This window comes from Ylistrum balloti, unplaced genomic scaffold (genome assembly GCF_031769215.1).
Source record: "Ylistrum balloti isolate Yb309-2 unplaced genomic scaffold, AGI_CSIRO_Ybal_v1 Utg369642, whole genome shotgun sequence".
NCBI classification, from domain to species: Eukaryota; Metazoa; Mollusca; class Bivalvia; order Pectinida; family Pectinidae; genus Ylistrum; species Ylistrum balloti.
Window position 1 is genome coordinate 354,800 of NW_026781902.1, and position 144,179 is coordinate 498,978.

Here is a 144,179-nt window from a genome sequence, read left to right on the forward strand (position 1 = left end):
GAGCGCGTGTTTGTCACTGATACCGGTTTGTGTTATGATAACGTGTTTGTCATTAATGTCGGTTTTAATTTGATATCAGTTTTCATATCTTGTTTGTTTTTATACACAGTCTATATTGGTATCGTCCTGTTTTGATACGGTGACCGTTTTATATGTGGAATATTTTAATATCATTTTTTGTGATATTGCTATCTATTTATACGGAATCCATTTGTTTACAGCCTTTGATATGTTTTTAACTGGCGCTATTTTGATTTTTAACTTTGATGAGGAGTCAATTTTTTTTACACATGAAACTTAATCTAATTTGACAGCGTAAAAATTTGATTCAATGACGAAACCACCCACCTTCCTCCTCTAACAGTATTTCACATGGTGTGACCACCAACCTCGCACCGCCTTATTTACAACAAGATCATCGATTTCTAAGTGTATTTCTGTATTATTGTTATAAAATATTTATAACATTTTACAGGTTTTTAGTGTGTGTTTGGATAGAAGAATTATTTAAGTGGTCGAAACAGACAGACAGGATGTAAACTATTCTGTTAGGCCGTCTAGTCGGCGTCCTACCGTCGTTTATTTGCACATTTCAATAAGAAAAACGACGCGATTGTTGCTATTTCTAAGAGATTTCTATATAAGATCAAGCTATTGTGTAGGATATGACTGCAGTCTGTGCCACGCTGCCTTATTAACTTTGTTATTGTGAACGAAACATTTAACCGTTCTTTACAACTCTTATCTCATCTGATTGCAGTTGTCACAAATAAACCCACTAACAAGTCTCTCTTGTTCAACCTCAACCTATAGAAATATCAAAATCACTTCATCATGTAACCAAAAATCTTGTCATCGAATACAGCTGAAATGTGTTGTGAAAGATCCCAGAAGATAGCTATCAATGTTTTAACTCCATAAAGTCTGAACACATTGTCCCAATAGGAGAACTTCGAAAAGGTTAATACTCCTGTTGATTAGAGTACGTAACAGTTTATGGGTGTGTGCTGACTTAATTTTATACATTAATGACTAGGGCAAATGATGAATAGAAATCATAAAGCACCTTCCGGTGTAAATTTTGAAAACATACAAAAGAGTTACAAAAGACATAAACTGCACCAGGTGATGCTTTCATAAATAGTTCCTAAAAATCTTATACGCCAACGTGTTAATCATAAATAAATATATCAAATACTATAAATTGATATCCATTGTATTCACCCAAATCAAATGAAATATTTGTCTCGTTGATATTTGCAAGAAAACTGATGAGTTAGTATAATTTATCTATATGATATCTTAACAGTATATTTTACAATTGTCAAGTATTCGATGACTCGTCATTGATGCTAGAGGCCAATGGTGTTCAAAGCTAGGTCACTGATAAAACACAAAAAAAAAATCATTTTTAATTGAGATGGGTAGCTGTAACAACCACATCAATGGATGATGCAGAACATCAAGTAATTCTTTACATTTTTATTTGTGGCGCTATTCACAGGATTCAAGATTAGAAGAATTTTTTAAAGTTGAAATTTATAGTTACTCCCATAAACCACAATACTTTAATAGCATACTAGATGTGATCAACCTTAACTTAACACAACTTACGTCATATTTTCAATCGTCCAGTCAATGATAAGTTCAAGAGGCAATACTGGATGCAAATTCGAAACTACAATTGTCTATGAACGTACTGGTAGAAATATGACGATACGTTTAGATAAATATCGTATGGGTTAGGTTTTGATTAAAGCTGGTTAGACGGTTAGCTTTAATCTGAATGTTAACTGGATAGACTCTAGATAGTTATAAACCTGAAGGAGCGATAAAACATATAGCTGTAAAAGTACATTTAATTAGCATAACACATACCTTGATAATGCATATTTCGTTCCATCGAGCAACCCTTTGCCTGGAAATATAGTGAAAAACAGTGATAAAAAATTAATTGAAATTTAAACCCATAAACTTGCTAATGACATTTTTGTTAAGGCCTTCAGTTTCATTATGAATCAGAATCTATAAAGCCGTATTTAATACACAAAAGTGCTTGGTTATCTTTACAATACAATACAGCTATGACATTTCCTAAAGTGATCTATATCAACCGAGATATACTTTAAACAATGGAGATGACATAGGATTTTTTTCTTTATTTTTCTCTTTTCCTTTTTAAAAATTGGTTTTGATTGTATTGAGCAGTCGATAATTAAAAATAATATTTCAGGTCTGTAATTGCACAGACAAAAGAGACACATTTCTTTCGCAAAGTAAAACATTCGCCAATCGTTTAAAGTGGTTATATACGAAAATCAAGTGATTTCCAGTGAATAAACAACAAAAACATACTACATATTTTCCCGAGAAACTTCAGCTTGACTGAATAAGTAATTTCACTTCCATGCCATAGAAAAAACAGCTAGAAAACACCAATTAGAATCTCAGGAGATAAAAATTAGTCGGTTTACTTTGTTACAGATGAATATTTTAAAGTGGTTGGCTGTATCGAGGACAGCATGAACTGAACAACATGAGGAGAATGAAAAATGATAAGAAAAGGTGAGCCTATTAAGCTTCATTAATAAGAAAAGTCTTGTGGGTCTAGATCAAATTACAGTGAAGGTAATGCCATGATCTCTCGATTTGCTGAAACTAGTTTAACTGCTTTGTCCTCAGTGCTGTACAATGGTCATGAACAGTATAATACAAATGACAAATTGTTGAATATCGAATCATCAGCGGCATTCTGAATTATGTATATTGGTGATGGAAGGAGTGAGGCAAGTATCAAAAAATGGATCCTACATTACATAACATGTGGTTATCTAGTCATATACCATTGATCAGTAATGATGGCCAAAGTTATCCTTAACCCCTTGCTAAACCAACAGAACATTCTATTGTGATTAATATCTGAATCCTATCAGTACCAGCCAAGATTTCATATGCACTCGTCGTATAACTACAACTGATTCATTTTCGCGAATAAAACATTAGCTTTCCATCCAAAAATAACTTTTGTGTTGTTTGGACTCGAATTAAAAGTTAAACTGCCCTTTAGAATGTGACTGCCATTGTTATCTTGGGATGCCAATGAGTCTATATTGCAAGCATAAGTTGATCTATACTCCCATGTAGGCATGTGTAGTACTCTCAGTGTGTATAGTTATGAATTTTTATTTTGATATTTAAACAAATAAAATAGATAAAAACATTAAAGAACAGGAGAGTATTTGTCAATATATTGATAAAGCATTATCACTCAATGGATACCTAACAGGCTGAAGGGAGGTAATAACTTCCAGTATATATTCTAATAAAAAGTAGATATCACATCAATATAAGATGTTGTTATGGTATTGGAGTAGACAACAATTGTCTAAAATCCATCATTACATTAGTTTCAGATACAGCTTGTCCACCTTTGTAATTATGTTTTACTCAGTAAACATTTCCCACCTTTTCAAGCCTTTATTTTTTGTAACATTCCGTTTCACAAAAGCATTTCTGTTCATCTGACCTCTGTTGGTTTGGGTGCACAACTTCAGAACGTTGATGATTAGAATGTTGATTAAAATTATCAATATAGAATCACATTTATCTCCGTTTTACGGGTCATTGCTTCATTCTATTGAGTTTTGTTCTCATTTCACAATACCTGCTTAAGTTATTTATTGAATTCTCCTAACTTTTAACACATTACAATCTAACGTTGTGAGGGTAATAATCAATAATTTGAATTTATGGTAATTAAATGTGGTTATTCTCATACTTTGACCACCTATATTATTTCTCTCCCAAGAAAAAAATAAAGAAGTGGTTTGAAATCTTTCCATATTTACAAAACTTTCTAAAATCCCTTCATATCTGACAAATTAACGTGGTAATATTTATGAAAACGTTTGAATGAACACGGTACAGTTCAGGAAGTAAGCTCTATTAGATTACCTCATGAACGAAAAAAATGAAAACAAAGGTAAAACCACAGGATGTAATTATCTATCTGGAAGATTAAACTGGGAAAATACATCGATCGGTTGTTTACTTAGTCGTTCTCGGTGTAGACTGTACCCAGTGACATAGATGTCATCAGTCAGAAAGGTAAGCCAACAAAACGTCGCCAGTGAGTGCATTACTGTATTACACCTTTCAAGTAATTAATGCGTGAAAAGATTATATGAATGCTCTTAGTGTAATTTGTCTAGTATTGACTGAAGGAACATGCTGGTATATATATACCAATAAATGCGATAACATATCGGACAAAGTATCATTTTTTTCAGTTATAAGGACAAAGAGATGACGTTTTTAATGTAAATTCTCGCGTGAATAGTTTTACAGCTATCAAGAGATTCTGCCGCGTTTACACTGTTCCTTTGATGACTACTTAAGACTAATTAACAAACAAAATCCTTCTTGATGTAATTTTTGTTCATTATCTATATTAAAGACACATTATAGTACAAACTGTATATGTTGTACTTGATTTCGGGTTATTTCCCTTTGGTATAAACAGAACATATTCCACAGCTTACCAATGTAGAAATTTAATTGCATATCGCTATCAGTGACATCAAAGCATGTAAGGGTGATTTGGTCCAATGGCTCACAAGGATGCTTTTATCTTAACTTTTTACTTGCTATTTTTAGCCGAATCGCTAAAAGTAATATTGCTTCTTCTTGATTTATCCCTGTGTAAATGATATTTTGGTTCGATCGCTTTAAGCAGTATCGCCTTTTCTCGTTTTATCCTACCCGTGTGCAGGATAATTTGTTTCAATCGCTTTAAGTAGTCTCATCTTTTCTCGTTTTATCCTTCCCGTGTACATATTTTGGCTCAATTGCTTTGAAGCTATCTTGCCATTTTTGGATTATGCTACCTGTGTAGCTAGAATGCCAAGTTTTTGTATCTTTTTAACATGTTATTTAGATGCTAAGAGTTAAGATACCTCATTAGAAGCAGCTTGCAACAGTATCGATTGTTGTAAATATTTATACATTTTCGATATCTAGCACCAAAAGCATTAGGTATTTTTCTGTTCATAATAATGTACTCAATAGTTTCAAAAGGTGACCAATCACCTCAGAATTTCGTCATGGAATCATTTAACGGGTTTACTGTATGCTGGTAAAACGAAACCTATTACTGAATATCGATTTGTCCGGTTGTTTCGTTATTTTTAACTTTTTCCTCCTTCAGGAATATGATATTACTAACGTCGATGAAGCAGAAGACGTTTACATTTCCGAACATTTTCTTACCGTTAGGTGTTTTCTACAATGTTCAATAGGTATCACTAAAGTACAGATGTATACATTATCTTGGTTAAATGCCCAAGTGTCTCTGGTTGACTTTAGGCAAGATGTTGCAAAATAATAATAGTAATAAAAAAAACAGGAAAACATGATGATGACGTTGACGTTTAAGGAATTGTCAGATGCCCTTGGTTGGTTTCGAGATTCGAGATGAATGAGGAATCGGCCTTGAGTTTTGTAATTAAACTGATGTCTAGAACTATTTGTCATTATAGGCCGTAATGTGTATATAGCCCACGTGATTCTAGCATCCACTAAACTCGTCAACTATGACATATTTATCCTACCTATCATTGGAGGCGCTGATAACTGAGGACACTGTTTCCTCCTCTGTGATACTCCACCGACTGCTATAACGAGATAGTATTCGTTCCTGCCATACGTTATCAGAGGAGTGTTGGGTTGAAAGACTTGTAGTCAAATTATTACATCCGATAGATCAGAATAACAAGTAACGTCGTCCTACCAAGTTCAGACCTGCCATGTGAGTAGGAGACCTGAAGTCCTTCGGGAGGGTCATGTGCAGACGTTGATCGTCAGCAGGTTCACCTGTGATCTCGTTCTATTCATGGAGGTGAATAATAGCCGTAAAACCGTTTTCCTCAGTCTAGAAAATTCTTTGAAGCTATGGAGTGGGTTTTATATATTGGAAGAAGTTTATGTAAACTGTTTTTTATTTTCTGATATTTATCCTTTCCTGATTTGGAGATTTGTGTAAAACATTCATTCAATATGTATATGTTGGGTTAATCATTATGTTTGGTGTATCTCTCTTTTATATGAAATTTCTCTACACTATTATATACTAGAATGTATTTGAACGGGAGATAAATTGCACTGGATTAAAGCAATGTTCATACTTTATATAAATGAATGTGAAACGTTGAGGACATTTCATTTGTATTGTTTTATGCCTACATTTTCACTGCTTTGTAAATAAAAAGGTAAAAAACCAAACACACAAATTGTACGATTAGACGAGAAGTAAGTAGGTAACAGCTGGGCCCAGACAAGTTATGCAGGTTTTGCATCTACAAGAAACAATCGACTTACAAAATTTATATTAGTTCTAATGGATCTTCGGTTAACTGGCATAGTCGGCCGGAAGTTGTCTCGGAAGAAAGCCATCGGATTTTCAGGACCACTCTGACGCAGCTTCCGGAAAGCGTCAATCTGAAATTAATCAAATAACAGTAAATGTAGAAAACTACGCCAATATCCCGAACCCAAATATGGCACTGAACAGTGTATCGGGTGTTTTGTTATATGAAATAGAATTTTTTACGGTAACGGAGATATTGAAATGTTAATATATTTTAAAACCTGCAATGGTTTGAGAGCGTTCTAATATGTGCATTATATTTGAACGTAACAGCTCAATTCGATTCAAACTGTACATAAAAGTTAATTTATGTATGCAAATATAAATGGTTTCAGCGTTGATCGTCTATGATTAACAGCAAGGGAGGCTACTTGGTATGTTCAAGCTGAAGACGATAATTTCCTTGCAGGCTGTCGTTCGTAGCTGAGCACTACGCATGCGTGAATTTTCTGTTTTTTCGTTTGTCGCCACCACCACATGGGTCAGAGCTGAATTCGCAACCGCAACCCATCCAATCCTCCTCAATTTTGGAAATATCGATATCAATGAATCTACTTGGATGGGGCGTAATTTGATCCCCACCTTTTTAGTCCTCAGTATATTGTTAAGATATCTTTGATTGGATAGCAGTATGTACAGTTGATGACTATACAACTAATTGACAGAAAATTGTAAGCTTAATGGTTTCTGTCGTCATTTCTTAATCTAATAAATGCCACATTTCAGTTTTAATCAGAGTTTTTGTCTGTGTTTGAGTTTATGTATCCAGTCTACAAACAGAGCATATCTTTTATTCGTTGTAACTCTAAATGCTATTAAGTGAATATCCATGTTTGGTTAGGAAACTGGCAATAACAAAACAGGACACATATCTATACCTTGTTAAACATGTACAGTCAGCAAACTGTCCTTGTGAAACGATGATGAAATCTCAAACTTTTCGAAATATCAATCATAGAAATGTACATCCTATTCCATTATTACAGATTGTGTCAAAATAGATATAAGATAGCTTATCTCTGACCAGAAAAGTATTTGACATAGATGGCTAATATCCAATACACGCGTCTCATTATCCATAAGAGATATGTTCTGTACTGATGCTGTACAGGCAGAAAAGTGTAGGATATTTATCTTCCCTGTCTGTAACACAAATCCGCAAGGAGTCGCAGGGAGCAAATTGATCAATTTCCCAACATAATTTGATAGATCTGACATTTCTGTCGTTAGAAATTGAATCTATCATAATGTCATAAGATCAACGCTTTCACAGAACACTGCTTCTATAGAGATAACATTAGACGAACTCTGAATACTCCTTACATAGAATAGTCTCTCCGGAATTTATTATGATTACAATTCCGATCTTTATTCGTGTAATATGAAACAGTTCATCTTTCAGATGTAATCTACCGAACAACACTCGGCCGAAAACATTTCCTTTTTACCATTGAAAAACATAATCTGCAATATAATCTACGTGTTGTAATATTGAGTTTATTACTTCGTTAAATATAGCGACATATTGCCTGTCATTATAAAGCGATGTTTTACCTGTCATTATAAAGCGATGTTTTACCTGTTGTTATAAAGCAATGTTTTACCTATTGTTATAAAGCAATGTTTTACCTGTCATTATAAAGCAATGTGTTACCTGTCATTATAAAGCGATGTTTTACCTGTCATTATAAATCAATGTTTTACCTGTCATTATAAAGCGATGTTTTACCTGTCATTATAAATCAATGTTTTACCTGTCATTATAAAGCGATGTTTTAACTAATATTATGTAGCAATGTTTTACCTGTTGTTATTAAGATATGTCTTGCCTCTTGTTGTAAGCGATGTTTTACCTGTTATTTAGTAGTGAGACTTTACCTGATATCATGTAGCGATGTTTCACCTCTTGTTATTAAGCGATGTCTTGCCTGTTGTTATCTTATTAGGAACCTGTAGCCAAATATTCAATATGTAATTTTGATTTAGACCTTTACTCCATTTACCACAACTGCGGATTCCGACTAAGTGATTAGGAGCACAGACCTGTTTTTGTTGACAATCACAATTTTACTAATGATGACTAATGATTCCTTATATCACAGTAGTAGTGATCGTTTAAGATTAATCACATTGATAATTTAATTTTTACCTGTTGTGATCCTGCGTATATTGGTTTGTTCATGATCATCCACGTAACTGTTTCGTGACATCCAGGATGTGTGATGGAGCCATCGTAGGTGACGTAATGAAGACTTCTTGGTATCAACTTTTGTATATACAAATGTTTTAAAGGTGTTGACGTCCCTGAAATGGAAATTGTAAATATAACCTCTATAGACAACAGGTTACTTTTCCGTTGATGTCTGCATGCTATATTATTTTTGAAACATTCGTTAAATACTTTACTCTTCTTACACAATACCTAATTACTGATAAGTAAACTTTCATTGAATGTTGGTTGGCGGTAAACGTCTTTTAGCAATACTTTTGACTTTAGCATGTTGAGATTTAAGTAATTATGTACAAAGGTAAACATTTTTTTATAATGTTAATACAGCTGAACATCATAATAAGGAATATGCAAATGTTGGTAGACACTGATGTTTTAAAGAATATATTTGTTATAAAATTATCGTTTGGTCACGCATGATACATATACTCAATCTCTAATGTGTTAAGGTTATTTCACATTGCTTACATATTGACATGTATTACATCAAAGACATTTCACTCTGTTCTATACAATAAATAAATAGGATTATACCTGGATTTCCACTTCTGATTATGAAAGAACCGAAGAATATTTGCTCAGTAACAAGGAAACAATTGTAAATTTTGTTATTGCATACAAAATAAATTTAACTAGACTTCACAACGTAGCTGCCACCATGAAGTTTTGTACTTACATCGAAACAGTGGGAAATTAAGCTCGTGTCATCGGTTTCAAAATTAAGGTCCTTATCACTGAGTTCTTGTGGGACAGTTGCATGATGCAGTTCAATTCATCATTAAGCTATATTGCATTTGATTCTTAATTTGTACTCAAAGATGCTATTCACTCGGGTGAGCTTTACAAAATGTATATGATTTGTTGTTATACTGATAACAGGTTAATTGTAAACCTGACTACACGGCAGAAATTTAGTTATGTCAGATTACATCAATCTCCCGCCAATATTCGGATCTGATATCAGTGTCAGAACTCATTTAGATGAGTTGATAAACCTGTACCACATCGTTAACCGAAAACTAATGAAGAACATGAGCTTTACAGGAGTTGTAATCACAGAACAATCGCCTATCTCGCACACAAAATAAAAATGACAATAAATACATAAATAAATTAATAAAATAAATACCAATTTGTCAGCGTAGCGATAATGCAAACAAACATGTCATTAAGTTATGGCAAAATATGAACAAATGGAAGATTTACACTGAAACTCCTGAAAAGTACATGGAGAATAAGGCCAGGTGTTCCGGAAGAGAGGCGGAATCTTCTGCCTCATCGACGACACCCTCCATGTAAACCTTGGTCAGTCGAAGGAAGCAATGTCACAATCTCAACTGAGAACAAGGTATACAACAAAGCAACCAAAAGGCAAATTTACGAGCATCAAACACGCCAAGCCTTATATCGCAAAAATAAAGACAATATTTTTCAATGAGATCACTATAACTTTCATATTTTGAAATCCTGTGTAACGAGTTCGTTCCTTAGTTGACGATTTCTTGAAAATCGTATTAATTGAACCAGGCAATGATTATCGAATAATCAGCGATATGTAAACACCAAAAGTGGGGGAAGAAGGGTTGTTGATATCGGGAAATGAAAAAATTAAAATCACAATGATTACCATACAGTTTAGTGGAAAGCTGTCCACATTGCTTTCGTTGTAGTAAAGATTGAAATAAGTGGCTGATGTAATAAAAGTCTGTGGTATCTTTCTGGTTGGTATATTCGATGCACGTGGTCAATAAATTTCTGATAATTTAAAGACAAGGCGTCAATAATATATCTGAAAGGTGAAATTAAACGACTATCCAAAGTCTTTGTGACCTGTCTTAATAATCTTTTCGACAAAGTAAGTCTCGTAGGGAAAAAGATCAACCAGCTGAGGGTCACAACTAGTTCTCATATGCATGCCAATAGCCTGGTAGAAGATCTTACCACCAGAATTGACGAGGATGTTGTCAACCAGAAACCTCGTATATGTCTTCTTTGATTTTGACTTTTTTGCGAGAAATACGCTTCGATATAGCTATATTAGGAGAACGGAGGCGTTCTTTCAGTTTAGTATGTGGTATGATGGTATACAGAGTTGATAAATCAAACGTTCCTAGAAAAGAACTGTTTTAGAAAGAGGGTGTAGACGATTGGGCAAAAGTTCTTTTGAGGGGTTTCAAAATGCTAAAAATTCCATTCCTTGAGGAAGCTACATCACAAAATGATTGTGACTCAAATTTGATAATGCTAAGAATGGTGGTTAGCAGTTCTAACAAAATTTTGTTGAACAGTCAGACGGATTTATACGGATCTTGTGAAGTTTAGGAATCAAATATTATCATTTTTTCAAATACAGATGTACGAACATATCTGCAGAAAGACGTTGATCTGAAAATATTTCACCGTCAGGTCTTGTGACGTTTGCCTACAGATTAATGATCGTGTCCTAACACCAAAGGTGATGAAGTTGTAGAGTATAAAAGACAAATGAGCAGCTTCCTGTTTATAAGTGATTGCCGCGACAAAGGAAATTAGATTCTGTGAATATTGTAGATGGTCATTAGCAAGTATTGTCAACACTGACATCTTTTTGTGTGTTTATTGTGCGATGTTTAGTTGTTAACGTTTTGGTGTTTAGTTCTAGATAACATGGTTTTATGAGCGTTTCTGTGGTGTAAAGCTTGAAGTAAGCGCCAATTATGTTTTAAACTGTTAGTGCCGTCTCCGTTTCTCTGGGTAATATAACATTGCAAACTTTATATTTTCAAACATTAAAGCAGAGATGCATCTGTTAAACAGTTTTAATTACTTAACACTGTTAACGTAATTTCGATTTTGATAAAATCTAGTTTAGCCACCAGTCGCCTCATAGATGCAAACTTCAGGTTAGTATCATCCCTGATGAGTCCTAGAAGGACAAAACAATTGTATGATGCAGTTAAACTAATTATTTGGCACCACTGTATCTAATTCTTAATAAGTATAGACAGGTTCTCTTCACATATCTGTATTTTGTACAATCTTACAAGGGAGACAACCGTGATATAGTTACTGAAAGGAATGATGCATAAACCCTTAAAACGATTTGGGGTTAATTAGGCAATAACGTATCTTATTATGGTTTAAAAATGGTATGTTAATCTATTGTTTATCTAATAATTCGTCTGTTACCTTGTGCATTCGCCCATGAAATATTTATTGCATGTGTCATTAGTGCAATACATTGTATCCTGGATCGCTTTCCACTGGTTGTGCGGGTAAGATATTTATTGATCTTTTATTAATATATATATATATAAATACGCAGCAAAATAACTGCCATCGTTTCAATTATTTTCCACATTTTTATTTAGATTCTGTCAAAATTTACCTTTTTATGTGATAAAATGTATCTTGTATTTGATGTCATTAGTGTAAAACTGCATGAATGAAAACTCTTCTTGAATAGGTATATGGAACATAAATCTTGGGAGGCTGAGTCAATACCAGGACATATATTCGACAAGTGCCTTTAGAACAGTTATACATACACCCTACGCTTGTGCTTGTTGTCTAAATTATTTTTTCCTTTTTCACTGTATTTCGTTATTTGTCAAGGTTACAAAAACACGAGCTTTAACGAGAGAAATGTCATAATACAACAACCTTGAGTTTGTATGTCATGGTTCTCCCACAATAAATGAAGCTGTTCCGATGATACATTGATATGTTCTATACATGTTCCAATGTGCTTTTAATTACATTAGTTGGGGCGCAATATGATCTGTTGGGAAATGTCGCTAATTACCGATCAAGCTGACATTTCAGAAATACGTGGAAACATTGTAATTCATTACAAATCATAACAAGAAATAAACGGATTTAAAAAAAAAAAAACTTCAAAGCATGATATTAATACAAAAACATATAGCAATCAAATTTGTTCGTGGACTACCTATTGTGCGTTTTAATATCCGCTTTTGCTTGAAGCGCCATTTCGATCAAAGTTCAATTCTCAAACAATAAAATGACCGGAGAGTCATATACCTCTTGTGGAATTATAACAAAGACAATAACGACATGTCAACATGGCAGTGGAATGACACAATGTGTATTGTGGTAGAAACATACTTAACATAATGATCAAAAGAAACACAAGTAAGTGTTTGGGGTTTTAATGACTTACCTTTAAAACGAACGTCTTCTATATTTTCAATTATTTTTTCTAATTCTTGATGACTTAAATTTCCCTTTGTCTGTAAATATAAACGAAAGATTCCTTAAAATTTCTTAGGAATATATAGAGATGTAGTAGCAAATACTGTTTATGATATTGGCTGTAGACTAGAACAGTTGAAAACATATCTGGGGTTTCCTCCAATTTCCCTCCTCAAACAAAATTACAATTCACAAAATTAAGAACAACATTTATGTTCTTGGCAGGTATCGGAGAATACAGGTGGTCATTTATGAATTTTAAGGATCATGCAAAACATTGTGGCCTTTAAAACTTAAACAATTAAGATAATAAAATTTAGGTTAACAATTTGAGTTTTATACACGTATGTAGGTCACTTACAATGACCCATCAATTTTTCCAGCCTTATTAACAAATATGCAGTGCTACCGGATGACAAAGGTGAACAAAAATTTCAGTTTTCTCTTGATACTTCTTTCCGCATCAACACATTCGAAATCAGACTTATACTGTAAGTGGTTGAATAGGTTTTATCTTATTTTCCAAAATTTGTACAAATATACATTCTACATATACATTTTAAATATCAGAATGAGATAGTGGTGTCGTAACAGTCACCACTAATCGAAAGACGTCATAAAAACATAACAACTTTCAAGGCTAGCTTTATCCGATGTTGACGTTATCATAGGCTTGAACAATGGAGGACGGGCTTATGCATACAGCCAAAAACAAATAAAATAACAACATGTCAACATAATTAATTACAATTGAAACTAGGGCCAAATAAGAGCAAAAGAAAGATTCACACGAGAAAAAGTACAAGGAGAATAAGACCAAATGTTCTGGAAGAGTAAACGTCTTCTGTTCCAACGGAGATGAACACAGCAAATGAACAACGGAACCAACAGTATCTAAACGAGCAGCAAATCTGTCCATATCGCTTAAGGATACAAACTATTTCATAATAACATCATTTTGCCGAGCGTAAAAATTATTTGTCTACTCGAAACCTTATATTGTAAATAAGTTTCCGACATCTTTCACGAAAGTCGCGATACCGACAGCAAACCAAAGTAACCAAATGTTGGCGTCCTTGTTGTTCTTCAGACGTGGTATCATACAAAATCCAAGGAAAAACAATTTGTCCAGAATCTACTGTCAACTCAATACTGCAATACATTTGTCAAAGTTAAAATGCAGTACGAGGCTTTCAGCAGAACAAATTGACAGTATTTAAAACACTGCCAGATGAGGTCTTGTCGCGAGCAGTGTACCGCGCAATGAAACTATCAGCCTTTTTGTATGACAAATTAAAGTTTAATTTGAAAGGACATGCTATTGAATGCTGTTTTATGCCCATTTGTCAAAATTACCTATGAAAAAGGCGAGTTCGAAGCGATGCAACCTTCATATCATTCTGTTTAGTGTGATTATATGACGGACTCGCTACCTATCTGAATGTTTATTTCATGGTCAAGCATGTGGAACTGTAGCTGGTTTTACCATGATTATGTTTGTTACATTCTCCGTAGCACATTACATAAAGACAATGTGTTATCATAGTCAACGCATTATCTGCACACTGTCTGTATACGCTATTTTATCCTACATTAAGTTTTCTAAAGTGTTGGGTGATTTTTGTCGATGATGCAAATCGAGATACAACTGCTCATTGAAACTGTTGTTTGTCTCTCCTCTATCGATATATAAGAAGATCAATTTATCTCACCTGTACAAATACAGCAATGGCGGCTATACCACGTGGCGACACCACGGCTTGTGAAAAATTGTGATATAAATCTGTGTTATAGGCAAGAAACTGTATCTGTAAACAAGGTAAACAAAATGTAATTGTTAGCTTACATTATTCATATGTATAATATCCATTGATTTACATAATCACAAAAGTAATGCTTTATTATGGTAGCTAGTGTATCATTGATTTCTGACGTATCAAAAACATGGGAACAACGCTGTTGGTATGTGTCAGCAGCAGGGAGTTGAATGTTATCAGAAATTTAGAACAATCTGACGTTAATTAAAGCCTTAGTAACTCAAAGTGAGTCCTAGTTGTTTTCGAGTTATTTCCTTGAAGTACCTCGGCTGCAAATGTTTTCCCGTCAATGGTGTGTTCTGATCCCCTGGAGTCGTCCCTGCCAAAGTGTACCCGGATCTGATGAAGTCGGTAAGTATAGGACAGCGGACCGATAGAGAATAGGATTTCATCGCCATGACTCGAATTCACGTACAGAACCAACGCGTTACCTAGGTTGTTCATTGTCGACGAGACCTGTTGATTACGAACCGAATAAATGTTTAGAAATCCAAACAGCAAACCGTAACATGTAAATGCGAAAGTGTAAATTCATAAGTACATGTATGGAAATAAGATAACATTTCAACAGAATCAACACGCAAGTGTAAATATGGATAGAACACATTTCAATCACATCTGCGCTTAAAGATGAACCCTGGAGTCAAATAATTTTAACTGGTTAAGCACATATCAGCACTCATCGAATCTAAGGTCTATCAGAATATTTCAGCATAGGAAAAGCATCACTGAACTTGGTGGAATCAAAGCGACAATAATATTTAAGTCAGACGATATGACAACAATCGTGTGGGAGCAAACATAAAGTACAAGGGATTTACAAGCCGTTCCTAACGAAAAAAGAGACAACAGTACGACAATTAAAATGTTAAACTACTTTCATTTCCTTGGTCAATAGTCTAATTTCTAAATACAATGAAAACACGATATATTGAATGAAGCAAAGATTAGTTCATGGAACTGCATTTGTTTTCATCCTTGCTCGTCAATGCTGTTGAACACATTATTTATATTCACTAGGGGAATTTGAGTTGTGTTATCATCTTTTAGCGGGCATTTTTGATCTCGATACCGAAATAAACAAATATATCGCTGTAGGGACATCTTGCGTGTTTTTAAAATTCGCCTTCAATGTACTTCAACTTCGAATTTTTAATATTTTTACCAGAATGCGTAATGCTTTGATAAAAAAAGTTTCAGGCAAAATTTGCTTTCAGTTAAACAAATAATAAGGAACAGTATATAATGTTTTTCTCTTTGCCAGAGATTGTTTTGTCTGCTTACTATTTCACAGTTTCTCAACAGACTTTCTTCCTTCAAACCATTTAAATGCTCAGAAATTTCCCCCGGGAACCACATATATACTTAAGAAAGATACATATACATTTAAAAGCCAGACCTGTTACCTATGTAAGGAATTTTGCATTGCTGACCTTTTAATTACGTAGCATGGGGATTTGTCATACTTATCACTGTACTACAGTACTAAGCCATGGATTTTGTCGTGCAAGTCACCTAACTACAGTACTTTTCCATGGCAGTTGTTCTGCTAATCGTTCAACTACAGTGCTAAACTAGGGATTTTGATATGCTAGTCACGGAACTAGAGTCCTTTTCCATAGAATTTGTTCTGCTTATCTGTAAACTGCATCGTTTAGTCAGAGAGTTTTGTTTATCATTAAACTACAGCACCTATATTGGGATTTTGTTCTGATAATCATTTAACTACAGTACGTAAAGAGAGATCTCGTCCTATTCATCATTAACCTAGCCAGCGATTTTGACCTGCAAACAACTTTACTACTTTGCTAGGGATTTTGTCCTCCTGTCTTTTTCACAATTCTCTTTGACTTGTGATCGAAGGTCACATACCGACCTCCCTATTTTTATTCTCAGAGTTATGATACTTGATTCATAGTGAATAGAATCGACAAAACCCTAGTAATTCAGAGGTATTTATTAAGTCTTTTGGTTTGATATAATTAACTATAGCAATTGCATTTACTCTTGAATACTAACCTTGTTGCCCGATATCTGAATATGTTTTAGTCCAGGGTCAAACAATAGGTCTTCTGGAACTATGTTGACAGGAGACTGATTCTTGCCTCTATGACAGATGCCCCATTCTAATTTGTTCATGGTTCCCCAGAAACCAGGTCCTAGAAAGAAAAATAAAACGAGTAAAGCATTATGCACAGAAATTTGATGGAAAGCTTTACTGAGGCAATGCTTCAAGTTTAAGTGAAAAAGCACATTAACAGGCGGGCTTTTTGTCGAAATGTTTCATTTGGGACCACCCTCAGTAATGGCCCTGAGTTGGCATATCAATGCTGTTACGTTATCTGTAGAAGCAAGGCCCTGAATCAGCACATTAAACCACATTCTGTTATCTACAAGGGGGGAGGGGGGGGGGTGGGTTATTGTGCTGGCAAAGCATTATATCATAATAGATTCCTAAAGTAGATTATAAGTAACGAATAAAAGTGCACACATGGGTAGGATGTGTTAACATACAGTACAGCTGATAGTCAGCTATGTATGCATACTGACACACATTGAGGTGTTAACACTACATAATGACAGTCAGTTATATATCATAACAATAAATATCAGCAAAAGCGAGAACAACAGTTTCCGAGATAACGAACCGTTAATTACAAATGATTTTACTAAGATAAGGACGGTTTCGTCGATATAATTTGAAACAATTACCAGTTAATGATTAATCAGAAGTTCTCATGTGTCACACTCCCAGTTAAATTCATTCTCCATTAGTTGCTTTATCGATCAAGTGGAGGAGCCGAGTGTAAAGATACATTGGTTCCCTATCAATAAACCTAACAAACAGACTGTATGTTTGAAGTGAATAATCCCCATCTCTTCGTTTTGATGTTAAAACCACACAACATTTGTTAAGATCGCTTACAAAATGTCACCTTTGTTTCCGTGTTGTTTAAATTACTAGTTTATGTATTCAACAGCGTATGTAGTAATGAACAGCATTTAGTTATAACGTTTGTTTTCAAGAACTTGTGAAATAAACTATATTAAAGATTAACTATAAGTTACAGTACAAAGATAAATCTAAAATCATGTTATTTGTGGGAGTATGTAGTAGTTTGTACACCTGATGGATTAAAATATCATAACTAATCATGTAGGTGTTGGTAATTTCAATATAAACGTAGGTGTTAAGAACATAGAACAGAAACACTCACAATCGAACGAATATATTTAGTGAAATCAATAGGAAGGCAGGCAACTGGCATGATTTGTACCCAAGCAGGAAGGGACAATTTACTTGGAAAGTGCAAACGCAATATACAAGTAAAATAACTTGTATATTGTTTTGTTTTTGATGTTTTATACACAATAAGTTAATTATGAATTAACGTTTGGAAATAATTAAGAAAGACAGAAAACTCGTTATCAAAATTCAATCGATAAAGCGAGGTCAAAAGGCACAAAAGAAAAAATCAAATAGGTACTATTTAACACGCATCAGGATATTTAGACCAGGAGTGCGTAAGGATAAGCGCAGTTAGCTTTATTGACGACAGCCGCCATTTAAATATTTGCTAATCTAACCAGTAATATTAATGTCAACATCACTTAACATGTAATACCAACCGATATACATTTCATATGTTTATGTATCAAATCAAAGGTTTTGATTTGCCTTGTAATAACCGTCTTGATCACTGAGTAACAGTTCATTTTCTTTAAACAAAGCCACATAACACACTGCGGAAATAGTAATAATAGTGTGGGAGCATTAGAGTTCACATTGCCATTAGGGAATGTTTAAAACGAACAGCGGTCGAAGCATTCAGCAGATCAGCTTACGTACAGTGGAGGTGGAGGAAACTAATTACGTTATTAAAGACGTAATGTAATGAAACATCTTGCCATATATGGTATAAAGTTGTTAGCTGTTTTACCCAATAGTGTAATTGTCCATTTATTACACGACGGATGTAATTGTGATAGTCAAAACGTCTTAGAACTGTACTCTTTGTTGTAAACTAAATTAATCTTGATAGATATACCACAGCATCTATAATACATCGTTCCCTGTGTATGGTTTGTTGGTAGTTTTAGTGGCTGTAGGAATGCCTTGTACATGTACTTCACTATAAAGCGTCATTGTCAAAGTTTTATAGGAACTGTCTCAGTATAGTGTCAAATCAGTGAAACGCCAGGTCAGCATAGAGTGAAATGTCACACGCAACAACACGACAGTCATCAGACAATTGATAAGATAAAAACACTATTTTAAACATTGTTCATTCTCTTTCTCAGGATATCTGCAAATCCTTTGAGAATGATTTTAGGAGAAGCTAATTGCCCATGCAGATGTGCATAACCTTTCAAAAGAATTTTATGAGAAACACATTTCCAGAATGGCAGTGTGGACGCAAAAGTAAAGGAAATCAGCTGTAGTTGACAACATACGTACATACATAGCTAAATAAAGCTTCGTTGTCGTTCTATGGAAAAATAACAAAGCCGACATGTAATTATAATTAATGTGTTTTTGTTGGAAGCGTTATTTAGAGGCGAACAGAATTGTTCTGGGTTGTATTACATCACCAGTATTAGTGTTATAGGCGATTGTTTCATCTGAAAGGTACACAATAGGTTTAATATCTTGGAATGTAGTCGTGTCTTTATGGCTAAATCTTTTGATGACCTTCACGACAGTCAGAATAAGTTCAAACCTCATTACATTTCTTAGTTTTCCCAAACACTTAAGTAAAATAGAATTGGTCAACCCGGCCAGGTAGATATAGTATAATGTATTCAATGATAGGACAGATAATCATAAATCGGTTCATGTCAATTCAGCAAGACAACACTAACCCGCAAGGAACACCATCACTCCAAGACAAAATCAAGGCCAGAAGATGATGATAAAGCATGTGTTAGAGCGATATAATACAATATTACACTAGCGTTAATTTTATATAACCTAATACACGGATAGAATCATTATTCGTTTATCATAAACTAACTAACCTCATGGGATCGAAGAGTATTTCAGAAAATCAAATTATCCTCGCTGTTCCTCATTACCGTGTTAGATTGGACTGATTACAGCAATAACTCCTTCGATGATGCAGATTCAGATACGTTTCACAACTGTCTGCATGAAGTGAAATATCTGTAGTTATTTCAAAGTATGTAGTGGAAAATCTGTATCATTAGATGCATGATTAATTACTGTCCCATTGCATCATTATAGTTATATCGATAATGACAAGATATCAACTTCTCGTGGTTTAAAATCAAATTTAACGGCTATCGATGCCTGTCAAATTTCATCATCTGTGAGGTTCAGACAACAGTTTATAAATTTATAGATATATAATTGTATTGATACCTTATCCCTCAATTGTGATTCTAATAGTTTTAATAACTTTTATCGTAATGTTGTTACAAGTAATTCTTATTTTGGCAGTAACCTGTGGTCTTGTACTTTATCAATGGTCTCCATGTGAAAATCTTTCGTTTGCTAAAAAGGCTTACGTTTCATCGATTTTTGGTTTAAAGTTCTATTGACTTGACATAATTTTCTTTATTGCTTTACAGCTAAGATATTTGTATATGTCAATTTGATACAATTTAAGTCGTTACCCTTCATTGCAGCAACAATACAAAATATCTTCTATCCTCCTCAGTAATACCATCCTATTTCGTTTATGCATAACCTGCATGATAAAGCATGAAGATGAAAGTTCTAGGATTTCAGTCATTTTACAAAGAAAAGCTTTCATTTAGTGCACTATGTTTCATTGAGAGTTTTTATCACCAGCAGCTACAAATAAAGAAAAGAATTAGCTGGGAACAGTTTGCACAAAATTCCGATGTAATTGAAATCAAAAGACAACATGGATGTGATTCCAGGCCTAACTGTGCCAGATGGAATAAGAAAAGCTGAAAAAGACAGGATATAAAATTAAAATTTAAAGATATTTTCTAAAATCCCGATATGTATATTGAATTGAATCGTACTTTGTACTTGACATTCCGTGCTCCGTGATTGGACTGTTGAAAAGCAATTCCAATCAGATTTCCTTCAGCTTATAGTAGGGTTTTTTCCGTACCAATAGCAAATAAAATGTTCCTTTATTAATTGATGACAGTAACGGCTGCTGGAGAAAATGAAACTGTCTTATCTTTGTTAAACTATGTATCTCTCTGCACGCATCAATCTCGTTAAATAACACGAAATACATCAGAACATATTGACTTGATATCAAAAGTAGCTTTCTTCATTCTGGAATGTAATCCAGTAATGGAAATTCCCTTTGTCGTATCGTTCTAACAAGTACAATTTTCAATCGTATGAATGCATTTCATGAATAGAAATAGCATCCGAGAGTGCAGTCCTAATTGACTTGAGTAAGACAGTGATTTATGTAAATTTGTTTCTTTGCTTCTATACACATTTAATCATTATTGCATTTCAGAAATAAAATTAACTATTCAATTTACATTCATACAGAAAATGACAAAAATGTTCAATTACAATATTTGAACTGGTATTAATTGCTGTAGTAATTAACATATTAATTGACAAATTAAAGGGTTTTATTTGAATTTGATTATCCTATCCTAGAACAGTAGGTCTTGTTGATGTGTTCTCTGAATGTGTTACATTGTTTGTGCCATATAAAAGCGGTTCTCGACAGTCTATCGTTATCTCCATGCTAAAGCATCCTTTGTGTTTAACTCTGATTTATTTGTGAGAAGTGTGAGAAAACGAAATTAGATTCTGTTAAGAATGCTTATTACTCGTGGATAGATGCCATTTAAAGCATGCCTTTCTCCTTTCATGTATACAAAGTACTAAGACTTTACCATGAACAGACAGATATCTAAATATGAAAACATTTGGAAAAACAAAACGGTTCTGCGGACATTTCTTAATTATGTATGTTCCTTATTAAAATTCATTTCATGTGATTTACGTTCTACAGATTTTTCATATGTCTTATTAATCACGCAAATTATCAAAGGGTATTCAAAATGTAAATGTGAGAGAGAAATATTTCAGTCTGTATAGAGCAAAATAAGAACCAAGTGCTCTAGATTACATCGACAACGTTTTTCGACATTAATTTATCCCGCTATCAAACCCAATGTTCACTTCAATCTTATAAAACCTTCTAATTATTACAGCATCTCAGTTGTACAATCTTCTTTATATTAACAAACGTCTTCATCACAAACATTTATTTACACAATTAGCAAATCAATGTGTATTTATAATCTTTAACTGATTCTCAACACGAATTCTGGAATCGACTAGCGACACAAGTTATCAGAGCAGTTATTAGCAACGACTATCTAGTCTGATTGTGTCTTTCTGAAGACAAAGCTTACTTGATCTAGAGTCGCTTGGTGATATTGTAGTTACAAAATCAGGATTTGAAGATAACGAAGTGTGGAAATGTGTATGGATTGTTTTTAAGCCCACTGATATAAAAGTAAATAAAATACCCGAGCCTGCATTATTTAAGCGTGAACAAACATATGGACCTAAGAAAAGCAATTATGCATTTATTGCAAATAACTCTATTAAGATAACGTGTACAGATAATTTCTTCAGAAACTGCAATGTAAGAGACTAGGCCGTGTTTGTTTATAAACATTGAGACAAATATATGGAAGTTACACTGCGTACATAATGATTTCAGACATCCTAGCAGTTATTCAATACAGACAATTCAGTTTTGCTAATTGGTGCGGACAATTGCAATGTTACTGGAGTGAAATGATGCATGAAATGAACATCCGCGAAAACTCGTGTGTAAAACATCACTGACAAGTCAAGAAGGACGAAACAGCTGTATGATGCTGCTAATTCATTACCTAGCTCTACTCTTTATAATTCTACTAACTGGATTGAAAAGTGTTCATTTGTGTGTCGTTAGTAAAATCTTAAACAAACAAACATATATTGCGTAAAACTCTATGTAACTGACTGTTGCAGGCAACTCTTTTTATCTGTTTATTATGAAAATCTAATGTTAGATAAAAGGACTAACAAATATATGAAACTAAGCAGTGTGGACATTCGTACGTTCCTAAGAGAGAAAAATATGTTCATGCTGTAACTAACTTGCGCAAACAATGTGACAGTAGTAGATTATCACTTAACTGATCTAGAGTCAGCTGGTGACAATGGATGACCATCATCCATGTATAATCTGGGAGTGTTTTTTATGTTGACCATGTCATTACGAGTCTGTCCAGCACGTGCTTATCTGCTGATAACTCCCCCTACAATGCCTTAATTCATATAACTACTCGTGTGGATGTGCATTGATTGATTGATATTGATTTAGGTGAGACATAAATAAAGTAATTAATCTCATCTGTCATTAGGGGGTTATACAGGTCAGGGGAAACACAATGTTATTGTTATAGTCCAACAGTAACACAGACTTTACAGATAAGGTGACATCATTAGGGAGTTATTCAGGTCAGGGGAAACACAATGTTACTGTTATGGTCCAACAGTAACTCAGACTTAACGTATAAGGTGACATTATTAGGGAGTTATACAGGTCCGGAGAAACACAATGTTACTGTTATGGTCCAACAGTAACACAGACTTAACAGATAAGGTGACATCATTAGGGAGTTATACAGGTCAGGGGAAACACAATGTTACTGTTATAGTCCAACAGTAACACAGACTTAACAGATAAGGTAACATCATTAGGGGGTTATACAGGTCAGGGGAAACACAATGTTACTGTTATAGTCCAACAGTAACTCAGACTGAACAGATAAGGTGATATCATTAGGGAGTTATACAGGTCAGGGGAAACACAATGCTATTGTTATAGTCCAACAGTAACTCAGACTTAACAGATAAGGTGACATCATTAGGGGGTTATACAGGTCAGGGGAAACACAATGTTACTGTTATAGTCCAACAGTAACACAGACTTAACAGATAAGGTGACATCATTAGGGAGTTATACAGGTCCGGGGAAACACAATGTTACTGTTATAGTCCAACAGTAACACAGACTTAACAGATAAGGTGACATCAGTTATACAGGTCAGGGGAAACACAATGTTACTGTTATAGTCCAACAGTAACTCAGACTGAACAGAGAAGGTGACATCATCAGGGAGTTATACAGGTCAGGGGAAACACAATGTTACTGTTATGGTCCAACAGTAACACAGACTTAACAGATAAGGTGGCATCATTAGGGAGTTATACAGGTCAGGGGAAACACAATGTTACTGTTATAGTCCAACAGCATGAACAGATAAGGTGGGGGTTATACAGGTCAGGGGAAACACAATGTTACTGTTATAGTCCAACAGTAACACAGACTTAAAAGATAAGGTGACATTATTAGGGAGTTATACAGGTCAAGGGAAACACAATGTTACTGTTATAGTCTAATAGTAACACAGCCTTAACAGATAGGATGACACCATAATGATGACCTCCCAGAATGTCCGTCTGTGTAAGCATGTCGATCAACGATTTGACTTCCACTGCAGTAGTCAAACCAACAAAAGTATGTTTACTAATTATTTCACTCCTATATGACATTGCTGTTACAATGAATATTTTTTATCCTTGATCTGGGGATTGAAAGCACTTAAGTGAATAATCCAGTATATCTATTAAGTAACAACTTACTATTCTCTTTAATAAAAATAGTACTGGCGATATTGCAGGTGTTATTGTCTGGAGACAGATACCTTCAGAACGTTTTGCAGCCATAGAGGAGACAGTGCGAGACTGAAACAGCCACTGTGTAACCGTATAACAGTGGTGATGTTGAGATGTGTGGACCAAGGACAAGTTTTGTCAGACTTTATTTGAAAGGGCAAATTTCATCCACAACGTTACCTACTGTTTTGTTCTTCTAAAAAGATTCTGGGCCAGAGAAATGTTGTTTCCATAACTACGTACTGTATGTTTAGATATCTGTAAACAAAACCCTAACATTTCTGTTGTTACAGGAACAAAATCATCAGTAAAGTTTATTTATTGTCTTTTATTACGCAATTTGCAACTAAAAACAGCTTTTTTTCTCTATTAAACATTTAAATTGAAAATGTGGTTTCTTAGTGTGGTCCAAGTCTCTACCAATCCTACTGTGAAATCCTTCAATCTGTTCATTAAGACACCGCTAATCCAGTTGTCACATCATCTCGACTGTTCGTTTAGTGCTTGTTCGTCTGTCTTACTTCCTTGATCCTGACAGAACTCATCCAACTCTTTAATCTTGTAACCCAATGACAGCATCTAAATGTGCCCTAAACTTAACATAAGTTCACTGTTGACAATGTGAAGTATACCTTACATGCCTACGATTTGGTAAGAGTGGAATGGTGTAATATCGAGGATCATGGGAAATTCCGATCATATACCGGTGTCCATGAAGTGATACTGCCCACATACTCTTTATAGTAAATACCAGTGGGACAGAGGGGTGGGTTTTTAACATCATTCAAGATGTTAAGATAACTTTCATCGACAGAATCTGTCTTCATTACATATACGATAGGGTAGGGTTGTGATGGGAGTTAGGCCGTCATAGCGATACATGATGACAGCGACTGACATTACATAACTGATATAATAGTAGCATGGTAGAAAAAATACAGGTCTTTGTTCGGAAGGTTGTACGAAAGACACAAGAGTGAATCAAACTTTGACACGAAGGCAGTTTATGAAATAAACTGTTCCGTCTGTGGGTAATTGGATTTTGTTTCAAGACTTTAGCAATGTTAGTGTTTCACACGGTGCTATTACCGGCTTTATTGTTTCTGTACGGAATATGAAGTACCATGAACTTTAATCATAATCTGGTTGATGTAGGTGACGATACGTTTTTCTAATATCCATTTCCGTGAAAGGTTATCATCAACCTCTCTCTAGTGGACATGTAATTACAAAAGCGTTTATGTGCCCAGCCGAGGATTCCCGAGAATTAATGGAAACACTGAAATATCACCAGGCCAAAAAGTACTGACTTAATTGAGCAATCAATGTAAACTTATGACACAACTAATTATAGAACAATGTTTGACACTGTACTTTGTACAAAATCACTCATAGTCTGAGAAAGGATAACAGGCTACAGAGAGAATTAAGTACACTTTTTTTTTACCTTTTATGGTTGAATGACGTCCCTTTCATAACTCCAAATAAGCTATTTTAAGCGGACTGTTCAATAAAGATATTTCTATATATAGTTAAAATAAAATATCCTAAACTAATGAAGGATAAATGTTTAAAGTGCACGAAATAGCATTCCGGACGTTTAGCTTGTGGAATATGATATAAAGAACCTCCTACTTACTATGTAAGGTACGGTTTATCAGGGGGTTGGGGGTTGGGTTAGGGGTAGAGGGAGGGATTGGAGGAGCGGTGTTATACATAATATCTGGTTAGGATTAGTTGGGGTGAGAAGTTGAGACGATGTGTATTAGATATGGACATTATTAGATACACTTTGTAAGTACAGTTTATTTACGTCATGATCAGATACTACGGTTTGTTTGGTGTATAGGTGTATATACATAGTAAGGTACGGTTTGATTGGAGAATATTCAGATACATATGTAGGTAAGGGTATTGTAAGATACGTTTTCGATCATTTGGAGTGTAATAAGATAGGGCACGGTTTGTTTGGAGCATATTTAGATAGGGCACGGTGTGTTTGGAGCATAATTAGATAGGGCAGGTGTGTTTGGAGCATAATTAGATAGGGCACGGTGTGTTTGGAGCATGATTAGATAGGGCAGGTGTGTTTGGTGCATACTTAGATAGGGCACGGTTTGTTTGGAGCATAATTAGATAGTGCACGGTGTGTTTGGAGCATTCTTAGATAGGGCACGGTTTGTTTGGAGCATACTAAGATAGGGCACGGTTTGTTTGGGACATTCTTAGATAGGGAACGACATAATTGGGGCATGATTAGATAAGGCAGTGTTTGTTTGGGGCATACTTAGATATGGCACGGTTTGTTTGGGGCATACTTAGATAGGGCAGTGTTTGTTTGGGGCATACTTATATAGGGCACAGTTTGTTTGGGACGTACTTATATAGGGCACTGTTTGTTTTGGGACATACTTAGATATGGTCCGGTTTGTTTGGGCATACTTATATAGGGCACGGTTTGTTTGGGACGTACTTAGATATGGCCCGGTTTGTTTGGGACATACTTATATAGGGCACGGTTTGTTTGGGACGTACTTAGATATGGCCCGGTTTGTTTGGGACATACTTATATAGGGCACTGTTTGTTTTGGGACATACTTATATAGGGCACTGTTTGTTTGGGACGTACTTAGATATGGCCCGGTTTGTTTTGGGCACACTTAGATATGGCCCGGTTTGTTTGGGACATACTTAGATAAGGATCTGTTTGTTTTAGGCATGTTCAGACAGGGTTAGTTTTGGTGTGATTATATGCAGTTCGATTCGGTTAATTTATATAAAAAAAAAATGATAATTATAGTAGCTTTTAATCTAACCTTTGGATAATATAGTCATCACTAAGCTTCGACTGGCAAAACCAACACAACTGATAGTATAAAGACAGGCACGAAACTTTAATTTCTAGTCTCAAAGATCAATAACATAAATAGCATCACGCGATGAACTTCTATATCTTCAAATAAAACGCATTTTATTCCTACGGCACATGTACTGCTTCTAAATTGATCGTCGCAGCTTCATGTAAATGATATAAGTGACGTTGATTAGGCTGTTATAACAGAAGATCTTTTACCTAAATGACAGGTACAGATGACAAGTGTTCGTCTTTAACGAGGTACGGTCCTAAAAGAACGATGGCAGCAAACCTATTTACTCAAAATGAATGATACAATGTTCTGACAATATTGACAGTGATTTGGGAATGCATTTAAATAAATCAAATTACCCAGAGATCAAAGTGATAGTGAGTTTGTCACGTTGATACAGAGGCCGTCGACTTCAAGTGAACACCTTTTTCCATTAACGGTAATGTGTACTTTTCTAAAGAAGACACCAGACAATAAACCATTTATTTCTTATCTAATGACTTCTTAACATCTTACGAACCAACTGATATCGTCTTAACATGATCCCTTAATTTAATTTTCTCGTTCCTTCCTGGTTCTCTACGAATAGAGCTTGGGGTACTCTCCATCATATCACTGGGGATCTATATACATGTGTAGTTAAGCTCCTATTATGTCTGTGGCATGTATTTTACCTTTTGGTGTGCTGCACATCCTTAAGCAGTACACACATAGGAAACAGTACTTATAACGATACACATTGCAAAAATAATAGAAATATCAGGGATTGATATTATTTCTTTGAAATACTTCTGACGTTTACTGGAAATCTTCCTAGATGTCTTTTCTTAAATTACAAGAAATGGCATTTTTGTCAGATACAATAAACAGAAACGATACACAATCCAGTTTCTTGTCATTGCTTTTTTAGTTTCCAGCAAAATTTTGCCTTAAATTACAATAACAACTACAGTTTTACCGAAGCGTCAACACACAATGACAAAATATATCACGGTGTCAACACACAAGAACAAATTATATCACAGTGTCAACAAACAAGAACAAAATATATCACAGTGTCAACACACAAGTACAAAATATATCACAGTGTCAACAAACAAGAACAAAATATATCACAGTGTCAACACACAAGTACAAAATATATCACAGTGTCAACACACAAGGACAAAATATATCAGAGCGTCAACAATCAAGGACAAAATATATCACCGTATCAACACACAAGAACAAAATATATCACGGTGTCAACACACAAGAACAAAATATATCACAGTGTCAACACACAAGGACAAAATATATCACGGTGTCAACACACAAGAACAAAATATATCACGGTGTCAACACACAAGGACAAAATATATCACGGTGTCAACACACAAGGACAAAATATATCAGAGCGTCAACAATCAAGGACAAAATATATCACAGTATCAACACACAAGAACAAAATATATCACGGTGTCAACACACACAGACAAAATATATCACAGCCTCAACACACAAGAACAAAATATATCTCAGCGTCAGCACACACAGACAAAACATATCACAGTGTCAACAAACAAGGACAAAATATATCACAGCGTCAACACACAAGGACCCAATGTACTACAACGTCAACACACAAGAACAAAATATATCACAGCGTCAACACGCAAGGACAAAATATATCACAGTGTCAACAAACAAGGACAAAATATATCACAGCGTCAACACACAAGGACTCAATGTACTACAACGTCAACACACAAGTACAAAATATATCACAGTGTCAACACACAAGGACAAAATATATCACAGCGTCAACACACAAGGACAAAATATATCACAGTGGAAAATATATACCACAGCTATTTTCTCTTCTTATTCTATTTAAAAATTTGAAATGTATTATTCAGTGAAAAGTATAAATCCTTAACTTAGAAACGCTCCTCGGGACGTTAGATATTTCTGTAAAACTAGGTCAGTGGCATTTTCATTGCTCTCTTACGACATTTCCCGTCTCATACTAGACAATCGTGGTTAAAAATTAATTGATGATGACAAATTGAACGAAGTGTACGGTGATGCCGACAGGTGTAAATACATGTATTTTATTGCCTGACATGAAAGCGTTTCCGCCATTTCGAAGAAAAACTAGTCGATAAACAGGGAGCTGTTAAAGAGACATATTTCGAATTGCGGAAACAAAATAATTAGAAAGTTGATTACGAGTTAGGGTGAGGTATGTAAAGTGATGTATTTAACATGCACACGAACATAGACAGAGGTGTAAACCAAAGTTACGTATATTGGGTGTAATGAAAGGTTTACTTTATATACTTATATTAAAACAACATAAACAATTGTGTCTTGTAAATTGAATTTTGTCCTTACGTCTTATGAACGTTTCATTCTATTACAGACGTTAAGTTAAAACTAATGCCCGCGGAAAAAAATCGAATTCATTTTTCTTCATCGATCGTAGAAACGTTGTTTGTTAATAAGCTTTTGCTATGTTCTATATATATGTGTTTATCATTATGTGGTAGTGTCAGAGTTAAATATTGCGTCTCTAAAAGAGAACGATGTATATATGGGGGACCTGCATGTGACTTCACGAGCAATAGTATTAGTGTACTATGTAATCGGTCGATACATTGCTTGAGCCTCCTAAATAACAGACGACTGGCGTCAAAGGTCAACTAAGGTCATACGAGGGCCAGGATCACAAGAACGCTTGATCGAACAACGTGTTGTAATTTCGTTGATCTAATAACAGGTTACAAAGCGGACGTCTGATGAGGAAATTATCAAAAGAAAGTATTTGAAGGGATGTACGCTCTCTGTGCTGTTTAGCAAAAGCCTTCTACAAGAAAAGTCATAGTATACAGTCATTCGATCGAAATGGGATTGCATTTATAAGCATTTTTTGAGATTGCGACTGTTTGTTCTGATACTGCTTCCTTGTTGTTGTCGCTGTTTAAAACATAATCATAGAGACACTTTTCACACTTTTTTTTTCACATTGATAGCTCAAGCGTCTTACTGATTTGACATCCATGCTGTGCAAGACGAGAGCTGATAATTTTGACTAAGTTGTGTGCGTTAGAGACACAGACAAGTCAGTCGTGTGATGCAATGTGTTCTTGTACCTGAGACATCGCGTATACAAGTCGTACAAGGAATCGAAATACATGAAAATTTCTTTATAGTGGTAATCTCTGTCATTCTTAAAGTGTCATCAGTTTTTATATATACTTTTACAGATATCATAAGATATTGATCGGGAGTACATTTCATGTATTTTTGGCTTATTGTCTTTTCATGGTTTCTGGGTCGTTCTTTGATTACTGTGTGCCTCTGGGGCTTTATAACAACTACAGACACCATGTGCTGATGGTAAAATTATGCTTTCTCCGATTTTAATCTGTCATAAAGCAATTTGTGCTCACTGTGTAATACATGTCCGCACCTTAACACTTGTCTAGAGGGTTGTGTAATATACGTCCGCACCTTAACACTTGTCTAGAGGGTTGTGCAATATACGTCCGCACCTAAACACTTGTCTAGAGGGTTGCGTAATATACGTCTGCACCTTAACAATTGTCTAGGGGGTTGTGTAATACAAGTCTGCACCTAAACACTTGTCAAGAGGATTGTGTAATACACGTCCGCACCTGAACACTTGTCTAGAGGGTTGTGTAACATACATCTGCACCTTAACACTTGTCTAGAGGGTTGTGTTATACATATAGTGAAAACTTAAGAATATATGGCCTATTTGAACAAATGTGTATTGTTTGTGCATTTAGGTGGCAACAACATGTAGTGATTTTGGTGATAAAACAAAAAGAAATGACAAAAAATAGAAACAGACCGTTAAACGACCAACATCACTGAACAGTTAACAGAAGCACTCGATTGTATAACAGTATAGCCGTGACATAGAACTGTAGACAAATGCGGGTTGTTATATGCAGGAACTTCTGTCTATAATATTTGAAGATATCGACCGTAAAGGTATAGGGTTATCAATGATAACAGTTAATCAATCCCAAAATTACGTAGACTATTAGAAATAAGAGCTGTAATTCATTGTAAATCGAGCTGTCTTAACTTACATTAACATTAAACACTCTTAGTGACTGTAGGAAGTAGTACTATAACTGATGAACCTACACGTGCATTCCCTTTGTATATTTCTCTTCTCCGAACGACAGTTTACTATTGCTTTGGGCTCAATGTTTTATGGGTTCAATATACAAAAAACATGTTTCAGTAGGATAACACTTTGATAAGACTGTAGTTTGAGCGACTTGTCTTGTAAATATCAAGATGTCCTTGGGCAGGTCGACCACTGCTTGACGATAGCGTGAAATTCTTCGTTTGCCGTCTTGTGGACCACTATAGGTTGGCTTAGGTTATCAATAGCTTATACATAACATAACTGTTATGTTGTCATAACAGCCGTGAACACGGTCATTGTAATACACTAGTTTTACGAGCACATTACACACTATACAAAAAAACCTAGTTCTATACTAGCTATCGATTTGGTAGAAGGGTGCATCCATGTTAGGAATCGGCGCTCATTATCAAAAGAAGACACTAAACTGATGTTTAGAGACGACAGTAGCTGGATCGGGGAACCATACATTAATGGAATGGATGTACAGAGATGATTTAATCTTACCGATCTAATCAACATTGTTCCAGCACAGAAGATTTGATTTTACATACACGTACTGGAGAAGGCGATGATTAAAGTACTGTGAATGACATTCGTCGCGTAACCATGACGTCAACACCAATGCAATACGAACGACGACATATTGTTCAGTTAAATTACATTGTCGGGAAAGTCAAATTTGAGTAAAAAAAATATTTAGACAGCACCATGTTTATGAAATGTCAACCTGAAAGTTAAACTGTCCTTAATAAGATGTTCTGTACAAAGATTTGTCATTTATAACGTTCGCAAATGTCAGTTTCGGATGCTGTAATGAATTGAAACTGGGTTCTTCCGATACCGTTCCCTCTCATACCAAAACAACACTTTGATATTGGGAGAGTCAACTAGAACCTAATATACAATTTCTCTAACATCGAAATTCTTACGTTGACCAGAATAATTAGACGACTATAACGAATTCGCCCCAAGGGAGATATAAACAACAAACTGATGAATTTATGTGCATGCTTTATATCCCATCACGCAAACGCTTAATATCACACGGTGTCGTTGAGGAGCTTGTAAGGCAGGTGTTATACACGTGGGACAGATATTGGCATTGGCGGGAGTTGGCAAGTGCTGAGAAGAGTGATGACGTGCCAATCTCCATCACAATCAGAAGCGTAGAGACTACGACAAGCAAACACGCTTGTGTTCTAAAAGGAGGTATGATAGAATTAGACTACGTCAACAGAAATCTGGGTTGTCTTCATAACATTCTCAAGTTTCTAACCGTGGCAGAAAATAAATCTATACATTAAGGTTTTGTCGCTATCCTGAAAATTCTGAAGACGGTGATGTTTATTCATTAAGTAATGATATGTGTCCCAAGCGGGTACGTCCTGTTGATTTACACTCTAAGGAAGACGGCAAATTTTAAATGTGTGCAATGGATTCCTCTGCTGCTAGCTGTTGTAGTTAGTTCATGTGTTAATATCTGTGAGGTTTTATATCTACGGGTATATAACTACTTAACATTACTTCAGAGATATAGTATTAAACAGCTAACTACTCCATAGTAACATTACTTGTTATATAGTTTTAGCAAACTACCCCGTTCGTTAAGTTACTACAAAATGCACTTTTATCTAACTCCTTCTGTTGGCGTTGATTTACAGTAAAACGTTTCTGGCAGCCAAGCAGTGATCTACTCCCACGTGTTGCTGTGTAAAGAAATTATGCCTTTCTACCAGCATGTATTTAAAGTTAATGTGAAAATAATATTTCAGATTTTTTCTCAACTCGCCAACGATGTAATCTGACTGATAATTATCAATCGTAAGGTTGTTTTTGATATTGCCTGAACTATTTTTGAAAATTCTTTCGTGTAAAAGTAAATTTAAAATTGTTACATATCAAAGATAAAGTTCTAAAATGGTAGTGCATGAACGGAGCGTGACCTCTCTCATCAGTTTCAGTTTATTTAAAACATGTAAAACTAAAATTAAGTAGCGTGATTGGGAACGTGCTGGTAGGTTACAACTGTAGCAGTGAATACTGAAAAGAGGTTTTGAGTTACATGTACATTATCAATCGGTTAGAACTAGGTATTGCAAATGAGCAAAAACTAACGCTAGCTAACGATAAAGTTGAAAACTGAAAAAGACGCGGAAAATAATTATAGACCCTATTAATACAAACTGAGAATTAGATGCACAAGAGTCCAATAATGAATTAGATTGCATCATTTTCAGCTGTTTCGTTCTTCTAGGACTCGTCAGTGATGCTAAGGGCCGAAATTTTGAAGCCCAGGAGACGATAGAGTTAAATCAAAAGTGATTGAAAAAATTGTCGAATTCTAGATAGAAGAAGGATGGGGAAGTAATTTTCATAAAACAGCTGATTTCAGAAGAATGTAGAGTACATGTGCACATGGTGAACCGTGCTACTATTCGATTTAATTAAAACGTGACATGCAGGTAACGGCAAATCCCTTGGACTAAAAGTCCACTTGTAGTGTCTATTATCTCGAAGATTGTACAAAAAAAAAAAAAAAAAAACTTTGAGACTTGTCACCAATATTTTTCCTGTGCTGACATATGTGTTATTTACAAATGATTTTACATATGAAATCGATGTTTACGAGAGATTTATAACTGGTTTTGAGGTGTTTCTTTGTTTTTTTTATTTTGTCTTCTTTGTTATCTTCAAGACGTTAAGGCAAAGCGGTGTTTTTATAATTTCAGTAAAGTATTAACATGCGAAATATCCACGGCTTTCTTCGACATTCCTGTGGCCTGGTTACACGAATTAATGGCGATTAATGGCGATTATTGGCATGTAAGATTATGGCGAGTACTGGCATGTGATAAAGTTAGGGCAAGTACTGACATGTGATAAAGGTAATGGCGAATACTGACATGTGATAAAGTAAGGGCGAGTACTGGCATGTGATAAAGTTAGGGCAAGTACTGACATGTGATAAAGGTAATGGCGAATACTGACATGTGATAAAGTTAGGGCAAGTACTGACATGTGATAAAGGTAATGGCGAATACTGACATGTGATAAAGTAAGGGCGAGTACTGGCATGTGATAAAGTTAGGGCAAGTACTGACATGTGATAAAGGTAATGGCGAATACTGACATGTGATAAAGTAAGGGCGAGTACTGGCATGTGATAAAGTTAGGGCAAGTACTGACATGTGATGAAGGTAATGGCAAATACTGACATGTGATAAAGTTAGGGCAAGTACTGACATGTGATGAAGGTAATGGCGAGTACTGGCATGTGATAAAGTTAGGGCAAGTACTGACATGTGATAAAGGTAATGGCGAATACTGGCATGTGATAAAGTAAGGGCGAGTACTGACATGTGATAAAGTAAGGACGAGTACTGACATGTGATAAAGTAAGGACGAGTACTGACATGTGATAAAGTAATGGCGAATACTGGCATGTGACAAAGTTATGGCGAGTATTGGCATGTTATAAAGTAAGGACGAGTACTGGCATGTGATAAAGTGAGGACGAGTACTGGCATGTGATAAAGTTAGGGCGAGTATTGGCATGTTATAAAGTAGGGACGAGTACTGGCATGTAATAAAGTAATGGCGAGTACTGGCATGTGATAAAGTAAGGACGAGTACTAGCATGTAATAAAGTAAGGACGAGTACTGACATCTGATAAAGTCAGTGCGAGTACTGGCGTGTGATAAAGTAAGGACGAGTACTGGCATGTGATAAAGTAAGTACGAGTAGTGGCATTTGATAAAGTAAGGACGAGTACTGGCATGTTATAAAGTAAGGTCGAGTACTGGCATGTGATAAAGTAAAGACGAGTACTGACATGTTATAAAGCAAAGACGAGTACTGGCTTGTGATAAAGTTAGGGTAAGTACTGGCATATGATAACGTTAGGGCGAGAACTGGCATGTGATAAAGTAAGGACGAGTACTGGCATGTGATAAAATAATGGCGAGTACTGTCATGTGATAAAGTAAGTACGAGTACTGGCATGTGATAAAGTAAGGGCAGGTACTGGCATGTGATAAAGTAAAGACGAGTACTGACATGTTATAAAGTAAAGACGAGTACTGACATGTGATAAAGTAAGGACGAGTACTGCCATGTGATAAAGTAAAGACGAGTACTGACATGTTATAAAGTAAAGACGAGTACTGACATGTGATAAAGTAAGGACGAGTACTGCCATGTTATAAGGTAAGGACGAGTACTGGCATGTGATAAAGTAAAGACGAGTACTGACATGTTATAAAGTAAGGACGAATACTGGCATGTGATAAAGTAAAGACGAGTACTGACATGTTATAAAGTAAGGACGAGTACTGACATGTTATAAAGTAAAGACGAGTACTGACATGTTATAATGTAAGGACGAGTACTGGCATGTGATAAAGTAAAGACGAGTACTGGCTTGTGATAAAGTTAGGGTAAGTACTGGCATATGATAACGTTAGGGCGAGAACTGGCATGTGATAAAGTAAGGACGAGTAATGGCATGTGATAAAGTACTGGCGAGTACTGTCATGTTATAAAGAAAGGACGAGTACTGTCATGTTATAAAGTAAGTACGAGTACTGTCATGTTATAAAGTAAGTACGAGTACTGACATGTTATAAAGTAAGTACGAGTACTGACATGTGATAAAGTAAGGGCAGGTACTGGCATGTGATAAAGTTAGGGCGAGTACTGAGACATGTTATACAGTAAGTACGAGTACTGGCATATGATAAAGTAAAAGCGAGAAAATATACTGTACTATTTCATTATGACGTTATAGGAGAGAGATTATACTAATGTTATAAAGCGTGATAACTAAGGGTACCGTTATCACCAGACTATGTAGTCCAACTGACATTGATTGTCAGAGCAGAATTCCTGTGATACGTATTAAATTCAAACGTCTACGAGATGTTGACGTTTAATGCTCTCAAGGTAGTTATTGTACGGCAGGATTTCTCATAAAATAATAATATGAAATGTCCTTCTAAGAACTGTTTGGTTCGACTTTACTATGAAAATGAAGAACTTACCAGATATGCCATCATATGTCCACCATAACGACCAATTGCAGTGACCTGCAACGACAGAAAGAGACATTAGACAAAGGTATATATTCAAGGTAAATGGAAGTCTACTTATGATTCATTAAGATAAATCAATAGATAACAAGATTGACTCTACCACAGTAAATTACCATTTATACGACGAAGACAAATATTATCAACTTTTAACCCACTACTGTACAATGAACTTACATTTTTGCTAAATTAGATTGGAACTCAAGTTGGTTTAAAAAAAACTTAGGCAGAACGAAAGGCTGTAAAAAAACACACACAAGTGAATAGCACCTTTAATTGCAAGAGTTCAGACACAATAGATCCTCACAATGAATTATACTAATTCAAAGGCTCTACCTGAATTAAGCATGGCTTTATTTAAGAAATTGAAGTCCCTCTTCATCCGGGTTTTTAAATCTCCGTAACCCAATTAACGTTAAGATATGATCAACGCGTGACCGTTGTTGAATCTAATTAAATAAGACCCCATTCTCATGAAAGTTTAGCTATAAGAATTTAGAAAAAAATGTTTATCTGACAGTAAGTGTTGGTCCACTGATTAATCAGTTTAAAGAAAGTCAATCTATCTTAGCTATTACTGGACGATGTGTTTTATGCCCGTGCTGACTCCTCACTGAGTGGAAGTGATAGTAAATAGAAACACAGTTGGTATAAAAACCTACTTACCACTGTTAGTGATTATTTTATTGCCCTTTTAACTAATTGTTGTCAATTTCCGTAAAGTTTATCGGCGATGCTACCGTAACGGTTTTATACGTTAATGGGAATTTCACATAAAGAATCTATCGTCAGTCTCCACGCACTCCACTGAACCCATCACTTAACACATATAATTACTCTTAACAATGACATCAGGGTACTTATTACATAATTCATTTCAATATACTTACATGCGATGTCACAAACTCCCATCAAGCGAGAAATGAATTTAGTGGAAATGCATTTTCGACGTATTAACGTTTAACGTATCAATTAAGCGAAGAACGAATTGGTAGAAATGTATTTAGGAACACTTAAAGAATTTTCACCTAAGGATAAGCTGTAATAACCTCATCATTTGAAACGTTTTAATCATGATGGATTTTTCGTGTATGCACCAAGCTCTGGAGCGATTACTAAATATAATTATTAATCTTGCAGTGTTTCCATTCCTACATTGTTTTATTGACTTGGTGAACGTCCTCTTTCCATAGAGTTGACAAAATTTAAGCTTAAGTAGTGTAGTACTAATAGTCTAGTACATGCGTTTACTCTGAAGTTTTATGTTCAATATGGTCAATTTTTTAATCGAGATAGAACGGGGAACTGTGTTTAGGACTTTATGAATATCCTAGTGAGAGTACTGGAACGAGGCATGACCTTTTAAGCTATGACAATATCCGTTTAGTAACCATCGAGGGTAAACTAACGTGAAGTCAGCTTAAGGAAAATAAAACCCACGCTTGCCTCCTTTAACTGCTTCTGTTAGCAGACATAGCACACTTCAAACTCTCCCCATATCCATATCTTCAATGTTTGAAAACAATGACATTGTGCGGGAAAATATTTCAAGGCGAGAAATAGGATGTACAGGTATATTTCGGTATGGAATGTTCAGACTCAGTTTAATACATGGCAGAGCTGTTTTAGAGAGTATCGAATAGACTGACTGTATCATCACAGTACAACTACAGATCCCTGTAGATATTGGTGTCGTCATCTATGACGATCGTCATTATAATTGTGACGATCGTTTATTTGGTAGTTATGTTGTGTTTGCTTGGAAACATTTCTTCTGGCCTACGCATATTCCTTCTAACATTGTATTGTTAACTTTTTTATGTAAATGGTGACGTCCGTAAATGTGGGTTGTAAGTCCTCTAATTACGACATTTCGGCCTTTCAGCGGATGAGAAAAGGCAGGAAAATGATTAGAGAGGAACAAGAATGAAGTGATGGGAGAGAGTGGGATACAGAGACGAGGTAAAGAGATGCCGACTATAGTACCCGACTTTTTCTATAAGCTATAATTTATAAGATGACTCCTTGGCCTGGTTGTAGCCCAATCCTAACACTAAGCGCGTCGTAGCACACGATCGGTTAAAGACAGAGAGGGAGAGAAACGAGTTTACACTAAATATATTTGGATATGCTGATATTCTTTAGGAAGTCCGTCAAAATTACTTGATAATCAATAACCCTAACCTCTAGGCCGGCGTTATCACGTTTGCTCTTTTCGAAAAATAGCCGTCATAATGTTATATCGCGTAAAAAGGGATCGGAAAGCCCTCAAGAACGATGACAGCAAGTTCCTAGACTCCTACGTATGGTTAACTGAAGTTTCATTCGTCAGAATTTATTAACAAAAGGCAGAAGAAATGTTGAAAGGCCGCCTTTTTTTAATGATGTGATATTAGTTTTTGTTATAAATCAAATCATGAGAGCGACACATGGTTTTAGAAAGAAACACCGGGTTTCTCCTATAGGCATCCTATTGATTTTATCCTTTTCTTTTACTTTCGGCAGAACACTCTACTTCTAGTACCGCTTTTCGCTTATCACTCATTTTGACATTCTGCAGTTTTATTGCGTTCTACTGTATTCAAACGAGATAATTTAAAATCCTGTTGGGTGTAATTAAAATATTTTCATGTTAGACCTAGAAAGGTTGAAATGATATATAATGACATTACTCATCTAGCTTTTAAATGATTTTTTAATTCGTTTGTCACAGAAATGTATAGATTTTTAACCACACATTTCAAGACGGCTCTTAAAAGTCGCTGTGATATGTTCAAAGATATCACTGGTGATTTGTTATAGACGCATCTTGTTAGTTGTCGGGGACCTTTTTATTTATTTGACACTAAAGTTTCTATTCATTTGTCACAAGAGATTCTAGGTTATTATCAGCAATGGTTGACGTAATAGGTTACATACCATTTCAATTAATAGTACAACGCGTTTCATCTAATTTACGAACACGATTCCCATGCTTTGTAAGGAGAAATTTTTAAAAATGTTTTTTCTAAAATATTTTAGTGATATACGAACACGTTTCCCATGCTTTGTGCAGATTTCAAAAAAAATATTCTTTTAAAAATGTTTTTAGCGAACGTAACACTGATGTTTCTGATAAGTCTCCAGTAACTGTATTGTCTCACAGATGTTTTCTGAATTTTGGCGGTTATCCACTTATTCATACTATGATTTTATTAATCTCCATATCCTAAAATATCAATTATATTTTGACAGAATTGTTATATTTATGGTCTCAAGATTCGTCTTCAGCAAACCATTTCCCCGGTCAATCTATTTTCTCATCGTAGATAAATTTATACCAAATTAGCCATTTTGCAAAATCCAATGTGTTGATCGGGAGTATTTATATATTTAAAAGTTGATCATGCGAATGTCAAACCCCATATTCATCTATATATTTCTATCTTTATGCAAATTTGTGAGGCATTTCCAGAAAAAAGTTCTTTAAGTGAAAACTTATTATAAATATGAAGAATACCTTGATGTGTGTGAAGTAATTGAATGAGTTTGTAGAAATCATACATGTAGTTCTTTTGTTTATTTCCAGTACATTTTTTTCATCTGAGAAGGACTTCTCATAACCAGCGATCTTATCTCCTTCTAAAAGTCCCTATCTGTGAGACAGACGATAAAACGTCCACGAGATCTGTACAACGGTTTTCCCCAATTTTTTTTAAGGAAAGGTTGTCGTCACTAAAAATAAATGGGTATTTTCCCTCATGTTAGACGGTTTTGGTTTCGTCCCATCGCAATACCTTTAATTAAGTCAAATAGTATGTGGTGGGTCTTCCCTATCATATGGTGGATGTGTTTGTAAATAAATGAAGAAAGGTTTATTCCGCTTAAAAAATATAATCTTATCTCAAGAAATGATTACTTTTCTATTGGACAAGGACACACAATACTCATAGCCTTTAGCAGTACATGATGAACAGGTCAGTGTCCATATATAGACATACATAATGTGATATGACCTTACAGGGACAATGAGTTGTTCGAAAATCGTAAGAGTCGAAAACTATTAAAATTTTTCTAGTATGATCAATCCATTCTAGTCGGTATTTACGTGTTGAATACAAAAGTGCCTTACGCTCTATCAAAATACAAAAATATATACATATAGCATAGTTTCTGTTTAAAACGCGTACAAATTCATTTTGAAATTCATGATTGGATAAGGCGATAATGTGAAGATCCAGTGTTGATAGGCGTCACGTATCCACTACAGACAAAAAAATACAGACGTAAAATAGTGAGTGACGAATGAGCAAATCACTGAAAAGGACGTAGCTTCCGGCAGGATACCATGTTGTACTTCATCATCACAAAACAGAGAAACGATTGAAATAATTAGTTTTTTGACAACAAAACATTTTTAAGCTTTCAGAAGGAACAGTTTAATACAGATTTGTTAAGTTAACGATAGAGAAATACTGCAGCTGACCTTCTGAAAAACGGATTTTTATTTTCTTCTTTCTATGGTAATTGGTAACATAACTGTCGCCATAATAATTTCTTGTATTGGATTTTTCATGTGATTTAAAAACCAAATGTCACATAAAAAAAGGTGTGGGATTGAAATCTCGGCAAAATATTGAGAGCTCTATTAATGAACCTGCGTGTAAATAGTCCAATCTTCTGGTGTCACATTCAACACAACTTTGCTGATTTTATTTGTCACGAGTTAGTCTGATTGTATCAATTCAGCACTGGAGATTTTATAACGAGCATTACCTGCGAATGATGTTCTATTTTAGATTTCAAATGACTTCATGCTTTTAACAAGTATGAATTACTGGAGAGACAGAAAGTATTAGCGACAAACATTTCAACACCTTAGATTGTCTAAATGTGCTGGTATTTTATATCACACATAATTCGTGTCGTTCGTACAAAAAGTTCCCATGGGTACAAGGGATTTAAATCACACCGCTAATGAAAATACGTCGAAAAGAGCGAACTTGTAATTACGATCGAATTTCTGTTTTCTCGAGCTCAGTGGTAATATCTTCCAACAGACTTTTGACGTACCTATAGAAGCAAATTGTGCCCTACTCTTTGCCGACTTGTTTTTGTTTTCATACGAGGTTGAGTCCATCGAAGAGCTTATCAAAACAGTTGACAAAATCCTACCTTTTCACTTCCGGTTATATTGGTGGTGTTTTATCTCGATTTTTTCCTACTATGAAACTAACATGGCAGCTTTCTACCAGTCTACATGATGAATGCGATGATTTAAATTTCCACATTGAGAATTTCCCATTTCTAGATAGCAGCCACAACCTATGGTGATTACATGTCGCAGTAGATTTGGTATTCATGATATTGTTCCCAGTATCACAATTTTCCTGCTTGCGGCAACTGACTGACAGACTTTTAAGGATTGTGCAAAAGACACCGAGATGAAATGCAGGTTAATAAACATTTGATGTACGTCATAACGATGTCATTGAACGGGATATTTCTATTGGCGTTATGAAGTCGAACGTGTCTGATACTCGTTAATATTATTGGTGGTTACTTGCTGTTGACCTTGTTCTCATTTGGTTACGTACTTGTATTGATCAAGATTTATATGACTGGTGTCGCCAATGAAGCCGCGGATGCTTAACCTTCTGGACGCCTAGTCTTATTGTACTTTTTTCAGAACTAAGGTCCTGACAAGCCAGTATTTTCTTAACTGTTTAACAACATTTCTATTAAGAGAAAATTTTCATTAAACGCATCATGACGATTTAAAATAAAGGGAGTTTCCTATGGATCACTTAAATAGCATTTTTTCCATCTACCCATTTAAGTGAATAACGGATTTGGAAAAAAAAGATTTAGACGATGACCACGCATTACCTTCTAACACAGGTTAAGTTACGCATGTAAAAGCTTACGTCTTTAATTGATCACAAACGGCAAGGACCCATAACTATTGTTCTTACGTGTTATTTTTGTTTGTTTCATAACACTTATATAGTTCAGGATACCCTTTTGATTGATCTAAGACACCACGTGAATGCACTTTTCCCTTTCAGTATTTTAAAACAACTTGTTGCTGTTTACATCCTTTACAACCCGTGAACCCTCTATGACCCTATTAGGTTGATAAGCTGTTAAGGTGTTACCTAATTTATATATAATTGACCTCTTGTCCATACATGTAGGAGTTCTAAGCTTCTGCAATGCTCAGGTGGTTTCTACTATTAGTGATTACAGTGCAAACAAGTCTCAGTGGAAATGTACGTACACGGAGACGGAAATTCCGCCCGCATCAAAGGATTACGGCGCGACCATCCCCGAGTGTTACTTCTGTATCTAGAGAATACTGACATTATCAGACCTTTAAAGACTGCTCTTTGATCTGCGGATACTAGTCAAGATAAAACAAAACATTAACATGTCATGCTTTTAAACATTGTTGTGTGATTTAGGTCATATTTGCAAAGCACCCGTTTGGTTGAATTATACACATACGCAGTTACAAGATATATATAATGCATTTTCTTCACATGGTTTATTGTGACATCGCCATGATTTACAAATCAAAATACATATTTATATACAGTTGTGATAACTTACAACGCACCAAACGCTTCGTGCAAACAAAGGCATGATACAGTATTAAGCGCACAACTGTAGGATGGGATCACACACTTTAAGGCGGTTTGGTAAAATTGTTTGACTAATATTACGGATTGAAAATTAAACGGAAATCTCGTGAAGTTATTACTCAAAAGCGGCCATAGGCGTATTAAACTTGATATGTGATTATAAAAGTAGTTAAAAGAAATTGTATCAAACCCTGCATCAATTAGTCTTCCTACCATATATTTTGGAGTGGCGAGGCAACAGAAAAACCTGTACCTGGGAATACACGAAATGTCCGGACTCGTACTGCCTATGTCTTCCATGTAACAAACAAAACGCTTAAGATGTATCTAAGATAGAAAAATGAGAGTTAAACAGAAGTTATGAAAATAAAATTATGTTTCTGACGATATGAGATTTTAGATGATAAATTACCGAGACAAAACGAGACGCCCATTTACAATGTTCACATATAAAATGTATATATAATGAGTGTCTGTGCATTACGGCTGGTCACGTGTGGCACTTTGTAAAAACACTTTAAATTACGAGTGAATATAACTATTCAGTCTGTGTCTGATAAATCCACAACATAAAAAAATATGATTTGGTTAGGAAACTATGCTTAGTTATTCTTTCATATTTAGAGAATAAATAAACAACATCCCCAACTTATCTGTAAGTCATTTCTAAAGTTACATCATCCGAAATAGAACCATGCAACGTGCCCACTAATGTGCGATAACTTATTTCGTCTAGTGTTCCTATCGTGCAGACGGATCAAGGTCAGATACACATAATGTGCGCAAAAGTGAAAGTCTTTGTGGCTACATTACGTAAAACGTTTGATGTAAGCTACCACTAAACAATTAACTGAATACAATCTTCTCACTTGAAAAACACTCAGTTTGCGTACGTAGAACAACACCGCGGGATTCAATTTCATTTCCTGTTATAGAAGAACGTGCACATTTAGAAGTAAATACGTTAAAAAACCAAAACAAAAGATATGAAAAAGAGTAATTCAAAGAATGAGCGAAAGGAAACTGTATGTGGCTTCAGAGTTGTTAAAAAAAACTTCATTAGGATGATAGCGAGGCTTCATCTACTGTGTTTGGTATTTCTTCTCTGATTGTGCCTTGCTCGAAACAAATACCATTTCTCGAAATCCATGCCTAATTCTTGACATTTATGTAAACCTCTGTAAATGCATTGATTATATCATGGAGAAACGTTAGAGCTATTTGGGAAAGAATTTATGACAGAAGTGAACACATTATAGCATTGGACAACGGACATGGCCTGTTCAATCATGTTGATGACATCGGAACTCGGCCAGGAATGATAACTAACATAAATTTACCCCCGATCTTCATTGGATTTAGGAACATTTAAAATTTTCAGTCGGTAATTACCAATAGTACAAGTTTTGCTGATATTGGATAATTATATCTTATTTATAGTGACTAAGAACATGAGCAAAACAGCCTTTTTGCTTTTGAGTAAAGCAATCTTGTGTTTTTAAGCAAAACAATCTTTGTGCTATTGAGCAAAGCAATCTTGTATTATTGAGCAAAACAATCTTTGTGTTGTTGGAAAATGTCAATAAAGGTAAACTTATAGAACACTATTCTCACGAGAATCAGTAACCGCTGTATTATATAAAAAAAGAAAAGATTTCCAAATTGAAATGTAATCGACGCCTAAAAATAACCTTATCTATCGATTCAATTAGCGTTTAATGACTGTAGATTAAGATTCCCATTGTCTGATTTATTCGACATATCTATTTTGTGTGACTGGATGTCTAATTTCGTCATAAAAAGAGATCAATGCTTTATCATGCATGTACCCCGGCTCCAAACAGCAGATTCTGTTGTATAGGAGGAATGATGCGTAAACTGGCAATGAGTGCAGGTAACGTGTATGTTATCAAACTCTTATCAATTGTCACGGAAAATGATAAATCTGCATTTGTCGTGCATCAGTTCGCTTTTCTGTGATAATGATGATGACTCAGCAGAAAGTACGTCTGAGACACTTGCCAATCTGTCCAAACCTGTCGACTAGGCGAAGATGGTACCTACGATAATCAGAAACGGGAAGATAACATCATGTTAAACAGTTGACGTGATGACTATAAGTGAGAACGTGTAACTGACATCTTACATTTTGATTACATTAAAAATAACTTCTTGTATTTCCAAACCAGAAAATATCCCAGGATACATTAAGTTTTAATCTCAGCGTGCAGCCTGACTTGAAATGTAATAATGAGAGCAGCGAGTTAAAAAGGCATTGTAGAAAGACGATATGTATGTCGCATGCCACTTCCAATACAATAAGACTTTTATTTCAATCCTTTTGGATTTTCCTCATCCGCCTCCCCGGCTTCAAGATTTAGGCTTTTAGTATTACTGGCGAGTTCTGGAAGAACGAAACAGTGAAACGATGCAGTTAAAATCATTGTTCGCTCTAAAGCTGCATTAAAATGAAGAGAGCGTCTTCCACATAATGTTTGAAGTAATCTATGTTAGCATTCAGTGGATAATGTTAAGATAATAAATCTATATCAATGTTATTGACCTGGTTAGTCTCTGTTTCTATGTTATATGAACAGGTTAGTCTCTGTTTCTATATTATACTGACCTGGTCAGTCTCTGTTTCTATGTTACACTGACCTGGTTAGTCTCTGTTTCTATGTTAAATGAACTGGTTAGTCTCTGTTTCTATATTATACTGACCTGGTCAGTCTCTGTTTCTATGTTACACTGACCTGGTTAGTTTCTGTTTCTATGTTATATGACCTGGTTAGTCTCTGTTTCTATGTTATATGACCTGGTTAGTCTCTGTTTCTATGTTATATGACCTGGTCAGTCTCTGTTTCTATGTTATACTGACCTGGTTAGTTTCTGTTTCTATGTTACACTGACCTGGTTAGTCTCTGTTTCTATGTTATATGACCTTGTTAGTCTCTGTTTCTATGTTACACTGACCTGGTTAGTCTCTGTTTCTATGTTATACTGACCTGGTTAGTCTCTGTTTCTATGTTATATGACCTGGTTAGTCTCTGTTTCTATGTTATATGACCTAGTTAGTCTCTGTTTCTATGTTACACTGACCTGGTCAGTCTGTTTCTATGTTATACTGACCTGGTTAGTCTCTGTTTCTATGTTACACTGACCTGGTCAGTCTGTTTCTATGTTATACTGACCTGGTTAGTCTCTGTTTCTATGTTACACTGACCTGGTTAGTCTCTGTTTCTATGTTATACTGATCTGGTTAGTCTCTGTTTCTATGTTATACTGACCTGGTTAGTCTCTGTTTCTATGTTATACTGACCTGGTTAGTCTCTGTTTCTATGTTATATGAACTGGTTAGTCTCTGTTTCTATGTTATATGACCTTGTTAGTATCTGTTTCTATGTTACACTGACCTGGTCAGTCTGTTTCTATGTTATACTGACCTGGTTAATATCTGTTTCTGTGTTATACTGACTTGATCACTTGCCATTAACGTACGTTCTGCTCACCTGATCAGTTTGTATTAATGTTTTCTGAAGTGGTCACATTAAACACTAAATTGTTTGTACACACATGTCAGTCTGGTTTGAAATTTGTTACACACAGGAGTTTGCTTTAATCTTTGATGCGAATGATTGTTCAAAGTTTTATTTATTTGCCTTAGCTGTTCTGGTTCCAGTTGCGAGTCAGTCTGTCTTCTAATATGTATTTCATGTCGAGTATTTGCATGTGTAAAGATCAAACAAACCTTGTGCATTGAAACAGTTTCAACAAATGTTCCCGACGGGATTCATTTAATAAAATCCTGCTTCAACAAGGGGGACATTTCCTCTTGTATTCAGTTTTTCCGAGTTCTGTTTCATCGCCCTTTGTTTTATCTTAGTAAACATTGGGATATGGAACAATGTTTTTTAAAATCAAAACGCTTTCTGACTAAGACTGCATTTTCATTTCAATTGTTGATGCTCAGAATAGTTAGGGAAATGTCTACAACCTGGAGAATAGGTAAATATCTACAAACTGGAGAATAGGTGAACATATACAAACCGGGGAATAGGTAAATGTCTTCAAACCGGGGAATAGGTAAATGTCTACAAATTGGGGAATAGGTAAATGTCTACAAACTAGGGAATAGGTAAATGTCTACAAATTGGGGAATAGGTAAATGTCTACAAACTGGGGAATAGGTAAATATCTACAAACTGGGGAATAGGGAAATGTCTACAAACTGGGGAATAGGTAAATGTCTACAAATTGGGGAATAGGTAAATGTATACAAACTGGGGAATAGGTAAATGTCTACAAATTGGGGAATAGGTAAATGTATACAAACTGGGGAATAGGTAAATGTCTACAAATTGGGGAATAGGTAAATGTATACAAACTGGGGAATAGGTAAATGTCTACAAATTGGGGAATAGGTAAATGTATACAAACTGGGGAATAGGTAAATGTATACAAACCGGGGAATAGGTAAATGTCTACAAATTGGGAAATAGGTAAATGTATATAACCTGGGGGATAGGTAAATGTCTACAAACCGGGGAATAGGTAAATGTCTACAAACTAGGGAATAGGTAAATGTCTACAAACTAGGGAATAGGTAAATGTCTAAAAACTGGGGAATAGGTAAATATCTACAAACTAGGGAATAGATAAATGTATACAACCTGGGGAATAGGTAAATGTCTACAAACTGGAGGCCGTACATGTACTTGATGCTATTATAAGATTATCTGTTGTATGAAAATCACGAAATGTATCTAATTATGGGACTGCTGCACCTGCCCGTCTAGATTTTGACTTTTATTTTGATCACTTTGGATTTTCATTGGCCGCCTCATAGGCTTCAAATTTAGCATCACTGAGAAGTCCTAGAAGGACGAAATTGTTGTATGATGTAGCATCACTGAGAAGTCCTAGAAGGACGAAATTGTTGTATGATGTAGCATCACTGAGAAGTCCTAGAAGGACGAAATTGTTGTATGATGTAGCATCACTGAGAAGTCCTAGAAGGACGAAATTGTTGTATGATGTAGCATCACTGAGAAGTCCTAGAAGGACGAAATTGTTGTATGATGTAGCATCACTGAGAAGTCCTAGAAGGACGAAATTGTTGTATGATGTAGCATCACTGAGAAGTCCTAGAAGGACGAAATTGTTGTATGATGTAGCATCACTGAGAAGTCCTAGAAGGACGAAATTGTTGTATGATGTAGCATCACTGAGAAGTCCTAGAAGGACGAAATTGTTGTATGATGTAGCATCACTGAGAAGTCCTAGAAGGACGAAATTGTTGTATGATACAGTTTAATTCATTGTTTGGCTCTACTGTATCTCATTCTTAGTTATGAAATCGTGTTATTCACCTGTATGGCTTTTGTACAATCGTTAAAGTAATCGTTAGTAACATGAAATTGAAAAGAATAAAAAAAATTGGGGTGAACGATGAGTAAGTAATTTAAATAATCAGGCACCTGAGCCCGAACACATTTAGGTGTAAATCCTAGGCTTGTTTTATGGTAAGTTTGATTTGATATTTATTACAGTCCATACGATTTTCTTTCGCACATTAAAGGTGTAGTAATGTTGCTGGGGACTGCATTCGACATCCATTACAAGAGTTCAAGAGTTAAACTAAGATAGTGTATCATATTGTAAAATTCAATAGCAAATGATAACAACGACATAAAAATGTAGTCTAGCTCGTGTACATTGTCATCATATGCAAATACAGCAGAGATAGGCAATAGATAGCAGTGGCGAAAAAAGTAACGGCAGCAAAAAATCTGGTGATAACGAGTGGCACGCAAAGTTAATGCTCCGGAAGTGCGGATGTCTTCACTGATAACAAAATCCGCCAAATCACCGAGTCGGGTTTTTATGTTGGAGACAGTCAGTGTCAGAAATCAATGGCTGTCTCTGTGTCGGAAACGTATGTGGTCTTGTCTGCTTGACAGTTGATGGATCCAGTTAAATTAAAAAAAAAGTATAGTTCCACCAACAAGAAATTTTCAAAACAGGATTAATGTACTAGAATTGAACCCTGCAAAAGCAAGCGATCCACATTTTGCACGCGTTGATGGGCCAGAAAATAAAAGAGAAATACCATTTTTCGAATTTAAAGTGGGTTGTTTAACTGTAAAAACCTGACTTAGAAATAGAGGAACACGTCGGAAGCCGACAAAATGTCTGACAGGAGTATTCAAACATCCGTCCAGAGTGCTTGTTGACTTGAGTGCTTAAGTCTGAAAATTTAAAAGCGTAGTGATGACGTTGATATAAAGACGGTATTTCGCGTATCCTCATATGTCAGTGCATCGTTATTGATTTCTTCAAGGTAATCCTATTCTTTGGAAACGGATGACACGTGACGGTTCTCAACGTTTTGCAGTCTCTTAAAGCTATTTAAATGTAAATATAAATTGCATTGCAGTTTAAGAACTTATCAAGTTTATAAAAAAAACATGTACAACACTAGTGATGATGTACGATTTCTTAAGCGATGACATAACTTTTCCAGTGATGATATAATGATTTCAGTTTTGGCTAATCATAGCGTTGCTTTTCATTGAAATATGCTGATCTTTTTTGTATAGACGCACGCAAAAGAAGCAGAGATTGAATAAGTTTCTCTTCCATTAAATCTATTCATGAATTTAGCATTAAAAAATTGTAAGCGATTCTTACAAGAAGAATGTACAAAAGACACACAAACAAATAGCACCTTGTCCCACTGTCCAATTCAAATGGTGTCGTTCTGTTGTAAAGTGGACTGTTTTGAACACCGGTTATTTTTTACGTTTGGGTCCAATTTTTCCCTGTTTATTTCTGTTACTAAATTAACATAAAGAAATTTAGAAGAAAAAAAGTAAAGAAATTTAGATGTTTTCTCGTTGGATATCATATGTATATTGCATTCGTGTGGTAGAATATACCCATATTTTGCACTCGTGATTCGTTTTCTTAAAATATTTATGGCAGGAAACAGGAAACCCTTAAATATCCTCTATATATAACAAAGTACGCCAATTCATTTTCCACAGACAATACAGAAATAAATAAATAAATAAATAATAGCATGAGAATAGCAAAACCGGCTACGGTACTGGTTGTACATCAAAATTAATTTTAACTGAAACTTGTTCAAATTTGTTTGTGTTAGATAATAGATGACAGTATTCCTAAAAAAATTCGGTTAATTTTTAACACCACAGGCAATTTTTAGATTTAAATGATTGAAGGCAACGCACTACTTTGGCAGACTAACTTCATCATATTGTTCGTTGATCTACGTTTAACTATGTCTTTTTGTACTGTAGAGATGTAATATTTTCAGCTAATTTCCTGTTACTGCGAAGTCGGTAAGTTAAGTGCTACCTGGGGTATCACCGTCTGATATATCTGTCTGTGTGCACTTTTGTAAAAACCCTAAGTGTCTAGCAACATGTATGTGTACATTTTGCCTTTGGACAAAAATATATTATTTAAAGCGGAAGCGCAAAATATATCATGCGCAGTGTAGTCTAATCGAACGATTTCTGACGCGGAATGTATATAATAGGAATACCATTGACACCATGTTTCTGTCAGTACAGTTCAAAATTGTTACAAAGGCCAAATGAATTATCCTGTACCCATAAAACGCTCTATAGTTCGTTCACATGAAAGAATGGAGAGCTCGTACAGATTATATTTAAATGTAAAATACATACCGACGTTTACATATTGTCAGGTCTGTGTAAGAGATTTGCCATCGCCGACCAGATTACATCGATCGCTCTAATGTCATTCCAATTGGTCTGCACCTTACAGACGTTTGCTACTCCTTATTCTACCAAGACGTGTATGAGGAGTCATCAACATTAGCAGGTGCTCCTGATGTTGATGTAAACAATATATTATTTTTGTAAGAAGTTGTCAATGCACTGAAGTGCTTTTGCAATAAAAGGAACTGCTGATTGCGGTGCTTCATGGCTATATTTGATAGACAAAAAGCATATACCTGTAACATAAACAGGCGATTTCTCATAAAGTTCTTGCCTTCGTGATCAAATCAGGCTATGAATAGACAGAACCTCTATATATAATCTTATTTTCCCAACCAGCATTTAGCATGGACTCTTTTGTAAACAAAATCCATTTGAATAAACAAATTCAAAGAAACACTGACGCATGTAGAGGGAGTGAAACTCGAGCGCAAAAAGAAAAACATGGATTTGCTTCAAATTCTGTTTCTGTTGTTACGTCAGCAACATCTATGAAATAAGTGTCATGTGATCTGGCGAAGTATTTATTTCTCTGCGTACAAAATACAAATTATAGGCCTCCATTATAAAACATTTCCGTTTTATCATTCTGTAATGATTACTCTTCTTGATCAAGAGGAGAACCTAAAAGATTAAAACATACTAGATCATTAACGAGGAGATTGAAGATCAAGCCTTAATATTTCTGACTTTATATCCGACGACAAAAAACCTCAACAGCCTTGTGAAAAATGAAACCTTACAATGATAATAGAGTCAAATTGTGTAGGATTCCCCGTCAATTGGACAACCTTTATATACACTCCTTTGCACGTTGCAATGGCATCTGCATGTTGTTTCTAACATGAAACCAAATTAAAAGAAATTTTGACATCTCATTTCCCATTTTGGCTGCAATTTAACTCCTTTCCCCCTCAAAACATGTCACTCTCCCCAAAATGTAGTAAAATACCATTTTTATTATTTGTGAATTTTAGAATTAACTGTAAATCTTGATTCAAATTCAAATTTAATGAACATAGGTTAGAAAATAAAGAAAAGAAAAAAGTTACACAGAGACAACTAAAGAAAACTAGGAAAATAAGACCAAGTGTTGTGGAGGAGTAAGGACTTCTGATACTTAGCCGACAGTTACTATTTAAAGCTTGGACAATCCATGCAAATGGCAAATATGTTTCTAAATGATAACAAAGTAAATTACAGCAGAATTCCAACTTCATTTCGCAATACGAAACAGGATATTTCCCTATGAGACCATTTTGATATCCGTCATGCTCTCCCATAATTTTCATCAATTTGGTATCTCTCGAAACCCCAAAATATAAAACACAAAAGGCAAGGGGTACGGGATTGCTACTATCAAGAAATGGAAAATTGTTTTTTTGTAAGAAATGTAACGGTACAAGTATGTGACTGATGCAGAAATTGAATTTCAGCCTCGTTTGAAAGCTAAATGAAGTTAGCCAAGGGAGATCGCATTTATCTCCCATACGTATGCCATTAGTCTGTGGAAGGTTAAGACGAATTATAATGTAAATATGAATTTATCTGATCGTTTTTTCAACATTTATTGGTAATTTTCGACTGTTAGATGTCTATCACATCTAATATTGTGAAGAACTATCTTCTTTTTGTTCGGAATGTGTGCAAATTACACGAAGTTATACCAATATTCCATATACATTAAAATCATTCATGTAAATATGCACCTAGAGCACTTACCAATTTTAGATACATGTGTAATACACGAATTCATACAGTCTGATCTCCTCCTGGAACGTTCGAAGTATCCGTCGTCAATACCAGACAGTTTAGAAACAGTTACATCATCATAAATTGCTCTACGACAAATTTACTCATAGACAATGATTTACCCATTATCCCAAAATATCCGACTAGTCTTAATGTGCGGTGCTTTATCAAAAGTATGGATGGCTGCTGGACACCCATTACCAAGGCTTTATAATGGTGAATCGATGAGATAATGGATGGAATGAATTAAGTAAGAAAAAAGGGATCGGGATATTTTGTTAAATTCAAAAACAAAATAAGAAGAAACTAACAATTAATAATTAAAATTAGAAAATATGATAAAAATAACTCAACTGTACATAAATTCATTAACTTACCGATAATACATGTATTCCCAAATGGAGCCCCAAGTAAATGTGAGACAGACATTAATATTGTTTTTGTATGGGCTGCCACAGTTTGTCATTATACGATATTATAAGGAGGGAATAAGACCTAACCGGGTGTGTCGTTATGACGTTGCTACAAGTGTTATTGCTAAGATAGGGATACAGAAGATGCCAGACCGTGACGCCATTCTCCAATCATGCGTATAACAAAATATCGGTTGTGACACTTAATAAAGTCCCTCTCATACATTTTACGCTATTTGATACCAAGTCAATTAAAATATCTTTTCGTGGAACATGTTTCCTTACGTAAGTGGGTGTAACAAAATACTGCAATGTCTGATGATACGTTAAAGATTTTAAAGACACAAGATTTTATCATACATTCTAAATTTTAATTCCTTTGACTATATTACACTTTAATTGACCTGTTTATAATTTAGTAATATTTTTATTACGACATATCATTTCCATATCAAATGGCTAAGAGCGAATGAATTGACCGACAGTTAGCCTGTTGCTAAATGACGAACTGATTTGATTAATATGATGCTCGGATGGCACTTTGCGACGCTATATGTTAACTATAATTTTCAGTGTTCTGTAACTTACTTCTAGCTGATCACATGGGAACTTTAATCGTACATGTATCTTTTTACAAATTCCATCCTTGGTGGTTTCTAGTTCGATCGTTCCCCCTAAGATAAACCAGTGATAAACTTCTGAAACATGATACTGGTTTAGTTGTCGTGTACTTTTATTTGTATTTAATACAACATTGGTTCCGATTCGTTGAGTGTATTCCAGAAGTACCAATCATATACTCTTGAGTGCTGAAGCGAATGGTCACATTTCAGAAAAAATGATTGTTTTTGTAAAAAGTTTCACACGCCCAGTTGCCCTTGGATATACTCCTAAGTTTAGATCAGTTACTAAGAGGCACTGATCGCAACCTGTTGAAACCGCCCTCAGGTCACTGATATAACATCAGTTTTAATATTCTCACCATCTTGTCTACAAACCTGTATATATCAATTAAGCCGATTGTAATGTAATATTTAACTTAAGTCCTATTATCCGGTCTCGCCAATATATCAAAATGTCTCATTTTTAGAGTTACATGCATTAGACTCAAAGGAATCCTTCATTCAAATATATATAAAACATTTTGTTATGATGTTTCGAAAGTACTAAACATTGTGACAGAACCGAGAGGCAGTATATTTTTGCTATCTGTCTTTACGAAAACCATATCTATATCGTCAAGTATCAATAGTACTCCATATTTACAAACGTTTAAAAAGTAACATGATCTACAATTTACTTCAATACTCATCTGTCATCACATATATGGTATATCGACCAAAAACTAAAACGTTATGGAACATTTATCAGAATGGAAATGTGTTTCAACACATTGAATCAACTGTAATTATATGTTAAGTGACATACATCTTTCTTTCCACAAATTATGATAGGGCCTATTCATTTTACAAAACGTGCAATTGCTACGTAATAGTAACGGTTGTTACGGCGTTGTCATTATTCGACAAAAATCCACACGGGTTGTTAGCAAAGTGCTGTTTTATCCCCCGCCCTCGAATCTAGTCTACCATTTGTGATAGCTCCCCCGGTGTAGCAACCCTACTTAAACATCACCTGCATACACATAGTATTTTTGTACTTAACACACATGCACGTCCTGAAAACGCATTTTCTAGAGAGAAATGATTTAGTGAGAGCGATTATTTGAAGGCAACATATTCCCTAAACAGGCAATTCACATTATTCTGGAAGAACGTACATTAAGCGGGTTCAGGATTTGTCAAAATGATGACAAAAAGGTGATACTATCCATTATCAAAGCTCGCTTAAGAAATAAATAATGTTCCAACTCATCTTGCTGAAAACTCAAATAAATAAACGGGACGAAGGTGTTATTACATCCTCCGCACTTGAGTCCATGTCGAACTCTGGTAACCGTGAGATTTTTTAATGAAATACGGCTGAGTGATGGTAGCAAAGCTTACTATAATTGCATATTGACATAGCAAAGCTTTACTTGAAATATGGATTAGTATACATTGTATATAGTGAGTATTCTCTGTGAACATAATTCTGTGCGGAGCCATCCATCGTCTTCGGAAATGGGTTGGGACAGTTAACTTGCTGTGAAGCTTAGCGTGAACCTAGACTCTATAAGTCTGATTCACTTGTTTATAGAAACATCACTACTTTTAATTTCACGCCTTTTTATCAATTTATGTGAGGAATAGGAAACACATCCATTGTAATTCTTACGCTTGACATTCAAAGTAATAATATGTTGTAACGGAAACAGCTTAGTATGTTCGTAAAATGTTAGCCTTGTAAAGGTTTCTTTTAACGAAACGTTGGTTGGATTGCAGCATTTCTTTATGGCAATAAGCTTAAGACTTCCTAATAAAAATCAAGAAAAAAAAAACGAATCAGAACTGACGGTGATAACATCTGTCACGATGAGGTGCTTACAAGACATTTCACGGAGGTGCATGTATTACAATTAGCATTGTGTCTAGTTATCCAGAGAATGGTAGAGAAGATTTTTTTTCTGAGGCATTCATGAAACAAAATTTAACGTTTGGGGATTAAAGAGTGAACATTCCCCTCGAATGCAAATGTCATGTCATTCTACCCAAATATTGCGTCTGAGGAAACAGGCTAAAACACCGGATAGTAAGATGATGTTTTCAGCAAGTGTTGACGGTTAGATGATGAGCTCCTCCGCATAGGGGTCGCTGTGGAAATACCATCTATCTGGCTGTATGAACTGTCGAGCTGTCAGTCTGTCTAAGGACTGGTCGGTCTCACGGTATTAGTCGCGCGATGAGGTCTGGTAACGTCTGTCAAATTTGTCACCTTACGAGCAGGATTAAGTGCATAGCGTCTCGCTCATAAACTGACAGTGCTGGTCGTATCGTTTCCTGTGTAAAGAAAATCTGTATTTCTGTTGATAACGGCCAAAATATTTTGACTGATGCATGCTTGCTTGTCTTTTAAAAGCTGAAGGTCACTCGTTTGTACACGCACTATGAAATATTTGTAGAATTAATTTGAAAAATGTGCTGATGTCTTGTTGTTCTTGTCATAGATGTGGTATGACGACAATAACACACGCCATTGCCAAGTGCGATAGTTTTTAGAAGTATGTTCAAAATCAAAGTTATTCCCCTTTCATGGAGATTTATTGACATTTGATCTGAACAAGAAACACTACATATTTCCTTTTTGTATTCCAAGTTTAAGTCAACATGTGTTTGATGTGGGTGCAGTATATTGTGCTTCTAGGATACAGGATGGTCATTTGATGTCTGATGCCATTTCCTTCAATTCACTTATCTTTGTCCAGTCTACTAGACTGTCGGTATTCCCATTTCGTTTAATTTACCAATTCCGAATCACTTGATTAGAAATAAGAGGTTGGAGCAGGACCGGAAGTAAAATAAACGGTTTGGGGAAGTGACGTAATCAGACTAGCAGACGACATCTGTTATCTTTTCCCGAAAACCGGCTTTTTAAGAGTACAGCAGAGTGCACTTAACCTAACTAAATATAGTCGAAGGAGCATGTTTAACCCTAAAACATTCTCGAAATGGCTTATTATCTACCATTTTGTTTTGACGCGGTTTACTTGTTCCGGTAGAGAACACATTCGAACGTGCCGTTGTAGTATTTTGATATACCAACAGGTATAAATTTAATCAACTGGTCGGATACGTCTTTTTCATTATATTGAATTCATTCTTAATCAGTTTCATAAAATTTATAATTGACAGTATACGACTTACAGTTCGTATTGACAATTAATTTAAGTAGTTAATCAACCGGCATGACACTGACTATGACCAGAACGCATTAAATGTAACATATCCCTCTTAATGCACATTTCCTCCTGTTACACAAACAACCAGATACACGATGAGCAAACACGAGTTACGTTGACACCTCGGTTGGATTATCAAAGGCCATATATGATCTGATTATTTGCGTGTAGCAATTACAACCATGGCAGTAATATCACATGAATTGCCCTATATGTCAACAAAGGCAAATATTAGAGCTAAAACGCCGATATAAACAGCGTGAATCAGCTCGAAGGGACTTGTACAATATCAACATCAAAACGTAAAAAAAGATTAAATAGTTAACCTTTTATCATCATGTAAACGAAACATCCCATAAATCCGTCAATATCTTACATAGAATAAATATTAGATATAAACTGGAATGCATTAAAATCACGAAAAAGGAAAAATACATTTTATAGGATGAGAAGATTCCCTAAAAAGCAAATATGAGGAGAACGGCAGCTTTGCTATAGCTGTGTTGCCAAGAATCGATTAATCAAGCGCCAGTGTAAACCGTGTTACATTGCTAGTTTTAATTATACGGCGAGGTAACATTCAAAAGCGTCGACGGTATTAACATAGCCAAAGGCCCAGCTTTTTTGTCGGCTTTCCCTAAAGAGAGCATGTGCATACGTTCTGAAATTTTGGCGTCCTCACATATACATAAAACATGTACAGAAGCAAACATTTCAATCCCATACAAGAACACAACGTATCAAAATATATGTATTAAACAATATTTTGACATGTTACAAAAACGGTAATAAAAAAATTGTCAATAATGTAGGAAGGTTGACGCATGTTTAGGATTGATATTCAGATTTGATTAATCCTGATTAAAGGTTTAACAGACAAGATGAATCGTTCTCCTTTGACAATCGTTGAAGACCGCCAGTGTACCAGCAGATGTTACCACGGTATGACATAACATGTAATGAGTAAGGAGTACGGGAACACATGGTAGGCAGCAAACACATTGATGATCACGATCTATTTATAATTTCGAGGGTAATGCTGATTAGGTGGTTTCAGGTTCATATTTTGCTATGTCTGATTAAGATGAAATCTGTATTTCGATAATGTATGATTATTATCTCTCTGTCAGTATAACTGTTTGTAGGTACAGTCTGCATACATGTATATATATATCATTTAAATAACTTCACTTGTACCGTTCGCAACATGCAGGTAATTACTATTTTGTCCTTGAGCAGTTCGGTAGTGTTACGTGGCAAAAAATGAAAACTAAATCTATGAATATCGTCAGGATAACGGCAGTATAAGCAGACAAGCCTGGATAAACGTGACTAAATCGGAAGGACATTTGGTCTGTAGGACCTGGATTAACGAAATGCATGTAGAGGGCAAAACTGACGGGAACATTAAAGAAGCTAAAAAGGTTGTTTAAAGTTTTGTTTGCAAAAATGTACATACGAAGTTTTGGGAGATTTGAGACAGCTTTGTTTACGTAAGGTTTGTTGCCACACTTAAATAACACCAATTAAACAAGAGTTGTTTACGGATCTCCACTTCACCATTGTTAAACAGTAATATTCTGACCTCTCACTATCCCCTCGATGTCTGATTATCTATCTATAGGTGTTAGTCTCTGGACATTAATGTCTACAGCGTAACGAGCTCTACTGTTAACAAAGAAAACAAGTCATTAGTTACTGCTCCAAGTTTTCAAAACAAAGGGTACTGATTATAGTAACTTACTCTCAGAGTCCATTTCGAATCGGACTAGTGAATAAACAAGTCTTTGTTGGTTTGACTACCGCAGCATACGTCAGAAATCGTCGATCGACATCCTTACACAGCCGGTCATACTGGAAGGCCATCATAATGATATCACCTTATCTGTTAAGTCCGTGTTACTTTTAGACTATAACAGTAACATTGTGTTTCTCCGGACCTGTATAACTCCCTAATAATGTCACCTTATCTGTTAAGTCTGTGTTACTGTCGGACTATAACAGTAACATTGTGTTTCCCCGGACCTGTATAACCCCCTAATGATGTTACCTTATCTGTTAAGTCTGTGTTACTGTTGGACTATAACAGTAACATTGTGTTTCCCCGGACCTGTATAACCCCCTGTTGGATTATGATGTCACCTTATCTGTAAAGTCTGTGTTACTGTTGGACTATAACAGTAACATTGTGTTTCCCCTGACCTGTATAACTCCCTAATTATGTCACCTTATCTGTTAAGTCTGTGTTACTGTTGGACTATAACAGTAACATTGTGTTTCCCCGGACCTGTATAACCCCCTAATGATGTCACCTTATCTGTTAAGTCTGTGTTACTGTTGGACTATAACAGTAACATTGTGTTTCCCCGGACCTGTATAACCCCCTAATGATGTCACCTTATCTGTAAAGTCTGTGTTACTGTTGGACTATAACAGTAACATTGTGTTTCCCCTGACCTGTATAACCCCCTAATGACAGATGAGATTAATTACTTTATTTATGTCTCACCTAAATCAATATCAATCAATCAATGCACATCCACACGAGTAGATATATTAATTAAGGCATTGTAGGGGGAGTTATCAGCAGATAAGCACGTGCTGGACAGACTCGTAATGACATGGTCAACATAAAAAACACTCCCAGATTATACATGGATGATGGTCATCCATTGTCACCAGCTGACTCTAGATCAGTTAAGCGATAATATATTACCGTTATATTGTCTGCTCTGATAAATCTACGAATATCATTACTTTAAAGTTTTGTACATCTGTTCGCCCCATTTAGTAACAATGTACAAGCGACTGTTTACCCGAGTTAAAATCTACACAGGAATTTCATCATTTATCAGATGTTAGCAATAACAAGCTACGCAGAATTACGCGCACTACTTGGCATCATACATTAGTTTTTGTTTAAATTTTACGTATTTATTCACTGAGTTAGCTACATTGTGTATTTATTTTTTACACTAGTTAAGTACTAAAGGTTGTCTGAAATCGTTAGTTTTATATAAACATGTGTCCGTTCTACTCTGCTACATTTATTTCAGTTTAGTTAGCCTCAGACGCCATGGAACTCATGACATTGAGCTGTTGTCCACGTTTTGTATGATACACTTAGCAGTGCTAGTATGTAACAATGAATTGTTTAGCGTAGTGAGCCCAAGCTGATTCATAAGTAAGTTGTATGTTATGTACATTGTGATATCACTAGATCACTGCATACTACTGACAACATAAATAAGTTGTATGTAATGTACATTATAGCAGTACTAGACCACTGTATACTACTGACAACATAAGTTAGATGTATATAATGATTCATTCGAGGCATGTACATGGATAACTGGTCACAAAAGCTGGTTACTTGTAATTGTTTGCACAAGTTAGCTACAACCGGCCGCAGTTGAGCTGCAAAATGTGCTATCTCCTGTGTGTATTTTGTGCATTCCTTTTTTTGAATTGTTAATTTGGTTAGCGACAACTGTCGAACTTTTTATCTATATAACGATATGGCCGCTGTAATATAAGCTGTAGATGCAACAGGCCACAGTAAAATCGGTAGTATTCTTCAGAAAACCGTCCATATCTTAGATTAGGCTTCATTTTGTTAGCTGTATTGACAACAGGTATTCACTGACAACTCATCAGGATATAATGAACTGTTAGGGCATCTAACGAAACTACACACAGTCGATAGGAAATGCTGTAACATTAAAAAAACAACGTGCTCCCAAAATATAGAAAAATACTGACTTTATCTTATGCCAATGTCGGGTATTGCCACCACGCCTCTTGAGCAATATTTGTGCCCGTTATATCATACCGTATTTCAGACGCTGAAACTTGTTCTGAGGAAATATCTGTCACTCTTGAATGAATGAAGCGCGAAATTCTCCAATTGTTTGTCGTTTTGAATCATGTGCGTTGACTTTTTGACCGAGATCCCACACATGCTCAATTGGATGGACTCGTGTCCATTGACATTGCAGACTCTGGGAGCGTCCATATCACTTTATATGGACAGGAAGATCTGCCAACGGATGGACATCGAAATGAGGAAGAATTGCATGTAAATGTCGAAAGATCTGACCACGATACATTTGCCAATTCGAAGTCCAACAAGGACATGTAAGTGAAGCTTAGGAAAAGGCGTTCTCAAATAGTAATATCATTACCACCAATTATGGTTGTCAACAATGTGATTCGGATGATGAGTCGTATTTATTCGTCTTCCGACACGGACACTGTCGTCTTTCGGACTAGGTAAAACAGCTTTCATCAGATCAGGGGAAGTTTACTTGTCGGCGAGAGCGAAGTTGCATATTGTTAAGACGTCTTTTGACGGTACGCCAGCTAACGCACATAACGACATTCCACTGTCCCCTGAGTTTGTTAGCAGTGGTGATTGGGGCACGCCTTGCTTGTCTACACAGCAGTCTCTTTTCTCAATTCTGTAGTCTATCGTGGTCTGCCAGACCTGTGACGCTTGTCAACATGACCAGTGTGATTAAGACGCAGCGTTTACTAAGAATAAATAATAATACTAATAATAAAAAATAGCCGACATTAAAACGCACATCTTTTTCCTTGAACCATTTCAGAAACTTGTCATCTTTCAGCATTAATCCTGAACTTTATAGTCCTTAACTCATTTTCAGGCGTATACTTTGGCATTAGTTTCCGGTATACGTGTACTTAAATGATAGACTGTACGCTGTTACATATGTTTTGGAACGACAGTATAATGGTGTAGGAGGCTCAGCATTAACCAGACTAGAAAGTCATTAGCGATCTTTGTTTTTCCCGATGAGGTATGCTAAGTTGTCGAGGAATTAAACCGATTTGTGTCGTTATTCAATTCATTGATTCGTGTTTTGAATCAGTTAACGGGTTTAATTGTACATTAATTGTTTAATGGATGAAGTGCATTGATTGGTTAATTGTTTTAGTTCATTCAATCAGAGGTGAAGTTAATAAAATAACTTTTTTGTTAATTAAATATTGAATTCATTTGCAGATTAATAGGACTTAAGAGAAAAGTGGTTGATTAAAATCAATAGCTTGACGTGTAAATGGCATATCTATTGACAAAGGATGTAACTAAAATAAATGTTTTATCAATGAACAGCATTACAACGAGTTCTCATTAGATATACAATTTGTATTATGAAAATGCGAAAGATTGGAAATCGAGATTTAGACAGTCGTCGTGTAGATCGTATATTGCTTATGATCCGATTGCCTTATTTTTCATGTTTGAACATTATTTTTATCCTAACATTTTGTCGTTACTCATCTACCGTCTTCTTGTATTTTAGAGAATGACAGAGATATAACGTCACTGTGAAACCTCTGACTCTTTTCACTCTACAATAAAACTATGTTATCATTTTTTTACGGTTATAAAGGAACGAGTTAATCTGTTGATTTTCCTTTGTTAATTTGCGAGCGAGCTATCTGAAAAAGGTTATTTTAAAAGGAGCAAATGTCCGCAATTATTGCTAATGTATTTCTATTCAATGACAGAAAATCACTTTTACGGAAGTGGAATCAATAAATCATGGAATGTCGCGTGTAGGTTCTGCAATATCAATATTGAATCTCTCGTCAGTGATGCACATGACAAACAGGCCACCCTAGAAGGATATCAAATGATTAATGGCACTATAACGTTTCCGTTGATTACCACCGGCTTCAAACATGGCGATTACAGTACATTTGTTGGGTGTTCCACTGTACTCTTTTCCTACTCACACTTTCGATGTAATATTTCTAATATTTGCTAAAATTGAACATTTTTATTTTGCAGTAAACCTGCTTTTGCCAATGGCTTGTACCGCGTGTTTCCACGCCAGGTGGCATTTCTATCATGCGAGTGACATAAAGCAATAACCGCTCACTTCCGCCCCTGAGGTCATCATGATGTATGAAATGCTACAACGGAAGCCGTTGATGTTTCACTGAAATAATACATGTTTCTTGCGCTTAGCTGTGATATTCGTTCAGTTTTTAATTGATATCAATTAGAAAGAAGGCAATGCATTCGATTTAACATATAATTGTATTTAATTTAGATAAAACTGATTTGTGACTACGTAAGGTGCACCCAAACAAAATATAATTAACTTATAATAAGGATACAGCAAAGCAAGCTGTCATCACTGTTGATTGACGCTCACAAAGATCAACAAACCGTAGCTTCCTGCGCGTCTAACAACAAAACGGGTGTACTGATTTACGATAATTACCAGCAGTAGCAACTTCTTTTTAAATAACTCGTACCTATCACAATATTAGTGTAATGACCTACAACATTGATCATTGATTTAAAATAAAGTTCAGATATCACCCCTGAAGGTAATTTGATAAGCGTTATCTGAGCAACTGAATTCAAAATTTTAATAATGAATAGACACAAATGAATGAACACGAGCAGTTACAGATAACGATTTCGAAATATCGAATAGGAAACAGAAAAATAATTATATAGACAACATAAGATGTTAAATTAAAAAAAGTGTCTTCTTTCAATTTTATATTCAATTAGTTTTCCGTGCGTAATGATAGTGATGGTTGTGTTGCTAGGGTTATAGCCGTACATCATTCCGTTAATTTGATATTTACGATTGCATTATCTGTACACATAAAAAGAAAACCATGAAATGCAATAGGTTTTTGAAATCTGGTGAAGCCATTCCTTTTTAGAGTTTGATATTTCATATTAACAAATAAAATGCTGCTTCATGTTTCACATTTTAAAGTAGAAATTATCTCAGGTTTGTGTTTCTGTTAAAGAGTTATTTGAAGCAGAATTGATCATAGAGATCCATTCTTTGTTCCATAAATGTGTTTGTGTTTTCCCAACTCGCTACATCCGTAACATTCATTCTCTTGGTTTTTTGCTTGAGCTATTACAATACCATTATCCGCTTCCTATAACATTGCTGTGCGACATGTCGGCCATTTGAGGCGACTAATTGCACACAGTAAGCAATTGTATTGTCCATTGTGATGGCAGAGATAATGAGAAGCCTGTCTCTATAGCTATTGACAGTGCGATTCGATATGGTACATTTCTATGATGCTCGACTCTTGGCTCTGAACGAGAAATAAAAACGGGATAAAGCATCCGATAATGATACATACATGATTTATACAGACGATTGTAGACAAAAGCTTCGCATCTCCGTGTTCATTATTCTTCGCTTTTGATCAGCAGTTGGTACAACAGGTTTAGCTCGGAAAGAAATCCATTGACCATACTCTCGTTTTATGTTAAAGCAGAATATCTCGATTTCTCCTAAACCGAGGCAAGTCCCATAGGATTTTTCCATTACTGTATGACATGTCAAAGAAACAAAGATATGAAAAAAAGTTTCTGTTCACGTGAATATCAAAAGTATCCCCCCTCCAGAGTGATATTTCAGGATTCTATGTGCCCAGACCTAAGAATGATATGACATTCCTGCTAGGTCTCTTGTGCCTCGTTAACAGCCAATCAGAGGACCGGATTGACGCAGGCCTGGCGTACGCCCTCATTCACCTATAAATCAATTTTTCTCATTCTCTCTTCCAGAAGGTCATCTGCCACCTCTTCAATGTCAGATGCTTTTAAATTAATAGTATTAATACCAGTCCGACATACAAATGTAAGTTTTAGAAGTCATCGCTTTACTAGGCCCTAGGACTCCTATTGGGCCATCAATTCCCAAAAATGGAAGTCAGTAATTAATCCGTTTTCTCCGCCATACCAATCGATATAGACATGTACTGGATACAGATGCAACGGCGCGGGGACTCCGTCCGGTTTTGTTGGTCCGTGTCTGATGTTTTTTTTTTGTTTGCTGTATGTTGTCACATTAGCCTGGCGTTCTCGATAACCTCTGACCACAGAATGTCCAATATACAGAACATATACCTCACATGGGCATTCAAAAGAATAACAAATGACCAAACATTCATGTTTTATTTGAACTCATTTGTTTGCTATGTCTATATCTTGGTACTTGCTATATTGTCTGTGTTTTTTTTCGTTTTGCAATATATTTCCGTCGGGGGTTCGGAGTTGGGAGAAAATTTGATTTTGGACATGGATAGATTTGTAAACCTGTTCGTACGCGACAAAACTATGTATATCTGGCTTACTAATGGAGGTATTGTATTGGCAATCCACGCGCAGCTCATCACGTTATGACCTTCAGACAATCTCGTAGATTCTAAGGCCATCTCTTAAATACTAAGGAAATATAGAAAAAGACACTGACGTCTGTTAGACTTCCCAATATAGGACCATATTATCATTTCTGTTCGAATCGTTGTTTTCCTCTCTTTGTTTTACAAATGTACTTAATAACTGGTGATTTCCCAAAATCTTAAAGAAAAATTAACAAAAAATAGAAACAGAAAATAGCCCTACAGAAATATATTGCATATTGTGATTTATTTATTCCTAAATGGTACAAAAAGAGTTAATTGTATGTAAATGATCAATGAGATGGCGAATCTGTTCATGTAGTTTTGGTCTTCTATTTCCTATAATCACACCATTCAGCTTCCCCTTTAAATAGGCCCTAAATGCAACAATTGCAGCTGCTCTCAGTATTTATACATCGATTAATCATATCAAATACCGAGTAATATAATGTTATAAAATCGCAACTTCACTTAGTTGTCTTTATTAAGCAATCTAAATCTTTTAGATTACTGTTAATTCCATTTAATATGAAAGAGAGGCCTGACGAAACCGATAAGATTTATTGAGAAGATACAAACCACATGTAGACTGCAAACTCCTAGGTAATGTCAGATCTCAAATAGTTATCGAATATCAGAAAGAAATGTTAAAGAAATACATTCAGTTACAAACTTAATTTAGATCTTCTAACCATCCTCTCCGTTCAAATGAATCCAACCACTTCAGTGCAAATATTTGGTGACAGAAGCTATAGAGAACAGAGGCAAGAAGCTAGAACGTTGCAACACGATTGATCCTAAAGTACTTGCGAAGGGACAGAAGCGATATATTAAACAAAAAGATAGTTTTAACGACCAAGTAATAAATTCAGTTCTTTGGACAAATTTAATCTGTATTTTATTCTGTCGTTTTATGCCGAACAGTAAAATGTGGAAATTCACAAATGGCTTTTGCATAACACAAAGACAGAAATAAACGTCTCATTACATCGCTGATAATTCAATAAGTTTTACGGTGTTTTTAACTGTTGGAATTAATTGATTCTATACGTCTCGAGCGAAAAAAGAATTAAAATAAATTGATTTTAATTGAATTCGTAAAGATACATTTTAAGTTACAAATTCAATTACAAGAAATTATTTCGCTATCTGCTTAAGAGGATATTTCCATTGCAGATTAAGTGACCATAACCTGGTCAAACATTTCCGAATTTGAAGGACATCAGGTACTATATAAAATTGACCATGGCCTACAGACCGATATTTGAAGTGATCCGTTTCTTTCGATATCAAATAAAGATATATAAATACTCCTTGAAAGATCACAGAATGATAAAGGAAATCTCTTAAGTGCTTCAACTTAACATCTATTTTTATAAGTACAGTGGTATATGACAACCACATCATTGAGAGAGCACTCATGACCCTCCTTCCTTCATGTATTTGTCTGAATTGTTGCCATTTCTATGGAATATAGTGAAATACAAGACAGGACCTCATAGTTTTATAGCTATTCATTAAGGTTTGATATTTGTTTGTTAATAAATCAATTCAAACTATCGAATCCAATAGGGATTTTTTTTCCAGTTTCGCTTTATATCACATCACGCTTTTAAAGATCACGTTAATTGCTTTGGTTCTATTGCATTTATTTTGACGAACATTTCAAATGTCAGGAACATTGTATTGAATCGAAATAAAATTTATAGATTATAAATTGGAACATTGTCTTAAATAGCACGTAAGATTTTACATAAACATCACATTCGCAGAGCTTGATATTGACATCACTTGCGTCTTGGCATTTTAATTCCCGGTTGTGAATTTCGGCTACAATGTAACCCAGTAGAAAGAATATCAATCAATATCACACGCAGCTTTACTACTACGTAATATACAAAAGAAGTGATCGTCAAAGAACAGGTTTAACGGAGGATTACGCAAAGCAATCACAATGCAGTTTTTCGTGCTTAAACGGCCTTGACCAATACGTTGCATTATGCTACGACACAGTCATTCCAGATTTGTAGATTTATGATGACGATGGGAATGTTTATGATCTCATTGGGAAAAATGCAGGTGTCTGATGCACGATAACAATCCTGGAGGATTTGCGGCATTCCAAGAATTCGAGTACCATGGTGGGTGTTGATGAAACAACTTGTTCATAATCCCTTAGCATTTTTTCGAGATTCTCCCGAAAAAAATCTCTCTTATTTTGTTAATATTTTGTCCCATGTAACACATTCAAGATTTTATTTTCGATTTTGATTATATTGTGTTGTCTTATTCATTCAACGTCATGCGGTACACCTGATATATCTTCAGTGATCGAAACATTACGTATTTTGAATCTGATTACTCAGTGTAACACTATAAAAGAACGAAATAACACAGGTTGATTCCGCAAATAAAGAGAAAAACGCTGGTGCTGATATTGAACCCTGTAGACTACCTCCCAAACGTCTTTGCTAACCACTGTTTCCATCCTCTGTGACAGAGTAAGATAATGCTGATAATGTTGATACATGTATAGGAAGTCAAGCAGATGAGTGTCAACCATTAACTTACATAAATAGGGTGTAACTATTTTCAGTTTCGATTTAAAACATATGGAATCAGTGGAGTTAAAGACTTATTTTCGAAATACTGTTATTAAAAAACATTTCCTGAATGCGATTTGTTGCGATATTAATCAGAGTTCAACATGTCTAGGATACCTCTATGCATTGTATATTATTTTCTTTTGCCTTTACGACTTTTAGCTTTTAAAAGTCGTTTGAAACATGATTCCGACCATCTACTTGTCTTTCACAAGCTAATACACATTAACATTCTCATGCTCGTGTCTGTCTGTGCAGACTCAGTTCACATGCACATGGCCTTTGATCCTTCATACTGTAAAGACTTGTGAATTGGCTTGGAGTTATTTAGATGTTGTGATTCTAGATGTAGATTAATGGTAATTTGATGACAAGTTGATTTAAAGGGTCAATTTTACATACAATTACCATCTTAGACAAGAAGTGTTCACTTAATGTTTACAGGTTCATCGATAAAAGGACCCCAATTCTTGACTAATTTCTACTCACAATTTTATATTTTTCATACCAGTGATCTTTGGGCCATTTTCTGGTAATTAAGTCAAAGGAACCATATTTGCTCTTGATCTAATTATCTCTCGTCATTATGTCACCCTGGTAAAAATTGACTGCAATATATTGTTTAGCTAGAGATAACTTCCATTTGGCTTGATCAGTTGAGTGTCAAATTAGTGAGCCGGGGATTCCGCCGAAACGTAGGCCGAAACATGTTTTCCTAGATTGTACTAAGACACACAGAGTCGGATTGCATGTGAATGTCAAAATGGCGGTACTTCATCTAAATAGATACGATGTGGTCAAAGTCGTAAACATAAAGTTAAGTGGTATTAGGAAAAGGTAAAGAAATATTGACATTTCACAACCGATGTTTTGCTAATTGATGACTACAGCGATATGATAATGGGCGAAACTTTACAATAACCGTACAAGACACTTCTGGTGCTAATGTACATATTTTTCTGCATCAGTTGATAGTGGAGCGTAGGAATATTTACGTTAACAATAATTACATGTTTTAGTGTATTTATGACTCCATTGAGACACATTCACCCTCTTCCGATGGCAACATAGGGTGTAATTTCATAAACACGGCACATCTCGTGAGCTGATTTAAGAAATGGTCAAAGTTGTTTCTAATCAATGACCACACAAACAGCAAGCGATCGGTGATCTAAGTCCCAGTTAATTTAGGGACACTAGCGTGGGTATGATAGGGTGACATTCTTAGTGATAGTTGAATGGAAAAGGTAGCCACATGACAGTATATTTAATGGGTGTGCGGTAGGCTGAAAGAGGGGTGAAATGAATTTTCTAACGAATACTAGAAAATATGTGAAAGGAGAGTAGAGTAACGGCGATTGTTATAATGGAAAACAGTGTTAAAGCTCAGGGTGAAAAGTAGAAGATGTAGCGAATGGTCGGCAGAAATGGAAAAGTGATATTGTTAAGGGAGAACTAGATTTGAAATGTAGGTGATTTGGGGTCAGTGAACAGAAAGATGAAGAAAAAATGCAACCTTTGGAAATGCACAAGACAGTGCTAAATATAGCACAAATTAAGAAGAGAGCATAATTGCATTTAATATTCATTTATTGTGTAATATTGTGTTACTAATATGCATGTTGTATCCCTGGCTCATTTGACATAATCTATATATCTGCAGTGTATACTTGATGGTATCTCCGATTTAGCAATATTTCACAAATTCACAGAAGTTTTTAAATATTTGAGGATTGGACACGACAAAATGAAAAGAAATCTAGTTCATTTTTGATGCTATGTAAGTACAAGAAGATCTGACCCTATACCATTTTAATGAAGAAACTAAGTCTGCGTGCACGCTGATGAGACAAACAAGTATGGTTGATAACGACATGAAGCGTCCCTTTGATACAGAGTGAATCACGAAAGCTTTCCATCTAGGTATGCGTGCCCCAAGCCTTAAAGCTTCCTAAAATTTTCAAGAAAATGGTAAAAACTTGTCAGTCGTAGACTCACTACAGTTACAAGTGTCAAAATGACTGCGTCCTATTTTTATTTGTTAATCCTTTTCACTTCTAGAAATCGGAAATAAACATTTTGTTTTAATGTTGTGAATAATCCTGTACTTTCCTACTCGACATAAAAAGGCCTTTCAACATAACGTAACATAACATTTATAATGGAAATTCACATTTTATTATTTCACCGGTTCTTTGGTAACCTCTTTCTTCTTGGAAAAATTATAACTCCTTTTAACTGATGCCGGAAGAAATTGTTATTATATTTTGTTTTTGTGAATTATCTTGTATATCCTATTTCTATATTTAATCTATCCATTTCCTATCTGTAATTGTGTTTCTTAGATCCTGTGTGATACTCGTGATGCTCGTCATTATAAATCCTTTAATATAACAAAAGGAACAAGTATTGTCATTCACATGTCTTTTACTGAGGTTAAAACGCTCATCATGCTTCGATTTAGATCTACAGAGTTACATGTACTTAACATAGAACATTACATTTATGTAGTTAACAGTTTAGAGCCGAAACACAGTGGATGAATTAGAACTAAGTTACTCTACATAAAATAAATATCATTACACCCATGGGAAGATTGGTGGAAAAGACGCTTTTACCAGGAGCATGTTGTACTTTAAACATCCTGGTAATTGAAAGAAATTGTTGGTTATATCAAAAAGTTTATTTTCTCTTGCTATGCTTACGTACTACATTGTGCTGTATGGTATTACAGTGTAAAATAGGGTTCTAAAGTGTACACATGGGGACTACGGTATATAAATGTTTACTACAATTTACTGTATGGTACAACAGTGTACAATAAGGTACTACAGTGTACAACAGGGGACTACAGTATAGAAATGTTTACTACAATGTACTGTATAGTATTACAGTGCACAATAGGGTTCTAAAGTGTACACAATAGGGGACTTCAGTGTGTAAATGTTTACTACAATTTACTGTATGGTACAACAGTGTACAATAGGGTACTACAGTGTACAACAGGGGACTACAGTATAGAAATGTTTACTACAATGTACTGTATAGTATTACAGTGCACAATAGGGTTCTAAAGTGTACACAATAGGAGACTTCAGTATATAAATGTTTGCTACAATGTACTGTAGGGTACTACAGTGTACAATAGGGTACTACAGTGTACAACAGGGGACTACAGTATATAAAATGGTACTACAATCTACTATAGGGAACTTAAGTATAGCATGGGAGGTACTTCTATGTTCTATCGAGTTATACAGCATATAATAGGGTACTATGGTGTGCTGTTTGGTACTAAAATATAAAACGATATTCGAGAATATCTTTAGTGGAATGCGTTAGCGTATTTCTGATAAGATTGTCTTTAACAGGTTGATTTAGATGGATCTCATGACACCTTAGTCATAGTACTACGACTTACTGAGGACATTACCTATGTAATGGTAACTCTTTCAGGGCGATTAACGAAAAGAAACAATCGCAAATACACATCGACAGTTAACAATTGTCTTTAAAAACTAAATCTAACTTTTATGATGTGGAAGAAAAGCAGGAATTAAGATTGATTTCATATAACTATAGGGCAATACGTCCTTTAATTGTGGGTTCATTTAAGGCATTCTGAAACTACCATATCAAAGGTTTTTGTTTTGGTTCAATGTTGATATGCAGGTTCGTTATTCACAGCATTGTCTTTCATTTCTGATTTTATTTGAATATAATTTAGTTTCTTCTTTCAGTATAACAAAAAAAAGTACAAAGTTCCCACTGGTACATTTTCCGAGCTAAGATCTAAAGGTCACTGTTTACTGTCAGTGCCTAGTCGATTCCTTTTTACAGTAGAAGTAACCTAATGGATTACCTTTCTGACAATACTCAGAAACATTTTTATGTGCGTGGCTACTGAAATATTCTTAAGAACTATGGTCAACGATGTAATTATGGCTTAGAATATTATAACCAAACATTCAACAATGATGTATTTTATGCAATAGGAGATTAAAAAAATTTATGATGAACAATTTAAGGTTAAAAAAAAAAACAACAAAACCCAAACAAACAAAAACAAAAAACATCGAATATATTGTACTTTTTTCTGATAATTACATTGCATGTTTGAAATTAACTTTAGAAAACAGCAAATATCTTAAGTTTCAACAATCTGCTATGACATACATTATCATTAAAACGGAATGGAACAAAATCTCGTAAACGTCTATTACAAATGAAAGGTAAGATGAGTTTGATTCAGTAAGTAGATTGTACAGAAGACACACACGCGAATAGTATCACCTGTTTTTTATATGTAGATAAAACTCGATTATCAACACTCATCCTCATCATGCGTGAAAGTCTTGTATGATGCCTTTAGTTTTAAAGCGATGGAACGGTAAAACTAGCTCCCGAAAACACAATTATTCATGATAATCAATGTATGTTTTTTCCATCGAAGTCTGGGACCCAAGGTCACACAGTTATAACATCTAAGGTTGATCGCAATATCATACGGGTCTGTCTTTTTCGATGTGTTATTTTAATTTCGTTGACTTTTGAGCTTAGCAAGCATAATGCCATCGTTGACGTTGTTAGGTACCTCTTTAAAAACTGACATACACACTTTCTTGCTCTCCATGGAATGTATAAATACTGAAATGTTTTAATCATCTGCATTTGTCTGCCTGCGTGATATTCATCCGGTAACACATTATTGTAACATCTGAAGCATCCAAACGTTTTAATAAGGCTTTTATCGCCAGAGTATCTAAAAGATGTTCACTAAATATGCATTTTGCTTTCAATAAAACGATTGATCTTCACGCAGTAACACTTAATGCTTAATGAAACCTTACTCTTTACGCTTACAATTTGATATTTTTTCCCCTTTTTGCAACACCAAAAGGGGAAAGAGATAAACATAAAAAGAGGAAAGACTATCATCATGCCAATATTTGCGCCAAGACTACTGCCAGAAAGTGAGAATAAGATAAAGTACCCTGAAAGGATAAGCGTTGTCTTCAACACAATTTGTAACGAAAAATTTTGCTCAATCGATGTGCTATAAAGTACAATGAAACAAACGTTTTGACATGTTAACGGGCATATTTGACGATATGATGATAACGACACTTTCGAATATTATTTAAATCCCGCTTCTCTCGCAAATCTGTTTTATTTGTAAGCGTTCGACTAAAAAACGCTAAATGCCATAATAAGAGTAATCGCATTGGAAAAGACCATATATAATAACGAAATTAAATCAAGACTTATAATAAGTAAGCTTTGAAAAATAAGATAAACATAAAATTAAAATTATATCAAATACTGTAGCATAACATCAACCATAAATAAACATTTGTTTAATAATAAGGAGAAGACGCTTACTCTTCCTTAACACCTGGACGTACAGTTCTTGAATTTTTTCAGGTGTTGTCTTGCAAATCTTTCTTTTGTTGACATTTTGGCCTAGATTTATTGAATTTGAATTTGAATTATGATTATGTTGACATGTTGGTACTTTCTTATCAATGTTGCAATTGACATCAGTTTGGCTCATTCTTGTCGTTACATTTCTTTTACATTCAGTAATACATATCTGCAATTAAACTAGTCAATATTTCAGCAACATCTTACATGTAACAAGACCTCTTGTTTGCTATATATCAAACATACGATAAGTAAATAAACTGTTTAATTTAAATGTGCAACCATTCTTCACGCTTTCTTTTATTATTCTATTTTGTTGTTTGTTTCTTGCGTAACGTTATGTCAGACTCCATAATGTAAGTGATTCCGCGGTGGAATGTAGTGCAATGATTAAAGAGATTACAGTCATCACACACGTCAGTGGCTCTGAAGAAAATCATTACAGGGAGGCACTGACATGTGCACGGATTGTCAGAAAAACATTGGAACGCTGTTAATTAACTAGAATTTGTCGCCGCGAATATCTGTTTGGCATTGCATGTTATCACAGTGTTGGTCACAGAGGCAAAGGCAGACGCCGGTCATGTAGGTTCTACATGGCACATACAGCGTTTGATCTAACCTGCAATACAACTTTACAGCATTGCATGTACATAAAGCTGGAAATAGCCGGTGTTGAGCTCGATGTTTTAGGGTAATGAAATGTATTGTGTGTAAAGTCACGGTTATTACTTAACATTATGCCCTCTCCACGGAATTGCTGGAGGAACAATTCCAGCGCATGTTGTAAAGTGGCATTTCATTTCTGTCTCTTTTTGAGTACTGTTTTATGTCCAGAAGCTGGAATCTACATGTAGGTGACAATCTTTTATCAATGATCAGAATCTAGACTTGTCGGACAGGATGTCTACTAACTTTCTTATCGTTTGAAACTCGCTGTTCTATTCCCACCGGCATGTTTTCTGTGAAGTTCCACGCATCGCATCGCATATTTCTATTTGGAAAAAATCACAAAACAAAACCAAACGATAAACAAAAAAAAAAAAAACAAAAAAAAAAAAAAAAAAAACAACAAAAAAAACAAAAAAACAAAACAAAACAAAAAAATAAATAAATAAAAAAACAAAAAAAAAAAAAAAAAACACACACGGAAGAATGAAAATAGACTGGGGGAACAGTAGTTAGTCTTAACCCTATGTTGTCGATTTTCCAACCACATCCTGAATAAAAGTTTGGTTTAAACCTGGTTAATGTTTTCTATGTACTAGATGATAGTGTACAAAACATACCCATGAGTGCAAAGTACTTTAACTACTTGTCAATACAACGTTTACATATTTTTATATGATAAATGTATAATGAATTGAATGGAAGATCATTTATAATTTACAGATGCTGCTAGGCGTGCAAGTATAAGACCATACAAAATTCCCATGCCGAATTAAAATGCATTATCCTTTTTTGGTTCATCATACATGCTAGGGGTCTGCAGGTCAGAAAATAAAGGTATAATGAAACTCATAATTAAATGTGACTGGGAAGATACAATAACCCCCAAATTCAACATTTTTTTAAGAATTCTAATATTGAATAATTTGAAAATAATGCCATATTTACACTAGTGTTAAAAATTGTCCTTTTAAATATCAGGTTCGAAAAAAATACATTAAACTATTTTAAGCGATTATTTTGCTTACTGACGAAAGGAAAATTATATCCGGTATAGTTCACACTAGTACAATTTATTTCACCACACATGTATTACTTACATATGTATTTTTAAATTCATATTAATTTCCGAAATCACAAACTTTTGCAGAATAACTAAAATCAAATTTTAAAGCCAGTTAGCAAGAGCATTAATATGCGTGTCAAATATGTTAATCAATTCATTCCATATATTTCAGAATAATCTAACAAAATAACAAAATATAACCAAATATAACACATATATATCTATACTCTACGTAGATATGCCATCCATATTTGGTGCTGAAATAATCAAAACTCAATTTATCATATCATATGTGATCATAATAGTTAGAAAGCAGATAATCCCTGTAGTGACTAGACTTGTCTTAGACATAGCTTTGTCGGACTTACCAGATAATGGACCATGAACCAGCTGGATAAACAATCAAGACTTGACAAAGTAACGAATGAAACATAATAAGCTTAGTCAAGAATTTTTTTAATTCGACCCGGAGTTAAACTCTGGAAGTTAAACAAATAAATTAAAAATGTTAATTTAAAACATCATTATTGTCTGGAACTGGTAATAAAAACTGTTTTTAGTAAATCGATATTGTTTAGCCCTATATTATATTATTAACATTGTATGTATATACAGGAAAAAAAGGTGTAAAGAAATAAAGTAACTAAACGTCAGATGAGAATGGACGTAAGATAATGAATGTTCAATCTGATGTTGTTTATTTCCTGTCGTCGTTAAATTTCTTCTATATATACATAGTCACCATAGAAAAATAATCAGTTGGAGATTTTGATATTCTAACGGAATGTGTTTTTGAAAAGAAATTCCTTGGATTTCTTCGAGTATGCATGTATCTTATTTCACAGTGTGATTTGATATACTGATAATCCAGCTGTTTATCTCAAATATGCTTACGTTTCAAATCTTTTAAAGCGTCAATATTTCCGTGAATAAATGAAAGTGAATGAAAATCGAATAACAGGAAACAAATAAAAGATAGAATGTAGAAAGTGGGTGGAATATGATGAAATCTTTTTGTTTTATTTTCGAGTAGCCTTGATATTATAGAACACCCTGATAATTTTTTACGGGTGATATGCTGGAAGGAACACTGTCATGCTGTTTGTTACATCTCATTTATACAGATGTTTCCTGCTTTTGTTGGTAGAATCTTTGTTTTAGATTAACTATTTTACGGTTTCTCATTATCAAAGGGTATGTTCCAGAATGACGCACGGAATGCACAGAACTGCCTTACAAATCTTCTTCTCAACGCGATGGCTCAAATCACATGGCCACATAGTTCAAGAGTGCTGTCACTCTAAAACGCAATACAAGGTTTATGATCTTGTTTAAATATCCATGATATCTAAACGATAAAATTTTATATCCCTGTGGTTCAAATGAAAACGAAAACAATGATACTGATCTACATTACGAACGGATTAAATCATACACTTGATTTAGGGAGGCTGAAATTGAATCAACTCACAATATCCAGAAGAAACCGAGACCCGAGACAAGGAGGGATAACCTCTGTGTGTTGGAACGTTCAGAAAGATGGACACAGAAGCACACAAAGCGCAATAAAAACAATAAAACCCTCAAACAAGAGGCAACTTAAACATCAAGAGCGACGCACGAGAGATGAGGAAACAGAAAACCGCCACATAAGGAATTACAAAGACATGAAAACCACCCACAAGGTATAATACATTCATAAAACTGACACTTACAAAACCATAAAAAACAGAAAAACGACACAAGAGGAATATCACATACATAAAATTGTTACATAGATTAACAATAACACAAAACTGACAAAAGAATTAAGAAGACATTGTCAGGAATAACCATAACACAAACATATAACCGACAAAATGGACGATAAAAAAACATGAAAAGGACATAAGAATTAACAAAGAAAACATACAAAAACATTAAATGTAATCTAAACAAACAAACACAAATCTACCACAACACAATTAACACCAAAAATTCCACGAGAAGCAAAACTATTTAACTGACAAATAAGGAATATAGAAGACATAAAATAAAATGAAGGGAGTTAGCAAAAGACAAACGGGAAATATCAAAATCGTAAATCAGGCTTAGAAGGAATAAACAAACGACAAATGAGAAATATCAAAAGCATAAAACCGACTTTGATAGAATAAACAAGTAACAAACAGGGAATGTAAAAAAACATATAATACAGACTTAAAGGAATAAAGACTCGAACGACAGGGAATATCATAACATAAAACAGACTTTTCAGGAATAAAAACTCGACAAACAAGAAACATAAAAAACATAACCAACTTATAAGGAAAGAAGTCTAGACAAACTCGGAATATGAAATTTATGAAACCCTCTTAGAAACCGTCTTATGATTATATTGTCATATTGGTATTTTCTTGATTTTATAGAAGAAATGAAAAACTCGACAGACAAGCAATATCAAAGAATGTAAAAGCAACCTAGGAGCACAAACAAATAAATGAAGATAAAAAGACAATCAAGGAATATATGAAAAATATAAAATACGAAAAACAAAGACCCTATATAAATACACAGATATGGGAAATCGTTCGGGATTGAGCGATTCAGAAAGAATACTGACAAAGAAGAAACAGAACCCCAAAGACAAAAAAGTCAAACATTAAAATATTTCCCATTTCTCATTTTTATTTATCGTCTTAACACTGGCTTCCCGATGAATTCTCTAGACGTATAACATAAGGAAATTAAGAAGTAAAATGCTATTAACTTAGATGTTGTGTTGTATTATACGTGTACCTCTATCTACAGATTACCCAAGTGAATTACGAAAAGCTACATGTCATAATTAAAGACACTTTAAACGTTGGTAGATACCAGCATGTTGATCGAATGCATGGCGTAACCGGTATGCCATTAAATAAAATGCCCTGTTGAAGAAACATATTTTCTCAAAAAAAATGTTGTGAAATTTTCTTTTTCTTTCGTCACATCAAGAACGTAAATAAAAGACTCCATCTTGTATGATATGCTGGCTTAATTGCAAAAGTGCCAGAGTAAACAACCGAAAAGGGTATCATAAGTTTGTTTACTCGTCAGCAAACCCCAATACCATTTCAATTTTAAAGCCTTAATGGCAACTTTTTCAAACTTTACGTATTTGTGTTTTAGCCAGATTGAGGTTATTGCACATTCAAATTTTGATTATGAATTTAGGATGGAGGTAGAGTAAATTAAATTCAGTTAGAAATCATTTTATTTTTCAATAACTACCATAGGTAGGAAATGATAGAATAAAGTTGAAATTCAGATTGTTTTGTTTTCAATACACCTCCGCAACAACATATCATGAACAGGAAAACGTGGCGCCTGTCCCAAGCAAATGAGATTTAAATTAAATTGTTCTATGCTGATTGATCTGAACAATGTTGATGTATCGTTTAATTGAGTTAAGTTAATTCAAGTCCAATCGGAAATGAAATAGAACATCATTTTGTACGAAATACCCAGGCGTCACTCATAGGTTTGTTATTCTGAAATGAGCTTGGATAGTAAAACTTTGACCTTCAAATTTATCTATTCCATCGTGCTCTCCTCGCATTAACTTTTTTTATCAGGTTTTAAGATCTTTTTCATGAATACATTAGCATTGATGAAATCTAACCAATCGGTCTTTCGTCATGCCAATGCACAATGGAGACGTGCCTTAAGGAAATAATTGTATAAAACAAGAATAAACAGAAGACTGAATTATTATTATTATGAAGAGAATACGACTTGATTCAGTTAAAAAATTGTTATTGTACCATTTCAAACAGCCAATGTCATTCAAATAAGACTTTATTAAAGAATGGCGGTACTGGATCTTACCAAGAAAACAGGCTTTTAATAACATTATCGTTAATTGTTTGATTCTCCGCGTTTTGAAGATTAATACAAAGACAATCAAAAACCCTTTTATATTGAATCTAATTTAGAAAATGGAACGCCGAAGTTAAACCTGAACCTTCGGGAAAATTCCAACATTATTATGTTATGACCTTTTTTTCATTATTTTGGATGTTTAATTGAACTCTGCTATAGGAATGATATGATTTGTATTCGCACTGGTACATTTTGCTTAAGGGCTTCCTTATTGATGATGAGACGAACAGAAGATGACACATAATAAAGAGATATGCATCTTTGTATTCTCAACATATTTATATAACGTTAATATTAGATTTATTTCAACTAAATACATTATATTAATTATATTTTTGGAGTCATTGAATTCACTTCAGTTAATTCGCGGGCAAGATATCGGTATTATCTTCCATAAATACATTTTATTGTCTGACATAATCAAATTTGTTGTTCATAAAAGGTCATAATCGAACATGAAAATACTTTTAGCTCAGTTAATCTAGATCAAAATTCATTTCGAAATCTTTAAAAAATTCAATAAAAGATAATTACTATGAGTATGAAAGGTTTACCTGCCACGAAACACTGCTACATTGGTGCATCAGAAAAAAAAAACTTGTGTTATCCCTGTTGACTCCAAATATAGGCTGCATGGTCAGCCTGAGGGCATACTGAACGACTGAGGGATTGATTAGCTTAGTATGACGCATAGACTAAAAAGTAAGAGAAAGCACGAAATGTTTATGTGTAGCATCCGCTTTAAATTGCTTTTATATAGTATTTGTTTTTACGTGTATCATCTGATTTAAATTGGCTTTATTCCGTTTTCATTTTTTTTACAGACGCAACTACAGAAGGAAAATTGATTTTGTGCTCAAAGTATGAGGAGGGGTTTCTGATGTTATATCTGTGCTGTCACCTTTGTTACAATTCAAAGATTTTCATACGAATTCGGTCTGTTTAGAAACGACTGATAATACTGGTTTGACTGTATACTCGTCAAGAAAAGGAAATAAAAACAGAGAAATTAATTTTATATATGTATATATATCTAACGAAATTTATTTTGCATGTCATCTGCATGTGAATCCTGATATAAAAGGAGGGATACCAAATGCCTTGTAATGCTAATTTCTTTAAATTACAGAGACATGTGAAAGCATTTATTATATTCCTCATTTGTGACGACGACGATGACGACGACGACGACGACGACTATGATGCTAAGACTATTTTTTTTCGAGCAATGTAAATGTATGCAAAATGCACTTGTTCGATTAAAAATTGTTACATTGACATATTTCGTGAGATAATTGGAGTATAATAAATACATGAGTGCTTGTCATAGTAGATAGACGTACAGTGCTTTTATCTAAAGAAACGTATCCTAATACGGCTAACAAGTTTATCAAATAAGGATTCAAAACTAAAGAAAGAAGGACTTCTAACGCAAAGTGATCAAACGTTTTGCAAAAAATTAGGTTCCAGAGTAACATTCACGTGTTACAGTTAATTAATGCTTAGGACGTCTACCATTGCAGTCTTACTCTTTGGAATAAAAGAATCATTCTGTGTTTTGGCAAATGATATGATTACAGAAACAAAAGATACTATAACACACTGAAATAGCCATGAATGATTAAAGCCTACAATCCTACTCGACATTCGAATTCTAAAATAATTCTATTACAGAAAGACACGAATTGTCCAATATTAAAATTGTATGATAGAATGACTTGTTACAGCAGCTTGTGCTCAGTAGTGTATATAGTACTGTGTGTAGAGCTCCTTCATTACACTGAGGTAAAACCAGCATAACCGCACAACTCATATTAACATTTTGGAGAATTGTCTCAAAAACGTATGATCTCAAACTGAAAACCAAAGGTAATTACACAAACCTTACGATCGAGTTCAATATTTAATTATTTACAGGCAATTCGTATTATATGTATGACAATTGAGAGAACGAGAGCAGCACACAATCATTACATTCATTTGGATATTATTGTCTTCCAGGAAATTTTCTCATTTTAATCGATAATTTCAATCAATACATTTTATAGCTTTACTGCTACACATCGTCTATCTCGCGCTGTAAGTAAAACAGATTTTGTCTAGCATAGAAAATATCCTTATTCAAGCTTAATCATTGTCTTAGAAACATTTAAGGCGTAACAACGTATGTCAATTGTTTTGAGTACATCCAGTACACCATTTCGTGCGTGCAAGAACACAAAACCTTCGTCGTGCCATTGTTTATAGATATTTTATTTATTCAGTACCTGACCTTACGCCACTGTTAACACGGGCGGAATGTGATATATTTATTACAACTATGCTGACCTGTTTTAACGCTATTCTTCATCTTCGCTGCAGTGCTTCAACGCCTGGCATAATTGGTACTTCACATTTGTATTAAATTTACAATGGCGAACAGAAGTGAGTAAATATTGCTAAGAGGAATATCGTTACAAAAAACCCCGGTAATATTGATTTATGACTTTTTAACCGTTCTCCTTCGTCGTTTCGTTATAAATGTGAAATTGATATGAATAGTGTAGCAGTTTCATGATGCCTTCAACATCATATATCAGTGAAAGCCTCTGACCTTGGTTTCCCCTTCTGCCTTTACTCAATGTTTGTGTCATTCTGCGGTATGTGCTGATATTTGGGCACGTTTACATTATTTCCTTGAAATCAGTACCTGTACTTTCTATTCGTTTACTTTTGAGCTCATTTCTTGTATGCTAATAACGTTTTTAATATGTCGACTTTGACTTTTGAATTCCGATCTTGTCTTCATGAATTGACGTCTTTTCGCATTCGTTTCTCGTAGTTGACCTTTAAAATGAAAGTTTTTTGTAATTCGTCGTGCTGATGACTGATACAATGGACATATTTGTAAAATTGCATTGTATTCCGAAGGGACAAATTGCAAATCAAGTCAGTCTTGTACGCTTAAAACCATGTACTTTCGATGGATTGTTTCACATATTGCAACGACTCCGTTCGCGTGGATTTATAGTTCAACATGTACCACCATATACAATATATATATATATAAGACATTGTCTTCGAAATTCCCCATCCAATAAATTTAATGGACAATCGTATAAATTTGATAGCGGCACCCAAAGAAAGATTGACTGACTCGGAAAACGAGGATTCAGTATCGTTACAGACATGAACAACTTGTGTGCTTTAGAAGTAAACATTTTTAACACATATCCTGTCTTCTTTAGAATGAAAAGTGATTACTTGTAATTTGCACGAAGCGAAGTCGTCGTCACTGTCCGTAAATATGTTATTTTTGTCCCATGATCGACACTGTTTCATGAGTCCCTGTAGGTCGTGTTACCTATCGATCCCTGCTTTATGTATATATAGTTCCCACCAAAGGTAAATTCTTCGTTGAGTGATGTATATTGATTAATCTCGATAAGTTCTAAATATACAAAATAGCAATTCTATCAGTAACGCTGTCTGTGTGTCTAGGGGATACTACCTAAAAGTAACACACACACTGTTTGTAAATATTAAACCATCTATAGTGGTATATTACACTTACTATTACCTATGTTGTCAATACTTTTCCTGGAAAATGATAGTTTCCATAGCTTTATCTTTGTCTCTGATTTAACCATTGTCGGGAGATTTAAAGCTCCTCAAATATTCTAAAAAATCAATGTTGGAAGTGATACGCGACTTAAATTCTCAGGCGAACAGTGTCCTATTAACTATGTAAAATATAAGATTGACAGTGTGCTGTTAGATCTACATCCCTAACTTAACTAAAACCAAACCGAACTTCCTTATTCTGGAATATTACTTATCTCGATGTTACGTCCTCGTTCCCTTGAAGTAATTTTATCAAGACATGATATCCCAACAATAAACAGACAATTCTATTTTTTCGGCATTTTTCTTAAGAATCCTTACTTTATTATCTGTATGTATATAAAAAAAATATTGAATATATGTTGTGTATTGTCTGTTTTTTTTATGTGAGTACAAATTTCAGTATCACGAGCCTAACTTTTCTAATTTGTGTTGGTCCTTGCGACATGTAACACGTGTCAGTATCTATCGTGAAATTCGACAGCCAGTTACTGACTGATGCTTAAACAATGTCTTAAGTGCTAAGGCTGATCTCAACGTATACAAGATAAATCACTTACCTCTTGCGACGAAGAGTACAAGCACTTGTATTAATATGTATATATGTCTAAATTCGCTCTGTACCATGGTGGCAATCAGCATACACAAGAGTTTGTCCTGTCTTGGTACTTCCACGTGTAAACTTGTTTAAGTCCCTGGTAGCTGTCCAGTACTGAATGGCCTGACAACGCACGTGCTTCAGGTAAACAAATAAGCTAAGCCAATTTCTGTACGAAGTTTACACGAAGGCTTATAATATCAAAGTGTACTTTTCTCAGCTTATAGAAATATATAGTGTCCGAAGCACGCAGAGTCCTGTTTCGATTGGATCGATGAGTTGAGGTATCAGCCAATCATATTCACGGTACCATTGCTTGTTTGGATTGTATTTGATAGTAACGTGTATCTGTCGCTGCTGATCACCTAGACCGGTGCACTGCCGTCTCTGATTTACACGGCAGTGTTACTGCACAGACAACAGGAGATATAGTATCGCGTCCTAATATCTTAGGTCAACACGCATCGCTTGTTCCTCAGTTGACTTCGAAATATGATTGTAAACATATAGATGAATTCTATCATCCAGTATTATCAATGGTATTTTGGAAATACTCTATACATTAACTCAGCTTTTTACACCAATTCTGGGTTAGCTCTATATAAATACATGAGCTGTTTTTAAAATATTTTCCATTTAAAGTCTGCCGATGTACGAACCTTTACACACATCGGTTTAGATATGGCTCTGTCTATCTGAGGTCATTTTGGCACCATTGATATATCGTTTATTGTATATTTTCATTTTAAGTCAACTTTAACAAATAATACACAACTTAGATATTGCTCGTTGATTTCCAATCACATTCTAATAGATTCTCGAAAGGATACTTGACGAACGCGTCCTTGCGATGTAGACATTGTTCGAACAATAACTATTTACAACACTGATACAAAGATCCAGACCCTTGCTTTAATTATCCAGACTTGATCGCTTTGCTTATTCAATAGTCATTCAGGTAAAATGTTATGAAAGTGTAAAATACGGCATACAGTTTCATCAGGATAATGCACATAAAACAAGTTTGTTGATCAGCTGAGATCCACGCTTCTCTAAAGAAACCATCACATTAAGATATATCAATGTTGATGCACAAGGTTGAAATAACCCAATATTTGGAATAACATTCAATACAGAATGCATTTTTTGAGTGTTAAGTTTTGGATAAGACTTAATTCATCGCCTAAACAAAATATAATAAGAATTGATCAATTTTATGTCTTGTACAGTTTTATGACATTAAAACTGATTCATATCAAATTATTGATTGCGCAAAGGTTCAGGATCTATCGCGTCATTTCCGGTACTGTACCAACGGAAATTTTGTTTTAGCCGACCACTACGACATCTAAGCAATCGTCTTCTTATATATTGGCTACCATAATATCATCCTTGATAGAATATTGTCGGTTCCTTCCTTATATGTAGGCTGACGTCATTAAAGACAATTCTTCCTATCAAAAGTTTGGGTCTATTGACTAATATACCAAAAGTGCACGGGCATTCTTCATAGTCGCGAGGCGTCTACGATAGAGAACGCCAATTCACCTTTGGTATATCAGCCAAGGGATCTAGAATTAATGTAGTTATATTCAAACACTACACAAGCATTCGCAAAAAGGAAACCTCACACAAATACTATGTAATAGCCTAAACATAGAACAACCATTTTGAAGCAATAACATTGATAAAAAATTGGACAAAGCGTGTGTTCTATTAAAAAAAATCAAACAAAAAACATAAGACATACACTGTGCAATAATATCAATCAATCAAAATAGATTAGGAGAATATTTTTTATGTAGATTTTATGGCAGCCAACATTCACGCGAGAATGACGTGTAGCATGCATATCAGGTATCTTGAGTCTGGCAGTGGGCCAAACAGGACCCATCACCAGACAGGTGTATAGGTTCTACACGGCATACGTCTGTTAATAACATGTCTCCCTTATTAGGTAATGAGCGAAGTAGAATAATACATGTGCCCAGAAGCTTTCAACTGACACTACAATATAAATATATCGTCCAAAAATTTGATAACTTTTAATTTCAATTTTGTGAATTATTTAATGAAACATTTGCAAGGTGTAACTGCACCAATATCGGCAACTGGTCGCCACCTGGTAAATGTAGCATTGTTAGCACACCAGGGAGTAAGATAGCGAAGGAGAAATAAGTTCACATGTCTGAATACATGCTGTTGAATACGTTACATTATTTAGAATTAAACTAGGGTTTTCCCTTTTGATTATAGTGATCTGATAAAAACCCAATATATGGGAACAATGCAAAAATATTGGATTGTCAACAGAATGCTTACACGTTAACCTTATATTGCCATTATTTTTAAAGCTGCTCTGACCATTAACTTTATTATGCAATTACTATTAAAACTATTGAACAATGAACCTTATATTGCCATCATCATTAAGACTGTTCTGATCTACTAACCGTATATTGCCATTATTGATAATTTGTTCTGAACCATTGAGCCAATACTGTCATTGTTAAAACTGTTCTGAACCATTGACCCAATACTGTCATTGTTAAAACTGTCCTGAACCATTGACCCAATACTGTCATTGTTAAAACTGTCCTGAACCATTGAGCCAATACTGTCATTGTTAAAACTGTCCTGAACCATTGAGCCAATACTGTCATTGTTAAAACTGTTCTAAACCATTGACCCAATACTCTCATTGTTAAAACTGTTCTAAACCATTGGCCCAATACTGTCATTGTTAAAACTGTTCTGAACCATTGACCCAATACTGTCATTGTAAAACTGTTCTGAACCATTGAGCCAATACTGTCATTGTTAAAACTGTTCTAAACCATTGACCCAATACTGTCATTGTTAAAACTGTTCTGAACAATTGAACCAATAATATCATTGTTAAAACTGTTCTGAACCATGGACCCAATATTGTAATTATCAAAACTGTTCTAAACCATTGACCCAATACTGTCATTGTTAAAACTGTTCTGAACCATTGACCCAATATTGTCATTGTTAAAACTGTTCTGAACCATTGAGCCAATACTGTCATTGTTAAAACTGTCCTAAACCATTGGCCCAATACTGTCATTGTTAAAACTGTTCTGAACCATTGACCCAATATTGTCATTGTTAAAACTGTTCTAAACCATTGACCCAATACTGTCATTGTTAAAACTGTTCTGAACCATTGACCCAATATTGTCATTGTTAAAACTGTTCTGAACCATTGAGCCAATACTGTCATTGTTAAAACTGTCCTGAACCATTGGCCCAAAACTGTCATTGTTAAAACTGTTCTGAACCATTGACCCAATACTGTCATTGCTAAAGCTGTTCTGAACAACATGTCCTGCACCTCCATTATTATTAAACCGGTTGTAATTTTGTGAATATCGTCATGGGAGTGTAAAATCAAAATTGTACTTTCAGGCTTGTTTGTTAAGTTTGTTAAGAAAACACACCGGAGGCGTTAGTGTGATGGCTAATACGACCACAAACGCTAAGCCTGTTATTACTGCTCCAAAACAGTTTAATATTGAAGCACTATTAACATACTTAATTTAGCACAAACAAGTTTTCGTGCACTGTCCCGTTTAGGGAATTGATAAATATGCGCAATCACAATATTTTTTTATATAAACATCTGTGTTTAGTGTCATCATATCTACCACAATTCTTTCAGCACGAACATTTTTGTAACATTCCAGTATCTTTTTCTTCCACAATATTTGTGACTTTCATGATATATGGTAGGCTATATTAGTATCAAGATGAAATATCAAGTCAAACGTATTGTGATTCGTAAAGCATAGACAATAACTACCAAAAATAGTATAAATTCAGCGTCATAAGAAGAGATTAGCTATAAGATGCATTCCTAATTAGGAACCCTTATGTCATAGTTATGTTCTATTTTGAAATCACTCTTAAAATCCAGTCTAAATATCAACGACCTCACTGTGTAGAAGTAACACGATGTTTACATATGCCCGTTATATCTATACAGGTATCAATGTAATAGCTCAATACTGGCTGTTAAATATTGGTATATGCATTTCCATATCAATTGTCAGAGATATGAGCATTGAAGCATGCATTTCGAAGTTTACGTGACTTATAATAATCATATTTTTTTATATATATTTTATTGGTTCGTTTAAACCATTGCGTTAAATGTCAAAGGGGTTGACGAATTCTTTTTGTTAGTTCGCACTTGCTGCGAACCGACGCCAATCAATCGGTTTAATTGAATAAAGAGACTACCGATGTGTCACTGAGTTCAACACAGTATTACTGTTTTTGTACTGAATTCATTGTATACGGTCTATGGCTTTGATATTTTCATGTAGTTATGCTCGATTGCAACCTCCGATTGATTGTATAGACCAATGGTGCAGTCATATCGATACCAGGTAGAACTCATAGAACGGATAATCGCCAGAATGATACAATCGTTCTGAAATATACAACTCTTTTAACTAGCAGTATGCATTTCTCACTGAATGTTGATAGCTAAATACAGAAATATCTGTAAACAATATCTTTGATATTATACACCTTTTGACGAGATGAATTGAAATATTTTAATCCTCATTTGCTTTAATGTATCAGTTTGGAGAGAAACAATAAATTCCATACAAGTCGCGTATATTTTTACAGACAACACAAGACCGCGAGAACTGTTGTTAAGACAAACAGTTATGTATATATGATGAGAGATAGAGAACCACGAATCAAAGATTATTCAACAGTAACAACAAGAAAATATCAAGATGTCAAAACAATTATAATCCAATTTCAGATTCAATGAAACTATAGCAAAATAAAAAAGATTTACACGGAGGCGAAGAAGGCCAGGTGCTCCGGAAGAGTAAATGTCTTCTGCTCTATTGATATTCTTTGTGAATATTCCATTTCTAAATAGCTATATCACCACTGCTATCATAATATGTTTACATGCCGCAATTTATTCAACATATTCAATGGTTTCTTCCTAATATCATGATTTTCGTGCAAGATGTCGACAACTGACACACAAATACTCACAGTCAAGTGTTCAAGTGATAATGATCTCAATTTGGAAATAATATCTTTCTATATCTGCTCTATATCGAGCTAGATGTGTGTAAAGCTAGTTAGTATACTAGTTGAAGCAGAAAACGCTTACCCTTAACGAAAACCTGTATTTAAGTGTTGCTTTATTTCAGTCGTCACCGTATAAATCGTTCATTCTTTCGTATGCCCGTGTGTTTTCTTTGTACAATCTTTGCTCTAGTTTTACAAATGTTGAGTTTGAATTAAGACGTTGCATGGTATGTTTTCATTGAATTGAATAGTGACATGATTCGGAATACACATGTTAATGTACCTGTGGTTATTTAGAAATATTATAGTATTAAGAATAATAAAATGTATTTTAAAAAAAGAAGAGTAAGTTGACATTTCCATGTTAATTTTGACTTTACGTTTTATTTTCACTTTTGAATGAGGTCAATTTTGATATTTTCGCGTGCTAATACCCAAGATGTAAATACCTCGTACTTGTATGCGATATAGATGTCTAGTACTGGGATACTGGGTAAAGCTTACTCCTTGACGTACATGTGTCTAGTACTTGTATATAATAAAGAATTATATTTCTGGGAAAATAGAGCTGGTAGAGATTTCTCCTTGACGTACATGTAACTAGTGCTTGTATATGATATAGATGTCTAGTACTGGGATAGTAGAGCTTACTACCTTGACGTACATGTAACTAGTACTTGTATATGATATAGATGTCTAGTACTGGGATAGTAGAGCTTACTCCTTGACGTACATGTAACTAGTACTTGTATATGATATAGTACATGTAACTAGTACTTGTATATGATATAGATGTCTAGTACTGGGATAGTAGAGCTTACTCCTTGACGTACATGTAACTAGTACTTGTATGTGATATAGATGTCTAGTACTGGGATAGTGGAGCTGGTAGAGCTTACTACCTTGACGTACATGTAACTAGTACTTGTATATGATATAGATGTCTAGTACTGGGATAGTGGAGCTGGTAGAGCTTACTCCTTGACGTACATGTAACTAGTACTTGTATGTGATATAGATGTCTAGTACTGGGATAGTGGAGCTTACTCCTTGACGTACTTGTGTCTAGTACTTGTATGAGCTATAGAATTCTATTTCTGGGATATTGGAGCTGGTAGAGCTTACTACCTTGACGTACATGTAACTAGTACTTGTATGTGATATAGGTGTCTAGTACTGGGATAGTGGAGCTGGTAGAGCTTACTACCTTGACGTACATGTAACTAGTACGTGTATGTGATATAGGTGTCTAGTACTGGGATAGTGGAGCTGGTAGAGCTTACTACCTTGACGTACATGTGTCTGTTACTGGTCGGGGATAAGGATATCTATTGCAGACAATGGACTGTTTTATACCTATTATAGGAAATCATGGATTACTTTGGATGAGACACAGACACGCTTCAATGAATATCTGGTACAGGATTATCTTTTAGGGACATCTTTAGTATGGGATATTTGGTACAAGGAAATAAGTTAAATCAATGAACGGTCACCACATATTATTTCTTATTAATATGAATGATAGAGTGACATTTGATATTTAGATTTAAGATATTACTTTCAACAAAGTATCGTGTCTTAATTATCAGATTATAAGGTCTTAATGTTTGATGTTAAGCTAGAATGTGTGGTGTCTGAGGCGATATGCAAAGCGTTGACGTAACATTGGTCAACATGTCATGAGAATGACGACATAGCACTGTCCTGATGTCTAGAAAACACGAAAATACCATTATGTGAAAAGAATCATCATCCAAAATTACATTTGATAAAACTGTGGAGAAAATATGAGCAAAAGAACAATTTAGAGTGAGACCCCTGAAATAGTTTAAGCATAATAAAACTAGGTACAGTAAAATTTTGTATTTACTACTGTGAATACAAACACAATTTACACTGAGCTAATAGGAAATATTGCAAAATATAAATATTACAAGATGTTTTATTTATTATCTATTTTATATCTCACGGGGGATGTCTAATACGGGATATAAAGGATATACTGTTGATATAGCTTATACCACAGGAAATTATTTTGACATTATTCTATTTGTGAAAAATTTGAAAGGCTGTCGGATTTATGGACATGACCATAAGGAAAAATCGTCCATATTATATTTTGTTATATTATATTATATCATATGATATAGATATAATAAATATTAAGTTAACTCGAGTGACTGTCCGACCATGAAGGCTGTCAAATGTAAAGGACATTTAGATATATAAATACATTTGCATTTGTTAGGTAACATGATAAAACAAAAGTTTGTTTAATCCATCACTGAAAGAAGCTGGTGCTTAACGTTCAAAACCTAATATATACATGGAGATAGCAGCTTATATTTTCAACACTCGCCATGTATTTTAATTCATTCTTCCATATTGATTGAAATCAGACGGGACGCCTAAACAGTTTTGTTTAATCTGTTTACCTGATGTTGACGTTACGCTGAATTTTGCCTGATGACGGACGCAATCCGATATAACAGCGATTTTATTTTTCCTAGATCAACATGCTCATTACTACATGTATATTCGCTTATTTCAACAACTATTCATATTTTTAAACGTAATATTGAAGGAAATTCGGAGAGTAATTCTATCGAATTACCGCACGTGCTAAATTACAGCTGTTTTCCGACACTGCCGATTACAGCAAAAATATATGTGGCAGGAGTATTCCGACAATAGCAGTGCCAATTGCAGAATGAATGTTTATATATTCAGCATAACACTAACACATTGCACCGAATGATCTTTTATACAATCGTTTATATTTTCAGGAAGATTCAAACCATAAGTTCAGTCTACCACGCCGTCATGGTAACTATGTGACGTCAGTTATCTAATGGGGTGCTTAGGTTCTACACCGACATGGAGAATAACTAATGTCTGGATGATTAATTCAAAATATCCTACCTTGAGATATATGTATTTGAAATAAACTTGAAAGTTGATGATGTAGAGGTGTCATATCTTATTTATGCTATGATCAATAGAACAAAGAATTTATAGCTCAGTTGCGCGGGTCTGCGATGTCTAAGGACAGCTTAAGTGACGTCGATGATACAAGCAGGGGTTCTTGTATAACGGTAATCTGTTAATTTTTCAGACAAGTTTGTTATGTATAACATGATTAAAACATTTTATTGTCGACCTGTCTTTTGATAAACTGTGGAAATTGAACTTATGCAAAAGGGATGGTGATAGATTAAATTACAGACGGAAACATCTCACATTTAAATCCAACAAATACAACACACAACATCTAAATACGTGTGATATCATTGTTGATAAATCAGAAAATTAAATATTTTCCTAGTCATCATCTAAATGGGAAAAAAAAGTAAAGTAAAAAATGAAAGCCTGTGTTAACAAAATCTAGATTTAATCTCAATTTCGGTTAAACTAATGTGAAATATGAATTTTTAATGACCTGAAATGATTTAGACGAAGACTCCTGAAATAGTACACGGTAAATAAAACAAACTGTAATTATCTTCTTTTTTTCTTCCATCATGCAAATCTCGGTCAATCAAAGGAAATGATATCACGTTCACAAATCAGAGGAGATAATTAACCCTATACTTCCGCGATATGTCGTGATTAAGCTACACCAAATAATGAAATGATTTAGAGAAATTAACACAGATATTGAAAACACTGCCTATGAACTTTCGTTTGTTGTCATTACAGCGAGGATTAACACTAACATTCTTTGCTTTAAGGTATCATTCTAGGAAAATAATTTTCATTTGAGGACAGATGTAGATCCGTAACCGGAAGACTAAGAAATCAACGGATTTCCCGATAAACCTTTTAACCCCCGAAATCATTCAGTGATGAGATTTTTGTGTATAATCTTCAATTACTAAGGGATTTCGTCCTGGCACCAGTATATTGTCTATGTTGGTTTTGTAAAACCCTGAATCAACAGTCTGAAATTTAGCTAATATAGCATCAGCACTGACTTCCTTAAATAACACTGCTATTTAAACGTGAGCTGACTCCTCTAAACATGTAGTTTTTGGTATAGCTTGCCCCTTCTGGATTCTGTAGTCTCGGCAAATCTGAAAAATTTCTGTTTTTTTTCCCAATCCTAATTATCTTCTATCGGAGAATAGCTGGTGACATCTCACAATAAATGTCACTATGTATGCTACAATTACGTCCTGCGAGAGGAAATTAGGTTGTCTATAAGCTTTTATCTGAATTGGTAACGTGAATTACTACGATAAAACAGCGGAACGTTATGTAACAGAAATACGCTAACCAAAACACATACATCTTATCCTGATTCTACCGCAGCAGACAGCATTTCAAATTTCAATTTAAACAAATATAACAAGTGTAATCGTAATGCTGGTTTCCAAATTAAACCAGATCATTGTAGCCCCTATTTCGTACGCTTCCTAATTACGAGCACCTGGCCTGTCTAGAGATTAGTTTAGTCACTGTTTAATCGTTTTAGAATATGGAGGAGGTTGTGGACAAGTATGGGCAAAATCACAAAATAACTCCCTAGTATGTCATCATTGATAATTTTTCATTCAGAAAATTGATTATATAATTGTTTTAACGAATTCTCTAAATCCATTAATGTTTCAATGAATCCTCCTTAATTTATCAGAAGAAATAATAAAATATAATCACCCGTTGGCAATAGAAATTAATCGCTCTGCCTTGCCATAAATTGAGCGTGTTAATTCTATAACTGTCGTAAGTCACTTTGAGACCCTACACTGTGTTTTTATTCACAAGCTTCCTCAGTTGAATTATATCATTATGCGAAACTAAACAGTTTAATTGTAATCACATTGTCTTGTTTGTAGCCAGACTTGGCATTTCAAGGTAACTTTGATCTTTTTCCCTGAAATATTTTAGACATTGACAATATAATTCTAAATATGTCGGTCATTGCGTTTTGTTCAAAACCAACAACGGACAGTACTACATTCTACATTTGTAGTGTTTCATTACTATTCCAATCATTTTTACAACCGGGTTTTTTCTTTATATCTATATATATTTAGCCGGATATAGGCAGGTTAATTATTACATATATATGACTTACGATAGCATAAATAGTTAGTCTCCAGGTGTGTGTCTTTTTAAATTTAGATATATAGGACTTACACTAGCATAAATAGTCGCTTGAGAGATTAACCTCCCGGTGGGTGTCTTTTTAACACTAAATATATAGGACTTACAATAGCATAGATAGTCGCTTGAGAGGACAAAAAAAAAACAAAAAAAAACATGGATTTAAGATATTTTCAGCTCGCTTTGCGGTTATTCTTTCAGAGTGAAAATAGCCTATATAGAGGATATTTATAATAAAAACACATGCTGTGTTCAAAACCAACATGCGGGGGAAATTTCTAATAAAAACGCATGCCGTGTTCAAAACCAATGCACAGAGGAAACGGTCGTCTGCAGGAAGAGTATTATTTGTTTGTGAGAAACTAAAGAAATAAACAACTGCTCACTGAAAAAAGTTATAAATGTAAGACTGTCTGTGGAGAATAGTAGAAGGTCTACAGTAAACATCATAAAGAGACATTATTTTTTATTTATGTTGCGGTTAATACTGACGCAGAGGACAGGGCGCCGTCAAAAGGATACGTGACATTCTGCTCTTACCATTGTTGTATACATATTCCGTCCTTCGGTTCATTAAGTATTGCACTGCAACAGCAAAAACAACACAAAGTTCTAGCTGTTATCAGTAAACTTTTCCTTCAAACGATGTTGCCTTAAAAATTGCAAGTACAGAGTCAATGTTTTTTCTATGGCTTGCTGGATGTAAGAACACATCAACCTTGTTGAAATAGATACTCATTTTATGAGATCAGGGTTTGGTATGCTTTCGTTCGCCAAAATGATTGAGTATTATCAACTCCCCAAATATAGATTATAAAGTTAGTCAATATGAATATCCCGTGTTTGTTTCATCAAATGTTGCTTTCAACAATATTTTTCTTGTCGATAAGGAACTACGTATGATAATTTAGTGGCAAGTATTTGTGTTTGCCGCGCCTGCCATTCAAAATATGGTGATTTTGAGATGAAGATAATTAATATCAAAGTAAGGAAATGATTTATCGAGCAAGGAATATAAGATTGTCACCGCTCAAGGTTAATCTAGAAATAACATACGATTTTAGCAATTGATGCTGACAATTCCTTTACTGTAAATTACGGTTTGCAAGGACGGGCATTAATCAGTTCACACTACGGATCAGTCAAGTGACGAGGAGGTGCTTGATCAGCAATATCGAACGGTAATTTGGCATATATTTTTACATCTCATTGAAATATAACAAACATATATAATGCTTCCCTAGTCTGATTACAAATGTACATGCTTTATATGGTAAGGGTGCCATTTTGACTTTACCGGTGATACATCATTTGAATATATGATAAACGGTTGTGTAAACTAGCGGAGCCCAATGTTCTTATAAAATATTGAATTGTTGTAATAAATATATTGATGACGACATTTTTTTCCAGCAATATCGATGCCGACATTGTAGCTGTCACGTTGGATTTCAGAACAATGCGTTTCTTGTCATGACTAATAAGAAGTGATTGATAATACAGTAATGGTGCCAGTTGTAGATCAAACAGATCCCTGTATAGCATTACAACATGTCTCATCCTCTGTTTAGCCATTGAATGATGTACCAGCCGAGATTTATTGAATAATAATAAGCTTATTGGATACAAAAACATGTGTTTGTTGATATTGCAAGAAAAAAGTAAATATACTAGTGCCACTTCGATACTCCAGAACTCCAAACATCTTTTTGCTATTAATTGATCAATTCGTAAACAGAACTGAAAAAGAGTATTTAAACAAATAAAACAAAATATATGGTGATTCCACTTGTTTTTAAAAATAAAAATCTTAAAATGTAAGACTTTGTACCAGTTAACATTGCTTGTGGGTTCCTTTTAATGACTGATATTATATTTAAAATGATTGTAATGGGAATCTTTTTTTGTGTGTTTCTTAATTTTGAGGAATAAGAACTATTATTCATTTTTTTAGTATCTGAGATTTGACTTGAATAAAGTCTTTCTTAAATGTCTTGATGTTTCGTTTTGGTATGGCATCAAGCTGACCAATGTTAAGTCTCTTGCGATCCATCAGGTGACCACCGGTCATCACGTCATTTGACCATGGTCAAGGGACCGGACACATGAAATAGAATTAAATCCATTTGTCCTTCCTATCGGAAACAACGTGTCCGGTACTTAAAGCTTTTCCATCAATGATTTAATATGTTTCGTCATTTGGTTGTTTAATTGCATTCTGGTGTTAAAAACGTCCAGAACGCTGCCGCCACATTTTGCCATTAAATGGATACTAATTAGAAGTCTCCTTGCTTAGATAAAAGGCTATACAGGGCAGGCACTAGAGGATAGAGCGAGGTAACGTTTGAGAACTTAACCAAATATTTCCACTTATTACCAGACCGTTGCACGCTCCCGCGCAGTTAAGGTCGCCCATTTTGGGATAAATCCTGTCAGCGTTGCCACTTCCAGGCCCCATTGAATGACATTTTAGGTGTGCTTTATTGCTTTTGGCTCGTATTTTCCTCTAAACGATTACGTTTTCCGGTCAATTATCGGGGAGAATCTAATTGAAACTCTAAGGTTAAATCAGACAACTTTCGGAAAGCACTATACATTTTACTAAAGAGTTGAATAATTATTCTTATAATGTGGAGAAATTAGATAGTTTAGAAAGAATACGTCATGAATATTTTACAGAAGCCTGATGTAAATGACACATTAAAGAATACCGTACTACACGGCAGACGATTAGAGACCTCGGGGTAAAACTTGCTGATAGTTTCTGGCCGCAATTATCCTACGCTTCTATAGACACCGTCTATAGATCTATTCAATAAAGTTTCCGCTTAATGACTTATATGATCAGGTACTTTAGCATTTAGTGCCGAGTAAATTTGTATGTAAGTTTCTTTAATTAAAGCTAATATTTTTGTCATGTTTGTGTAATTGTATTTAGAGTAGGTAAATGTTTTCACATTGGCAGCGAATGACACGAAAGATGGATGTGTTTTGCTGCTAAGTTGCCACCAGTGTTTTGTTAATCTCTAAGGAGGCTAGTGAGTCAGTAGACATTTACAACGTTAATCATCAACTATTTCGGTCTTTAATATACCCTAAAAACTCGAAAACAAATCAACCTCAGAATATAGATCAACATGCATTTGCTTAATATCAAAGAAAATTAACACATCTTATTTCCGAGTTTTAAGGTTACATAAACATATTCACGAGTTTAAACGTTAAGGTCCATTATCATTCCAGAATGAGATACACTAAGCATTCAAATATAAATTGTTTATGAACGTAAGCAGTTCGATTATATTTACATCTATTTTCTAATTCAAACGCCATAGCTCCCGGTGATAAATTTTTACAACATCATCGGCTGGTGGTAGATTAAATTTTATGTTTTATAACGAGACTGTAATTAAAATCATACATCATTTGTATAGTAGATACACTTCTAAATGAGTTCATGTCATTTCCATATCAATTAACTTTTCTATGTGATGTACTAACTGAAACAATATTCTAATGAAATTATATCTATTACATATGAAAATAACCAGTGGAATTATATAAATATTGTTACCGATTGGAAAGATTTGATCTGTTCATCCGAAATCATATGTAATGATTACACTATGTCCTTGAATCGCGATCAATATAGAAATATTACATTTCCTTGTGTTTTCAATGTATGATAGCTATATTAATCTGTCTATTTTTCCGTTTATCTCATTAATGGTTAGCCCTTTATACAGGTAAAACATATATTATGAGTGAAGCAAGTGTCTAAGAATTAAATTTTAAATTACTAAAATGTGTTGACCCGAATTGATCAAGTGACATTGTATCATTTATCACGCAAAATGTAATTAGATGAAATATCATCAATATTTGTACTCTCTAAAAGCAATCTAAATATTTTCAGATATTTCTTTTAATGGTTTAATGATAATACACGAACTAAAATCCTTTCCAAAGTCAAAACGACATTTCTTCCATTAGGAAATCATTGTTTGTTGAAACCCAATGATTCGCAATACTGGGCATATCTGCTGAAGTCACCTGGGATGATGTAAACATGTCTGACTTTGATCGTTTAAAAGCTGGAAGATAATTGTTTCTTCAGCTGTTCCTTTCTTAACTTTAATGTCAAAAGATTTTCAAAACTACAGTAATATTCCAATTCTATCGGTTATTGATCTCTATAACAATGCAGGATTTTACATTTCCTAAGAATATCTATGAAATGGTACGTCAGAGATTTACATTTTATATTTAAAACAAAATGGTTTTGATCAGTAAACGTCTTAATCCTTGCAAGAGTCAATACTAATATGCGTGACACCAGGGTCTGACAATTATCAATATTAAAGTATAATTTGACCAGATGTGGTTTATATCATCAATAAAGACAAATATCTCTACAAGGATTTCAATATTACATACTGGAATTCTAAGTTTGTGACTTCAATTGATTCTATGATAAAAAAAAATAATGCTATGATGATACCGTTAGAATCAAGTACTTACATACCAACTCACTTTCCCAGTACCGAGATGTATGGATATGCCTTGTAAAATACCTAAAGCATACAGTCACTTCATTGATGAACCTGATATTATTACCAAAGACTTAAAACAAACGTGTTTGAGTGGTCATAGATTAAAGAAAATATCTAACCTAGAAATCGGAAATATCAACTGAAATAGAAAATTGTTTCTTTTTGTTCATGAACTTTCAAATTTTTTACCTATGTATGATCTGATATATGCATGAATTAAACTACATGGTATGGTAGAATACAATAACAGACAATCGGACAAAAGTGTTCTTCGGAAACGTATGGTATCGTTATTAAAGTTTATACTTTTGCAACAAACCAAAAGGTTTGTAATGTGCCAATATATGTCGTATTGTGTGTGGTTTATTAGGCCCCATATGTAGTATTTTATTAAGTGAACCTTGACAACTAATGGAATTCGAGGATACGGCTGCAGGGTTAATTAAATATTGACATTCCGTTCCTGGTTAAGTAGATTTGACCACCATCACATACCATTACAGTGTTTCAGTAATGTATTTTTACAAAATAAGACAAACAATAAATTGCAATGACATGATTTTTCAATATATATTAAACCAATAGCACAACTTTCCAATTACAATGTACAGAACAAAATAAAATCGAAGAATGTCTAACTGTGATGAATGTACTGAATAGAACAAATTACTTCTGACTTGACGAATGTTTCCAATATCAATACACATCCTGACAAAATAAACAAGACAATATCTGTAATCTACGGACATCAACGATGATTAGATAGAACATTTGTGCACAGAATGAAATCGGGAGAATATAATTTAGATACAAAATAAAATCTTTTAAAAGTCAAGAGAATACATAAATTGCAAATTATAGAGCAGACAATGGTTAAACAGATATCCAATTTTCTACATACATTTGTAAAAAGACATACATAGATTTTATTCTTTTTGTCTTTTTCTAGTAAAATGTAAAATACTCATATATTAGGGTCTTTTTCATTTGATATTATCTGTCTTCCTTTGCCCATATTGTTTTACTGATAAAAACAATGTTAGCATTGGGAAGTAAACAAATGTATTTAGGAAATTGACAGAGCATTGCATTACTAACATGCTATTAAGTGACATTTTACCTAATAGACTTCTTTTGTTTATCATGATAAAGAGTCTACCGTACCAAGTTTGTGTACATTCAATTATCAGATTCCTATAGCATTTCCAAATATTTACTGATTTGCACATTCCTTTATTGTAATATAAGGTGATGGTGTAATATACGAAAAAATCTCCAACGAATACTTTAAACTGTAAAGTTATTCCTCCCGATACCAAACAAATCAAAGTCACAATCTTTCCCTCCTTTACTAAAAGACAGATCTAAAATAATTGCTTGAAAGACATTTCATGGAAATTAAATTCGATTAACCTACGTCGAAAACGAATGAAGAAAAATCATCATGAAATCTTACACTCTTTAAAATGTCCGCTTTCAATGTTAAAAAAAAAAACGTTGTAGACAAAAACGAATAGACAACATAGATTTAATTTGGTACAAATATTCTTGTTTAGTATGAATCGTTTATATTTTGTCTATAGTGTTTTCAAATCCGCTTTGGTGGTTCCATCATACGGAAAATCGAAATAATTCTTCAAGCCGTACATCTGTAAAAGTCTTACTTTTGATTACATTTTTGGTGCTAATGGAACTCCGTTTTCCCAAGGGCAGCGAGACATCTTCATTTGAAACAACCTCACACCTATTTGCAATATCGTCTACCCGACGAAATATTGGATCACCGGTGCGCTTAACAGGAATGAAACATTGCACTTTGCTATCGGGCATGTGACAGTCCAAACCGGAAGTAAAGGAACAGACAACTGTTTCGCCTTGATGGCAATTAATTTTTTTTCTTGCAATTAGTTCAATAATACACAAGAGATATATATTATTTAAAAGAAACAACATAAACAGGTCAACATAATCATAATCAAAACTAAGTCTATAAAACTAGAGCAAAATATAAAAAAGAAAAAATGACAAAGGAAACTCTTGAAAATGTACAAGGAGAATAAGACCATGGCCAGAATTCATGAAACAATTCTCATGCTCAGGCATAGATTTTGTGCTCAAGCAAACTTTTTTATAATTCGCCTAAATCATATAAAATAACACAAATGTCAAATATAAACATTGAATATAACTTTGACTTGAAGTCCTTTCATTTTTTTAATCTTTGGCAAAATCAGCCTTATTTATTAATTTTTAACTGAAACTAGACATAAGGCTTAAGCACAAAATTCATGCTTGAGCATGAGAACTGTTTCATGAATACGGGCCCAGGTGTTCCAGAACAGTAAGCGTCTTCTGCTTCATCGCCAACACCCGTCAAGCTTCATATGGCACAAAAAATATAGAAGTTTTCTAAATGAGGTCGCTGTGACGACCGTTAAACTTTCCCAAAATTTTCACCGAGCTGCATCTTTTGAAATCTTGTGTCACGAGTTTGTCCGTTAGTTGTCAACTTCTTGCAAAATTATAATGGATAATTTGGATAAGAAATGATAGAATTAGGGCTTTGAACATCGAATCAAGTGCGAGATGTACACACCAAATGCTGGGAATGAAGGGATGTTACTATACGGAAACGGAAAAATTCACAGTAGGGAAAGTAAAAATCATAATACTCTCCGTATTGGTTATACGACAGACATGTTCAATACATTTCTTGTTATTAAAAGGTATAACATCATCAATATATCTGGAAGTCAAATTAAACGTTTTTTCAAGGTCTTTGAGGCCTGTTTTGATAAGCTCGATAAATTCAGTCACGTATAAAAAAACAAGTTAGCAAACAGAGGGGCGAAGTTGGTTCACATAGGTATACCAATAGTCTGTTGGAAGATCTTACCACCAAACTCGGCGAAGATATTGTCAACCAGAATCTCGATCATTTTTATGATTTCGTCCTCTGTTTATTTGTGTTTTTGGTTTAGAAACATATTTTACGAAATACGCTTCAGTAAGGTCCACCACCACATGTTTATACCGCCGTTCACCTTTCTTGGAGAAAAACTCTCACAGCAAGCTCCAGCATAAGCTCAATACAAATTCAGTCACTTACGAAAACAAAAACAAGTTAGCCAACAGAGGGGCACAATCAGTTCCCACAGTTATGCTAATGGTCTGTTAATTATAACTTAAAAGTGTAGATCAGACTCTATACATACAAAATGCTTACAAATATAGATGCATGAGTATTGAATGAAAACAGGAGTCCCCTTCTACGCCCAATGAACTACATTTATGTATTTTTCTTCGATTTGATTTTTTTAGATAAATTAGATAACCGGAAAAATGACTTTGTGTTGCGGTTATTATTGTCGTTATAATACTTTACTGGTGAAGATTATTCTGGGGTATAAATATTGTTGAATACTTTGAAGTTTGCATATTAAAGTATCAGTCTGAATTGATGCTCATATATTAATTCATTAATGTGTAATGATAATGGATAGTATTTATTTGTTGTTTTAGGTAAGGAATTCGAGTAGCGTTAAAGACGTTGATACTTTTGTTTATATCAACAACGTTTATTTTGTCTTTTTTAAAGCATATAATGGAAATTAAACCATTTTTGTTTTGGTTTCAACATGAGACGAAGACGAGTTTTAAAACGACAAGGCCCTGTCCTATACATAAAACAAACATACTATCCCTCTAAAAGTGATGTAAATATTGCATTATTAAAACAGTTAAAGAAGAAAACTAGGAATTGCACAATGTTGCTCGAAATTGTTCTTCAGACGTTCGCGGCCAATCAAAACACTCCTTTCAATAATTGTTGACGAAGAAGCTCCTCTCACTTTCCACTCAAGTAGTCCATAGATTCGGGTCAGGATGTAGGTCGAGGCAATTGAAAAGGCTTAAAATATTTCTCTGCGTGCATTTTCTCTCTAAACTATTATTTATATTGATTCCTAGTGTCCCGAAATTCGTTATGTCCATGTCTGAATGGTAAATATGTTTGTTCTCTAAAATGGATCAATAGAGCAACGGACATCACGGAGAGGCATCGAATGAAGTTGATCCTTGGATTGAAAATCCTATCACATCTTGTCTTTATCGATATACTGACATTTCTGACAAAAGCACTTGAAGTGGAGAAAAGTGAATCGGCATATACCACAAAGATTATCATTATCGTACTCTTCTCTTCCCGATTCGATGACACATTTTATTAATTTGATAAATTTATCCAATGTCGAGGTCGATAATCTGCCTTAACCGGAAAGATGGCCATCATATTTAAGGTAGCATCAGAATACGTGAGTATATCAGGAATTAGATCCAACAGAAAAATGTGTTACATTATTTTAAAAATGAAACAGGACAGTAGAGGACAAAAGATCGCATATAAGACATAAACTTTACACTCTTTAGACATCATGATCATAATTAGAGCCCAGATTTTATTGACATCCTCAACCAATGACGAGAGTGATCTAAAACAATGCAAACAATGAGAAAGCAGTAAACGGAGATTTGCTATGCTTATTTATTTAAAAATTTATTATCTTTCTCATAAAACATAGTGGTTAGTAGTTTCCTTTAGATCTTCAGCAGTAGTGATGCCTTTTTTATACACCAGTAAATCACGTATTCTTCTGTCAGACTTTAGTATCGAAGGCTACTTTGATGAGAGCAACGGAAGCAGTTTGCCTGGTTAGTTGAGATACATATGTTGTCCTTAATTGCTCTCTGATTTCTCAACTAAAGCTTCAAGTAATATAAACGTCTCACGAACACATTGGACAACGGTTATATAGAGAAGTATAAAACTTTCACTACCGGTATGGTGGTATACTGGCGGCAAACAGCCATTGCAGAATGTCTATAGTCGATTATTGGTAGTAACTAGACTTCTAAGATAGGCAGGGTTTTTACTTAACATTCCTGAGACTACATGGACATTAAACGGCCAGGAAATGGAGACGTTTTATGTGTATTGGGATCCAGCGTTTGGTGGTATTTTCTCTAGCACTAATGCTGTATAGGCCACATCCATTTCAATCTACCTCGAACCGACGTTGATAATGCCGCCTTCACAGACCGTGTATGGGTAATTAATTAATTTCTATAAAATATGACCGATACACTACTGGTGTTGTATCGAAGTGGATACACTCGGCAGACAAATTCTGGGCAAAAGCGACAAACGTTTTCCCGTCACAAGCCATTAGTCTATCTTATCGGAGAGTGAGTAAATTCTGCTCTATCACACAGAAAAGGCTCTGTTATTGACATCGTAAAATATGTAGATTGGCAGATGATATGACACCAAACAGCAACGCCTTTTTTAATTGGCGTTAAAATTATATTTTAATTGCTTTTGAATAATCTAGACACGTTTCAAAAATGATTATAAATGGTGGGAGTTATTTAAAGGGTACGTCACAAGGGCAAATGGTAGACGTGGACCTTCTTTGATGTAGACTAACGTTTAGTGTGGAGTCAGCGGTCTGGACACGGTGGCTGCAAGCTGATTGAATGCATTTGTCATCCACATACAAGTGGAGCTGTGTATTGCCAAATGACGTCGTGTTATCATTACCGAGCGTCAGTGACAGTAGCATTATGGTCCCATATCCGATATTTGGCCGAGATTATGACATCGATAAGAGGCAGGATCGTCCCCGCGGTTTTTTGGTTACATTTGCCTCCGTCTGTCACGTGAGATACAGGGATAACTGAGAAAACAGCGATCGAAACCGGCCCCGCGAAACACTCCAAGCCTTATCATCAACCATTATCGAGGAATTATTTATAAAAAGCTTTATAGCTGTGACAAGTGATTGATTGGAAGGGGAAGAACGAATTTCCAGCTCGTGCAACTGTCTGCCCATTTGGATTCATAAGGGAAAAGGTGTCTTCCATGTAATATTACTGTTGGTGCCCTTAACCTCACACAGCATGTTATTAATACTGTAGAACCGAACAGAAAATCTAATACTAATTGCTAAAATCGAAAACAATATCATGATATCTTGTCATTTTCTTATCAGTTTGATCCATATCCGGTAACAAATTCGTTTATTCCTATTAAAATTCTAAATAGTATATCTGACGCAAGGAGTGAATAGCGATAATAGAAACGAATTCATCATAAGGATTTTCAGGACTACCATTTTAACGATGCTGGATTAGTTTTTCATAACCATATATATTATGTAAATATATTGGCAATGTCGACAGGGGCAACTAATTCAAAAATTTCCCAACTGATGGAAACAGTCTGAAGCAGCAGTATCTTATCAGATCGACAACGTCTAGACTGGTCTAGTATGCTTATATCGAAAAGAGTTCAATATAGTTTTTAAATGTTATGAGACAAATGGTTGAAGTGCATTTAAGATAGCAAAATGTATCACGCATCACTTGGTACTGTATATGTTAACGCCTGTGGAATTTGTTTTTACGCCAATGCATCAGCATCAACACTACAGACTGTAATAAAGCACTTTATAAACAAAGTAAAAACAATAACATAAAAACTATAGATATGTCTCAAAATGGATAATAACATAAACAAATATAATGTATGTATCAACAGTATAAACGTTAGGTATATACAACATTACGAAGGTTTAAATGAACTAGAAGACTTAAAGTCAAGGTTCATAATAAAAAGTATATAGATTAGTAGAGCATAAATATGTGATACTCTAGTAATACGCATCCAACAAATATTTGTTTGGGTCAATTGCCAATATTAGACAACATCGTCGATCACTAAAGCATGACATGTACACGTAAATAGAGCATAACACAAAAATCAACACTTCACACTTCCGTATATCAATATTTTACCCCCAAACCCCTGCTATTATGATAAACTAAGGTAGCACGTCAATTTGTTTAAGGTTCATTGTCATACTGAATCAACGTTACATAGGATTTGAGCGTTACATTAGATAGCATTATAAATAGAACATTCAGAAAGTCTTTGTGTAAAGTTTCGTCATGATTTGTCCTATTGTTTTATCAATGTTGGTAAGTTTACTTGCATGGAGAGCACTATGGTGTACTCAGCAATATGTGTTTATCTAAGAACTACACATCAGCATGGTAACTGAGACCTCACACATTTCAAACATTTTATATTCATGTATTCAGAAACCTGTTTTATTAGTGAGTATAGTTGTTATGTAATATTTGCAAAACACGTTAAATGTCATTCAATGTTATTATTTTTGGTTAGAAAATTCTAAATCTGATTTCTTATGAAAAAGACGACTGAATACGCTCTCTTCTTTTAATTACGGACGGTATGTTTAGGCATCGGATATCATTAATAACGACTGCATACGTGATGTTTTATGGATACTTTGATGTTATGAATTTGGATATTTAAACAATGTTCCAGACATCTTCAAATAGCGATCTGCTGCGTGTAGAAATTCGAAGCTGTTTCTATATACTGTAAAGCTGCTAATTTTCGAGCGTCAAAATTATCCCGACCTTCTTTCTTTTAATATGAGTTTTGTTATCGACTTGAAATTTCGAGCTCTGCATGTGAAAGGCATCTTATACACACGTGTCTCAGTATTTCATGGGATAAAATTTTGCGACCACTTTCATGCACTGCGGAATAGGGAAAATATTCTCCCGCAAAAATAACTGTCTATATGCTAACATCATTATATGGAAAAGACTTTCCAAGGCTGTTATAACGTTCGGGGATAGGTGCTCGTCCTTTTCTCCAAAAAACCTGAAATTAGCATTTAAAATGAAATGCTTTTGCAACTAATCTAACAATATTTACATATTGTATAAGTGAAGTTATATTTAATCCATTTTCCATTGCTAACCAAGGATGATGAAATAGTTTTCTAAATGCATATGGATTGTGGCGAGTTTTATTCGTATATGTGTTTGGTCTTTCAGACTTTATGAATTCTATTAAAAGAAAATCCAGCCTATCTCTGTGTTTTTCATATTTTCGTTATAAGTACACTTAAAAATACCACTATAACTGCTGTATTACCTGCGAACATGAACGTGTGAATTGTTTCCATAAAGTTGTAATTCACGGTGATATTTGTAGGTGATTAACAGACAGCTCCTTAACAAATTTGCCATGGCGTTTACATGTACATAAATACTACATATCAGTTACGTTGTGCTACTAAATGAAGAATCCCGAGTCAAATTGTAATTGTTAGATAATGTAAAATAATAATATATGATAACGTAAGATGTTATTACGATATATTTTGACACAATCTTTGTTTATAGATGTTAGATAACGTAAGATGGTAATATAATATTGACACAATCTATATATTTATAGTAATATAATATTGACACAATCTTTGTTTATAGATGTTAGATAACGTAAGATGGTAATATAATATTGACACAATCTTTGTTTATAGATGTTAGATAACGTAAGATGGTAATATAAGATAATATTGACAACATCTCTTATGGATGTTAGATAATGTAAAATTATATTATAAGATAATATTGACAAAATGATATATGTCTATGGATGTAAGATAACGGAAGATATTGATATAAGATAATATTGACAACATCTCTGTTAATGGATATCACCGAATTCATCTTATCAATACACAATACATAACACGTCACAAACATGGTTAAAATTTATATCACAGAAAAAAATCTTCCTTAAACGTTAAGCTATTATAGGTTTTAAAACTGTATAGTGTTACGTTTAGACATGTTCAACTGTCTGATGAAGTCCCTTTTGCCTTAATTATAATTGATGGCTTAATTTGTCATATAGCACACTCTAACGATATAAAAGGTTCTATAAAAAAAAAAAAAAAAAAAACGGCAGTAAGTTGACTTTCGTTATCCAGTAAGAAGCAGAACCTTTTTCAATCAAAGGGAGCAATGCTTGTGTTTTGTATGAAGATATCTTAAGGCCAGCATATCATAGTGTGTTATTCAAAGCATTGGATTTTGACCGAACACGAACACAATCCAGGGATTGTCTAAATTTATATCGAATTGTTTTTTAAAAATATAATAAATACATACTTTCCTTAAGTCGAGATCACTCAGAAAATTGAGATTCATGCAAATCTCAAGAACATCAATGTACTAGTGTATGATCTGAAAGAATTACAGTAATGTTCGAAATTTAGTCGAGATAAGCAAAGCAAATGCATGTATATACGACCTGTTTAATGTGACTGCTATCTCTTTAGAAAACATATTAGATAGTCAGCGGTTTTCAGATTAATTCCTTGTATCTTTATTGGAATACATGTTAATTGTTTCAGGCTTAATGTTATTGATAAACTGTATCTCTATGGGAATATTTGCTAAATGTTGAGTGGTTTATCTAACTGATTTCGCTGTAGGAATATTGGTTAAATATTTAACACGTTTCTGACTGATAAGTTTGGAAATATATAAGCTTAGTATTGGCAGTTTTATCAGATATATCATTAGGATTATTGGTTAAATGTTTATAGATGTTCTTTACTGATTCCACTGTCGGAGCAGTGGATATATCTTCACACATAGTATAATTAAAACATCAATAGGGATGGTGGTTTATTGCTGAAAGTTTAATCAAACAAACATCTCTGATGACCTTACTTGTTAAATGTAGGGTGTGTTGTCTGATATTTCTGTGAAATTTTTCTCACATTTTATCTTATTTTACTATATCTCTATACAACTATTGGTAAAATTTTGCAATTTTTTTTTACGTTACACGTCTTTAAAATTGTTGCTGTATTGCTTAGTGCAGCACATTTTTTCTTGAAAAATAAAGATAATTTTAAACATCCTCCAAATCGGGACTGACATACAAAGGTCTTCCAAACCTTTAGTAATTAGCAGATTTCTTCGATTCCCGAAACTTTCCAAACAGTTTTGTTATCATTCAATAATGAAAAAAAATAAATAACTTCAGAAATGGTTAAAGCGCCGATCAAATAAGGAATATGCAATATTAGAATACCAGTGAATAAATGTCCAATAACTGAGTTGGCAACATAGGAACAAGTTTACCAATGCCAGACCATAATCCCAATGATAGCTTAACCTATTGATTTCATTAAGCTAACATTATACAGCACGTCTAGCATTGCAAGCTTACTTTTCAGAGTGGTGAACAGACAATAGTTGATAATGACAATAGCATCAATGGCGATGTAATGAGTTTCTGGTGTTTCGTATCGATTTCACCTTCTACTTCCGGTATCGATTATTGACTAGATTCTTGTTTCATTCGGAATAATTCAATTATTGTCACTATTCGCTCTGCCAACCAATCGTGAAATGAAAGTATATGATATACAAAGTGATTCAAACGGTGGGTCAAATCGTTTTTCCAGTGCAATAGTAATACCGTTGATACAACAAAACAAGTGAAACTTGATCCATAATTGATAGAGAAACTTTCCATTCATAAATAGCTTAAACTATCGTTCCCAAAGAATTGTGTATAATGTTTAAATGTTTTTCATTTCTTATTGCAAACATGTTCGTGTCTTTACTTTTATTGTATGTTTGCCTTGTGAACAAGAACAATGATAACAAGCGTTCTGGAACGGTAAGCATCTTCAGCTTCATCGACAATGCCCACCGTGTTAATCTTGATCAAACCTAATATGTTATGCCACCTTCGCAAATTAAAACCAGGTTTATAGCAGGAAAACAACCTGACATACTAATGAGTACTTGCCACCACAAAATATTTCCATATTCGTCATCCACCTACATTTCCCGAAAACATGTATTGCAGCGTTTAACAATCTAGGCATGGAAACTCAACAATACGGTGATCGAAACCATCATCACACACACCACAAAGCTCAATGGTGAAATGTATCTGTAGCTGACCCTGATGCTTAATGGTAAGGTAATCGTATTGCAGAAAAAAAACACACATTCAGGTAAGCTGTGGTTTCCTTGTGTATATTTCTTCCGGGTGTATTGGATAGACATTTTTATTTGCCAGACATCACAAATCTAAACTTGACAAGAAAATACTCTTGAGAGTCTTTCTTACATGCTTTGATCAAAATCCGTATGAATTAAGCCACGCATCTCTTAGATGAAATCTTTTTTGGCAATGTAACGTACCGATCATTCATATATATTGGTGAGGCGTGTTATGGAATATTTAGAATATAACAACACAACTCCGAGGAACATAATTTACACCGTATGGCAATATTGTTCCATGGGTCCCATGTATGTCAATCTTTGTAGAAACTACCATAAATTCATTCAGTATGTTTTTTCTTCATATTTTGTCGTGTTTAATAAATCAATTCATCTACGAAATATGAAATAAGATCAATTAAGGAAAATCCTTCTTGACCATGTTTGATATTATAGGGATAGTAGGGTTAGTGGTGGATTGGAAAAGCCACTAATGATTGTCGTCACTTGCCATGCTTAGCTTTGTAAATTTTGATTATGTAGTCAAGTTGGTATTTTTTTTAATTTCTTTTCTTGTAAAAAATTTAAATTTAAAAATCTGTCAACCAATCAAAATCATTGGGTTGATAAGATAATAGAGTAAGTATCCCTAAATTTATCTTACGTTGGCTCCGACCTGTTGCGATTGACAGAACACGAAGAAATCCTAAATACATTTTACGTTTGTCCTGACCAATTCAGATTACATCCTGGACTCTGTACCTCAAAAATTATTTTTCATTGGTCCATATCGGTTCAGACTTTTCAATTAGCTGAAATATAATGTTGAGATGTCATCTTCGCGTGTGTGTCTTTTGCACACTTATGAGTGATATATGTACTTCCTGACTACAAATCAGAAACGTATGTAACTGACTGCAATTTTCCAAAATTAAATAGTTTTTTTCTCTCAGTGCATATCTAAATTCATTACAAACTTTTTTTGAAACAAGGAATTCCTTGATTTATAGATCTGGTACACCCCCTTTCTACACTATCTACATTTTTACTTTTCTTCTGTCACTGGATTTAAGGCTAAAAATTTTAGGCATTTTGCATCACTGACGAGTCCTAGAAAAAAGAAATATCAGTGCTGAGTAATGTAGTTTAATCTATTGATTGGCTCTACAGTATCTAACTCTAAATTTGTAATAAAAGGTACTGTTGACTTATATGTCTTTTGTTCAATATTTTGTAAGATTGAAAGTGTGATCATAGTTGCTCTTGCAAGTCATATGTATTTTGTAACTAATTTTGTACAGTGGTATTACATTCATCTATCAGAATTGAAAATCTTGGCCATTGAGGGTCTTCACAACTTTTGTCTTACCTATTTTCGTGCCCCGTACTGTTACCGATAACCTGCCGTGATAACCGCATGTTACATACTTGATATCTCAAGTTTAACATGTTCGAATAGTCTACCATACATGCAATAGCCTGTCATCCTGGCTAGCTCATTCAAACAGAATAGTTAAGTAGGTAGACTCAAACATCCCTTCACCATTTGGACAGCAAATAGGTTATTGTCGCCTTTCGGACACAATTTACGAAACTATAAAACTAATTTAGATTGATTTTTACTCTGGTTTCGCACCGAGTGTGACTACCATTACACGTATCAGTGCGCAGGTATGACCTGTCAATAGAACACAGATTGTGTGTAAACAGGAACATCAAAGTCATCTGTCTAACGGTTTAATGTGAATGTTCTCAAATCAATACTGTTAAAGGTATCAAATCACTATTCTACTGGTGGAGCCAAAGTCTTCTTTCTCATTATTCTTAACAAATGTGTTGGAATTTTCATTATCACAAAAGTTTTAAATTAAACACGAAACAATTTGGATTTGATCAGATAGTTAATGAAAGTTGAACTTTGCTTTTTACATAACCTATCTGAGGTTTGTTAATGGGTTTACGGCTAATTAGGATGAGGACGTAAAGAGTGTTGATAGGACCTCCGAACGATGGTAAATGGAACTGTGTTTCTGATAGTCACAGACCGCGTGCTTTTATAACCTCTCAAACAGATTCATTCTGTAATCGTAGAAACTGTCGTGGTTCTGGAACTGAACCGGATACCAATCCAATTGACATAGGATACGTTAAAGGAATACGCTTCTGCATTTATTTCAGTTCTAAAGGGGCTGCTTAGCAACATATCGCTGTATTGTTGATAAGGACTCTTCCGACAGGAGTGCGGAGAAGTAGAGAGAGAGAGAGAGAGAGACGCTGTTACAAAAATCACCTGCAAAGCTTTTATGTTCAATATCGCTAGGATAAAAATTCACACAAATAGAACATCCGGCGTAGACGGTTTTGAGAGAGACCATGCTTAAATGTCACGGCAATTTAAGTAGTCTATATGAAATTGTGTTACAATATTTGGATACGAAGCTTTTCCTGCGCTTTCATATTACAATTAGGATATGTTGTTTTGTGGGAAAAACAGCTCAAAAATGATTCCATTTTGCTGGATTTAAGAAATGTTAATAAATCATGTATATATTTTGTTTTATCTATGCACATATATCCAAAGGTGAACGCACAAATTGAACGAGTTATAAGATTTTGCCAACATGCCTTTTTGTCTTTTATTTACACTGTATGCGTATTTGGGAGCATTCACCAGTTGTTCTGGAGTTTTCGCTAGTTCAACTTAAGTGCCCGCTTTTTCGAATCTCAAATGAACAATAAACTACATCACCAGAGTTTTCGAATAAAGAAAAGTCAGTTCACATTGACTGTTGTTTCAGGCTTATTAAACTCTATCGAATTTCAGTGTATATTAGGAAGCCTTTACCATGCATGGTAATTCTGACGACGGCTACCTTTATCATCCCCATGGTATGGCATAACGACAATACTAACAGTGAATTACGGCTTGACTCTCTCTAAATATCTTTCGATTTCTCCATTCTCTTTTTCTCGGTAGTGTGGAGGTCCAATAGTTGTGTGTTTATGTCTCCTATGTCTCCTATTGAAGATGTGGTACACTTTCATTTTTGGATGTACTAAAACAACGTTACAGATATCCTATCTCGGAGATATAGATATGGAAATCAAGCATACCAATAGCAGCTCCAGCGTGAAAGCGTCACTGTTACTGTGAGGTGTGGCTTTATCATAATAATTGAGATAAATAAAGCATTCGTTTAAAATAAATTATTATGATAAACCTATTATAGTTATATGCTCATTATAAAATCATTTTCATTTTGTAGCCTGAACTCTACATAGTGTTATATGAAAGGGAATTGATACATGATTAATGAGATTTCATACTTTTCATTACCTGGTCAACATTACTACTCCGTAATGGGTATTATGTCAGCACTTCGAAACGAAGTCTTTGGGATATGATTGTCAATCTAGCTAAGTTTGGAAAATATCAGACATTACCTTGCTAATTTTAATCTTATATAATTTCAGTTGAATAGTGTTATGCAATTTCATTATAACACAATTTGAAATCAAGCTAGGATTAGTTATTCGTTAAGAAAGCAACACAAAAATACCGTTTAAAGAATCATAATTCATACACAAATTTGATGAAAATCTTGAACAAAAGAAAGCAATAACATGATTCATGAAGATGTTCATTATAACAAAGTATGCTAACCAGTATCAAATACATCTTGCATGTTCATGAAATCATTATAACGACCGTCTCTTAAATTTGTTTGTCTTGAGTTTTTCTGTAAGTTACCTTATTTTTGCACGAAACGTTGTGGGACCAAGTCATAGAATATCGAATCAATTCGACATGTTACTGTCCAGAAATGTAAAATACACAATATGAGACTGAAATCAACACGTTTTAGTTGTTGTAGTGAGATATGTGAAAGAGTCCATCATATCCTCAATTTCCAATTATGGTGGGTATTTTAGACGTGGTTAACATAAATGATTACCTGCTCATTTGAAGTGAAGACGTCATCAATATTCCTAAAAGTGAAATTGAATGACATTGTAAGGTTTTTTTCTGAATTGTTTCGATAAGATCTTCTCCATATTCAAACTAATATAAAAACAAACAATAGTCACCCAATAAATGGGCATAGTTAGTTTCCATAAATATGCCAATAATCTGTTGGAACTTCTTGCCACCAAACTTAACGAAAATAATGTGAACCAGAATTCGATCAGACTTAATATTATTTCGCACTCCGTATACTCCATATACTGATTTCATGATATACGCTTCAGCATATTTCACAGCCATATGTTTGTTAAGTATTTTACATAAAAGGCTCTCATTTCAAGAGAACGAAGGTGTTTCGTCAGTTTATAATGGGGCATGGTGGTGTATACAGTAGAAAAATTAAATTCAAATGTTCTAATAGATGTTTTATAGTGGGTTTTGATTATTGGTCAAAAACCCTTTGGGAATATAAACATTCCAATTACCATTGATTCCACTTCATGATACAATTTCATCCACAGAATAACCTTCATTTTATCAACCACCAATTAAATGTACATTCCCACAGGAAGTATAAACTCTTTCAATGTATATACGTATCAACATTCAGTTATAACACCCAAATATCTACTGTCATACATATATCCATCAAAGATAACGAATGAATTTCGCACTTCAATCATAATAAAACCGTTCATCCAGAGACTTGTTACTGATGAATAAAAGAGACAACAATAAAACGATTTTAAATGAAACTAAAGAAGTTTTCAAAATTCCATTAAAAACAAAACATTTAGGAAGTAAAAAAATATTCGATATGAAATTTGATATTTTCAATAGCGCATATTAAACCGCATGAATATGATATTTCGTCTCAGCAAGTCGAAGGTCTTTGTGCGACAAATTTGATTATTACATGCATACGTTATGTCAATGTCATTGGGACTACGTGGAAATTTCCTTGTATTTGAGTTAATAGAGTTTGAATTTCTGTAATGCAGTTCTGCTGTGACCGACATCTTACTTAGAATTAAACGGTGTCTTCGAGTCATACAACTTGAAATGGCAACTGTATAGTAGATAGAGCATACACATTAATGAGTGATTATACTAAAAGTTAAAGCATAACATATGAATAAAGTTTAGAGGATAATTGGGAATACGAATAATCGTTTTATCATTATATTAATATTTTCTCACATTTCCATGTAATATACATAAACATGCAGCTGTTGTGGACAAGTGTACTGTCAAGAATAGTTATATATATATATAGATAAATATAAAACCAATTTACAAGGAACCAATAAAAATAGAGCAACTATGAAACCATGTCTTCGCGTATTCCGCTTTTTCATCAAAGAAGAATCTTATTAATTTAATTTCTTAAATTGTCATTGGAGATTGAAGCCACACAGTAAGTGTCATCTTTCAATACAAATTCAGAATTAGATACATCAGACACTAATAATGACGTTAACTGCATCAGACAGCTGTTTCGTAGCTCTGGAAATCGCCAGTAAATCCGAGGTTCTACATTTTGAAACCTAGTAGACGATTAAGGAAAATAAAGACTATTTCACTAAAATATCACAATTTAGATGGGTGATGCTCTAGTCCAATAATTCAAGTACAATGTACATGTGTAAACGTCAGATAACTATGTGTCATCGGCAGTGTCTATAACCAGCAATCTCGACGATTGTACAGAGACACCTAAGTGAAAAGCATTTTTCTTTTGTCTTTATGGTAGGATCATGTGTTTCAACACATCAAGGAAAATCAATACAGATTTGACATTTTACCAGCACTTTTCGCGATTACTGTTCGGAGGTAAAGAAATTTTTTTTTTAAAAAATGGATTAACCATTGAAGATAAAAAGACAAAGGGTAACATTATACGCTAATGTATATATGTTTGACAATATCAATTTATGTTGTTATCATATGGTGTCAGGTTTATGAAAGTGTTGTAAGAACAACTCTCGCTTATTTGATTTCAATAAATATTATACCCGTTGCTGTTCAAACATTTAGCACGATGTCATATTTCAAGACCTTGGTGGCATCATCAGGGAATGTCAAGTTGCAAAATTGTTAGTAATTACAAAATATAAATGACAAATCTGCAACTAAGGTGAATATGTAGCAAGTCTCAGATACATATGTAAGAGAATTATCAATTTTCATAATTAGGACCTGAAAAGGCCACTATTACATGTGTGTATTCATAATCGAAACCATTTAAATGTCATTATACCACGCTAAACACTCTTCAATCGTAAAAATTAAACCGATCAATTTGGATAAAAGTTTAACTTTGTTATGACAAAAATATAACATGAAAGGTAGACAACAATGGCGCTATGACCGAGGAAATGGTTTGTGAGAACAAGTAAAGATTACCTCATTTAAACTAATATCGTTAGAAATAATGATAATAGTAATGGAAATCCTCATCACTGTCAATGTTTGTAACAAACACATCAATGTAATTATTATCAAACACAGATATGAATTAATACAACTGTTTTTACTTCCTAATTACTTTTTTATATCTTATTATCAGATTGAAATACTATTACTTGTGTAATGTGAACACTAGGTTCATGGAGCTCTTTAACAATTGAACACACTCGGCACGGGGCAGTTAGTGCGTTGTGCATTCTGTATAGGGAAAGCAATTGAAAATCCCATTTTGTTAAACTCCAAAGTCATCAAGTTCAAAGGTATTCATACAACAATCTGTTTTAAGAATGAACAAATAAGACAGAGAAAATAAAAATAACTCTGATTTACAGTGAAGGTGTCCTGTCGTTTGACCACCGTCAAACGTACCGATTTCAGTAATGAGTTTCTTTGGATTGCAGAATTTTTTGTAAGTACCACTGTGAACAAGTTAATTGGCACTCGATGAAAGAACGGAGAGTTTCATTGTCGGTGTCTTAGAATTGTGTTCAAATCAATTACTACATCGTCAAAGTATCACAAATAATGTATATCAATACCATGCGACCAGGAACATAGGACCTTTTAACATTAGTAAAGAATGTTTGCACTAAGTTTCCTTTTTGTTTGAAATGTATACATAGACTCATGGGGATATCTATTAAGCTGCAGATGTAAACCTGGTGTGCAGTGAAGTAATGTTGAGGAGTGTTACATTCCAATTAAAAATCTATTTAACAAGAAAAACCATCGCCATGAGAAATACATCATTAATTGGTATCCATGTACATGCAAGAACAGTGTTCAAACCGGATTGCAAATTGTAGGACATCCTGGCACCCCGCTTTAATGCACTGGACAACCTAGCCAATATGTCATGACAATTTGGTGATAGCGAGATAGGAGCGTAGGGAGATGATGGTTATATTAATATTTTATGTATGAATATAGTATCATGCCAGTTAGAGAAAATTATACATTTTTTTTCATCATATCACACGAGAGATCTATCAAACCCGCGAAATAGACAAGAAATTACATTCTATTCAGCAAAGAGTAATATAAACTGTCATCAATAAATTAAAAGTTTGATGTTAGTTGGTTAAATACAGAAAGTCTATAGCGGCCTGTGCACAAAATATATTGTTATTACTGAAACTTCATACCACTATGAAGGTAAAAATGACTTTAAATCTCTATTTGAAATTTTTATTTTTAAAATTAGTAATTGTTATCCTTTTCAATATCAAAAAGTTTCATTACAATATTTGGTTATTTCTTATTAATTTATAATCCTTTAAAAAAATTATTTAAAAAGACCCCAAACCATTCTTCTGATGGAAAAGTGTCCTGTATGTTTAAGCTCTATAATGATCATCATTTCGCATTCTTGATTATAAATGACATTAAATGTGTTCTAAGTAACTACATGAAGTTCTTTAATAAATCATTTTTATTCCTCATATAAGCTCGCCCCATCATTTCGTATTTCGTACCCTGATTAACTAGGTAGATATAAAAAATTATCTGAGATAGTCCTGTTTAGAATCTGCAGTTTGTTTGCTGCCACACTAAGACAGCGTGATAGTTAAACAACATATAGTCGCATAGCAGAGTAGCAGTGTAGTTGAAATGGGAATTAATGAATGACAGCAGAAGTAAGATAAATCTTTACTTCAGTTCACGTAAATGTGCCAATACTTTTTATACCATAAACATCTTTATTATTGCAAAACAACCATTACTGTAAACACTGTAATAAAAAAATATCTTGTTTGTATCTCATCTCCGTTTTTTCTGGTGTAATATGAACTCTTGGAGAGTCAACTGTTGTCTCGTATACAAATTCTTAAAACACAGCGTTTCAAAACGACTGAATAACAATTATTTCGCCAGCCAAATTTGTTACTCGTCCCCTCACTTTTCCTCACTTAAAATGAATATGTAGAATCACCAAAATGTCCTAGAAGTTGCATAAGTTAATTCATTTTTGGCCATATTGAATGGAATTTAAATTTGTGTCAAAAGGTGCATATTTTGTACAATCAGTTCAGTACATTTTGTTGTTCAGAATATAAAATGAATTTTACCACAGCCAATAGACAAGGATGAAATTTTGATTGATCGCTAATTCATACACGAAAACAATTTCGAAGAATGGTAGAGGTACAGAATTTATGGATGTGCTACCACCTAAACTGTAGTTTGTTGTTGATTCACCTCTTCAGAAGCTATCGCCATTGTTCCTTATATAAGACATCACGTCAAATGCTCCGAACGATATCAACCAAGGCTTACATTACATTTCCACGTCTAGATTCAGTCCCCTGAGAACACACTTCTGACGCCAAAGAAAAACTGCTGTAGAACTGGTAATGTGCTGGGAAGAATTTGAATGCATGTCTTTTCAGTGGAAATGAGTTTTACATAATCCGGAAATAATATGTATTTTCAAAGAATACCTCATACGGATTCGGGCACGACATTAGAAGTGTGCTGAAAAAAGAGATGTCGGTCCAAATGAAGACGAGATACGTAAAGAGCCGGGTAGAACAGAATAGTGTTTAGTTCCAAGAGGATTTGAGGAATATCGATATAAGGCTTTGAAATTTCAGCTTATCACGTTCTACCGGGGTTCAACGTTGTTTTGTTTTACAATATATATTTATCTACCTTTCGTATGTCGCGTGATGACAATCGTGGTAAAAAAACATCGGATCTTATTTCTTTACCCACAAAATGATAACAATAGTTGGTTCAATTCCTCCATATTTATGTATATATAAGTCAAGAAATTATTGTCGGTTGCCGTTTTGAATATTACGAAGAAAATTCATAGTTTTATTTAAAAACTATTCTCTTAATTTCAGTCTGTGACACAATCGTGCTTCACAGTTTTACATTAAATGTTAGTTGTAGCACAATACTGAGCCCCAGAAAACAGACCAGGGTCTCATTGGTCACTCATTAAAGTGTAGCGGGTCAGGATAGTTACATATCACCCAATCCTAGCGGTGAATCGTGAATTACGAGTTATGCAATTATCCTGAACTCTCAAACATGACATGAGCATGAACTACTTCCCCATATTTGATGAATCTTTAAGCCCATTGGTCAGTTAAAAACTCTTGAACAAATTTGTAAAATATTTTGAGAATGGTTCTGAATTTCGACTCACTTTAAGTTAGAAGTTCTCCAGACATGGTATTTGTGTAACGGAGTGGTCAAGTACGTACTATTTCATATAAAACTTCATTGCATTCAGTGATTATACTTTACACTTTAACATCTTTCATGATTCTTGTAATGGGAGCTATCACAATTAAGGATGAGTTATTTCCTTTCTTTAATGCCGGAGTAAAGAAGGCTTAACTCTAATCAAGCTACCGCGAGAATTTTGGAGTTGAATTTTTTCATTATAGCTGAAGAAAATGTTGAGAGAATAAAAAACACATCATTCAACTTTTTTAGCTAAAACAAATATTCTCAAAATGAAAATGTACCTCATTCAAGATTGAAAGGCATATTCCCTATTAAGATAAACGAAATACTTGATCGAACTTCGTTGTTCATCTAAATCCATCGTGAATGCGATATCATATAGAAACATTTTCTGCTTAAATCGGATATATTTGAAGACAGCATGACAATGCTGAGAACAACAACCGACCATCCTTTAGATAGATTCCGCCATATTTAATTGTTGTATTATAGCGTTGTCTTTATGGCGTATCTAAAATCGCCTCTATGTCAAAAGAGTTCCTTATCGCGATAACTACTTCTGTAGTAACCTATTGTACGGGAATCTTTCATTAATTCTGTGTGTAAAGTTGGATATAAATACAGTTCGTATCATTCGAACACATGTTCCTATGTCAACCTTTTTCTATGTAGACTGACTTGTTTTTGTTATGAAGAACTTGTATCAATGAAACATACGTTTAATTAAAATGAGTGTGTTTTGTTTCAAGTGGCAAAATTCCTAGGAAAACTAACACAAAGTCATAAACCCGTGTCTTGTGTTTCTATTTAGGGATGACACCAAGTCTATGACTTGACCATCATGACTACTGTTAAAGGGTATAGCTTAACTTATATATACCATTATATTTCTAATAGTGAAGTTTTGATGCACAATGAATTATGCTCTTAATGACGAGATAGATGATAAATAATATCAACTGTATTGATTATCAATAGTTCTTGCTTTGTAGATTTTATCTCCCCTGATGTTCGAACTTTCGGTTTCTTTCTTTGATCAATATGTGGGAGGTGTACTTTAATTCCTTAGAATTTATGAAGCCTGTCGCCTCCTGTTTGACGATGTGTATATATCACTAATGACCTCGCTACTTCCTCTCATCTACGTAAACATCGTAAATAATTCCAGTCTTACCTGCTAGTCGTACGACACGGAGGAAATCATGATGATCGATAGGTTCAGAAGACAAACGGATCTCGTCGACTGATTGACATTCCTACTTTCCCTATCACAGCATATATAAATAATTGAACATTACATGAAAGAGATACAGTTAAATCGGGAAATACCACTCTTGTTTATTCTTTTCAAATCGAAGAAATATATCTTACATATGAAGCGATTGGAATCAAAATATTTATGATTACAATTTCCTTATCTTAAATCTAATTTGGATTCGTTCTTATTGCGGTGTTTATGATATAACATTTCTGTAATTGGTTCATTTAAAACTCATTTAAACAGTATGTGTAGTTGTTGGTTTTACGTGTGAATACGTAGATGGATACTGTGATCTTCGGAGTAAATTCATGTCAAATTTATGTATGAAGACCTCCATGATCTAAAGCACGAAAGACCAACAAAGGACGTTAACGCGTTGTTTAATACTGTCTTAATCTAGAAAATATATCTCCTTCACTTGATAAATTTAATGCATAACGTGCTTTTATAACTTTTAACCACTCTCGATGAAAACAAATCTTCAACTCGTTCTTTGTCCTATAAATAGCTTCATTGTGTCAGCTTATATTTATCACTCTTGTTGGCTAGGATGGAAGAGTGCAAGGGGTCATCTGGCGGAAACCCACGAGTACGTTACCATTACGCCACCAAGCCATCCTTAAATCAGTTTTCATTCATTACTCTAAATATTGCGCTATCTATCAGAAAAAAAATAAAATAGAGTGTTTGTATTCATATTCTCTCGTGTGTTGTCTCAAAGGAAAGTTTTTATGTACATAGTTTTCACCGTATCTAGCAAATGTTCGATCATATATGTTTACATGTATCCGTAACATAAATCTTTGTCAAAATAAAATGTACGTAAGTTACATTACATTAATTTGTATTTAGACAACGAGTGTTCACCATAAGTAGTGCCAAATCCTCGTAAACAATATGCAAACGTTCGAGAGAACATAATGTTTGATTACAAATGATAATCATCTTATTCACTTCAAGCTCTCTAGATATAGTCATGTCATCATATAGCATATATATTAATACCCATTATGCATATCAAAGGTAAGCAGTCTTTTTATCGTTGCGACACCAGGTTGTTTACAGATTGGTAAGAGATAACCAGTGAATAGTGAAAATACTACAAATTTGTTGGGACATGTGAAATTGATATTTATTTGTGTCAAGTTTGCTTTTTTAAGTCCTTGTTTTTTTATTGGAAACATTTTGAATTTTTAACTAACCACTGGTTAACATGAAGTAACGTTTGAACCCAGCTATTATATGACATTTTCCAGTACTTGTTTTGTTAGTCCTTACACATTCTTACCTCACACAATACACAATTTTATGATAGTTTGTACTCACACAGGAATTACTTTCTAGTACTTGTTTTGTTTGTCCTTACTCATTCTTACTTCAAACAAACACAACTTGATGATAGTTTGTACTCACACAGGAATTACTTTCCAGTACTAGTTTTGTTAGTCTTTACTCATTCTTACCTCACACAGGAATTACTTTCCAGTACTAGTTTTGTTAGTCTTTACTCATTCTTACCTCACACAGGAATTACTTTCTAGTACTAGTTTTGTTAGTCTTTACTCATTCTTACCTCACACAGGAATTACTTTCCATGACTAGTTTTGTTTGTCATTACTCATTCTTACCTCACACAATACACAACTTGATGATAGTTTGTACTCACACAGGAATTACTGTCCATGACTAGTTTTGTTTGTCATTACTCATTCTTACCTCACACAATACACAACTTGATGATAGTTTGTACTCACACAGGAATTACTGTCCATGACTAGTTTTGTTTGTCCTAACATATTCTTACCTCACACAATACACAACCTGATGATAACTCGTACTAACACAGGGGATTATGACTTCCATGTTTGATGACGCACACTTACGATCAATAATCCAACAATAATTGATAACAATTAAACAATGATTCATGCATAAAGTAATAACTTCCACGTCAGTCACTTTAAGTCGCCATCAACAGATTATAAGTTTCAATAATGTAATGAACTTAATATGAAATGATAACTGATCGTCAATGTTTAATCTACGAGTTTGATTCTCTGAGATCAGATTATAAAATAGTCCCAATGTTACATCTTACAATCACCTAATAGCGTATACCTACTTTCATTACTGCATTATGTAATATATATGAGTTTGCCTCTAATTCATTCTGGCATACAGTGTAGATTATACATGTGATGACCATGCTTATTTTAAAGTGTCTCATTATTATAATTGTTAAAGAAATTAAATACCTTTGTTAGAAAATGGGGTAAAAAACCATTTTCCCGACATATGAAATGTTTAATAAGGGATTTCAATTATAATTTTTAATCTATTTATACTAATTATACATTCCAAAATACTTACATGTACGAAACAAGAGCACCTGCTTCTCCTGTGATGCCAGTCTAGAACACCTATCTCTTACCAAGGACAGATATTTCACCTCACCGGACAAAAATATCCACACTTTCCGATGAGGAGAAGATAGCTATATTTAACCCTGCCTGCATGCACAGGAAGGGACATTGCTGGTTCCTGTAATTGTTGATGACGTCATTTTTATGACATGTCGGGGTCAACAGGGGCCATTGACGTCATTGCCTTTCGGCTCTGAAATGTAAATTACTATACCAAGTGTTATAATGCCACATGTGTATCTATTGGCTTATTTATTTTTAAGGAGGGAAAGGGGTAGAAAAAGGGATCATTTCCCTTGCTTGAGAGTAGGACAAAGAGACCTCGGCTTAGACAATCAAAAATCTTCTCGCCTGGTAGAGATTTTTCCGTTTTAAATTCCAGCTAGAGAAAGATCCTATTAATCTACTTTTTTAACGTTTCGCGATTTCATTGTCTCACCTTGGATTTGAAGTCACAGAATCAATTCACTGACGTCACGTCAACAGTTAATAATCTAAAACCTCTTTCCTATCTATGACGTCAAGTTGATGATGAAGAAGGCAACAAAGCACATAAGGCCAGCAGGGTAGAACAAAACAATTATTCATCTCTTTGCAGGTGTGATGAGGGATCTCAAACATCGGTAAAAGCTGACTAACTTGCATTTTTTGGGTCTCTTAAGGGATTCAATGTTTGGCTATGCTGAGTCTATTTCTAAGGTTGTATTGAAATGAACTATTCACTTGTTTGTCGTTTGTACAATCAAGATCTATGAAGGCTGTACCGTTTCTTCTGCGAATGATCAATTCGATGCCAAATGATGTAACTGTATACAGACAGTCGGTGATGTTGACAGTATCAGAGGTTATATGAGTTAATATCATTTTGTTATGTAAGTTAATTCATATACCATTACATTTTTCCTTGAAGGAGCTTGTAAATAATGAAAATGCTATTTAAGACATTTTATTGTTTAGGGAACATGCTTAAGATAACGATGCATATAACATTATCACAAAACCTTATAAATCCTATTACTGGGATCAATTACAACACCGATATCATTGATGTAGACAGTCTCTATACTTCCTAGTTTACAAAAACAGATCCACTGACAGGTTCCAATACATTACATGTAGACTATGTTAAGCACACAGTACTTGTTTGCAAGCTAAATTGTCTTTTCTTTATCTGTTCCAGTGAACATGCAATTGTATATTGAACTTGGTACCTGATAACAATTTAGTGACATTCACACTGATGGGCCGGAGGAAATGAGGGCCGAGGTGTTTGAGGATGCTGACTAGATATGCGGGTGCTGATAGAGCTGCTTTCTGTCCACACCTTATCTCAGCTGTTGGCTGTACTTAAAAGTACAGAATATTTGAGAATGGGTCGATATTGTTATCTGAAGCTTGCTCTTCATAACGAGATTGTTTGGCCAAATTCTCGTATTGTCAACTCCCATTATCTTATATATATGTTTCACAAATTGTCTCAACATTTTAAGACAGGATATTAACTATTTGAGATATTGTACAGTATTTTAGTAAGAGCGTGCCTCTACAGCCTTCAAGGGACAATATATTGAAGAAATATATATTGCAAAATAATCACTGTGCAAAATGGCAATGGATAGTTAATGTTTTCCTGGATAGCCTTCCGGGTTTTACGATTTAGGCCCTTGGCATTAAGAACGAAACTAACTAATGACGAAGTTGAGTTATTTGTTTGGATACACTTAATATAAGTTTTAATTTGTATTGAATGATACTAATAACCTGTGTAACTTTAGAATATTCATTGCATTGAGTCAATAAAATGTGCATAATGAAAGTGAATAGTGACTTTTCATAATTCAGAGTGAGATACAGTAGAGACAAACGATGAATCTAACTGCATCATGGAACTGTTTCTAGGACTCGTCAGTGATGCTAAGGACCTACATTTTGAAGCCTAGGAGGCCACTAGGGAAAATCGAAAGTGATGAAAAGAAAAGTCAAAATCTAGATGGCGAGGTGCAACAGCCACATGAATAAATAAATTTCGTAATTTTCAAACATCAGATACTTTTAGAATAGCGTCAAGTAATTTTTTCTGAACAGTGGCACTATTCGAGAGAATTAAAACGTGACAAGCAAGTTACAGCAAACCTCGCGGACTTACAGTCCACCAGCAGTTTCTACCACCTGCTATCTTAAAGATTGAACAAAAGACACACAAATAAAAGGAATCTAGAAAAGACACACAAATGAAAGACTTTGCCACCTCCACCCCCGCGTGCATTCAATAGTATACTTGAAAGAGAATTGACCAATAAAACGAATAGCGTTTTTCTGGCAATAACATATCTTATTCTGTAGCATATTATGTTTTTAATGTGTTGTTAATTGTTCTCCAACAATGAATAACGCGGAGCAAATGATTTCAAGATACGGAGAGGACCATCACTACTTCCAAGATATCTCAAAAAGAGAACCGTGGTAGCAGCAACTTCGTAGTAAGTATACCTTGGTCAATCCAAGAGTAATGTCACGGTCTCAACTGAAAAACCATGTTGAATGAAACCACAGGCAAATGCAAGAGCGAAAGACACATATCCATATCATACAGGAAAATATGTTAAGCCGAGATGAAAAAATGTTTGCGAATGAATAGAAACACCAACCCGCATCTTAACACCCTGCATTGGATTGCATTAAATAGATTGCGACATGTTACCGTTGTTCAAGGTTCGTACTGCCTAGAAGAGAAAAAATCACAACAGGTACAGGAAAAGGTCAGTGGCTGATATGATATGTCAGTTGTGTCCTTAACTACAAGTATCGAATTATTTCTTATTATTTAGAGACAAATTGTCAACAATATATCTGATATTGAATTTGAAGGATTGAGCTGTCAAAACAGAGTTCAACATCTTTCTCTGCATACTCGATTGCAAATTATTGACAACTTAACTTCAAATAAACAAGTGGCTCTTTATACTATGATATTATAATGTTTTACCTACCTGGCATTTCCACTGGCAGCGCTATACGTTATATTGCTTTTTTCAGCCGTCATTAAAATCCAATTGACGAATATTGTTGTTCCTTGTCCGATATGAAGTTCGATGTGTTTGATGCTAGTTTTTGTGCTCAGCAGTTTCTTTTGGGTAACTTGTGCTAGTTTCGATAAATTAATATTCCGTGTATTGACCTAAGTTCCATGGTTATATGTCATACATGAAAGAGATATTCAGATTCTGCTGGTAGTTTTGTTATCCTCATGCTTTTGTTGTTTTGTTCAGGTTTCTGAAATGTCTTGTTGCTGCATAAAAATTGTTGGATCACGAAAAATTTTATAACCGTTTTGAACACAATGACATTTCTAGCCGCTAATAACTCTTAATTTGAAAGCAGCTGTATGTGTCCAATCCTACCAAACCTCACAACAATTATCTGTTAGCTCGTTAATCTAATATCAATATTTTTAAAAGGGAATATCTCGATACGCAAACACAGAATTGGAATTAAAATTCCGAGACATCTGCAAAAGTGCAAGTAGAATAGGAACTAATGCTATAGAAGGATAAGCGTCTTATTTTTTTCGATGACACATGGCACGAAATTTTGCTTAATCCAAAAAAGTAATGTCATGTTCCCAACTAATAACAAGATTAATAATAACGAAACCTCATTGAGATTTTAATCTTTAACACAAACAGCAATTTAAAACTCTATTTGGTAGTTTTCAAAAGTGTTTGCCTCTTTCAACACCAAAGAGGCAAACGATTGAGTCTTGGCAACAGTGTACTACTTGGCGATTGGACGAAAGTTTAATGCCAGCGGTCAAATTGTTTCGACACATTTTCATTCCAATAACACTGTGTTGGATGGCATCAAACTTCATATCGCACAAGGAAATCAGATATTTCCCATTTAGATCATTAGGGTACACATAGAACTTCCCTATCATCCAACTGGATCTTCGAACCAATTCTCTTATTGTCCCCAAATCCGATTCTACATTTCTGTTAACCAAATACACATTTCAAACTCACCTTGATGTACCTAACAACAAAACATCTGTACTTCAAAGCCGTTATTCAAAACTAGGTATGCAAATTTTCGAACGTTTAGCAAAATTGTGGATTCACTTTTGTTCCCTGCAAAACGTTTTGGCGCCAGAGAAGAAAGCTACTGATTCTGTCTCATGGACAAACAAAAACTTATATACAAATATATTTGTTTAGTAAGACTATCAAATTTGTGGACACCTTCAGTTTATCACTTTGGTTCTTGTGACACCTTTAATCCTTAATCATGCAAGCTTAACTTGAACCAGTCATACGACATTCTAATAAAAGTGTACAATATTTTAAGTCGGACATGCAATCCTTCAAATTTCAAAATAAACTAGAGAAATGCAAAACAGAATATGTGAGTTTCAGAAATTTTAGTATCAGTTAAATTTAAAAACAAATGCAGTTATGTTTTCTGTTAAAATTCGAAGATCGCTGATAAACTAATGGATGATACACTGATGTGATAGATAAATAACAACAAAAACTTGTAACGAGTTAAACAGTTGTCTAGTTTAGAATTGAAGTTTAAGTATTACAATCTGGTGTTATCTGCTTCACTTTGCAATCATACGACAGGAAAACCTGATAATCTACTTAAATAGATAGAGTGTTCATGTGTAAATTACGTGCATACATTTTAAATACAATAGTATTGATCAAAGTTTTATCAAAAGAGACCGAAATTCACATAAATGGAAACCATGACACATGTCTCGACAGTCATTACCATGATGTATGTAGAATATCATTAGTGGTAGGTATGAAAGTTTTCCATGCTCAGGTGTGATCAATAAATTCTCGGGGCGTTAAGGCGATAAAAAAGTAGTTTAAGTATCGATTGTCTACCAAACGTTCATGCATTTACTAACAGAGTTTATTTGTATCTTGTTCTTTCAGATCCTTGTTAGTCACCTAACGCCTCATGACAAACAAAACGTGAAATTCTATTTGATAGTATGGAATCCAGCAGGATGCTCTGATGGATGATAATAAACACTACTAATAATATGTTACTTTTAAATCCCCGAGAACAAATAGATAAACATACAGCACGTGTACGCTGTTTAACCCTACTATTTCACTGTTCGATACTGTACACAACGCATGGAAATGAGATCAGCATATAAGTCATTACGATATTTCTAAAACTGTCTGAAATGTAATCAGCTTGTAATAAAATAAGACATGACTTGTTAATAGCTCAGATACTTTTTGTTAGATTAGCCATTGAGAAAGGAATCACCGGGATCGTCTGTAGGGGAATACCTTCTCTTCTTCATCACCAGTCTGCTAACCAAACAGGAAAGAGCTTGGATTGGCGCGCGCGGGAAAATATAGACTTTGTTTCCGCTCGCGTAGACAGATGACGAAGATATGTCGCCCTGCCGTCATGTTTTGGGGAAAAGGATTTGTCAGTGAAGAGCCAGTCTAGAGAGCTCACCTTAGACCTCGTGTGCTATGACACTTCAGAGATATGTGTGGCTAGAGGAGAGCTACCAATGGCATAAGGGGTGTGAAAAGAAATGCCGATATTATCACAGACTGTTCAGTGAGAATTGATGTGCTATTTCGTTCGGTAGAACTAATCTCAAGTCTCGCCCACTGGTGCCAGAGGACGGAAACACTCGTCACATCATTACATTCATTTGTGTCTGTAAAGCCAAAATTCAATTGTCTAAATTTATTCATTTCTTTTATAAACATAGTCTCCCTCTGTTTGATCTCTGTAAACCCTGATGATTCTGTCTGTTATTTTTTTTTTGTAATCGACATTGCCTTGTTTTTGATATATACAAATTGTCTGAGCTTGACCGTGTAACTGTAATGTAATGATATCATGTTTACTCTTCACTACCAGTTTTATTTTAATTTATTTTTATTTTTTTTTTACTTTATTTGGTTACTTTTTCGCTTTGAATTTCGTTATCTACTTTTGTTTGAAGTTTTTTGTTTTTCTTTTTTGTTTGTTTTTTGTTGGTGTGTTTTTCAGTAACGTTGCTTTGATTTCGTTGGAGCGCTGGTTTCCTTTATAAAATATATCATATATAAATAAATAAATCTTTAGAGATCAGGCCATCGATGATACAAGCACAAATTATAAACAAACAAAAAACTGTTTACATTGGGTCATTGACACAGAGCGAGAAAAATAAGACAAGATGTTACCCAAAAGGTACAGATACATTGGTGTCATTGACACAGAGCGAGTAAAATAAGACCAGATGTTACCCAAAAGGTACAGATACATTGGTGTCATTGACACAGAGCGAGAAAAATAAGACCAGATGTTACCCAAAAGGTACAGGTACATTTGTGTCATTGACACAGAGCGATAAAAATAAGACCAAGTGTTCCCCAAAAAGGTAATGAGTCATTGGTGCCACTGAAGACGTGGGAGAAAAATAAGACCAGGTGTTAACAAGAAAGGTACAGATATATTGGTGTCAGTGATGAAGTGGGAGAAAATAAGATCAGGTGTTGGCCAAAAAGGTACAGATACATTCGAATCATTGACGAAGTAGGAGAAAACTACGACCAGGTGTTCCCAAGAAAGATAATGAGACATTGGTGTCAGTGACGACGTGGAAGAAAAATAAGGCCAAGTGCTCCCCAAAAAAGATAATGAGACATCGGTGTCGAGGACGAAGTGGGAGAAAAATAAGACTAGGTGTTACTTAGAAAGGAACAGACAAATTGGTGTCATAAACAAAGTGGGATAAAAAAAATAAGGCCAAGTGTTCCCCCAAAAAGGTAATGAGACATTGGTGTCGAGGACGAAGTGGGATAAAAATAAGACTAGGTGTTACTTAGAAAAGAACAGACAAATTGGTGTCATAAACAAAGTGGGATAAAAAAAAATGCGGCCAAGTGTTCACCAGAAAGGTAATGAGATACTGGTGTCGGTGACAAAGTGGGAGAAAAGTAAGACCAGGCGTTACCAAGAAACGTACAGATACATTGGTGTTATAGACGAATTGGCATAAAGAATAAGGCCAAGTGTTCCCCGCAAAGGTAATGAGACATTGGTGTCAGTGACAAAGAGGAAGACCAGGTGTTATCCAGAAAGGTACAGATACATTGGTGTCATTGACGACGTGGGATAAAAATAAGACCAAGAGTTCCTCAGAAGGTTACACAGCTTCTCGACGTAGACCACACCAGTGCCCACCATATAATCAATACATATTGATAACGTCGCGTTCTTTAATGGGAACCGGTTTATAATAACTATTCCATCACACATAACAATTGAACACATTAAAATGCATATTGCACAAGAAATTTCTTGTCAATTACCATGAATCTGTATCACCCTAAAAAATCCTATGTATTTTCAGTTTATTTGTTGTCGACCTCTTCCGTAACAATCGTGATATCTGTATCAAACCATTGGATATCAAATTCATTTTGCAATAATATGATAATATTTGTCATAAAACAAGAACACATCTCCAGAGGTGGAATAGTATCTGCTATTTTTCCTGATTGTTTTGATAAATCCCGCACAAAGGATACGGTTATCTGCACAAAGCAAAGAAAATACCGACATGTCAACAGAATTATAATCATGCACGTAAACCCAACGGCTGCTTAGGATAAGCATTAGCAACAGGTGGATTCTAACCAGCATCGGCTGTTCCGACCCCTATTTAATGACGTCCTCTGGTTGGCGGGTCGCAAGTGGTGATCAATCACTGTTCGCTGTTGACTGGTATCCAGTTTGGCCCATTTCGTTCGCATCACAACCAACATGATGCTCCCTCTCTCTCTTTCTCTCCCCTCTCCCCTCTCTCTCTCTCTCTCTCTCTCTCTCTCTCTCTCTCTCTCTCTCTCTCTCTCTCTCTCTCTCTCTCTCTTTGTCTATCTTCTTCTAAGCTATAGTCTTAATAGCTGCCTTTCGCCTTGCTGCTGTCAGTTTCATTTTCTGGATCAACAGACGCCAAGTGTTCATCCCTTCAATCTGCATTGCTCTAATCGTTTCTGGTATCATCACACCCTTCCATGCCGGACACGTCAGCTCCACCAAGATTATTTTCTGGCGCATCACGATGTCTGGCCTTTGAGGTCTGCTCTTATATCCAAGGAATGTGCTTGGGTGAGCGGCCATTGGATGTCCCAAATCCCAACTTTCACAACTGAATGTGGATTGGTTTATGACGATCCGTCACTGGTCTCATCTGCAGTCGTTCTTTCTCCTCGAAACTGTCGACTTAGACAGCAAAACCCTGATCCTGACGCTATCTGTATCTTCCTTGACACTGGAAGGCCACTCTATATCAAGATAAGATGTTCACTAGTATTCCTCTTCCATCGCACAGGGTACATGCTGGATCACCCAGCAAGCCCTATCTACACGTTCTAATTCGGTATGGCAGTGTGTCATACAAAGACCTAAGGATGACGGAAATCCTCACTGGCTCCATTCTACAAAGATCAATTCAGGTGATCTTACGCTCAGGAAGACTCCATCGAGTCCACGATACCTAATTTCCTAGCTCAACTGCTCTGCTTTTGCTCCGCTGTTCCTCCTCAGATCTCACCACTTTTACAATTCTGCACCTTCTTTCCTTGCATTCTGCATTTTCTCTACTGCTGAACATGATCGACCCCCGGTCCTCGTTTGCCAAGACATATGTTTCCTGGAGCTTGTCATGAGAGATTTTCTCCAAGATATTTGCACGGCGGTATAAAAATATGATTGTGAATCTTACTGAGGCGTATTTCGTAAAACAAATTCATCCAAATCAAAGAACAAATATACAGAGGAAGAAATCATAAAAATGATCGAGATTTTGGTTGACAGCATCTTCGCCGAGTTTGGTGTTAAGATCGTCCAACAGATTATTAGCATACCTGTGGGAACCAACTTTGCCCCTCTGTTGGCTGACTTGTGTTTTTTTTTCATACAAGAATTTATTAAAGCGATTATCAAAACAGGTCACAAAGACCTTGCAAAGTTTTTAATTTTCACCTTAAGATATATTGATGACGTCCTGTCTTTAGAAAACAATGAATTTATTGACTACGTCCATCGTATATATACTAAACATCAGCTGATTATCTCAATTTTTTTCCTACAACGAAACCAGCTTGGACAGTGTTCGTTCAAGCTGTATGATAAAAGTGATGATTTCAATTTCTTTATTTTGAATTACCATTTCTTCATAGCAAAAGCCTTACATCTCCAGCCTATGGTATTTACATGTCAAAGTTGATATTCAAGAGACTTTTTTTTCATTATTTCGTCAACTGACTGACAAACTCGTAACACAAATGTTCAAAAGATGCAGGTTGATGAAAATGACGGGAAAGATTTATGGTCGCCATGGTGATCTCAATGAAATTTTTCTATTTCGTTGTGTGATATGGAGCTGGACTTATCTGACCAAGGTTTACATGGCGGGTGTCGTTGACTCTTCTGGGACACATGATCTCATTCTCCTTGTAATTTTCAGGAACCTCCGTTTAACATTTCTTTTGATCATATCCCTATCGTTAATTTTCCATTTCTAACGAACATCACCCCAGCATCTCAAGACATGGTGTTTACATGTCGCATTTGATTCTATATCCAATGGCTTGTTCCAAGCAATAAAATTGTCGTACAAGATGCCGGCAACTGATAGTCGAACTCACAACACAGATAAAGATGAAACAGAAGTGTTACGGTCTTGGTCTGATAGAGAAATAATCTATTTCCTTATATGATAATAAGTTAGCCATGTACGATGCTCTTCAGTATAATTGTTGGTTTCGATGTTGTTTATCGTGTTCTCATTTAGCAACGGAACATTACTTTTTTTTGGATTGACTAAGATTGGTGTCATCGTTGAAGCAGAAGATGCTAACTCATTCGAAAACACCTGGTCGTATTCCCATTGTAATTTTTCAGTAAGTCTTCCCTTAGTTCATACTTTACCCTAGATTTAAGAAATGTGTGGTTAGATTATAACTGTATTGACATACGGGTATTTTTACGCTGACTCTGATAATGAAAAATATTTGTTATTAACAAATTGGCTTATGTTATGTTCATTCATTAGCTCATTTTTTTCCTATTCTTCATAAACTACGTATATATTTGTCATTTTCTTTTTTATGCATTAACAGGAGGTATTTAAGTTTCAAAATACATTCTGAATTCATTTCTAATATCTGTCATAATTTGTCTGGAATTCTACAGATATTACGCTTGAGTAAGCTGTGTCTTTCTGTCACTTTAGCCTTAACACGGTAATTGATGTAGCATAATGCCCACGATGACAGGTAAAACCAGTAAGCTAGATTATTGCTGCTTCGCTTATTGAAATCTGAAAACAATCAAATCGCCTGTGTCTCCCTGATTGTAATCTAGTGAATTCAGAAACGTTCCAGCAATGTATCAATTCGTGGTTATAACCAGAGAACCGGAAAACAAAACTCATTTATCGTCCATTTCTGACGGTCCTAGTTAAATGGAGGGAAGCTCTAGGTCGCCTTAAAAGAGAATTTGATCATTGACTTCCTTCCTCAACGCGCGACTGGTGCGCATTGAACATGCCCGAGTTGTTCTACATAAGTAAATGTTCGATGCTTGACCAAAAAAATCCCAATTTAGTCGGCTACGCGTTAAAAGCTTGTTCCAAGTAGTTTTGATGTGTAAATGTTCAGAAGCAAGATTACTTTCACAGCCTGTAGAGATGCATATCTTAGTTAAGATAAATGTTTTACACGCATGTTGTTATTACAGTCACATCAGAAACCCACTCAATACAACATCGAATGCATACACTTTAAGACTAGGTGAAAGTAATGCAATATACAATCTTCCATTTTGAGAAGTTTCTGTAGATAGAATAGCTCTCAGGGGCTGAGAGTTGATATAATGTCATCATTTGAGTTGCACATGGCAGTATATTCTCAATACCATTATACATATAAAGATAAGTTCAAGTGTGTATAAACGCAGGCATTCGTGATTTAAAGCTGCTTGGAATGGACCAAAAACGATTTTCACGAGAAAACTAATTCCTCTCAGTTTGGAATGTGAGTAATCATGACGACAGGCAATCTAATGTTACCGCTTGACTGATCGTGAAATGAAAATTTTGATTTCTTTTCAGCATAAACCATATTCCCAATTTCCAGTGTACTGCGAACCGCGTTGTTTTAAAAGGAATTTGGTGTCGTTATCGTAAATAGGGAAATTCTTGGTTAATGCTGTCGATAGTAACGATATCTATTCTCAATGTTTTTGTAAAACATGACTGATTCATTATATGGACCCCACTGATAGAACATTCATAAAATTATGATAAAACAGCTTACATATTCCTTGTACATGTATCTGATACTACCTTACAGTCTCTTACATATATATCAATGTATTAATCATCTATTTCTGTGTGTATTTTGCAGACACCGATCTTCTCTGAGGATCGGTTAATTCGCCAGGAGCTCTGGGTATAACTTATATAAATGAAATGTCCATCATTTCATCTGAATTATTTGCTGATATGCACATTTTAAATTTCAATTCCATTTAACTTGTCAGTCAAAAAAAGACAACTGTTTTGGATGAAATTATTGAACTGTACTTAAAATTGTTTAAAGTATTACACCATATATCAGTCATGCATCTGGCGATGAATTTGCTTGAAACATCAAATTCATTTGAAAACCACTTCCATTCAGGAAAAAACGGATTTCACAATACGTGACAATACCTGATGTTAGGTTTATGTTGACATTCTATATCCTATTATGTCTTTTGTCTTTGCGACCATCATCTTCAATTTGACGGCATGTATACATTTGAACATGGGATCTGAAACAAATAAAACAATATATTGAGGTACACAAGTATAACACACATGTGTATCTATCCTTGATAGATATCAAATAATTTTGACATTTTTAGTGTTAAAAACACAATAAACTAAGTCAATGAAGAACCAAAGAAACATAGGGATTCATTGAGGTGATCCAAAATTAAAGGGGTGAAGGTATTGCATGTACTATCTGATCTAAGTTATGAAACGAGAGTAATTATATATATGTAGCTATATATGTGTACATGTTATCAACATTGTTCACAGCAGGCTAGGATGGTGATTGTGAAGGACACCCACAATATAACAATGTCGAAACCAAAATAGTCGTTTAGCCAGTAATGTTAACAATGTACAACAAAATTTGGAATTCAAAAGCAAATATTTCGGCAAGTAAACCTAGTGCAATGTCACCTTGTGACCAGATCATTTAATTTAGTCAATATGTACTTGAATCAATTGTTGTATAGTCGTCAAGATCATTAACGTGAAAATAAGTATTACTATACATTACTTATCTATTTTTTTATTATTCTAAAGATATACGTTTCGTTTGAGTCAGATATTTGACAGATTACAGTAGCCAACAGTTGAGTGATCAACCATAATGTTTTCTTTGAGGTTTCAGCATAAAATTTCCTTTTCATTTTGATAACTTGACATTAGGCAAACTGCATTACACTGGACAAATTGTCGGTTCGGTTGTATGAATGTTATGGGCACTGACGAAAACATTTTTGGGAAACATTTTCAGAAACAACGTTTTTCCTATTAGACTCAATTTTCATTGGAAAAAGACTTTTTCAAACGAGGTAACGATTCAACCGTATCAATTGACACACCTGTACCGAACGCGTGTCGGAAAAACGGAATCGGTATAGTTCCAGATAACAAACATATTCTTGCGCCAAGCCATTCATGCCGAGGTTTTAGATTTGTTAAGAGCTAGAGATAAAACCAAATAAGTGTTTGTAGTGCCTTCGACCACTCAGTATATAAGGAAACGCACACAAGACATGCCAGAATTGTAAACAACCGGATGAATTAGTCGGTAACAAATGGCAATTTTTTTCGCAGTCGGCATGCACTGGAGAATTGAGAAATAGCGCCAGAAACACGCCCAAAAGATTGGGCATGGGACAACTGTGAAAGACTGAGTAGTAGTACAGATTAGAGTATTACAAATACAACTGTATATTTGATGATGTAGGAACATTCTCGCAGTGGCTGATGCCGATGCTTCAATATTGTGCAAATGTAAGTTAGTAATGTGTACAAAATGGAAAAAAGTTTATGATGGGCTTTATCTACCAATGTCTTCCATTAATCTGTGCCAGAAATAAAACTTCAGGCCCGTCTAGTCTAAACAACAGAGTCGTAGAGCAGTTAATTTCCGGAGGACGGCACCCAAATTCGTGACACCAGACAAGGGAAGGCAGTCGACAGGAAAAGAATGAATTTGTGACGAAATTAAATCGCGAATTCAGATAAATACAACGGGTGCTCATCTGTCTCTCCCTAATGAAATCCGAGGATAACATACTATCCTGATTGATTAAACAGATACGTTGGACGTCGACGCTTATGGTTGCTTTGGAACTGAGAAAGAGCAACTTGTCGTGAAATAGCTCTTTGCCTTACAGTCTCATTACAAATGAATTTTATTCGTAAGTCAAGTTCACAAAATTAAATCGCTTATTTCTGTCTATTACTGAGTGGGAAGTCTGTAACGGATTTCTCTAGTTAAAACATTGATCCGAAACCGTTAATAAGAGAAGATATTTGTAAATTGGTGAGAGTATTTTGTGAATAATTCCGAAAGAATTTTCTGAAATGAGTTTTACATATTTTTTCCTAAATTGAAAACAGGTATTTGTGAATGCAAACCCCAATTCTTACCCCAGCTCGTACACAATTCACATTTTTGTACAAAGCAATGCGAATGCCTTGCGTGAAAGACAAATTCTTTACACAATTAATTCTATAATTAATCACGTTGTCTTTTATCCTTTCGCCTGGAATCTCTAAACGAAACTTCATTGTCGATGACTATAAGCATGAAATACATAACACTGATGATTTATAAACAGGTCTCTTATTTGGGACGTAGAAGGGAAATATATTTTCTGCCACGATAATCAGGAACGATGCAAGTGTTGATTTGTAAAACATGCACCTTTATAGATGGTCTTTTTACATTTACTAACCCAAACAAATGATTTTCTGTGATACAGCGTTTGAATATTAACCCGAGAAAGAAAAGTGATTTGTTATCATTCTAGACACGGATTACTCTTGGTTTGTTGTGTAGCTATTGGCATTTGCACAGTGATGGATATTATCAGCACTTCCATCTTCATTTTCAATAGCATTAGTCTGTATCAATATATTATTTTGGAAATGAGTTATTCAGAAATAATAGACTTATTTAATGGTTTGATGAAACGAAGAAAAGAGTCTAAATTCGAAATAATATAAACTTAAATGTAACTGTCAGTTACTAAAATAAAATACCATCCTTCAAAAGGAAATACAAAACTTCTTAAAGATTGTATTATATCAGGGAGAAAATATGACTTTGTTCAAAGTATCTCCTGCATCAGTGAAAGAGCGTTATACAAGGGTACGATCGCTATAGTATCTTACACGTCGGAATTCTATATTGCGATGATAAAAATGTAAATTTTATATACTCTTGTCAACTTTCTTAACCAGCTCTGACAATTAGCTTAATGAAACTAAATCATCATTATGTCTTTACAAAAGTGAGTTTCAATTAAGTTTTGGGTGAAGCAAAGTTATTGCTTACTTTTCCGCAAAGGTGACGGTTGTTGGGTGAGGTCGATAGGGCCCTGGTTACCACATTCTAGATCATCTTAAAGTATGTCAGAGTATCGATAGTATACCTCTTCGTGTTATCTTACTTGTAAAGTTTATCAGATAGATATGAGGACTTCTATATAAACAGGAATAGGTTGTGCATACATTGGCGTATCGTATTTTAATCACAACTTTAGTTTACATAACATTAAATTAGAATTTCCCTTAATGTGTTTATGACACGTACTTAAGCATTATTGCCACATGCCTTATGACGATATACAGTCGAACCCCATTATTGTGTCGTGTAAATCGAAGACCTCGTTAATTTTCGAAGCAATTCATCGATATCAGCAAAAATATTTAAACTCGACCAACTGGAATACTCAATACTCAAACATTTTGTATGTAAGCGTGTAACAGTTATTATTTTTAAGGTCGATTCAAAATTATGTTGAATAATTTGATGCTTTATATAACACTGAGTTCTCGAGAGGATAAGAATAACCAATATGGACGTTATGGAGCTAGCGTATCGTGATTTTAACCCTCGTGACGATGGCTGACATGTGAAGATCACAGCACCAATAAAGTACATGTAAAACCCAGGGATGTTGTATAAAGGGATATAGTAGTACATTTTATGAAGTAACACGAACATGGTGAGGAATGAGGCTTGTTTACTCATTCTGTGTGCTTACTTAGTACTTCAAAAGTGTTTACAGATACATCTGGTACACCTGATCTATATAAGATAAATTTATCATTTTCATCATACCTTTCTTGGGATAACATTTCAATAGAGTATATGTAAACACTTACAAAGGGAGCATGTAGTAGAACAGAACCACACGTAGCAGCACGACCATGGTTTGATGTTAAATACTAGACAGGAAAATTCGCCCCATCAAACAATGCTAAGTAATAATATGTCTGTATACGTGATCGCAAACAACAACACGCTAAAACGACGAGTGTGACAACACCAAAACTGGCAAAACAAATGACTTCAAAGCAATTTTAAAACTATTGGGAAACACAAGGGAGGAAACACGGATCCAAAATATAAGATCCAACATAGTCCGGATACTACAGCATAACTGAAGAATAACAAAACAGCGGAACCAAAAAAAAAAAAAAAATAAATAAATAAAAAATATAAATAGATAATAAGAGGCATCAAATTATTGGTGGAAACAAATCCAATAGTTAGATGGCACCAGGCTGAGGTCAGTCTTAACTTAACGACCTGTTTTACAGAAAGATAATGCTGATAGATAAATTCAGCCGACAAACAATGAAAAATAACTATCAACAGTATCCATTGACTTGTTGCTAATACCACGATTTCCAGAAGATTATTTAATATCTTAAAATTCGCAACGAAAAGAAATTGTGAAAAACTATTCTGTAGTTTGGTTCTGTAAAAACACCCTCTTTTGACGTTCCCTTTCCTTTTTTTTGTGACTGATCTTTTCAAATTTTTAACAAATTCTGTTGTACAAAATCGTTAATATTGTTTGTTATTTTGAATATCTCCACTATGTCCCCTCTTGTTCTTCTGTAACACAGGGTTTTGCAACTTCATTTCGTCAGTCGATCCGGAGATGATAATTCAGGTATGTTTCATTACCCCCTCCCCAACCCCCTTGTACTGCCTCAATAAAAATGATATGCTTAAAAGTTTTAAGGATGCCACTCATTATTTGCATATTCGAGCTGAACTCTTGCTAACGTTTTGTATAATTGTGAAATATTATGTTCATTTAGAAAGTGAAAAGGTCGCCTAATGACAGTAATGACATCAGAGTACTTGTGTACTTCAAACGTTATAAATCTGTCTTCAGTTGCTCCTAAATCTCTTTGTTTCTTTATTTCCTTTATTGGGTTGATAATCATTGTTCGCTGCAACTTGAAAGTTTATTTCTGCCCTCCTGTAAAATATCCACTTAGCGTTTCCACGCATATTTTTGAAAATCTTGTGTCATCCACAAAAAAGGTATGCATCCGATTTTAGGATACGAGGAGGTATCGCTTATATACATTACAAATAAAGTCGGTTCTGCCACCGATCCTTGAAGTACAATGTACTCCAGACATTACGTTTGTCCTTTTTGAGTTTTCCTGGTTAAGTGATACTCGTTGCTACCTATCAAAATAATGATGTCAGTGCTTTAATACCATAAACAGTTTTCACCTTTTTTATGTAATAGTCTTTGTTCTGAGGTTCAGGAAAGATATTTCATTTTTAAACTTTGTATACACTGATCACAAACGTACGAAGTCATTTTTGTGTGTATGATATATTACTTGTACATTTCTTTTTTACGAGAAGATTGACATGTTAATGTTATTCGAGATTGTATTGTCTGTACTTTGACAAAAGTTACAGACTAGGATTGCTATTGGAATGTCTGAAGTACGAGCATTTGATAGACATGTCTCATTCTGTGTGATTAATATAGATGTATATGAACCTTCCTGATAATAAATTTGAAGATAAGCATTCAGAAAAGTATAAAGTATTCTGTTAATAATCAAAAGTATTGTATTGATGACAAGGTCTCGTTTGGACTTAAGATAATATTTTCGCCTATTTATGCATAGTTGAGTTACCAGTTCATTTCAAGTTTTCAGTATGTATAAGGTTTACATGTTTATTAAAAGTAAAACAACAACAAGTAAACTTGTTTATTTAAATTTCAATTTACACAGAAAATCTCAAAGACAAGGGTAATTAATGAAGTGAATATTTTATAGAGACTCTTAATAAAGAGAACAACATCAAAATAATTATACTAGGTGTTCCTAAGCGTTCCTGTTTCATCGAACATATCTACGATAAGTTTTTCGCAACGAAATTATGGCGGCCATGAAATTTCCGTAAATATTTCTTCAAGCTTCATCACTGGTTGATATGTTGCATGAAAATTATGATATTGGTACCACATTTATTGATATCAAATCAATTGCGACATGTATATACGTGTCCAGTTGGAAGGGATCTTAATACAAGAAAAAAAATCACAAAAAATATAAACATAGGTTGCATGATTATACATGGGTACGTGTTATGTTCAAATATTTAAAAGTTGTTTTATGGTGTAAGTATAATTAATCCTTAAGTTGTGTTTATGTTATGGATTTACAGATGTTTATAAACTACCAAGGATTCGCAGCAGTTATTTGTCGTTTGTTGAAGTGAACTTCAACATTTGAAACACAACAAAGGCACATTCGACTATCAGCAAAAGAACCAACACAAACCTTGCTTACAGATAATGTACTTTTGCAATATAATAGGGTCTAACATTCCGAGGAAAAAACTATTAGAAAATATAACTATCTTTGATTAATAATGATGGTATTGTTGGAATGATACATAATTCAGAAAAATGTACTGTATGGGATTTCTTGATGAGTTCGCTTACAAACGTTACTACAGTAAGGATAGAAATCCGTCCATTAAAGTACAGAACGTCACAATGGCGTGACATGTACACGTCACATGATCTCAGCCTCGGGCTATCTCTTACTTATAATGAGTTAAAGCAGGTATTTGGATTTACTGTTTCACGTGAATACCGTCCGTTACTTTGACTGAACAAAAGTAAATATTGACTATAAGAGAGATCAAACCGGCATTGTATTAATTAACACCACCTCACATTACCTATCATAGCGAACCTAGTTTGAGTTAAGTCATGTGCTGCTATTTGTGTTGATTCCTTCAGGTAATGATGATGCAAGGGACTCCAGTCTCCATGAGGATTTATTTCCTTTTTCTTTTTGATGTTTGAGTCAAAACAGACACTGAGTATCGTACTCAACAACCAATAGACTACATACTGGAACAGAAACATATCTATTTTTCAGATTTGACTTAATATACTAGGAGTCTGATCGAGTTTACATTAGAATTTCTAGGTAGAACAACATGAAAAATATCTAAAAATACGTCCAGCTCACAATGCTTTTGCTCATATTGATATCTCCTACATTACCTCCTTTTATAAACCGTTACCTTGTTTTGGGAATCGATTAAAGTATGCAATATTACATGTGACTTACTCAAACTGACCTAGAAACTCCATAAAGGCTATCATAAGTAGTGCAGAAACACTAAACGAGGATGTATGTTTGTGCAGGAGCACATTCGCCTTTCATTAAAGAAAAGTGCATTGAATATTCAGGCGAGCGTGGGGTGATATGTAGTCAGCTGTCCGATGACGTTAATGTTATTCAAACAGGCCGTTTGCCTTTCACTTTAACAGCATTTCACTTCTATTCGGGCCAATATAAATGACACGGATATAATTTGCTCAAAAAATGTAGAATAGATGACGTTATCTCATACTGGAAAAATGAAATAAAACCCACGTGATGAAGCTATTAATCCAGAAACAAAGAATTTATATATCTGTTCAGTTTCACATATTGCATAATCTCATAAGATAATCTGAATAAGATGTGAGTGTGAATAATCAGTGATTTAATACATTCAAACGGTATGTTATATACTGAGAACAGATGTTAGCAATTATTATTATCTAGGCTCATCAGAATAGAATATCTTAACAAACCAAAAAATTAAAAACATGAAATTTAAACAATACATCTAAAGCATTCATGCAGAATCGAAATGATTTGCCGCAGATCAATTCGGGCAACTATCATACAACTAGCCATGCTAAGCACTGTTGCAAGGATTAGTGTTTACAGGAATATGTGTAAGGGGTTGCAAGAGACGGAAATTGAAAAATTGTAAGGTTCTAGGTACACATTAAAAACCATTTTAATCCGATATAAAGTAAATGAAAAGTGTAAATTAGACGCATTACGTTATCATAGTTTGGGCAGGGGAAAACAAAGGTACGCTTGAACTGTGAAACAGTCTTGACGATCCTAGAGAGGGACATGAAGACAAAAACATTTACTTGCTCTGATGAACTGCTAACGGCCAGCGGATTTCTTAGAGCTCTGATTTTTTCTCGTTGACGTGAAGGACTGATCACTCCTTGGAGGCCATTTTACATTGGGAAGAGTTCGTGATGCCTGGGTTGAAGTCCATGTAGACAAAACATTACCTTTACAATAGGGGTTATGGCTCTGAGTAGCGTCGACAACTGGTAGATCAATTCCCTGGTTGTGGTTTGATCTTTTTAGAAAGTAGTTGATAACGAATCGAAAAGTTAAAATCATAGTGTGATTGTCATGGAAACGTTTCATGTACAAGCACGGATCTTCTGGAGCACTTTCTTTAATTGTTTATACAGTGAGCAATTGTATCTTAAATATCATCGATGAACGAATATAATTATCTGCTTAGATAAAAACAGGTAGTCATATAAATGACAGAGTAACAATCATTGCAGACTGTGAAATTAAACTGACATATTGGTGATTAAACTGTGTCTGTATCAAAGAATTAATATTCAGTACACTTGACGTATGTAAACAGATTCCACATCAAAATGACAAAAAATTATATAAAACCAGTTTGCACTCGACTGTACAAGAAACATCGCTTAAAACCATTATGATCCCAAAGGAAAGTAGAAACATACAACCATCGATGGGGACCAATACGAATCCAACAAAATGTTCACGCATAAAAATTGAAATCAAGATGACACCTTGTATCAAGTTCTGATATAATGACAAAAACGGTAATAGGTTTTTTCATGTATGATAACAACAATCGGACCGATATGTCACAAATAGAAGGAGGTTAATTGACAAAATAATGGAACATCGAAGGAAAAAGGAAATAGATTATATGTAGGAGTGTCAAAGCCACTAACTGGAAAAAAATAAGAAAGACTCGGTTTCAAACAGTTCTCTGTAAAGAATGTAGGAGTATTATCCGGAGTACCTGAGCAAACATCGGTCACTTGCGATCTATTCGAATGGAGAATCGTTGACAAACCGAGGTCGATATAATTGGTAATATGAGGTGATATGGGAGTCCGCACAGTGTTAATGTCACGGAAATTACATCAAACCGAAATGTCTCCCTGACAATTATCAGTCTTCCATTCTCTGTGACACGATTAGTTGGACTGTGTCAGGACGGCTTGACATTGTGGATGGAGGGTTTGATGTTATGGTGAGTTTGACCACAAATATGTCTAACGCCGCTGACTAAGTTATAACTATGTAAATGTGAGATTCATAAAACGGTATATTCATGTAATAATGACATATTGAGGTAAAATGGACACCAATATAACGAATGCAAAGATTCAGATAAGGCAGATTTTCGGATTAATTCTCTATAGAGATGTTTCAGCTAGGAACAGGATAACATTATTCTCCCTATGGTATTATTAGTAGTCTCTGTCACATCATACCGATGTCTGTTCCATTGGCTGTTTCCTAATAGCGTACGCACGAGACAGTGATGGTCATTCGTTGTATTGTGTAGTAATTAACTCATTAACAATGCGATGTTGATATTTTTAAAAAACATACATGTAAGCATAAAGGTGTTTTTCGCTTGATTTTCGCCTACTGTTCCGAGTCGAAATACAGGTGCTGAGCTGCATTATGGTAGTGTGAAAGTTCAATACTGATACAAATGTATTGTTGTGTATTCTTCTTACTCTACAGGTTTCTCATTTTCATGTATCGATTTAAAGACACTTAATAAACAATGGATTTGAGCTTGTGTAAATGTTTTTTTTTCAAAAACCAGTTGACAAGGGAAAGAAAATAGTATGATGCAATCTTAATCAGGTCAGCAAATTATAAACGAGTTCATTGATGTTCACGATTTACAGGCGTTGTCGCTTAATCGTTTTCAAGCGCAATTAAACACCCCCGAAATTGTCTTGTATTTATTATACGTATCGCGTTTCGCCTATATCATATACGTTATTTTCCTTGCATTTGTCAGATTTTCCCTGTTTTAAGTACTAGTACCGGTTCGTCCCATTGACGAATTGCATTTTCAAAATGCAAACAGTTTTTTTCTAATTTTGAATAAACATATGATATTAGTTATTTTCGAAGAATACCCTTTCTTTCTACCAAGTGTTGTAAACAACAACATGTAGGCTACCTATGTACGTGACATCTGTATGAGAGTGCAGATTAATTTGGGTACAATTTTCGACATTCTAGTAACATGTTACGACTTATTCGATAAAATTACCCAACGATTGATTACCATAAGTGACAATACAAGAGATGGAACAGATAACAAGGATTTTGTTACAGATCCATGTTAGTATGACGGCAATAAAGGATGAGAAATTCCTTTTAAATGTTGAGAAGCTACATGTATTCCGTTCTTTTCTACAGTTACGTGTACCATACATGTAAGCAATGCGAAGAATACAGCACTGATGCAATGTGCCGTCCCTCCTTTCAATACGCTGAACCAGACTAACCAAATGTGATGTAGTGTTCCTGGGCAACATGCTTCTAATCACTATATCATGAGTACCACGGTGTAATGCATTGCGTTTTCCAAATGAGAAGTAATAACAGGAGATGTGTTGTCAGTCGTAGCATGGATACAAAAGCACGTGTTTTGAACAG

The 144,179-nt window shown here is 34.6% G+C and overlaps 1 protein-coding gene across 1 annotated transcript; it reads right to left on the reverse strand.

Moving 5' to 3' along the window:
- Nucleotides 1–1,858: 1,858 nt before the first annotated feature.
- LOC132554711 (carbonic anhydrase-related protein 10-like) lies at nucleotides 1,859–85,612 on the reverse strand. Its single transcript, XM_060219026.1, has 9 exons — nucleotides 85,420–85,612; nucleotides 16,685–16,824; nucleotides 14,930–15,121; nucleotides 14,561–14,656; nucleotides 12,817–12,886; nucleotides 8,574–8,728; nucleotides 6,376–6,495; nucleotides 3,779–3,787; nucleotides 1,859–1,912 (listed from the first exon to the last, which is right to left on the reverse strand). Exons 1-9 carry the CDS (start codon nucleotides 85,610–85,612, stop codon nucleotides 1,859–1,861), a joined length of 1,029 nt encoding a protein of 342 aa, XP_060075009.1.
- Between the last annotated feature and the right edge of the window lie 58,567 nt (nucleotides 85,613–144,179).

Bases quoted from the DNA above. Each gene is read 5' to 3' on its own strand.
- LOC132554711 (XM_060219026.1), bottom strand. From the start codon at position 85,612: ATGGTTCAGGACAGTTTTAACAATGACAGTATTGGCTCAATGGTTCAG. The intron at 15,122-16,684 runs GTTAGTATTCAA...CGTAATCAACAG, and splicing joins TTCAGATATCGGGCAACAAG to GTCTCGTCGACAATGAACAA. The intron at 12,887-14,560 runs GTGAGATAAATT...TTATATTTACAG, and splicing joins CCATTGCTGTATTTGTACAG to ACAAAGGGAAATTTAAGTCA.